We start from the raw sequence: 102,152 nt of genomic DNA, 5'->3' as shown, positions 1-102,152 counted from the left end.
ATGACTTTGTCAGGAGTAAAATAATCAACAGGAAACACAAGTTATCAGATATATCAATGCAGGCTATACACACTTTACGTTTCATTATCTCCTGATAAAATAAGCACTTTAGGAAATGTACATAAATATTGGAGCGGGGCTGAGTCTTATTTCTCACTTTGTTAAAAACCAAGGCCCTTCCATAGGGGTGTACTTATTGTATTTAAACCCTGGCCACTTGACATCGTCATCACAACATGAAAGCTACAGCTGATAGAATCTACCAGCAATATGCAGCCAACAAATCAATGGGGCTAGAAATGAGAGTACCGTGTATGTCCACCTCTGTCTGAATCAAGGACCCATTGTTTCAAATATTACAATACATCTTAAAGGATAAACTCAAGACATGCAGGGCAATGTTTTGTTTTAATTCTGGTTTGTTCTCAACAAAATAAGTGTGGCATCCACCTTCAAAACGCATAGTTTTGTTGTTTTCCTCAAATAGCAACCGCTTATTTCTGGAAGCACTTAAAGCATCATATCATATCTACATGTCATTTCGTGAGAAAACCAGCAACTTGAGCTCCTTTCCCACTAAAAGGTGACTCAATTTGTTATTCAGAACTTGACTATCCGAGGCTTCAGAACAGGGCCACGTCAACAAACAATGGGAGTGTTAACACTACATGAGTGAACAATTTTAGGTGAAACTTTCTTTCTTCAGGCAAACTGGACCACAATGAATTCACTTTGTGGCTCAGGGTGTTATGTTTAAATGTGGATATTGCACAGGCCTACCATTTAACCCTGGCTATAAAAGCTCCCCACAACTGGATCCAGTATCAAGTTTCCAAACAAAGCTAAATTAATTAATTTGACTCTGGACTATGGGTCGGTACATAGTACGCTGTAGAAATTCTGAGAAATAAACAAAGAAACTTTCTTTCATGTGTAAACTATGACTCTTACAGTAGCACACGAGAGCAGGAGGAGGGCTGACGAAAAGCAAGGAAATAGCTGAAACATATGATTCACTTCAACCAGGCTGACGGCCAGCCGTGCACTATGCAAAAATAAACACAGGACTCCACAGCAGGTTCCCAGAATGTGTTTATATTGGGGGAGACGACAACGGCTTTTGAAATATCACAGCACTTCGGTTTGATTTGTAAGAAGCTGGAGCAGGATCTAAATCACTCTCCTGAGGCACGTCGGAGGTAGAAATGCCTACTTGCTGTATATTAGGAGCTTACGGTGACGCTACTGTACAACACACTGTAAGACTGGGCATTCTGGTGAAAATAGATGCTTTTCATTACTATTTAGCTCAACAAGAACAAATATGAACAGTCGTACTCATATCTACTAAACTGTTCAGCAGGGGAGGAAAACTGCGGACCCGGACTGCGGATATTGTCGAGCGGTGGAAAGAGCACTTTGAGGAACTCCTGAACCTGACCAACTTGTCCTCTATGAATGACAGTTTGAAGACTCGGGGGAACACCCAGAGATCTCAGAGATAGTCAAAAAGCTCCTTGACGGCAAGGCGCCAGGGGTGAATGAGATTCGTCCTGAGATGCTGAAGGTTCTGGACACGCCGACACGCCTCTTCAGTGTTGTTCGGAGGTCAGGAATAGTGCCTTTGGAGTGACAGAACGGGGTGGTACTGGGGTTTTTGCTATGAACCATCCTCTCTTTGTATAACCAAAGTGAGAGCTGTGTCAGTATACTTAGCTGGAGGTCAAACAAGTTTCCATTGGGTGTTGGCCTCGGCCAGGGTCGTCCCTCGTCACCGATCCTGTTTGTGATTTTCATGGCCAGGATATCAAGGCGCAGCCGAAGGGAAGAGAGTGTCCGGTTTAGGGAACTCTTGCGTCTCTGCTCTTTGCAGATGATGTGGTTCTGTTGACTCCTTCAGACCATTATCTTCAGCACGCACTTGGGCGGTTTGCAGGTAAGTGTGAAGCAGTCGGAATGAGAAAAAGTACCTCCAAGTCTGAGGCCATGGTTCCCTGCTGGAAAATGTTGGAGTGTGCCCTCTGGGTTGGGAGTGATTCACTGCCCCAAATGAGAAAGTTCAAGTATCTCAGTGTCATGTTCACGAGTGAGAGTCAAATAAAGCATGAGATGGACAGGCGGTTCGGAGTGGTGTCAGCAGTAATGCAGGCATCGTACCGCAAGGCAAAGCTCTCCATTTCCCAGTCCATCTGTGTTTGCACCCTCACCTATAGTCATGAGCTTTGGGTAGTGACGGAAAAACTGAGATCTTAAATACAAGTGGCCGAAATGAGCTTTCTTCATAGAGTGGCTGGGCTCCTTGAAGATAGGGTGAGGAGCTTGGACTAGAACTGCTGCTCCCTCGCGTCATAAGGGGAAATCTGAGGTGGTTCTGGACATCTGTTGTATATAATACAGTAAATAGCATAGGCTATGTTGTTATAGCAGCAGCAACTGATCTGTACATATTGTGCAGTATGTCTTTGTACCACTAGGTGGTGGTACATCCATGCTGCATCCTAGTAGGGTGATTAGTTGAACATATAGGCAACATGTGGTAATAAGCTCTGACAGAAACACACTTGAGAGGCAAAACATTCATGTAATCACAATAGTTATTTAAAAAAGGATATGGCATTAATATGTAATGATATATTCTGCAGTATGTATTTGATATTAATATTGCAAGAGCTGTTACAAACACCTATACAACATTATGCAATTCAGCCCAATAGCCCAGCAATCTACAGGACAAAGACGGGACATGTTACTTCTCTTTTGTTGGAGTTGATTCAACTTCATTGTTGACGGCTGAACAAAGTTAAGGTATTCATGTTATTGTGTCAGAAGCCTGAGAGGTGATAAATTCTATATTCAGATTGGACACAGTCCAAGAATGTAATTAACCTTGAAATTACATCCCTTCTTTTATTTGCTATTAAAGTCTGGATTTGATCACGTGGATAATCTCAGGAGCTTGGAGGTCATTGTCGTCCTTTTTCTGTGTGTGTGTGTGTGTTTGTTTGTGTGGGGTTAGTGGAGTGAGAGCATGTGAGGCACTAAACCAGGTCAGTGTCACTGTGTGATCTGATCCTACAGAGAGAATAATGCTCACCAGAGGAATGTTATAATACAGTAACAGGGGACAGCATACTGTACAACAGCAAGAGAGGGCTGAGAGATAGTTGACACTTTTCAAATGGACAAAAAGGTGCGTTTCTGTCTGTGTGCGTGTGTAATTGTGACTATAATCCAGGTTTCTAGTTCAGCCACAGCTACGCCCTGCATTTCTCAGGGGTCTTCACTTTCTTTTCATTCGGTCCCTCCATTGTTCCTGCTTCCTCCCACCGGGCTGTCCTCCGGTGAAGCCGGTGTCTCACCTCGCTGTGTGCATTGTGTCCACACTAAATGGGATCACTGTGGAGACAGCAGGGTGCCTGTTTCCAGTCCTGCTAGCCACACCAGTTTGTCCTCCCAGTTTCACCATTCAGGTCAGATAAACGCCTGAGGAGGTGGATGCCACTGTATGATGGCAAATATAGCTCAGTCAGTTTGTGTGCTAACTAGTAGTGCAGATAATAGGCTACACCAATGTTTTACAGCACTATAGTGACGACTCAAGGTCTAACCACTTATTTTCTAGCTAGTTATCCATTCTTTCATGATTATTTATAATTGTATTATATTATTAGCGCTAATATTCAGAGTAGTTTATTTGTCATTACATATATTTGGTCAAACATAAAATGAACAAGGTTTAAATGCCCTGAAAAAAACCTCAGTACACCAACAACAATTCGTTTTTATACGACCCCCCAAAAAAACGGTCTAAACGTACAGCTGCTGTTTGCAAACCTGCAATCCGGCAGGAAATTAACTGCATTTAAAATTTTGACACAGACTTGTTAAGTTCATGTGGACCAGTTATTTTTTTTCATTCCTCTACAAGGTGTCAAGTTGCATCCTCCTCCTTGTTGCTGTGGGATTGGACACACCAACAGCAACTCCGCCCCGACAAAGAGAGTTGTGCCTCCGCAGACAAACTCACCTGTGAAATCTGGTCCAGTAACAAACAGTCACTCGCACCATCAGGGTCGAAACCTGACCTCGCAGCATAACAGAAGACCCACTGAAGAACTGAGAGCGATGTAAGTACTATGTTGTCTTTCGCCTCTGATTTTACTCATCAAATAACAACTTTATGTCACTGAGTTTTCAATTTCACACAGGAAGAAGCAGGTACAGTTCACAGTTTTAAGACACAGATAGATGGAGGCCTTGAAATCAAATAGATCCTCTATATTGTTTGGTGTACTTTTTAGATAACCTTCTAACAAAAACCAAAATATAGTGTTTTATATTTAGCACTTGTAGTTTAACCATCACCAGTCACGTTGATAGTAGTTGTCCTGAGAGAAGTATAGATTACTTAACGAGCACGGAGCCTGTTTGACATAACTGTTAATCAAGCGCTCCCACAAAGAGACGCAAAATAACTACAAAGAGATGCAAAACCACTACAGTGAGATGCAAAGTGACTAAAGGCAGATGCAAAATGATTACAGAGAGAGATGCAAAAATGACTACAGAGAGAAACAAAAGAATGCAGTGTTTCGTCCCTTTTTTGAGCACTTTCTGTCCATGTTGGTTTGAAAGTTTATCACTGCTGTTTCCAAGGTCAAGAACCCACTTTCAATTTTATCAATCAATCAAATGCATGATTGAAGGTCTGTGATTTTGTCTGTGATTAAACGTTTATCTTAATCTTCCGCAGTGGACACCATGGCCTCCACCCTCTCTGTGCGCAGCTACTCGGTGCGTCAGCCCTCCTACTCCAGCATGTCTGTCAGGGACAGCGGACGCAACATCCGCTCCAAGCCCCCCGTCTCCGTTGGCATGCTGTCTCTGTCCCGCTCCGTCTCAATGGGCAACGGTCTCAACATGCTGGGCACCAGCCTCTCCTTCAACGGCCTCGGTGGCGCCGCCAGCGACAAGGAGACCATGCAGGGCCTGAACGACCGGCTGTCCAACTACCTGGAGAAGGTGCGCTCGCTGGAGAGGTCCAACGCTGAACTGGAGGTGAAGATCAAGCAGCTCATGCTCGAGAAGGTTCCAAGGGGGCACGACATCGAGGGGATGATGTCCCAGGCACATGCCATCGGGGAGGAGGTCAGTGTTTGTAGATCAAATTCAAGAGCTCACTTAACAGAGGATGTTCTTCAGGGAGCAACTGACTGCACCCCAGTGATCTTGATGTGTACTTGTTGATAGTTGATGGGCTTGATTGTGTTTGCCTTTTTACCTGCACACCTGAAATCATATTGGAATACTAATACACTACTTTACAGCACTATGAAGAAGTCAAATGCAGGATATATGTTTAGGGTTGTTTGATTAAGCAGAAATGTTTACGCTAACATTATGAAAAGCACATATCTCTAGTCCTTGACGCCGGATCGTCATTAACTTCCCACCATGTATCCCCGCTCAGGTGAGAAAGAAGACGCTGGAGAACGCCCGCATCATGCTGGAGATTGATAATGCCAAGCTGGCGGCCGACGACTTCAGGCTCAAGTGAGTGTCACACAGTGGGTCCTTTCTTTTACTTGCCTGCGAGTGTTCACATGCGAGCGCCAGACTGCAAAGCAATGTGAATAAATGACCTTTATGTCAGGCTGTGAAATAAGAGCCCCATTCCCACGGTGCCCAGGCAGCCGCAGGAGATGAAGATGGCCATCGGTGAGCGCAGGATGTGATAGATTGTGCAGGTCAGAGAGACATCATCAGTTACAGAAGTCCACAGTTGGCAAAGTGAAGCTGAATGAAAGCCGGTGGAGTCACCCACCCACTGCTGGTGTTTTTCACATCGTGTTGATGGTATGTTCTGTGGCCTGGTGTGAAGGGGCGATACATCAACCTGCAGTTATTTATGGTGTTGGCAGCAAAGTGCATGTGTACCTCACATGCAGATCTTTGCATGAGTTTGGATGGTACTTTTCACACGTGTGCATCCACTCTGGAAAAATTCAAGAGTGGTTTCATGTGTCTGCTGTTTGTCCCCAGATTGTGCCTCTCATTCTCATGCCTTATCAACGGTAGAGAGTTATTAAGTACAATTTCAAGGTACTTGTACTTTACTTGAGTATTAATGTTGCAGCAGATGGAATACTTTTAGATAAAGGGATTTATTTAAACTGTAACCAAAATGTAATAAAAGCACATTAGTGGCACAAACTGGGACTAGTGTTGCTAGTTACTGAATGTCTGCTGATGACCTCCTTTCCTCCGCTGTGTTTTTCCTGCAGATGGGAAGCAGAGGCCACCTTGGGCCAGTCGGTGGAGAGGGACTGTCAAGCTCTGAAGAGAGCAAAGTCTGACCACGACCAACTCATCACCACTCTGCGAGGAGACCTGGACAGCCTGAAGGAGGAGCTCTACTTCCTGAAGAAGAATCACGACGAGGTGAGATCCTCGCCGAGGTGAAGGTCACATCAAGACATGATCAATGAGTGTTTTCTCGTCAAGATAATCACTTGACAAGTTGTCAAGTGCAGTCTTGTTTACATGTAGGATGTCTTTGAAGCACGGCGGGTTTACTGAGCAGCATGAAAACCAGTTTCCTGCATCTCGATAGAACAATACCATCCAAAAAAGTTGTAATACGTTCCAATTATTGTTCTATCGGCGACACAATAGCAGAAGGTTGAACAGTATTCAGAAGCTGAAACGTGATCATTTTAAGTGTGCGGACACACCTCTTTTCTTTGTAGCCATGGTGCTACAAGATAGCAAGACAACACCTGTGTAAACAACAGACAGGAGCATTTGAGCCCATCCAGCCATGGGGATTATGTGTGTTTAGACTCTAAGGCGTGGTATCCAGGATGTGGACTGTAAACCTGACCAGAGAATATTTATCTTGCACATGCAGAGGTCATAAAAAAAAAATATATATATATATATCAAACAAAGGAGGAGTTCAAATTTACTGCAGCACAGCTCAAACTGGTTGTAAATAAATAATTGCTATAAAAAAGAAATAGTTCAACAGAAATACTGTCCAATATACTCATCAGTACATTTTGCTGATAGTACTTCAGTACTGCATTCAAAATCCAACATAAGTATTTTTAGTACTAGTGTGGTAATACTACTACTTCAACTAAAAGTAAAGGCTCTGAATACTTCTTCTGCCACTGGATAGATAAGACGGCGCCAAAATCAGATGGGTCGCTTTAGGGTTGTCCAGGGAGTGAGGTAGAAACGTAGATGTTGCAGCATTAAACACCGCTTTTACCTTTTACCTCTTTAAATTATCACAGGAGACGAGTCTAATGAGGTCTCGTCTGGCTAACGAGCAAGTGAGCGTCGAGGTGGATGCGGCTCAAGGTCCGGATCTGGGAGCCATCATGGCTGAGCTCAGGGTCCAGTATGAGGGCATCGCTCGCAAGAACAAGGACGACGCCGAGACCTGGTACCTGAAGAAGGTCCGTGACTGCACTAATCTATTATTACTTGCCTATTTTTCGTGGATTTATAGACTACATGCTCAACATTATTATATTGATGTCTCCAGTTGGAAGCAGTGCAGTCGGAGGTCAAAGAAAACAACGAGGCCTTGCGTTGCGCCCAAGGCGAGCTCAGTGAGAGACGACGTTTCCTGCAGGCTCTGGAGGTCGAACTCGACAGTCTTCGGAAGCAGGTACAGTACTTCATTCAAAGACAGTAACAGAACTCCATACGTTATCACATATTTCTCCAGGAATAACACTTTAACTTCTCAGTAAATAGTCTTTTTCTTGCAGAAATGAATCAAGAGTCATAGTAACTACCATTCCTCTACTTCTTTGGAGCTCAGCCCCGTCCTGACCCCTTCTCTTCTGAACACGTTATCTATAGATAACAGCTGCTTTCTTCTTGTCAACAAAGAGCCTTTAGCGGCACAATGCAAACAGCAATTTCATTGTGCTCCAATAATCAATCAGCGAGCCAAACAAGCCAATGCTTTGTCCGTGTCTCCGCTTCATGTAAGCACAGGTTAAGCGAGCATATAGAGCTGTGCAGTGGCAAATATAGCTCATGGATGTTTGCCAATGTTTGGCAAACATGTATGGATGTTTGCTAATAGATAGCACACAGTATTGAATGCAGAGATATTACGGCGCTGACAGTCTCAAGTATCTCTGGTTGAGTGGTGAGGGGGGGCGCGAGTGGATGAGCTCAACAGGTAAACATATATCGAAATAATGGATGGTAAGAATGTACACTGTGTATACCGTGTGTACATCATGTTTTGTGTGAGCCGTCTGAGTTAAAAAAGGTGCCCCATAAATGTATTTATTCAGTGTTGGCCACCAAATCGCATCTGTGTGTATCCGTGTATTTCTTCCACATAAAACATTTGCAATGCCAATTTCTTTCTGTTTACATGTTTATTAGTGTGCAGTCTTCCTAATCACGGCCTTTGGTGGGGCATTACAGCATATCTTGGCGTGTTACAAGACAAACAAAACAGGAGAAAAACATCTCCATAGGCCTACTATTACCTGTGGGGTCTAAAACTCCACAAGGAACCTTTAACCGTTTATCCACATCAGTGTTTACCTTTTATTGTTACTGTTACATCTTGACTACACTACCAGTTAAAGCTGCACTTTAAAATATGTTGATAATAATGCATCAGTTCCCCTCAGCTCTTTGGAGTGTTTTAGCAACCTTACCGTTTTGGTGCCGCGCTGTCATCTGCGTCAATTCCAGCTGCAGCAGATTTCAGGAAAAATGACCCGATAAACCTGCTGAATGCTTCCTGTAAAACAGCAGCAGACAGTTAGCGACAATGCGGCGAACTTTAAAACATTAAAGAAGTATTTTTCTCAGGAGTTGGTGCAGACCAAAACGGAGCTTAAAGAGAGTGCAGGTCAAAATGTATTTTCCAGCAAAAGAAAAACCAGCAGATTTAATGTTTAATGCTTTTGGTGAAAATTATATTTAAGTGTTTAAGTTTTTGCATAAATGTTGTGGATGTGAAACTGCTCCAGGATGCACCTTTTAATACATATGAGGGGCTGACGGGTGACATTTCAGAATAAACGAAATGTCTTCTTCACGTCACATTGTTTTGTAATGTATGAGACTGTACAGTACGACTTGTTATTAACGGCCACTGATCGTTACCCGTTGGCTCCGCTGACAGGTAGGTGTGTTGGAGGGAAACCTGGGAGAAACGGGGCACAAGTACTCCGTGGAGATGGACCGTCTTCAGGCCACACTGACCCATCTGGAGGACGAGCTGTCTCAGCTACGTTTGGACATGCAACGCAACAAGACCGAGTACGAGCAGCTGCTGCGCATCAAACAGAACCTGGAGATGGAGATCGCCACCTACAGGAGGCTGCTGGAGGGAGAGGAAACGTAAGTGAGGGCCGACATAAAACTACGTAGATTTGAGTATTGATGGTGGAACAACATATTTTTAAGCAAGAGCATTTGTACGTTTTTTCTTTGAGTAGTGCCAATATCCCAATAAAGAAAATGGCTTTAAGTATTAACTAATATTGCTTTTACACAGGAGCACATGTAGTTATCCTGAATATGAGCGTATTGTACACACCAAATGAAATAGTTTGACATTTTGGGATTTACAGTACACTTTCTTGGAGAGTTGGATTAGAAGATCTATACCACTGACCACATCGAGGGTGGTATCAATCTTCTCTTCACACTCAACAAGAGGAGTAAACACAAGTCCCATAACAAGGAACTATTTCTTTAAAGTGTCCTACTTGCATCGGATGTTGAGTGAGCATGGTATCAGCCTGCTCTCTTGGATGACATTGTCATATTCTTTTATCCCACAGGGTAAAAGAAACACCTCCACCTCCTAAAAGTAAGTTCAGACTATCTTTATCTTTCCTATGTATTTCAAACTCTCCCTTTAGCCCACATGAAATGTTGGTCTAGGGTGTGGTTGCTTGATACCCAAACAGGATCTGATAAACAAGCACCAAACAGTGAAATTTTGACATTCGATCCCTTTCCTTTTTCATCCCTTTTGTATATTTTTGGCATAAAGTTGGTACACACCAGCATGCAGGTTGCCGATATTAGGTTACATTTGAAGGTTACCAATTTCACCCCCTCCGGGAAAAAAATGAAGTATTTCTGATACTGAAGTTTCGGTTCAGCCTCATAACCTCAGTATGGAAAACTAATACTTTGCTAGTAAGACGTTTTATTGCCGTTAGATGACTGTGAATGTTATTTTTCAGTGCTGTTCCAGTAGACAAGAAAGATTAAGTTTTTTTTTTTTTATATTCTGTGTCACAGAAGAACCCGACATAAGGACAAGGAAGATAGTAAAAGTCGTCACCCAGACCATGATCAACGGCAAGGTGGTGGATGAGTCCAGCGAGGTGGAGCAGATCGAGGAGCGCAGGAAATGAGCCAAAGTGTGCGAAGAGAAGGAGATTCTCTTAAACCCAAAGCCTGCTGACTGAGGTTCAAGTCTCAACACGACCTTCTTGATTTATGAAACATCAAACTTATTTGATCTGACAAAAAAAAAAAAAAAACTCACTACTGTAGGTTTTTTCCAGAGCTTTTGACCACATGCTATGGTCTTCCCCAGCAGATTGATTGCTGTTATCATCAACATCTGAAACATCCAGTAAAAACTGCCTATTTTTTGCTCAAACTGCTGTTTTCAAATTTAAGAATGAACTTTCACACTCATTTGAATTTAATGAAATCGTTCATCTTTTTTGGGGGAAATGTGTTAATTTTCTTTCTTGCAGGGAGGACGATGAGGAGACTGATTTCACGTGTCTGTATGTTGGATATGAAGAGCTTGTAGTCGAGGACTAGGACACAGGCAGCTTGGCTCTGTTCAACACAACCAGCATCTCTAAAAATGTCACGAGTTAACATGTTATATCTGCTTTGTTTAATTCATACAAAAAAAGTGTAAAAAAAGTATTTATGCTAAGCTAACCAGCTGTAGCTTCATATTTAATGCACAGACATGAGTCTTTTCATCAAGCTCTTGTCCTTTAATACTGACTGATGCTTCTAGAAAATGTACTGATCCTGCGACAGTATATCTACTATATGTGCGATAGTTTCACTGTAAAATAGTAATGGCTGTCTTGTGCTGTAGTTTTATTATAGAAATTAACAAATCAACCAAAGCTGCTGTACAGTGTCAATAAAACAGTGTTTCAAAATAAGAGTCCCTGTTGATTTTTAAGAGAGTTTCGCTCAAACAGAAACTTTGACTGATACTCGAGGAGCATAATAGGACTTAGCAACAAAGAAACACATGATTCTCCACCAAGAGGGCAGAAAGTACAAAAACCTTCACACAACAGTTTCAGGTTACAGGCTTTTGTGTATTCAAGTGTTGTGTTTCAGTGAGTTTCTCTGTGAGTTTTTAATACACATGTACAAACAGCATAAAGTCACCAAAAGTTGACAAAGTGAAATATGACGACCACAAAAAGGGGCATAAAGTCCTACAGTAGTGTGATTAAAGACTATTGTGTCATCTTTCTGGGTCGCTGTGATAAAAAGATCACAGACAATAAATCCACAGTTCAACAACAAAAGTTAAAAATGGGAAGAAAAAAGATGTTTAGGAAAACCAACTTTAAGGATTCTAGTGAGTTTTAAGGTGAAACTTTTGAAACCAAGTTGTATTTCATGAAATGTGATCGTGACAAAACGCTGAATTGCTGTCATTTGGGGATTTCAACTATTTTGAGTTTTAAAAGCAGATAATCGCTGAAGTGTTTTGAAGAACATATGTTTGTGTGGTAAACAGTGTGTGCATGTGTTTATTATGTGTGAGCTTTTCTATACGTTTGGATATCAACGTTGTTGTAATTTGAGTCCCTGCACTGCTGCCACCAAAGACTGAATGGACTAATTATTTCAATAAAGATAGAACTGAAGTTCTGCTTATTGGTCTTAACTTTTAAATCTTATCATCCCCATCTTGGACCACTAACAGTTAACTTAAAGGATACACAATTTTGAAACAAGAATAAATAAGGAAGTTGCTGCACTAGAATTATGAAAAATAAGAAAATAAAACAAGTTAATTGGCAGGAACAAAAAGAAGTTTGGAACTTGTCATCGCCTTTAAGAAACTAAAATAAAAATGAATCATATTTGACAACTTCTTCGTATGTTTTGAATGTAAAATCTTTGTATTCAAAATAACTTCATGAGTCAAAAACACGCAGTAAAGTATAAAGTAAAAATATGTCCCTCTGAAATGTAGTGGAGCAGATGGAAAAAGGAGCAGATAGATTTAATACTCAAGTAAAGTACCTCAATATTATATTTAGATACAGTACTTGAGTACCACCAGTTCAGATCACTTCACTGACACAGCTACAGGGATTTTAAGTGGACTATTGTCTGTGTTGTCTTTTGGTCGGGCAGAAAGAAAAGTGAGAGACATGATTTCTGTTAAACTGACCCTTCACTAAGCTACACTGAGCAACGGTCGCTATATACATTAACAACAGTGGCAGCTTTAACAGTCCCAATGGGGGGGTCATTTTTTATACAATGGGTCCATCATTTCACACAGAGGTAGACAGCAACAGCAGTAAACAGACGTCGTCTCAGGTTTAACAGTTGCAGATTTGTTTTCCCTCAATTAAACAAGGAAAGGTTGACAAATGTTCACGTCTGTCTTAAATCAATAGTCACGTTTTATGAACATTGAAACTGGCTGTAATTATACCTCCTGTTCATATTGGATATTAAAAAGATCCTCTCATCTTGTCTACTGAGATTCATTTTATACTTAACCTCAAATGTCCATATCTATATCGGTGGCTGAGTTAATTAGGCTCATTCACGTGATTAAAGCCCTTTGTAAGGACGACACAAACTTAATTTAGTATTAATCGTATAGTTTGTTGAACAATTCAAACCGCATAAAAACAGCTTATTTTATGGATTGTAGCTTTTATCGAGTATTTTATTCATTGTATTTATCTTCCAGCTTTTTATGGGAGAATACATTAAACCTTGACCCTGCATTGTTTTTGGTCTGTATTTCTGACCCTTTTTTAACTAATACAACCAAATGTTCAAATGTACACCACCTGGGTTAAAGGAGGATCATGTTTTTAGTGTTTTAGCTCAAGCTGCCTGTTGTAATTTGGTGTTTAATGTTAGTTTTAAATTTTGTATTTTATTTTTTCCATCTCTTCTCTGAAAATTGTAGAACTCCAATTTTAAAAAGGTATTGGAAAGAGAAAACTCAGCTTACATCAGTGCTCATTTACTGCAGTTTCTTGGAAATGTGTGAAAATCCAAATGTCTGTCACTCCAGTGTGACAAGTTTAACTACGACGCTGAAAAAATAAACAAACACACATTCCCAGAGTCAGATGTCACTGATAACGTCAAAGTCTGAATCTGACGCCTCGTCATCAGCAGCGAGTATTATTTGTCACCTTGATGGCAAACTTGTAAAAGTCCAAATATAGATGTTTCACACAGACTTTTAAGAGTCCATTAACTTAAGTGTCCCATGACGTCATACAAATAATTTACACCAAACAGAGACAATGATTGGGTTGTTAAACTCACGACATGTGACACGCCCAAACTCTTTCACTTAAGATCATCTTTGAATTATAATCTAACCAAACTTTCTGTCAAATCTAAAACTGAATTATCTCTCATGCAGAGATTAAGTGACTCATCATTTGTGTTACTGTCTGATTTTATCATATTATCCCATGCTTTGGATTTGGTAACATCAGTGATTGTTTGTGATCTCAGATTTATAGTTAAAGCTCTCAAATGTCTTACTTTCTCATGCCATGTGGTGTTGTTGGACGTTATTAAGCTGACGATATTAATAACATTACCTCAGCTGCCGTTCTGTTCTGTCATGTCAGCATTTCACCACTTGAGGGTGCAAGAAGACCAACCAGACCATCTTATCTTATCACTTGACTACATGAAGAAATGAGATGGCAGCTCTTCAAGTTCTCCCTGTGGTCTGTTCTTCCATTTTTTGCTCGTACTGGGACGTTTATTTACCACAACAAAAAATGATCCACTGATTTAAAACCGTCTCTTTACTAGGCGACTTTTTCAGTCCTTATAACCAGTACAGAGTATCGATCTGATCCCAGTGTAATTAATAAGCCGTATACCTCACTGTGTGGAAGTGACATCATTCTGTGTAAGGCAACATCAGGCTCCAGTTATTGCTTTCCTAACTTTGTAAAACAAAATGTAACAATAAATAAATACCAATTTATTTAATTGATATTTACTTAGAATATAAATTCATACACCAACAACTTTGTGTCAAAAAATTTTAAATTTTAGAGTAAACCTTTTCAATGCAGCAACAAATTGGTCAAAACTTACAGTAATTAAAATACCACGATATAATGTATACATGTAGAAATGAAATGATCAGCCCAATTGTCACAGCTGACAGACACCTGATTCAGCTGTTTGAGTCAGTATCTGCATGCTATCAGTATAAATGCATCCCTGGGGGCTGCAGCCCAATGGCATCACATGACAGACCCAGAAGCTGTGATTTCACCCTTTAGCCACTACTTAAAATGTGCTTCAAAGCCGAAGTAGATTAAAAAAAAATAAGTACAATTCATAAAAACAAGATCCGCATAAAACAATTAACCCTTGATCTGTGTCCCCTTATTCACAGTGCATTTCACCCACAACTATACAGAGCACTGCTTCCATGTCGTGCTACACATGCATGATTATTAACAAACATTGGCAGCAAAATAAGACTTGTTTTTTTTCACACGAACTCTGATCATTTCGGGTTTGCCCGTCTGCACAACAATACATGACTTACATTTAGTTGGAGGCCACATAGAAGCTACCTGTCCACATGTAGCGCCGAACGGCACCGCCCAGCAATTAGGCCACGTGCCTCGTTGAATCGAGGGAACACTCTTGTTGCTGTTGCCGAATAGCGGAAGTGGTCATACGGAAGTCAACACCATATTCCACATTGGTCCAACTGATAAACGTAACGTTGCATTATGTTATCACCCTCTACGGATAAAAAACCTCAATGAACCTTGAAGCTGCAGGATACGGGGACCAAACAATTGGCCCTTATGTGATCACCAGGCCGCTAACCGCGCTGCAGTGATGCCAAAGATAACATGCAAACATAATAATAACTACGAACAACCCTGCCACCTTAACAGGGCAGCTATAAAAGTGTCACCTGTTCAATTCTGATGTTTTTCTTGGAATGTAATCATAAAACCCCCCAGAAAACTTAATGCTGTACAGTATATGACCTTAAAAAAGGACAACAGCGGTCATGTAGTCCTACCTACGAAAAACCTAGAATAAAACAAAACGTCTCAAAGCGCATGCGTTGAAGAAGTATCATCGCAATAAACGCTCTTTGGCTGATCAGCCCCTGATGGACACTTCACCTGTAAAAACACCTACAACACTAAAATAAATCGTCGCCTATTATTATGTAAGTTTATAAAATACCTGATTACTTACGTTTTTATTATTTGTTAAATTTGTGCTGTTGGAAGTTTTAGTTTCACCAAAACCTGTAATGAGTTGAAGGACGTGGAACAAGCTAACTAGCTAACTGCTAAATAAGTTACTCTGCTAGCTGAACTGATCGTCTCTTGGAAGAGATCGCTAAGCTAACTTTAGCTAAACTAAGCTAACTTTGTCAGATTTATCATCTGATAGAAGCACTAATGTTGGGAATTAAAATTAGAAATGTACCTGTTAATGATCTGTTTAATATTTTTCGTTTAGACCGTGATGATTATGCAATTAATGTTTCATGAAAATATGATTATTTTTCTTTGAATTGCGGTTTTTATGATAATATTTTATGATGTTTAATGTTACAGGTCTGAAAACGACATCACTTCTCGAATGCAAACGTTCCCTCCAGTCAGATTTAAAGCTCTCGACTATGTTTTTGAGGTGAGCTTAGTGTTTTCTTTTTATATTTACCTCAGAATAATATCATTTAACCTCAAAGCTATGTTGCCCTGCTCTTCCTCCTCTGTCCTTTTATTTCAGACCACCACCAGTCTGAAAGTAATGATGAACTTACTGGCGCTGCCAGCACCGTACCTCACTGGTACCAGTGACCTGTACCCGCACAGGGGCAAGCTGCCTGAAGTCACCTACAGGACACCATGGATCAGAGGTATGGACATGGTCTAACCAAGGTCACAATACCACTAGGTTGACTGGTTTCATGTGTTTTAAAGAGGGTTTTTATATCAAATGTAGTCCAAGACACTGTAGCCTAGTCCATTCATGTTTTTCATGCTTAACCACATTTATTCTGGTCTTATTGAATAAATATATGTGGTACATAAATACTTAAAGGTGTCGAAGTACCCTAAATGAGACAACCACAAACTTCTTTTTAACTTGTTGTAGGAAAGGTGATCTCAACCTGCAAACTCTTCGTCAGTGGTTCTGTGCTCGATGACCTGGGAGAACAAAGCCAAGCAGATATTTCACCAGAGAAGTTAAAAACTGTCTCACTGTGCATCATTTTACTCTCATTATGTTTTATTGTTTGAGGCGTGATTTTAGATATTTATATTCCAGATTTCAAGTGTCTCTGAGTGAGGTGAAAGGGGATGTGGAGGTGATACCCAGCTCTAATCCTGACTCACTGACGGATCTAGACCAGGATGAGTATGTCTGCCTGTTAAGAGAGACGTGGATCAATAATCCGTGTCTGGAATCATTCTTAAAGTGTTCAACTGACCAGATGAAACATGGAAATGAAAACAAAGGTAAGTCAATGTTCCATTTTAGGAATATCTGTGACATTAATTGTCTTTCTCACCAAAAAATATGTTTCCATCTGTTCAAAGATCTCCTCCTGCCTGAAGAGCTGATGGTTGTTGATTACCTGCCACACTTTAAGAGACATTTACCCTCGCTGAAAGCTAAACTGTCCAGGCTGAGGACGCTTCCTGTGGCCGACCCTCTGCTGAGCTCAACGGGAGATACCATCTCTGAGGACGCCATTTTCAGGTGTCTTATGTTTATCCTTCAATAGTTATGTGATCAAAGTGGTTGCACATTCCTAGTAGTGTACTTAGTTACTTTCCCCCACTGCTTTTTAGGCACTGTGCGTCTTTTGAAAAACCTCCTGATGTGCACACCAGGGACTTTCAGACGTGTGCAAACATTCACGAGGAGTTTGGTAAAGAGTCACTGATGAAAGAAGAGGTAACTAAAAAGAAAAGTGCAGAATGATTTGTTTTGGTATGTTTTAAAGTTACTTTAAAAATTGTTTCTTTTTGTTCTGTGAAGTCTCTTTTGCTGCCTGTCGTAGTGGACACGCTGAATCTGAGCCAAGACAGCTGCACCGCCTTTTCAAGCGTTTGTGATCGAATGATTGTTGGTCCTGAACAGCTGGATGAGCAACTTCCAGTCCTGGATGTGCTTTATAAAGGTAATTAACGACATATAAGTTAATTAGGAAATATAAACATGCACAGAAAAGTAAACTCATATACTGGAGTCCCATTTCTCTCAGCTTTCCTTTCTGATGGATCAGCATCGGTTGACATTTCTCAGTATGAAGTACCAGAGGAGCCCGACGACAAACGCATCATAAAGGGAGGCTTCATGGAGCTGGCAGGTAAAAGTTAGAGAGAAAACACAAAGAGTAACTTGTTAGTTCATCATGTTTGGACAGAAATAGTTTCTACAGTGGCTGGTTTACTAGAATGTAGTATTCAAATCATTTAATTAGTAAAAGTAGCAAAACCATACACAGGCCAGTAATAGTCCTGCATTCAACGTTTTACTTAAGAGTTACTTACATTAAAATGATCTCACATGTATTATTTAGTGTTAAAAACAGAATGATATAATATTTTGTAATAATTGTATGATTCACAGTGTTATGAGAACTCCTTTTTGCTAATAATCCTTCTGTACTTTTGTACTTTTACTCAAGTAACATTTTAAATTCAGGACTTTTACTTGCAATGCAGTATTTTAACACCATTTCTACTTGTAAAATACTCTAAAATAGAAATATTCAGGTAAAGTATCTCAAAATTGTACAAACCAACCGACTACAACTGATTCCTTTATAAGGAAAAAATAAAAAATTCAATATTTTGAATAGAATATAACAATAAAATGTATAAAACCAGGTGTAATATGAGTGTTTTAAATTCCAGTGTTAATATAAATCTTTGGTTGCAGTTGGGATGAGGGTCGTGCAGAAGGTGGCGGTGCGGTAATGAGCAGAAACTAACTTCCTCTTCCTCTCAGGACGTGTGATGCTTCCGACTGAAATGGAGCTGGACGTGACTTTGACTCCGAGTCCCGAGACGAGTCAAACCCAAATCTGTCCGTCCACACGTGAACTTCAGAAGGAGGAGTCGTCGGTGATCTGCAGAGGGTGAGTGATGAAAGCACGCGGTCAAACTGCTCGTACATCCTGATCAGGTTCAGTTTATTCTCACTGGACGTGCAGATTAAGTGTTAACATTAACTGAGCTAGCTGTCATATACGGCCTTTAATTCTCCTGAACACATTCAGAGAATAGAACCATATATGTTCCAGCATTAGCTTTATTAAATCCCTGTGTGGTATAATATAAGGTGATGTTAATGTCATGTAGGAAAGCTCGTGTAACAATGATCGTCATGTAGATCTTTGGTGTCAGCGAGAGCTCAGAAAGAGATGGAGACGGCCGTTTGGAAGGCGGAGAAGCATCCGACCTTCGTGGTGGGCTTTCTATTGGCAGGTGAATGTTTTAGTTTTCACAGATCTGTAGTTAAAGTAGCGTTTAAAAAAGTTGAGTGTAAAACATCTTTGTAAGAGTCCGTGTGTTACCTGGAAGTTTAAGAGACCTACACTACAAATACATCTACAAAGGATGTTATTAATAATCTACTCGCTGTATTTTCTCACAGAGCCTCAAATATATGAACCAGCGGTCGACTTCCAGCCGCTGTCTGAAGCCTGGAAAGTCACAAAGTCAGAGAATCAGAGCTTTGTCGTCGTTGGTGACAAACTGCAGTCAGAGATGGAGGTCGGAGCTCCGCAGGTGTGTTTGTGCAGCGATAGAGACTTCACAGAGGGCATGAGGCCGGAGTCTCCCTCCACCACACAGGAAAAGATGGAGGACTTCAAAAAACTGTCCCCTGAGCACGAGGAGAGTGAGTAGTTCTGTTCTTTATTGACTCAGCAGTTAGTTGATTGTTTTAGACGATTAAAGTTTGAGATTGTTGCAGCAGATTTCTCACCCGTCCTCTTATCTGCTCTGGTCTCAGTCACATCTGTCCGGATGAATCCCGCAAACAAAACTCCGTCACCTCAACTGAAGAAATGTCAAACTGCTGCTGACGACACGCGTCTTCAGAAAGAATCTTTTGCCGCTACGTCTCAGAACGCCTTCCCGATGCACGCTGTCCACACAAACAACAAGGAAGTAAAACATGCACCCGTAACATTTTATAAATTCGCCGCTAACGCCGACACCAAAGATGAGGTTTCAAACGAGAGGTTTTTAGACGGTGCGGCCATGTTTCCTGCCCGTAAGAGCGACATCAGCACACGTAGAGGCGACTGTAAGGCCGAGCAGAGCGCCGTGTCCACCGGAGACCGTCACAGGTGTGTACCGGTTACGAGACGTCCACCGCAGAAGGACCTCGACCCTCTGGCCACCTTCATGATACTGAGATCTCAGCAGACGGCTTCGGTTACTGAAGCTCCTCAGAGCTCAACTCCAGGTACTCTTTGACGCTAAATGACTGAATAGATGATGCGTTTATTCAGTGTTCCTCTTACAAAGTCCTACTTTTATACACATATTTAATATTTTATAAGAATAAAAATTTCCATCAATATATGCTTTTTCTTTATAGGTAAAATATCAATATGCACTAGTCGTACCTTTATTGAAGTCACTCGATGTAGGATTTAATTTAGTTTTAAACTTTGTCTCCATCTGGTGGTCAAATACAGAATGTTCATGAAACTCCCAACAAGTATCTGTATTTCATTATTTATGTATTTCTGTGTTTATCTTTCTATTTTTATTGCTGCACAAAATAATTAATAACACACAGAAGTTGAAATTAATCAAACTGTTTTGATAATTGATTATTTGTATTTAATTTAATAAAATCTCCAGTTCTAGCTTTTCACTTTTCTAATTTACTATAAAACTGAATATATTTGGGTTTTGGACTGTTGGTTGGACAAAATGACATTTTAAGACGTCACTGTGGGCTCTTTGCTGACACATTATTTATTTATTTGTAGACCAAATAATTCATAGAAAAAGGAGGAAGTAATCTGTAGATTATTCAGTTATGTAAATAGGCGCTAGTTTTAGCACTAAACTACTACTGTCAACCTTTACATGGCTTTATTTATCCCAAATTTAAACATTTTGGTGTTCAAGTTCATGATACCTAACTTTGATATTTACCTTACAGTCCTCGATCTCAGTGTTGTGACACTAGTGTCTCTTCACACACTGTTACATCATCTCATCCTTTTCATCAGCACCAAACGTGGACCAACAAGAATCATCTGAGCACCATCAGCCTCCTCCAGAGCAGAGGCCAACGTATATGAGTGGCGCTGTGTCAGCAAATGCTACCAGAGAGCAGAACGCAGCGGCCCAGGTGACGGGTAAAACGAGTCATCCTGTCCGTCCGTCCATCCCTCCGAACAGACGGGACAGCAGAGCGGTACAAGTCCAAGCTACCGGTACGATACCCAATGATATACCAAAACACGTGTCTCAACTTGTCCTCGTTGGAGGAAAGCGTGGATAAGATGGTTCAGAAAGTGTTTGTGACTCTCGTTTCCTCGCAGACAGCCAGCAGCGTGCCCACTGTGAGCTGCTGGCCTTCGCTCAGCCTTGTTTGAGCTCTGCCAGACAGCTGGGCCTCAACTTTCCTGTACGAGGAGACTTCAGCTGCCTGGCCCCGGACCAAACGCACTTCCTCCTCAAACAGCAGGAGAGAGCGCTCTGCGGGTCACAGAGCAGAGCAGAGCTGGTCAGAGGTACAAAACACAATGTCATAGTGCAGAAACACAGTTTTTACAACCTTATCTTTTGGCTTGTAACTGTTCGCCGAGATGGGAATTCAGTAAATCTGTGTGAGAAAAGGTGTTAAATCCCTCTGCCGGCCTTGTGTGTACAGATCAGGAAGTGCTTTTCAACCAGGCGGCTCTGATTCATGTGCTGGTGACATTTAAGGAGCTGCTGCTGAAGTGTGACCTCGGTACTGCATTGGGTCAGTATATATATATATATATATATATATATATATATTTCTGTAGTTACGATTTTAATATGCTTCTTAATACAGCACAAACATCTTTTTTTCAGTTTAACTTATAAAACTCAAACTAAGAAGCTGAAGAAGGATAAATGTTTTCAGGGCTTTTAAGTGTAGTTTTTAAGGATTTTCACGTTCGTGATTCATCAATCTGCATTTAAACAAATTGTCTCCGTATGCACTAAAGAGTACCTGACCAAGGCAGCTGAGGCGTGTGCAGAGCAGAGTCTGGAGCAGCTGGTGAAGAGGCTGCAGATCATCCTCTACCTCAGTCACAAGAAGCAGGAGTCCAACCTCAAACTGCTGGAGCTGCAGAAGCTGCTGGCCTCATGGCTGCACGGCAGAACGGCACAGAACACCACGGAGAAAGTCAGTTTCACCAGCGCCAATCAGGTTTCAGTGGTTATTTGTGAGAAGAAAAACAACAACCTGCTATGATCCTGTGTCCTGTCTTTTTGTAGATTCTTGTCATAATATCGGTTGACTCTGACGACATCAGATCTTTAATCATCAGCAGCTTGAGCCACGTGGCTGGTGAGCAACCCATTTATCTCTTTCACTTATCAGCCACAACAACACCACTTCTCATAAAAACTAAATGTGTGTCATACGGTTAAGTATGTTTTTTTGTGCGTCGTCTCAGGTGCTGCTGTCACAGCAGTTTGTCCCGAAGGGAACAAGAAGAAACTGAATGGTGCCAGTGTGGTCAGCAGGTAAAAATGATCCGTTTCTTTTGTATTCATTGCATCAGTCACGCACATATTTCAACGCATACTTCATAAATCACATCCAGAATTTGTGGTGGGTTTTCAAATCCTAGCACTAATAAAATATACACAGCAAATGCTTGTTTAAAGTGCTCTTTAGTTTGAGTTTTATGAACTAAAAACTGGTATTACTCCATACTGTATGAGTAAGAAGAGTGCTTCGGTGTAACGGAGTAAGTGGTAATGGTTTTGCCGTGTTAAGGAAGTATATCAAGCTGCTATTGTATGTCGAGCACAGTGTTGTTTCCTCACCCCCATCCTGTTCCAGCAGCACGTGCGACAGTGTGTGCGTGGTGGTGTGTGAGCAGCACGTCGGCCCAGACTTCCCCTGGAGCTGTTTCTCTCTGCTGGTGGAGTACGACCATCCGGGCCAGTCACCGTGGGCCACGGTCTGCAGAGAGAGGAGCATCAGCCACCTCACCTTCAACACCATCATGTCCGACACTGGTCAGCTGCCGCCACCACGCGCATCTTATTCCACACTATTGTGCAGTAACGTGGGATGTTTTTCCTCTAAAATGTGTGTGTTTGCTTCTAGAAGCCGGGTGGTTCCTGGAGAACGATGTTCCGTACGTGCTGTTTGTCACAGAGGGGCTTCTCAACTGCCCACTGCTGCTACAGACACTGGAGTCGGGGTAAATGTTCCCGTTCATCCAGCGAAGACTAACTAAATCACATTGTTTCAGATTTACTGGTTATTCTAATATCTCTATATTACCTCCAGACATTCCAAGAATAAATCTCTCAAGATTTCTTTTTTTTCTGTTTGTACCATATTTGCCAGTGAAGATAAGCTATCATCTGAACACCATGTGGTGAAAGTTGTCTGCATACGTGTTTGTGTTAAAGGTTTGATATAACTGTGCTGGAGAGGAGCCACTGTCCGTCCCTGCAGATGCTCGGAGGGACTCAGAACTACGCTGTGATCACGGTGGATGAAAGCACCGCTATCATCATTCAGGTACCACACCTGCTGTGTAACACACACACACACACACACACACACAAATCAATTATGATGCTGCATTTCTTCCATGTTTTTATCTCCCTCTACTGAACTTCTTGGATATTGCATGGACATGTGGGGGAAAAAAATCTCCGTCTGGATAGCAACAACTAACAACAAACAGTTTCTGCAACTGTGTGTGTGTGCGTGTGCGTGTGCGTGTGTGTGTGCGTGTGTGTGTGTGTGTGTAGGAGGAGGATGAACTGTGTCAGGAGCGAGCCAGTGAGAGGGTAGTGATGAGGCTGACCGCTCTCTCTTTGCAATACAACAACTGTTGGCTCATCCTGCACTGTGGAGACAGTCAAGGAGGAGGGTCAGTGTGCACACACACGCACACACTCACACACACACACACACTCACACACACACACACCGTCACTGATTCTCTCTGTCTGTCTGTGTGATGGTAGATTTTCGACTGAAGCCTTCAGCAACTTGGTGTTGGTTTATTCGTCTCTGGTGCTGTTCGGCATGAAGTCTGAGGATCTAGACATCAAGGTAGAATATAAAAATGATTTATTTTTTTTCTGCCCTCAACTGTTCTGGATTTTTCAAAATCGTGCTGGTAAAACTTTAGCATATCATTTAGTTATTAAAATGTACCTACTGGCACAAAAAGTTATTAAATTGAACCAGCACTCGCATTTACGATACATCTTAAGAAAATAGAATTATGGGATACAAACGCATGCGTGGTGATAAAAAGAGAGAGCGACAGCCCATCATAGAATCATGTGATGGAGCCCTGTGCTAAATGCTTAAACAAATAGGATGTTATTTTAATAATTAAGTTTGGCATTCGCTGAAAAGCAAGTTGTTTGCAGCACTGGTTAGTTGTGAGTTTAAATGAGTGGAGGTGGTGGTGGGCATGATAACGATACAAACCACCTCGTCTGCTACTCTGTCTGTCAGGTGCTGATTGTGTCCGAGGTGACTGAAATAGCCGAATGGATCAGTCAGATCTGCTTTCACAGCCTGATGGCCAGTGAGAAGGAGCCTCTCAACTACCTGGACAGAGACTGGCTGACTGTGACTCCTTCAGAGGTGATCTATCCAGAGGAAGTTACATAAAGTAGTCCCGTATTTAGTTGAAAGGCTTTTCTATGGTTTTCAATAACTACTTCAACGCAACTCTTTCAGGGTAAAATGACTTCTGCTGTCTCAAGCTTAATTTATAGGTACAAATATACCTTTCAGTTTGTGTTGTTTCCTTTCCCTCCAGGAGGAAAGCTGTCTGTTGCAGTTCCCGTGTATTAACCCTCTGGTTAGTCAGCTAATGCTGAGGAGAGCGCCATCCGTCCAGTGGCTCCTGGGGGCCTCTCTGTCTCAGCTGATGGAGCTGCTCCCTGAGGTGCCACATAAAGTCCTCAAGGTGATCACAGATGTACCACTACTCTTTAAGTTCATCACACTGTATGTTGCCTTTCTGCCTCTGTAATACAATGTGTTAGTGGCTGAAAGCACACCAGAGGTTGAGACACTGCAGTTATTTAAATTATGGGATGTCTTCTTTTTTTTTTTTTACAGCCACTGATCTGACCAGATTCATGTTACTTTGTTGTGACTGTAAATGTCTTTATATATGTAATTCACATAAAATCAATAAAGATAAGTAACTTATAATAAAGTAAATTTGAATCTTTTCAGTGACGTATCGGCACTAAACAGCCCCTCTTCTCTGGCTTGTTTCAGCTGTTCAGTGACACCACCTCCCTGTACACACTGACCACAGGCCAGCCAGAGTCTCAGACAGTCATCACTGAGACAAACAGCCCCTGGACCACCACTGCTGACCCACAGCAGGAAGCCCCCATCCACCCCCATCCAGAACTATTCCGTAGTGACCCCAACACCAGCTTCCTGTTCGGAGCCAATCGCAGCTTCAGTGAACCGGACCCAGACTCGATGGCGCCGGAGGGAAACACAGATTTCAGACTCGACCTGAGTTCCTCCTTTGGCAGCCCGGATGTCCCCCTCCAGAGGAGCTGGACCAGCAGTGACCCATGGAGAGAGGAGGACGGAGGCAGAGAGGAGGTGACGTTTTCTGGCTGGAGACGCAGAGCCGGAGCAGTGGGGAGAGTCGTCGGGAGAGCAAACGACGAGTGGACACGGAGAGCTCCGTCGAACCTCGGTGTCGACACTCGCGGCGGTGTCCAGCTGGACAGCCCGTTCCAGCTGGACTCCGCATTCAGTTCCAGCCACATCCTGCAGCAGCCAGCCAACAGTCAGACCTCCACTCACTCTGCCGTCTACGGTGACCTCCAGCATCCAGATGTCCACCACCGCATCTCCTACGGTCTGAGCCCTCCTACAGAAGTCACGCTGTGGGGTCAAGGTCAAAACGGCGACGACTGCCTCACGAGTAGCAGAGAGACAACGGCAACGGTTTCAGCTAACTATGGCTCCAGGTGCTGGATAGGACAAGAGAGGAAGAGGAGCGGCGAGGCTGCCGGTTTGGTCGGAACAGGTGAGTGATAATCTCTCAAGGTGAGTTTCCATCCACCGGTTCCTCAAATAAAGCATAAAAGACTTGTAGAATAAATCACAACGTACATGAAACACGTGACTTAAACATCCACTGGAGCTTCCGCTCCATAAAAAAACACCAGATCCTCAAATTAATACAAGAAACAAATATAAATTGTTTCCAAAACGCCGCCTACATTGTTTTCCACCGTTTGAAGTCTGACGGGTGCCATTAATACATTGCGGAGGAAGAGCACATAATTAAAAAAAGCATCCGAGAATGGAGAATTAGTGTTTATCTTGAAGAATCGCCACCTAATATCTGCATAACGGTTGTGAATGGAAAAGCACATTAATTTCCAATTTCCTTTTGCCAACTTTTAGGAAAAGTAGTTAGAATTTGCGCTACATTTGGACGGGTGTTACTTTGTTTGTTTTGGACGAATTGAGATATTTCCTCGTGTTTGTTTTGCAGTGTTGACGCCACAGAAGAAGGGGAGGTTAAGCTACGAAAAGGTGCCCGGCAGAAGTGATGGACAGACCAGACTTAAATTATTTTAAGCATTTAAATGCTTGTTGTTCCTGTGGCCCGTCTGTGAAGACAAGAACGTTTCGTTAGACTCAAGTTAATTGCACAATTTAAGCTTCAGAGTTTTTATTCGTGTTATATGATGTTTCATTTGGCCTGGTTAGTCTGCAAAATAGTTTCTATTGTAAGATAAGTTCCTCATTTTAAAATATGGATAAAATGTCTATATTTTAGGCATAAACTCTCTTATTAACAAGTAACAGTCGTCCTTTCTTGATTTGTCTTTTAAAACCAGCAGGAACAGAAATTTAATCTCAATGGAGTGCAGTAATTGCTGACAAAATAATAAGAATTAATTATTTTCAGTCTAATAGTTTCATAATATAAAATACTGATTGTTTTGTAATAGTTGTTATCGTATTTTGTTTGGAGACTTTAATGCTTGAATTTCACAGCACAAATGGTATTTATGTGATTTATTTAATCAAACACTTGTTTATCATTTTATGCACATTCTGAATGTCCTGTATTGTTAGGCTCTCAGAACTGGATTCACAGACAATGAATGCCAATATAACACAGTTGTAATGTTATAAAATGTTTCTTTACAGGTGAAATTGTAATTGTTAAAAATACTGCAAATTAATAAACGGTTGAAACGCCTTCCAACTACTATTTTACTGTGTATAAGCTGTTTATTATATGTTTATATACCGCTTGTAAGTAATTAAAAAAAGGGCGTTGTTAGCAGTTTTTGTCACAACATTGCACATTTAGTTTTCCTCCATACAGAGCATGCTCAGTAGTGAAAAACAAATTGTGATTTATGGTTGGAGGAGCGGGATCGAGGGTCTTTGCCAGCTAAACTGATAAAGCCTCTCATTTTAGCAGCTCCAATGGTGGGGCTATTTCTTTCTCTTTTTTCATTTAGTGAAGCAATCCCCTTATCATCGTCTCTCAGCATGTGGAGAGAGTGCTTATCTTCACGAGCCAGCAGAGTGAAGCCAGCTCCCTCAGGAACGATCCCCAGACAAAGACAACCCCGAGGGACATCGACTCCAAGCCTCCCTGCCTCTGGACAGCCATATCCAGCACTGGCTAGCCACCATCAATAACCCACCAGCTTTTTTTGGGGGGGCTTTTTCTTTTTTTTTTAAACATCTCTCTCTTTCTCTCTCGCGCTCTCTCTCTCTCCCTGGCCTCTGCCTTCTAACAAGCAGTGGACAAACAAAAGAGACAGACTAAATGGTTTGTTTTTTTAGATGGCACAAGGAACAAAAGATGTGGGGCAGGATGGCCAAAAGGAGTCCCCGTGTGAAGGCTCGGTAAACAGCAGCAGTAATGGTGGAGTGATTGCCCCTGACTATACTTAAAAACCCAGAGCTGAATGGGACATGGGGAGATGTTGTGGGAATTAACAGGCTGTTTAAACCCAAGCCATCCTTTAGATTTTGGATTCTACGTCGACTACAGCTGTAAAGGTCACACAGCTGTGGTTATCTTTAATCACAGGCAGCAGTTAACTGTCACCTGTGTGTTTCCTCTCCCCTGTAAATAAAACCCGCACAGCCCCAGCAGGAGTAGGGGGAGGGTTTCTGCTTTAACCTGAACTGATTTAAGACGGCATATCAGCAGAAGGAACCCACAATATTTTGACACAATAACCACCATTGCAACGTGTTAATAAGATGATGTAAACAATGAGGCACGGTATCAAGTCAAGGTTTGTTGACCAACTGTATGTCTTTACAGTTAAATCTGCTGGTAAATATATATGTATTGACTGTTAATTTGCAAGCAATATCACTTCTGTTTGCAACTTTTGAATGGTAATTAAAACCATAAATATTGTATTAATTTACCACGGTGCCAGCTTTTCCGTTTTTAAGAAACGTGTGTTTATTATGTTGAATTCAACATAATAAACACATGGTATGCAATAAAAAAATACAGCAGTAACCTCTGTTTTTGAGACAGTCTCTCACAGTGTGCTAACGCGTCAAAATGCTACGCTTGAATTCAACATAATTTATTCCACAAGTGGCGTCATAGCTCGTCATGCTTATTCTGCCTATTCAGCATGACGGATAAACTACAACAAACCAGGTATAATCTTGGCCTGGCCTTGTAGGTGTGATGAAAGTTAACTGACTGGTGAAAATGGCCCACAGTGAGTGTGTCTGCAGACCTTCAGCCTGCAGTGGAGGCTGGACGCAGCCAGAGAGCGGCGGCGCCTGGCCTGCAGGTGCAGCCTCTTGGACGTGCAGCAGGGCCCATGAATGGCCGATTCAGAAAACGGCCCCCATCGGGCCCGTTCTCCAGGCCACGGAGCTAATCCCAGCCCCTAATCGGATTATGTAAATTCCTACTCCACACAGAGACTTTTATGGAAGGCTGCGTCTTTGAAACAACACTTGAAGGGTGTAAAAGGAACAGTGACAATTGGTTAAACTAGACTTCGTTTTTTTCTTTTTTTTATCTGAACGGAGGTTGAAAGTGGGAGGCAGAGAGAGACAGAGAGGGAGAGGAGTGGTTGGAGAGAGGTGAGTCAGGATGCTGTAATTTATGTGTGGCCCCATGGAATGGCTCAACAAGATTACCATAGTCATAACAAAACACATATTGTTCAACTGTCAATCTGGATATGGTATTTCTACCTTTTGTGGCCCAATCAGGCTGAATTCAATAGCAGAGCAGGCAGTGATATCAAGGTCTTTTCCACGGTGCAGTGGATGGTGGGTTGTCCATGCCTAATGTCAGAGAAACAGAAAGGAACAAGTGTCCACAGCAGTAAGAGAGGGATCAGAGAGATGAACGTCTCAGTTTCACTTCAATGGGAATGTATTTATCACCTTTAGTGCGAACCTTCAAGGATTAAATGAGCAATGAATCATAAAAGCAGCAACAAATAGTCACTTAAAAGGCTGTTGAGAAGAAGAAAAAAAGATCCAGAATCCTGTCAAATGTTGCACAGAAACACCTATGAAAATCATTTAAAGTGATGATTTGTGGACAGTATAATCAGAAAGCCCCCTCCATTGGTTCTAAATGATAGAAGGGGAGGGGGGAGTGTGTTTTAACAATCACTGCTCAGTTAACACCAACCACACACACACACACACACACACACACACAATGCCACAGAGGCTCTACGACAGCACACGTCACACAATAGGGTTCACCCTGCTATAAAATGTGGGATGCGAGCATGCGGCAGTCTTACCCCATCCCTCTCTCCCTCCCACTCTCTCTCTTTTACTCTCTCCTTCCCTCTCGCTCATAAGGATCCCTCAGCGAGCATGAGAAGACACATCTGAGTGGACATTGACAGCGGACTCCTGGACACTGATGACCTGCAGAGGACGACTCTGCAACTGAGATTTCTGCTCATTTCTACACACATACAGGTGAGACATTTTTGGTATATTGAAGCTTTTCATTTTTCCCTTCAGGCCATGTGTTAATCAACGAGGGTGTAATAAGGAGATGTGCATTTATACCAGACTTAACAGAATTGTCTGTTAATAATGATAATTTTAGATTTTGTTTTGTTGCAGAACAGCTTTTATTTAACCTTAAAATCAAATCTAGTCACACTTAACTTCAACCCCTCTATTTAGCATTAAATAGCACTATGTTAACATTTAATAAATGGTTTATAATGCACTGTAATGTAGTTATAACACCATAGCCTCATATTGTGTGTTCACTGTATTGTCATTTATCTGTTCATACACCTGTGGGGGCCCACAGGAGGACTTGTTGACAAATATCTGCTACATTATAATGTGTTATCAACTATTATCAAATCTATTAAACGTGTATATACTGCTTGTTAATGCTAGATACTGTAGGGGAAGTAAAAGCATTTCCAAAATCTATATTTACAATGAAAGCCTGGTACAACCTTTTGAATATGTCAATTTATGACAAAAAGAGGAAAAATATGAGGGTTGCATCTTTCAGAAATAAGCAGCAAATTACAAAATGAATCCTGGTAAATATTTCTTGTAGGATTTTATAAATAATATTTTATCAATATCAGTCATTTCTGTGCAAAAAAAATCATTCAGTAGTGTGGCCAGTTTTCCTCATACACTTAACTCTTTCTCCTTCCAGTCTAGAATGAGGATTATTTTATTATTGATTAACATGCACATTATTTTCTTGATTAATCGTTTTGTTTATAAAATTTCCCAAATAAATAGTGAAAAATTCTCTTTATAATGTCGCACAGCCAAAGGTGGCGTCTCAAAATGTCTTGTTTTGTCCAAAAAAGCATCCAAAACCAAAAGATGTTCAGTTAACTATCATGTATGAGAAAGACGAGCATAAAGAAATACAAGCATAAAATCTTCAAGCTTAACAAGCTGGAACTTGGACATGTTACCAAAAAATAGTATTCAATTATCAAAATATCTGCCGATTCACTTTCTGTCAATCGACTAATCGATAAACCGACTAATCGTTACAGCTCTACGCGGCACCATGACCAGGAAGGTGTTCACCAACACGAGGGAGCGCTGGCGCCAGCACAACGTCAACACTGCCTTCGCCGAGCTCCGCAAGCTCATCCCCACTCATCCTCCGGAGAAGAAGCTGAGCAAGAACGAGATCCTGCGTCTGGCCATGCGCTACATCACCTTCCTGGTGCAGCTTCTGGAGAGCCAGACCGGTCAGCCGGCCAGCCACTCCCCCACCGCTCTGCTCACCTTTCTCAGAGGAAACATGGAGCAACTGCACTCCCCTCCACACGGCTGGGCCCTGACCAGTGACACAGAAGTCCCGTCACCTGGATCCAGCTGCGACAGCTCCGAGGCCTGGTAGAACCACACAAAAAAAAAAAGAGACTCTTGAGTGGACCTTCTGACCCTTTTCCTGGGTTTAAAAAAAAACTGATTTAGTCCTTCCTCAAGACTTATTTTCTTTCTGCATTTGTCACCCGTGTGTGACTCGTGTTTCAATGCAGAAGATGCAATATTGTGTGATATTTGTGGACCCCAAACGTGGCTGACAACCTGGGCGCAGCCTCCCGATCAGTGTTGAAATATGATTTGCGGGTGAAAATTAATTTGTATTCTGCATGGAATGGATGTGTAAAAACCTGGATGTACAATACTCCCTTCATGTCTTCATGTTAATATTCCTTGTTGCCGGCCAGCCTGGAACTAATTGGGTTTTGCAATGACAGGGTGTTTTGCCGATGAGGAAAATGGATGGGGATTAAGGAATTTCTCATTTCAAGCAATAGATTCAGCATTTGAATAGATAATGGCTCAGCCAATTCTCCAGACTGCAATTGTCTCAAAATAGCCAAGGGCCGCTTTTTTTTCTTCTTCTTAAATCGACATGTTGTTGTTGTTTTTTTCATGAGAAGACTAAATCTGACCTTTATATTTATTAACCAAGATTATCTGACTTCAGAAGAGTCCGTTCTGTGAAAGACTTTTGCCGTTTCTCACCCGTTTTTACACAACAATGTTCAGTATTGGGTGATTCTTAGGATTGGGTTGAGGAATTTCGGCAAAAACTGACAATCCTCTTTCAGTAATCACACGCTTCACCACACAAATATCTTCTCATTTAAACGTGTTTTGAGTTTTTGTAAAATACGCATGTCATATAGCCAAAGATTATGAATTGATTGTCTGCTGTGAAGAGTGTGCTAATTATCTTCTGATACCTCCTTTGTAAGTTATTTTGGTGTGCTTGTGAATATACAGTATGTTATTTATTTGAACTATTTATTTAATAAATGATTTGATAATAGAACAGTTTCTCAAGCCTGTTTTGAACTGTAGTGTGTTCACACTGAAAAAATGACAAAAGTATGTGTACTCAAAACAGTCAGTATGCATACTAAAACAGCAGATTTCTGAGTGTTGAAGGACATGATTGTCCCACAATGCAATTCACAAAGCAAATGGAGGAGTGTCTGTTGGGACAAAACAGCCCCAGGAACACCTAATAAAACAAAAACATAACTCAAATCCTTGGAAAATATTCTCAGTTAGTATGCAGTGTGAAATTGGGGCTCACCGATGACATTATTTCACACTGTCTAAATCGAAGTGATGTGAAGTTAAGAGCAGAGCTGCTGCCTCTTTGTTCGTGCTCAATAAGCCCGGAAACATTGGTCCACAAGTCCTGTGATGACCGTGTGGACACAAAGCTGACCTCTGCTCTCTGTCCGCTGATCACAGGTCTGTGAGAGGAGCAGTGAAAGTCACAGCTTAACTTGTGACCGCGAGGATCGGAGGTCATTCTGGAGTCAAACGCTACCCAGTTGACCAACGTGCAGATGGAGTTCTGTTCACTTTGTTGTTACACGCAGCATTTAACAGCACCGACATCATAACTATTAAGTGAAAAGGCAGGAATATTACCGTATTTTCCGCACTATAAAGCGCACCGGATTATAAGGCGCACCTTCAATGAATGGCCTATTTTAGAACTGTTTTTATATATAGGGCGCACCGGATTATAAGGCGCATAGAATAGAATAGCGTCGTAAGCGTGTCTCTTGAAAGGTGCCATTTTGGGGTCTTTATACACACAAGTGGTGTTGGACTAGGAGTAAGCACAGTACCGGTGTTTACCGCGGTGCGGCTTTGTAGTTTACCAGTCGTACTGAAACATTTTGACAGAGCGCCGTGTACAACCAGTATGGATCAACCAATTAACCAATTGATCCATATATAAGGCGCTCCGGATTACAAGGCGCACTGTCGTTTTTTGAGAAAATTAAAGGCTTTTAAGTGCGCCTTATAGTGCGGAAAATACGGTACTTGAAAACAAACAACAGAAATGACGGAAATCACCAATTCTTTCCCAATTAAACTCTAAATTCCAACATAAAAATTAACAAAATGTTACTGTGCAATTAGATTAATGCTTTTTATGAGAAACGCCATCAAAATATTCTAAAGATAACAGAAGAAAATCAACTATAGTTCTAATAAGGGCTACAATTGTTTTTTTAATTAATCGATTAATTGATTAGTCAGCAAATCAGACAACAGTAAAAAAAAAGTACAAAGAGTATAAAGTTCGTCTTCAAATTACTTGTTTTGTCGTACCAGCAATCCAAATAAAAAAATTATATTCATGTATATATATATATTATATATTATATACTGCATCAAATCGATCATCAAAATAGTTTTCTGTGGATCAACAAACTGATTAATGGACTATGTGTTTCAGCAGTTCTAGTTCCAATATCCGCAGTTTTGTTTGCACCCGTCTCCTTGTTTGTCATTTAAACTGAGGTCACACATTTACATGGCTAATCGCCTATTGTGACTGTAGAAATTGTGCCCCATTTTCAGGCAAAAAAGGCTGCAACTAACTGAGCTGAAGAGTAAACACTGAGTTGGTTTCGGGCGCTTTCACTCCGGCTGTTAAACTCGGGCTAATGGTGTGTAAACGGAGCAGAGGGCAGCTGGACATACTGACTGGAGGCCTGTGGGAACTGACAGGTGACTCATTGTAATCCTGCAAACATCCAAAATAAATCACATTGAAGTAGGAGAGTGAAAACAACTGTACAGAGCAGTCTGCCTCTCCCAAAGCATGCATTTTGGGAGAGATTTACCTCTTGTGCAATTTCACAGTGAATTGAGCAATTTCATGGTGAACTGAAAAAAACCTACTTCCGTTATTAATAGCTGTACTTCCCGGTAACATGAGATGCAATATTAAAAAATGTTTACCTCTTTGTACGTTGAATGTTTTGGTGTATTTAATGTTCAATTATTCAGTAATCATTTGAAACTGGATAGGAAGGCACGTGTTTGCTTTTGCGCACATGCTATCAGGCTGTGAAATGCATTTTGCTGATACATCCTTATTTACAGAAATCGCCCAATGACAATATGAGCATTACTCTGACCTCAATTTTCTAGCAGAATTATGAAACCCTGCATTGAAAATAATAACAAATCTGTACGCTTCTCATTCCCTCCACCAAGTATATTTGCCTGAATGACTATTCTCTCCCAAGTACGAGGGTAATCGTCTATTGAGAGCACATTTCCTTATCAGCGTCTAGCACACTGTCTGAATCTGTTATCACAATGGGCCAGATCAGTGCAGGCAGCCCCTCGCTCTCCCGGCTGAGGCGCCCATGAAAAAGAATTTCTGGAGTTGGGTGCCAACCGATAGGCCCTGAGCTCTTTATCCCCTTAAAGCCAATTCACACTCTGCATGTTTAAATATCTCAGCTCAACCCCTGCCCTCCCACTCCCGTCATGCACTCAGTCTCTCTCTCTCTCTCTCTCTCTCTCTCTCTCTCTCTCTCTCTCTCTCACCCCTCCGCGGCTGCAAGTCCAGGCGTGGACTGCCGCCGCAGCCGACCTGCAGCCCTGATGGGTGGGTGGGATGCAGGTGCAGGCTGGTTGGAGGGTGAGAGAGGAGGGGAGTCACCCATTGTTTGGCTGGACAGCACCCTCTCTCCTCTGGAGCACCCTCTGATGGGGGAGCCCACTGACAATCACGCATCCTAATCTGATTATGCAAATATCTACTTCAAAAAGCAATGCTCTGTAACCCTTACCCTGTGGTGGAAAGACAGCGCGAGGAAGGAGGACAGAAGGAGAGGAAGCAGCAGGAATGCAGTGACTGAAGCGTAGATTGTGCATTATGCCCCTTGTATTTAATTTCATCTGGAATTCAACATTTAGACTGAATGATTCTGCGATTGTATGTAATACCGTGATATACCCATCATTAGTTTCCCTCACACGTCCTCTGAACCACCAGGGGAGGTCTGAGGACGAAACAGTATACACTTACACACTCTGAATGGCCACTGACTCCCTCAACAGGGCATTGAATTCAATATTCAAATGCTTATTGTTTTTCCAGACGCTCCTGAATCCAGCGTCAAAAGGAATCTACAATGTTAATGAGGGGGCCAAAGTACCCAGAGTTAAGATTTAGACGCCCAAACAGTCGCATGTGACATTTCCCATGAACAGCACACCCTCAACGCCACCGATTCCTAAAGGCATGGCCGACAACCCCCGCCTACCTAATATTCACACCGAGCTGACCCCTCTGGCCCCAGCCGCTTTCTGAAATCAGCTGCCTCATTCGACTGCTAGATACATCTCTAAAACAAGAGGCTACAGCCGTGCTGGCAGCTCTGTGAGGCTGTTTGAGCTAAATGCTAACATGCTTTCAACAACACTGTTGACATGCTGACATTTAGCAGGTATAATGTTTATGTTCAAAATGTTAGCATGCTAACGTTAGCATGAAACACAAAGTGCAGCTGAGGCTGATGGGCATGCCATTAGTTCTTCAGGTATTTGGTCATAAACCAACATGTTAGGCAAATAGAAAATTTGACCCGATGATGGGATCACCAATCTTATTGCAATACATCCTGAGGTGTAGCAACACATCCGACACTGCAATGCGATACCTTGAGCCACCACACTAGTGGGGCTGCAATGATCACAACTGAGACAAAAAACTGTAAACATACAACTACTTTCGAAATGTGGCTTTAAAAGATCCCCCCCCCCCCCTTACGAAAACCAAACATCTTTGGTTACACTCACACTCCTACACTTTGTATGCACGGAAATTCTTGCACAGGCCCCAACATGCACACTCCACATCCTCAAATTGCTCCAGTGTGTCCAAGCCCACATAGCTGAAATCTTTATCAGTCAGTTATGTCACTCCATTTCTCCACAGCCAACAACTAGTATCTGGGATTCTGAAGTCAGTTTTTACTTTCCTTTTGTGGATTTGTGGTTCAGGTTAGAGACCGCTTTCTTTTTTACTAACTGTTGACTTTACCTTTTACCCCTTAACAGTTGCTTGGGGTGTGTGTGTGTGTGTGTGTGTGTTATGTAACGTGTCATGTAGGACAAAGAATAGCTACGAGTCAGAGTTCAGCTTTGTTTGGCTAATCATTATTTTTCCAGGAGCACCTTTAAAAAAGGTTCAGAGCACGGCAAGATTTCAGTCAGACAAACAAGCACGATGAAGCTGGAGCAGCGTCTCTCTGTTTCTATCCTGCTGGTACTTTGTGTGACATGGAGTGCAAACGGAGGGAACATCTTGGTGTGGTACACTGAAGGCAGCCACTGGATTAACATGAAGCCTCTGCTGGAGACGCTGATCGACAGGGGACACCAGGTGACGGTTCTGGTCCCGAGCTCGTCAATGTTCATGAACACCAGCGAGCCTTCTCGCTTTGGCTACGAACCCTTCAATGTCTCTGTTTCAAAGGAGTCCGTTGAGGACTTCATGAAAGACTTCCTTCACTTCACAATGAATGAGATGGATCATATGAGCTACATACAGATTTACATCAGATTCATGGATATAATGAAGGCCAGCTTGAAGAATTCTTTAAAGTTTTTGGACGGCGTGCTGAAATCTGAATCCATCATGAAGAAGCTGAAGGAGGGAAAATATGACCTTCTCCTGGCTGACCCCGTCTATCCCGGCAGTGATTTAATAGCAGAGATTTTGGGCATCCCTCTGGTCTTCTCCTTGCGGTTTTCCCTAGCCAACAACTGGGAGAGACACTGTGGTCAGCTCCCTGCTCCTCCTTCCTTTGTCCCCGGGGCGATGAGCAAACTAACGGACAAGATGGACTTCTCTGAGAGAGTGTGGAACTTCCTCTTCTACGCACTGCAGGACATTGTGCTCGAAAACGTTTTTTGGAAAGTACTAGATAAATATTACTCCGAAGTCAAAGGTGAGTAATAACTATGTAACAACACTTTCTTAAGGACCGCATAAAGTCCAATGATTATTGGATTCATTGCAATGCTTTTAAATCCAGACACCTTTGTCAGCACTTATTTTAAGCAAATAAAATATGAAAATAAGCTATCTGAAGTAATGGTAATACTTTCCAAGGGTCATCCATTACTTTTGTTTTATGACAGGAACACCCACCAGTGCCTGTGAGCTGATGGGTCGGGCAGATATCTGGTTGATGCGAGCCTACTGGGATTTTGATTTCCCTCGTCCTTTCCTCCCTAACTTCAAATTTGTTGGTGGGATTCACTGCAGACCTGCTAAACCGTTACCAGAGGTAGGGCTGTCTGGACAATATTCCTGACTTCAACAATAAATAGAGAATGAGCCATTAAAAAGAGAGAAATTGGGATAATGTTATTCTTGCAGGATATGGAGGAGTTTGTGCAGAGTTCTGGAGATGCTGGCATTGTGGTCTTCACTTTGGGATCAATAATCAAGAACATCACTACAGAGAAAGCAAACATGATCGCCTCAGCCCTCGCTCAGGTCCCACAAAAGGTCAGAGGACAATCTCTATTTTTTCTGGATTAATTTATTGTCATTGTACAACACAGGGTTGCATAAAGAAATGCAGTTATAGTCCCTTTATTATACACTAAAAAAGAAAATCAAAAACAGTAGTGCATTCCTGTAGTGCATCTTTTGAATTTGCATCAGGAGGAATGTACACAGCAGCAACAAAACACAGTGTTTTCTTTGGGCCATCTAACATTAAAAAATGAACTTGAGGGAAACACTATTCATCGACTTTGACTATATTTGAGCACCAACCATCACCGATGCAAACATAGTGTCCACCTCCCACACGTCCGACCAAAGTCCTGCGCAATGTCAGTCAAGCAAGGGCAGCAAAAAATACATCCATGAACAGTGGATGTGTCCAAACGACCTTTCTAACAGGACATTTTAGCCCAACCTGCCCACTGGCCTTAACAGCACTCGAACAAAATGTTAAGAGTTAAAGTAAGTTTCAAGTCTCAAATAGATTTTAATACCACGGTGGCATTCAATCCCCGTCCCGTCTTGTCCGCATGTCAAAGTGTTCTTGAGACACTGAACCAAATCACGGTGGATAGATTACCGAACACCACAAGTGAATCACCAAAGACAATTTCCCAATGAAAAGAACTAAAGTTTTGCTTTAAAATACAACTACTTTTCCCCTTTATTTAGCATGTATTATTAAATGTACTGCTTTGCAGTATATTTTGAAATATAATTAGCACGGTGTTATTTTGAGTGTTTACATTTTTGTTTCTAGGTGCTGTGGAGATACAGTGGAGAAAAACCAGCAACTCTGGGTGCCAACACTAGACTATTCGACTGGATCCCTCAGAATGACCTACTGGGTAAGTAAAGCTGTTAGAAAGCACAGTAAGAATGTTTTTGTTGAAGTTTGTTCTTTGGCATGTCACTTCAGAGAGACAACCATAACACATTCACAGTATGCATAATTACAAGCTGGTATTTAGCTTTGATTAAATGCAGGTAAACTATCTGTTTGGAGAGCAAATGAGGCGGAAGGCATTGGCCGAAATGCCATCCCAGAACCCATCGGCTATCGTCTGACAATACTTTAGCTTTTTACTATCTAAAAATTTGCTTTTAAAATGGCCACTTGTGAAACAATCAGATCGGAGACGTCGTCTCTCAACTCTAACTCCAGTCTCGCACCTCAAGTTGCTTATCGTACTGTAAACAATGACCAAGCACGGAAAAGGAAGTCTTGGCCTGGATATCCGGTATTAATAGCAGTTGCCTTCAGATGCTAAATCGTTTTCAGACCGATACCTGATGGGTTCCAAGATTGAACCTGACTTGGACCAACAATGATAAAGTGTCTAAGAGGTCAACTAGAAGCACTAATCCATGAGGGAGGGGCTTGTGTTTATAATTGCCGCTTTCAGGAGTTTTTCCAGAATCTTAATGGGATCTGATCTAGCCAGCATCACAAGCCTTTGCCAATGTTCAGTCTATGTTGATAGAAGTCATATCATACAGAAGTCAAAAGATGTGCTTTAACAGCCAGTCCTAACTGAAGAGATGAATGTATGTTTCATGATTTTTAATACCCATATCAGGTCACCCCAAGACCAGAGCTTTCATCACCCATGGAGGCACAAATGGGATTTATGAGGCCATCTACCACGGTGTTCCCATGGTGGGCATCCCCATGTTCGCTGACCAGCCAGACAACATGGTCCATGTTGAGGCAAAGGGAGCTGCAGTTACTGTAGACTTGAACTTCATGAAGACTGAGGACCTTAGAGATGCAGTCAATACTGTCATCAATGAGAAATCGTAAGTTCTTTTACTGATTTTCACTTTTAGGGTTTTAAAAAGGCAAAGAAAAATGACTGCCTTTTTGGAGAGTTTACGTTAATGATCTGTAAGTCATTAAAGACATGCCATAAAGGAGCTATGGTGTAATGTAGTAAGACAGAGTTCAATTACCACAGAGTTTCAAAGTCACAAAGAAATTACAAGACCGCTGGATGGGCTTTTCACCGTGTATAATGGCTTTGCTGTTAGATTTTTAAGTTTTAAAATACATGGAACTAAAAATAAATCAACCCTTTTTATTCCCATTCTTGGTAAGGCAAAAAAACGTAAGTATAAAAATGAAAAATACATGGAAGACATGTAGCGCCTTAATCCACATTTCCACCTGTGTGTCTGCATTGACAGGTACAAGGAGAATGCCTTGTGGCTGTCCAGTATCCACCACGACAGACCAATGAGTCCGCGTGATGAGGCGGTATTCTGGATCGAGTTCACCATGAGAAACAAAGGGGCCGAGCACCTGAGGGTCCAGGCCCATGAGCTCACCTGGTACCAGTATCACAGCCTGGATGTCCTGGCCTTCCTCCTCGCCATTGTTCTGATCCTCGTACTCCTCTTTGTCAAGACCTGCAGTTTCTGCTTCCGGAGGTGCTGTGGCAGAAAGGGAAAGACAAAGAGAAAGGCTGAGTAACTGACTGGACTGAGATGTAGCTGGTGAAAAACTGAATGAACAGTTCATTGGTTGTCTTGTTAGGCCTAATCATGTAATGTAACCACAAAGCCCTGGATTGCACTTTGTGTCTTGGGACAACTGTAAAACAAGTAAAAAAAAGCAAATGAAACACTCAGAAAATCACTCCACAACGTTCAATATTCCCGTGAAACGATGTTATGCTATTTGTTACCTTTGCAAGGACATAATGAGATCTGGTTTGCATGAGCGAGTGAGTGAACGGGCGTGTGCATGAATGCATCTCTGTGTCTGTCCACATCTGATCTTGCATACTGTAGCACCAAACTGCGTAATATTTTGGGTGTTCATTTATGGCTGCATGCTCAAGGTCTCACACTTATAGTATTATCAATTCAGTAGAGGCAATATATATTATACTATAATGATACTGCCATTAATTGACTGCTGACTGCTCATTCACTAATCTTATCTCCTAAATGAATGATTCAGTATGATTTTACCAGCAGACAGTTCACCGTCACATCTTCAAAACCATGTAGCTAATTTCCAAACAGGCATTATTTGGTGAAACAGACCACATATTGGAAATCTAAACGGTTACTTTCTTGCATTAAGAAAATGAAACTTAATAGAGTGACATATTAACAGCTTCAACAGTTTCCTCAGTAGACTTGAAGACTAAATAAATGCGTCACGTTGCAGTTATGCCAATAGGACGTGCTGAGACTCACGCCTGCACAAAGCCAGTATGGACATCTGCATAGATACAAAATGAGAATGTACTTTATCTGTGCAAGTGAAAAACACGTCTGATACACTTGCAGCCTAGATGGTGGGTTAGCCAACTTTGGGTTGTATTTAGTCAATCAAACATTACAGCAGCGGTCGTTGGAGACAATCTTGGCAGAGATCTGCCCTCTATGAGTGCAACTTGTTATGTCACCATGAAGTCAGGTTCAGTCAGCCTAGCCTGGAAAACTAAAGTGACAACATAGTTTACCTCTGTGCACTAGATTACCATGTATTTGCTTTCAAATATACGTGAACAGTTGTATTGTTTGCTCCTTCATGTAACAGTAAGTTGCTGACATTGATGGGTGTCATTTTGGAAAAGAAGTAACACACATAAAAGGAATTTTTCATTCTGTTAATTTCCTTCTTCTGACAAGTGATTATTAATGGTCTTAATATATATATATATATATATATATATATATATATATATATATATATATATATATATATATATCCTTTCGTATAGAAGCTATACAGTAATCCATTTTGAAACAAATAACATAAAATAATCTGGTATCGAAGAATTTCTCATCTGTCAGTTAAACCAAAGTTTCACTTTTGTGCTACTTAACATGTTTGTGGTCACAGATTCAAATTAAGGATTCTAATGAAACTTTTACAAATAAATTGGAGTTTAGCACTCAACATGAAGAAGATCCTAAAAAAGCTGATCACCATTTCACAATCCAAGGAGTAGAGTCGACCCCAGGAGAGCTCGTATCTGAGGGATGTCTGGGGACGTCCGACACAAACCCATCCAGGCTGAGGGAATCATGGACATGCACCTGGTGAAGACTAGACAAAATGATATTATTTAAAACAACAAATAAATATGACATTTTCCGTTTGGCTCACAGATCCTCTTCAGGGCTTTAACCAACAAAACAAAAAAAGCACATCAGAGTAAATGATCTGAGGAAATGAACCCTCATTCCAAGTACTGCACAGGTTAAGTGTGCCCTCTAGTGATAACATATGAGAAAAGCATAAAGTTGTCTTTTCAATAAGTATATTTTCACTTACAGACCTGATTGTGCTTCTTATTGTCAGCAAAAAGAAGAGCACAACCAGCATTCTTAGTCTCTTGTTTAGGAGAGATGAATGATATAACACAAGTAGAGTCTGGGGATCGAGAGTCTGTTTTTACTTTCCGTTTTGTAGATTTCAGGAATAGGTTGAGAGATTATTTTTCACTACTGACTGTTAGCTTTACAGCCATTACCTTTTACCTCTAACCCCTTGCTCGGGGTGGGTCCGTTATATAACATTTCATGTAGGACAAAGAATAGCTGAGTCAGAGTTCAGTTTTGTTTGGTTAATCATTATTTTTCCAGGAGCACCTTTAAAAAAGGTTCAGAGCACAGCAAGCCTTCAGTCAGACAAACAAGCATGATGAAGCTGGAGCAGCATCTCTCTGTTTCTATCCTGCTGGTACTTTGTGTGACATGGAGCGCAAACGGAGGGAACATCTTGGTGTGGTACACTGAAGGCAGCCACTGGATTAACATGAAGCCTCTGCTGGAGACGCTGATCGACAGGGGACACCAGGTGACGGTTCTGGTCCCGAGCACGTCGATGTTCATGAACACCAGCGAGCCTTCTGGCTTTGGCTACGAACCCTTCAATGTCTCTGTTTCAATGGAGACAATAGAGGAGTTTTTTGAGGAGTACCTTCACTTCTCCATGTATGAGATGGATCATATGAGCTACATACAGATTTACATCAAATACATGGATCTGATGAAGGCCGACATGCAATATTCTTTAAAGTTTTTGGACGGCGTGCTGAAATCTGAATCCATCATGAAGAAGCTGAAGAAGGGAAAATATGACCTTCTCCTGGCTGACCCCATCTATCCCGGCAGTGACTTAGTAGCAGAGATTTTGGGCATCCCTCTGGTCTTCTCCTTGCGGTTTTCCCTAGCCAACAACTGGGAGAGACACTGTGGTCAGCTCCCTGCTCCTCCTTCCTTTGTCCCCGGGGCGATGAGCAAACTAACGGACAAGATGGACTTCCCTGAGAGAGTGTGGAACTTCCTCTTCTACGCACTGCAGGACATTGTGATTGATTATGTTTCATGGAAAGAACTCGATAAATATTACTCCGAAGTAAAAGGTGCATTACTCAAATACAATACACTGTGTAACAATCATTTTTTTCTATGGACCACATGAAGTCCAATGATGATTTAATAGCTTTGGATTCATTGCACTGGTTCAGTTACTTTTGTTTTATGACAGGAACACCCACCAGTGCCTGTGAGCTGATGGGTCGGGCAGATATCTGGTTGATAAGAACATACTGGGATTTTGATTTCCCTCATCCTTTCCTCCCTAACTTCAAATTTGTTGGTGGGATTCACTGCAGACCTGCTAAACCGTTACCAGAGGTAGGGCTCTCTCTACTATCACAGGCCTATTACTAGGTCATTACACAGCCTCCACAGTATTCCTGACTTAAACAATGAAGAGACTGAGCCCTTAAAATGCCTTCGGAAAGAAATGACAATGCTGGTTGGTTTGCATTGTGGGATAATGTTATTTTTGCAGGATATGGAGGAGTTTGTGCAGAGTTCTGGAGATGCTGGCATTGTGGTCTTCACTTTGGGATCATTCATCAAGAACATCACTACAGAGAAAGCAAACATGATCGCCTCAGCCCTCGCTCAGGTCCCACAAAAGGTCAGAGGACAATCTCTATTTTTTCAAGATTAATTTATTGTCATTGTACAACACAGGGTTGCATAACGAAATGCAGTTATAGTCTCTTTATTATACATAAAAAAATCAAAAGCAAAAACAGTAGTGCATTCCTGTAGTGGATCTTTTGAATTTGTATCGGGGGGAATGTACACAGCAGCGACAAAACACAGTGTTTTATTTGGGCCATCTAACATTAAAAAAATTTGACTTGAGGGACACATTGTTCATCTACTTTCATCTACTATATTTGAGCACAAACCATCACCGATGCAAACATCACCGATGCAAACTTAGTGTCCACCTCCCCCACGTCCGACCAAAGTCTTGTGCAATGTCAGTCCGCCTGGCAAGTACAACAGTCCAATCTGAAATGCCACGATGGAGCAAGGTCTCTGCACAGATGTGGGCCCCACAGTCTCCAAGCAGTCCTATGTCATCCATTCCACGTTCCTGCATACATTCCCAATGAAAAGAACTAAAGTTTTGTTTTAAAATAAACTACTTTTCCCCTTTATTTAGCATGTATTATTAAATGTACTGCTATGCAGTGTATTATGAAATATAATTAGCACGGTGTTATTTTGAGTGTTTACATTTTTGTTTCTAGGTGCTGTGGAGATACAGTGGAGAAAAACCAGCAACTCTGGGTGCCAACACTAGACTATTCGACTGGATCCCTCAGAATGACCTACTGGGTAAGTAAAGCTGTTAGAAAACACAGTAAGAATGTTTTTGTTGAAGTTTGTTCTTTGGCATGTCACTTCAGAGAGACAACCATAACACATTCACAGTATGCATAATTACAAGCTGGTATTTAGCCAGTGTTATGCAAACACGTCCACACAATAAAGCAGTGTCCCCATTCCTTCAACATACTAATAATATACATCATGTATTTATCTTTGTAGTTTACTGTTTTTGAAGTTAATATACAAAAAGAAAAAAAACAACTTACCACAGTTTATGCTTGACTTAATCTCTGTTAAGATATCTGCATATAAATGCAGAATCTGTAGGCTATGGGACAAGATTTTGGTACTGGAAGCGTTCTGGTTTTCGTTACTTCTCTAGTCTTACCATTGTTATGCCGATGACACCCAGCTGGTCTTGTGATTTCCCCCCGGTGACACTCAAGTGGAGGCACGCATCGCTGCGTGCTTGGCTGACATCTCGCATTGGCGACACACAACCTGAAGCTCAACCTGGACAAAACCGAGCTACTGTTCCTCCCGGGGAAGGGTTGCACGCACCGAGACCTGTCCATCACCATTGATGATACCGGTGGTGACGCCAACTCGGACTGCGAGGAACCTGGGTGTGACCCTGGATGACCAACTGTCATTCTCAGCAAACATTGCATCGGTTACTCGCTCCTGCAGATTCCTGCTCTACAACATCAGGAGGATTCTCCCCTTCCTCACTGACGAGACGGCGCATGTGCTCATCCAGGCTCTTGTCATCTCCCGCCTGGACTACTGCAACTCACTACTTGCCGGAGCCCCGACGTCGGCCATCAGACCTCTGGAGCTTGTCCAGAAAGCTGCAGCTCGTCTGGTGTTCAATCGCCCCAAGTTCTCCCACACAACTTTCCTTCTCCGTTCTCTACACTGGCTCCCTGTAAGAGCTCGCATCCAGTTTAAGACTCTGGTGCTAGCCTACAGGGCAGTGAAAGGAACAGCTCCTTCCTATCTCCAGGCCATGGTCAAGCCCTACACCCCCGCCCGACCACTTCGCTCTGCTGCCTCGGGGCTGCCTTGGTTGCCCCGTCGCTCAGAGGTCCCTGTGGCCGATCGACCCGGTCGTGGCTGTTTTCTGTCCTGGCTCCACAGTGGTGGAATGAACTCCCCACTGACGTCAGGACAGCAGAGTCGCTGCCCATCTTTCGGCGCAGGCTGAAAACTCACCTCTTCAAGAAGTACTACCCTGAGCCTTCCACTTAGCACTTATTGTATTCGTATTAGTTTGTTGCACTTATTGTATTCGTATTAGTTTGTTTCTGCACTGTACCTTTCCTCTGGTTTATGCTCTTAGATGCTTGTTTAAAAAAGGAGATGACTGTTCTGGTGACTAGTTCTCTTGAATACCTATGTTGAATACACTTATTGTAAGTCGCTTTGGATAAAAGCGTCTGCTAAAGGACTGTAATGTAAAGTATATGTTTATAGAAGTCATATCATACAGAAGTCAAAAGATGTGCTTTAACAGCCAGTCTTAACTAAACAGATGAATCTATGTTTCATGATTTTTAATACCCATATCAGGTCACCCCAAGACCAGAGCTTTCATCACCCATGGAGGCACAAATGGGATTTATGAGGCCATCTACCACGGTGTTCCCATGGTGGGCATCCCCATGTTCGCTGACCAGCCAGACAACATGGTCCATGTTGAGGCAAAGGGAGCTGCAGTTACTGTAGACTTGAACTTCATGAAGACTGAGGACCTTAGAGATGCAGTCAATACTGTCATCAATGAGAAATCGTAAGTTCTTTTATTGATTTTCACTTTTAGGGTTTTAAAAAGGCAAAGAAAAATGACTGCCTTTTTGGAGAGTTTACGTTAATAATCTGTAAGTCATTAAAGACATGCCATAAAGGAGCTATGGTGTAATGTAGTAAGACAGAGTTCAATTACCACAGAGTTTCAAAGTCACAAAGAAATTACAAGACCGCTGGATGGGCTTTTCACCGTGTATAATGGCTTTGCTGTTAGATTTTTAAGTTTTAAAATACATGGAACTAAAAATAAATCAACCCTTTTTATTCCCATTCTTGGTAAGGCAAAAAAACGTAAGTATAAAAATGAAAAATACATGGAAGACATGTAGCGCCTTAATCCACATTTCCACCTGTGTGTCTGCATTGACAGGTACAAGGAGAATGCCTTGTGGCTGTCCAGTATCCACCACGACAGACCAATGAGTCCGCGTGATGAGGCGGTATTCTGGATCGAGTTCACCATGAGAAACAAAGGGGCCGAGCACCTGAGGGTCCAGGCCCATGAGCTCACCTGGTACCAGTATCACAGCCTGGATGTCCTGGCCTTCCTCCTCGCCATTGTTCTGATCCTCGTACTCCTCTTTGTCAAGACCTGCAGTTTCTGCTTCCGGAGGTGCTGTGGCAGAAAGGGAAAGACAAAGAGAAAGGCTGAGTAACTGACTGGACTGAGATGTAGCTGGTGAAAAACTGAATGAACAGTTCATTGGTTGTCTTGTTAGGCCTAATCATGTAATGTAACCACAAAGCCCTGGATTGCACTTTGTGTCTTGGGACAACTGTAAAACAAGTAAAAAAAGCAAATGAAACACTCAGAAAATCACTCCACAACGTTCAATATTCCCGTGAAACGATGTTATGCTATTTGTTACCTTTGCAAGGACATAATGAGATCTGGTTTGCATGAGCGAGTGAGTGAACGGGCGTGTGCATGAATGCATCTCTGTGTCTGTCCACATCTAATCTTGCATACTGTAGCACCAAACTGCGTAATATTTTGGGTGTTCATTTATGGCTGCATGCTCAAGGTCTCACACTTATAGTATTATCAATTCAGTAGAGGCAATATATATTATACTATAATGATACTGCCATTAATTGACTGCTGACTGCTCATTCACTAATCTTAACTAGCCCCCGGTCGGTTTGGAGCCACTAGTGATCGCACAGCTGAGTGCATCGCAGAGCAGTGTTTGAAAACGCATACTAACGTAGCTACTGCATACTACATACTCAATCAGTGTGTACTGCATTCTGCCCTCCTAAATGAATGATTCAGTATGATTTTACCAGCAGACAGTTCACCGTCACATCTTCAAAACCATGTAGCTAATTTCCAAACAGGCATTATTTGGTGAAACAGACCACATATTGGAAATCTAAACGGTTACTTTCTTGCATTAAGAAAATGAAACTTAATAGAGTGACATATTAACAGCTTCAACAGTTTCCTCAGTAGACTTGAAGACTAAATAAATGCGTCACGTTGCAGTTATGCCAATAGGACGTGCTGAGACTCACGCCTGCACAAAGCCAGTATGGACATCTGCATAGATACAAAATGAGAATGTACTTTATCTGTGCAAGTGAAAAACACGTCTGATACACTTGCAGCCTAGATGGTGGGTTAGCCAACTTTGGGTTGTATTTAGTCAATCAAACATTACAGCAGCGGTCGTTGGAGACAATCTTGGCAGAGATCTGCCCTCTATGAGTGCAACTTGTTATGTCACCATGAAGTCAGGTTCAGTCAGCCTAGCCTGGAAAACTAAAGTGACAACATAGTTTACCTCTGTGCACTAGATTACCATGTATTTGCTTTCAAATATATGTGAACAGTTGTATTGTTTGCTCCTTCATGTAACAGTAAGTTGCTGACATTGATGGGTGTCATTTTGGAAAAGAAGTAACACACATAAAAGGAATTTTTCATTCTGTTAATTTCCTTCTTCTGACAAGTGATTATTAATGGTCTTAATATATATATATATATATATATATATATATCCTTTCGTATAGAAGCTATACAGTAATCCATTTTGAAACAAATAACATAAAATAATCTGGTATCGAAGAATTTCTCATCTGTCAGTTAACCAAAGTTTCACTTTTGTGCTACTTAACATGTTTGTGGTCACAGATTCAAATTAAGGATTCTAATGAAACTTTTACAAATAAATTGGAGTTTAGCACTCAACATGAAGAAGATCCTAAAAAAGCTGATCACCATTTCACAATCCAAGGAGTAGAGTCGACCCCAGGAGAGCTCGTATCTGAGGGATGTCTGGGGACGTCCGACACAAACCCATCCAGGCTGAGGGAATCATGGACATGCACCTGGTGAAGACTAGACAAAATTATATTATTTAAAACAACAAATAAATATGACATTTTCCGTTTGGCTCACAGATCCTCTTCAGGGCTTTAACCAACAAAACAAAAAAAGCACATCAGAGTAAATGATCTGAGGAAATGAACCCTCATTCCAAGTACTGCACAGGTTAAGTGTGCTCTCTAGTGATAACATATGAGAAAAGCATAAAGTTGTCTTTTCAATAAGTATATTTTCACTTACAGACCTGATTGTGCTTCTTATTGTCAGCAAAAAGAAGAGCACAACCAGCATTCTTAGTCTCTTGTTTAGGAGAGATGAATGATATAACACAAGTAGAGTCTGGGGATCTAGAGTCTGTTTTTACTTTCCGTTTGTAGATTTCAGGAATAGGTTGAGAGATTATTTTTCACTACTGACTGTTAGCTTTACAGCCATTACCTTTTACCTCTAACCCCTTGCTCGGGGTGGGTCCGTTATATAACATTTCATGTAGGACAAAGAATAGCTGAGTCAGAGTTCAGCTTTGTTTGGTTAATCATTATTTTTCCAGGAGCACCTTTAAAAAAGGTTCAGAGCACAGCAAGCCTTCAGTCAGACAAACAAGCACGATGAAGCTGGAGCAGCATCTCTCCGTTTGTGTCCTGCTGGTACTTTGTGTGACATGGAGTGCAAACGGAGGGAACATCTTGGTGTGGTACACTGAAGGCAGCCACTGGATTAACATGAAGCCTCTGCTGGAGACGCTGATCGACAGGGGACACCAGGTGACGGTTCTGGTCCCGAGCACGTCGATGTTCATGAACACCAGCGAGCCTTCTCGCTTTGGCTACGAACCCTTCAATGTCTCTGTTTCAATGGAGACAATAGAGGAGTTTTTTGAGGAGTACCTTCACTTCTCCATGTATGAGATGGACCATATGAGCTACATTCAGATTTACATCAAATACATGGATCTGATGAAGGCCGACATGCAGTATTCTTTAAAGTTTTTGGACGGCGTGCTGAAATCTGAATCCATCATGAAGAAGCTGAAGGAGGGACAATATGACCTTCTCCTGGCTGACCCCATGTTTTACGGCAGTGACTTAGTAGCAGAGATTTTGGGCATCCCTCTGGTCTTCTCCTTGCGGTTTTCCCTAGCCAACAACTGGGAGAGACACTGTGGTCAGCTCCCTGCTCCTCCTTCCTTTGTCCCCGGGGCGATGAGCAAACTAACGGACAAGATGGACTTCCCTGAGAGAGTGTGGAACTTCCTGTTCTACACACTGCAGGACATTGTGCTTGATTATGTTTCATGGAAAGAACTCGATAAATATTACTCCGAAGTAAAAGGTGCATTACTCAAATACAATACACTGTGTAACAATCATTTTTTTCTATGGACCACATGAAGTCCAATGATGATTTAATAGCTTTGGATTCATTGCACTGGTTCAGTTACTTTTGTTTTATGACAGGAACACCCACCAGTGCCTGTGAGCTGATGGGTCGGGCAGATATCTGGTTGATAAGAACATACTGGGATTTTGATTTCCCTCATCCTTTCCTCCCTAACTTCAAATTTGTTGGTGGGATTCACTGCAGACCTGCTAAACCGTTACCAGAGGTAGGGCTCTCTCTACTATCACAGGCCTATTACTAGGTCATTACACAGCCTCCACAGTATTCCTGACTTAAACAATGAAGAGACTGAGCCCTTAAAATGCCTTCGGAAAGAAATGACAATGCTGGTTGGTTTGCATTGTGGGATAATGTTATTTTTGCAGGATATGGAGGAGTTTGTGCAGAGTTCTGGAGATGCTGGCATTGTGGTCTTCACTTTGGGATCATTCATCAAGAACATCACTACAGAGAAAGCAAACATGATCGCCTCAGCCCTCGCTCAGGTCCCACAAAAGGTCAGAGGACAATCTCTATTTTTTCAAGATTAATTTATTGTCATTGTACAACACAGGGTTGCATAACGAAATGCAGTTATAGTCTCTTTATTATACATAAAAAAATCAAAAGCAAAAACAGTAGTGCATTCCTGTAGTGGATCTTTTGAATTTGTATCGGGGGGAATGTACACAGCAGCGACAAAACACAGTGTTTTATTTGGGCCATCTAACATTAAAAAAATTTGACTTGAGGGACACATTGTTCATCTACTTTCATCTACTATATTTGAGCACAAACCATCACCGATGCAAACATCACCGATGCAAACTTAGTGTCCACCTCCCCCACGTCCGACCAAAGTCTTGTGCAATGTCAGTCCGCCTGGCAAGTACAACAGTCCAATCTGAAATGCCACGATGGAGCAAGGTCTCTGCACAGATGTGGGCCCCACAGTCTCCAAGCAGTCCTATGTCATCCATTCCACGTTCCTGCATACATTCCCAATGAAAAGAACTAAAGTTTTGTTTTAAAATAAACTACTTTTCCCCTTTATTTAGCATGTATTATTAAATGTACTGCTATGCAGTGTATTATGAAATATAATTAGCACGGTGTTATTTTGAGTGTTTACATTTTTGTTTCTAGGTGCTGTGGAGATACAGTGGAGAAAAACCAGCAACTCTGGGTGCCAACACTAGACTATTCGACTGGATCCCTCAGAATGACCTACTGGGTAAGTAAAGCTGTTAGAAAACACAGTAAGAATGTTTTTGTTGAAGTTTGTTCTTTGGCATGTCACTTCAGAGAGACAACCATAACACATTCACAGTATGCATAATTACAAGCTGGTATTTAGCCAGTGTTATGCAAACAGGTCCACACAATAAAGCAGTGTCCCCATTCCTTCAACATACTAATAATATACATCATGTATTTATCTTTGTAGTTTACTGTTTTTGAAGTTAATATACAAAAAGAAAAAAAACAACTTACCACAGTTTATGCTTGACTTAATCTCTGTTAAGATATCTGCATATAAATGCAGAATCTGTAGGCTATGGGACAAGATTTTGGTACTGGAAGCGTTCTGGTTTTCGTTACTTCTCTAGTCTTACCATTGTTATGCCGATGACACCCAGCTGGTCTTGTCATTTCCCCCCGGTGACACTCAAGTGGAGGCACGCATCGCTGCGTGCTTGGCTGACATCTCGCATTGGCGACACACAACCTGAAGCTCAACCTGGACAAAACCGAGCTACTGTTCCTCCCGGGGAAGGGTTGCACGCACCGAGACCTGTCCATCACCATTGATGATACCGGTGGTGACGCCAACTCGGACTGCGAGGAACCTGGGTGTGACCCTGGATGACCAACTGTCATTCTCAGCAAACATTGCATCGGTTACTCGCTCCTGCAGATTCCTGCTCTACAACATCAGGAGGATTCTCCCCTTCCTCACTGACGAGACGGCGCATGTGCTCATCCAGGCTCTTGTCATCTCCCGCCTGGACTACTGCAACTCACTACTTGCCGGAGCCCCGGCGTCGGCCATCAGACCTCTGGAGCTTGTCCAGAAAGCTGCAGCTCGTCTGGTGTTCAATCGCCCCAAGTTCTCCCACACAACTTTCCTTCTCCGTTCTCTACACTGGCTCCCTGTAAGAGCTCGCATCCAGTTTAAGACTCTGGTGCTAGCCTACAGGGCAGTGAAAGGAACAGCTCCTTCCTATCTCCAGGCCATGGTCAAGCCCTACACCCCCGCCCGACCACTTCGCTCTGCTGCCTCGGGGCTGCCTTGGTTGCCCCGTCGCTCAGAGATTCCTGTGGCCGATCGACCCGGTCACGGCTGTTTTCTGTCCTGGCTCTACAGTGGTGGAATGAACTCCCCACTGACGTCAGGACAGCAGAGTCGCTGCCCATCTTTCGGCGCAGGCTGAAAACTCACCTCTTCAAGAAGTACTACCCTGAGCCTTCCACTTAGCACTTATTGTATTCGTATTAGTTTGTTGCACTTATTGTATTCGTATTAGTTTGTTTCTGCACTGTACCTTTCCTCTGGTTTATGCTCTTAGATGCTTGTTTAAAAAAGGAGATGACTGTTCTGGTGACTAGTTCTCTTGAATACCTATGTTGAATACACTTATTGTAAGTCGCTTTGGATAAAAGCGTCTGCTAAAGGACTGTAATGTAATGTAAAGTATATGTTTATAGAAGTCATATCATACAGAAGTCAAAAGATGTGCTTTAACAGCCAGTCTTAACTGAAGAGATGAATCTATGTTTCATGATTTTTAATACCCATATCAGGTCACCCCAAGACCAGAGCTTTCATCACCCATGGAGGCACAAATGGGATTTATGAGGCCATCTACCACGGTGTTCCCATGGTGGGCATCCCCATGTTCGCTGACCAGCCAGACAACATGGTCCATGTTGAGGCAAAGGGAGCTGCAGTTACTGTAGACTTGAACTTCATGAAGACTGAGGACCTTAGAGATGCAGTCAATACTGTCATCAATGAGAAATCGTAAGTTCTTTTATTGATTTTCACTTTTAGGGTTTTAAAAAGGCAAAGAAAAATGACTGCCTTTTTGGAGAGTTTACGTTAATGATCTGTAAGTCATTAAAGACATGCCATGAAGGAGCTATGGTGTAATGTAGTAAGACAAAGTTCAATTACCACAGAGTTTCAAAGTCAAAGAAATTACAAGACCGCTGGATGGGCTTTTCCCCGTGTATAATGGCTTTCCTATTAGATTTTTAAGTTTTAAAATACATGGAACTAAAAATAAATCAACCCTTTTTATTCCCATTCTTGGTAAGGCAAAAAATGTAAGTATAAAAATGAAAAATACATGGAAGACATGTAGCGCCTTAATCCACATTTCCACCTGTGTGTCTGCATTGACAGGTACAAGGAGAATGCCTTGTGGCTGTCCAGTATCCACCACGACAGACCAATGAGTCCGCGTGATGAGGCGGTATTCTGGATCGAGTTCACCATGAGAAACAAAGGGGCCGAGCACCTGAGGGTCCAGGCCCATGAGCTCACCTGGTACCAGTATCACAGCCTGGATGTCCTGGCCTTCCTTCTCGCCATTGTTCTGATCCTCGTACTCCTCTTTGTCAAGACCTGCAGTTTCTGCTTCCGGAGGTGCTGTGGCAGAAAGGGAAAGACAAAGAGAAAGGCTGAGTAACTGACTGGACTGAGATGTAGCTGGTGAAAAACTGAATGAACAGTTCATTGGTTGTCTTGTTAGGCCTAATCATGTAATGTAACCACAAAGACCTGGATTGCACTTTGTGTCTTGGGACAACTGTAAAACAAGTAAAAAAAGCAAATGAAACACTCAGAAAATCACTCCACAACGTTCAATATTCCCGTGAAACGATGTTATGCTATTTGTTACCTTTGCAAGGACATAATGAGATCTGGTTTGCATGAGCGAGTGAGTGAACGGGCGTGTGCATGAATGCATCTCTGTGTCTGTCCACATCTAATCTTGCATACTTTGATAGATTGTCTTGTTGGTCTAAATTATTTAATGTATCCACAATGCCCTGGATTGTAATTTATGGCTTGAGACCAATAATCATAACTTTGAAACATTTAAGACTTTTTTTTTTTTGTGTCTTCTTGGGTAGACACTTAAGTATTCTTGGGAAACGTACTATGTGCAACATTCCATGAGCCTTGCCTGGAAAACTGAATTAAACTAATTTGTATCCTCTACATGCACAAATACCATGTTTGCATTCTAATATACATGTGGACATTTGCTCTTTTGTCCATCACTAGTCATTGCAGACAGGTGTGATGTTATTTGCATAACTGCACCTGAGCCCAAGTTGACATTAAATGATGGCTGTTCATTGGCTGGTGTAACTTTGTAAACACACACACACACACAGACAGAGAAGGGTTTCATTATGTGCCTTTACTTGGATAATACTGACAACACCCCACCCCTTCAGATTTTCACAAATATTTATGGACAGGCTGCAACTCAAAATATAATATACAGGTATTACTGTGTTAACACAAAATTAAGTGATGTAATCAAACAAAAATAAACAGCCCTCCCATGTCATCAGGACAAACAGATGCGACTTTCAAATATGCATAACAGCATCTGCTTTTGGTTTATGTATGCCCAGTATGGTGATTATCATGAATTATATCTATCACTTCTTCATTTTTCCATCTTCTTTGAGTCTCCATAACATAAGCTCCATGCAGGCAGCAGCATCTTCCTCAGTGTCATGGCCACAAACTGGGAGAAACATTAACACCATGTATTAAGTCAGAAGTACACATTGGGAAAACATGCATTAGCTATAAATTACATCAGTTACATCAACATTTCAGCAGTCTTTTCACTCCGGTGTTGTAGTCCGGTTATAATCATTTCTTTATTTAAATTTAGTTTCAGATGTATGGTGGAGTTTAAATTCAATGGACATCCAAATAAAACAGCCACTTGTATGGTGGCTGTAGTTATCCATGATGACCCACCACTCTCTTGGATGATCCTCCTGAGGTATTCAGCTGTGAGGTTGTTGAGGGTCAGCTTGTGAGGGGGACCCAGACGGTGAGGAAAGACCACAGACGTGTCTATCACTGTCCCATGGAGCAACTACAGAAAAGAGGAAGATATCTGAAGCTCTTATTACAGCCTCTTTGGAAAAATGAAAGTTACTCAGTAATAAAGAATATGTACAAGCTAATCCCATAGCACGGCCCACTAGCAGGTGCCCAAAATGTGTGGCTTTCTAGTCACACTTTTGTTATAAGATGGCAAAACTAGTAGATTGTACGGTGATATTTGATGAGAAAGTACCTTAGACTTAGACCTCTGACCAAAGTGGGTCATATAATGTTAAACGCAAACTAGCATTTGTTAAACCCTTACAAAACGTCCTCATGTTGAAGATATGAAAAAAGGTAGACCAGTATGAATTAGCTCTATGGTATGAATTTTGACTATGCCGTCTACAGGCCTCTTTTTTCCCCCCAAATTATCGCAGTATATGTCGTCGTCATCCTGCGGCAGCAAATCATCTGGAAAGCGTCAGCCAGGGCGGCGGAGCCCGTGCTGGGTGCATGGTTCAGGTTTTAAAAGACGACAAAAAGTCAAACAAGAAGAAAACTATAATCCACTAATTATTTCAAAAGACAGTGGTTCTAAAAAGTGGTGAAACAAGTAATCTTTTCCATCACCTCAAAATAATGCGTCCTCATCAAATGGGCAAGTGAGTCTTGGAGCAAGGAGAAAAGTTGTCGTCTTGTATATCTAATTCTGCGCAGTAAATATTAAAATACCTCTAGACTTACTATATGACATGTAATAATAACGTTAAGAGCACAGTACAAGCCTCCATGCAGTTGCCATACCAGTGCTTTAAGATGTAGGTAAACCGCACATACCATGATATATACCGTTACCATGCATTCTTCAAAATTATACCATGATATGAATTTTAGGCCACACCGCCCAGCCCCATGTCCATACCTGTTCGACTTCCTCTTGGTTAATGCAGTTATGAGTCTGGCATATGTTTATGATTGAGACTTTTACATATTACAGTATCTCCATTTTTACAGCTTAGGTTTAGTTTTGTAACTCGCCAGAACACATTCAACTGCTGAGAAAAGCTGATACTTTACAACTTTGTGTTGAAATAGTTTCTAATGCCGTTTGTCACGTTGAATCAGCATTTGTACTTTCTCGTGAGGCATTTATAATAGTTTAACTACATTCAGGTTGTCTATAATCTAGGTCATAAAAAGCCAACCTCCTCACTCAGCCATCTAGAAACATGGTAATATTGCTACATGGACTAACTTTATATATATATATATAAAAAAAAAAAAAAAAAAAAAAGAAACATGGCATTGAAATGAATTAGTTAAAACATCAACTATGCACAGGGATACTCCTGACATCGCATCAAAAAAGTCCCTTCGCAGGGAAATTGTTTAAAGTTTAGCAGACGGCCATGTTGAATGTGACTGGCTTTGATCCGCTTGGTTTCTGCTTCATTTTAAAAATACATTTAATGTAGGTCGTGAAACAATCTATGCAAACAAAAATCCCATAATGTTGGAAAAAAAAAAAAAACAGAATAGTAGTAGTAGTCACCTTCAGGGCACAGAGGTCTGTTTCCAGGCCGTGTCCAATCAGAACGGTGTCTGCGCTGACGAAGCTCAATAAGGTCTCCTGCACCTCTCTGAGGGAGGTGCGGTTACCCTTCACATCTTCCTCACCGACGCCTGAAAACCTTGAAAAGTAAAGTGTCACGCAGGCTACTGACTAAAGATGCATCAAGTTGTGTCATTTTCTAAATGTTATCACTCTGTATTAGTAAGTATCATCAGGCATTACATCCATTTGATTTGTATACTCTTATATTCATATTTAAATGCACAGTACAAGCGCTTTAATAACCCTTTTTTTGGTTCTTGCCAGTTTTGGGTGATTATGAGGGGGGGGATAGAGTTTGAACACATTTGGCTCTTTAAGAAACATTACCTGGTGTTATAGTCAATGGCCTCATTATCAGGTCTGACGAAGGTGTCGTAGACGACTTGCAGACTAGAGTTGACCACCGTCACTCTCGACAGCTCCAGACCATGAATGGTATAACACTATGAAGACAAGCATTAACACAATAAATGTTTACGCTGCAGACTCGAGGCCAGCTAAATATCAAACATCAATCATTTTGAGTCCACCCACAGACCCAGGCACGTGTGTACATTAAGATGGTTACATAGTAATGACTTACAATTAATGGTCTTAATTACTTAGGTGCATATAAAGTGCTATACAGTAATCATTTTGGAACAAATAAAGAGAATGAAAAGATATTCATTACCAGATCCTGTCAAATAAAGTTCTATATGGCCTTCTTTAAAAAAATTACTCATGTATCACTATTCTAATGAAACTTCCACAAATGAGTTAGTTTAGTTTGAGTTTTGTGCTCAACACTGGGAAGATTGTTTTTAAAAGCTGATCACCATTTCACAATCCAAGGAGTAGATCCCAGGACAGCTCGTATCTGAGGGATGTCTGGGGACGGTCGACACAAACCCATCCAGGCTGAGGTAATCATGGACATGCACCTGGTGATGAACAAAAGATCAAACATTTACCCGCCGGTTCATTTGAGGTGAGAATCTAGTTACGGATTAATCTCTCGCTCTCTTTCCGTACCTGAAACACCTGACATCCAGGAGCTCCCATCACTCCCTCACAGCAACTGTAGCGTGTCTCCACTCCACCCGGCACTGTTAAAGGTTTAAAAATGTACACAGTGATCCGATAGCGTAAGCCATTTAATAACTTTGAATTGATCAAACATTTGGGATGTTTTTAAAGCATAACACTATGGTACACTCACCTTTGTTTGTGACTCCTTTCCCATAATGGTAATTACACTCCTCCTTACGAATGTGTTTGCCCATTTGGTTCACGGAGTACGTAGATCCACATCGACAGCAGATCCTCTTGAGGGCTTGAAGCAACAAAAAAGAAAAAAAGTCAGATTTAAATGTGCTGAGAAAGATGGCACAAGTTGAGTGCGCCCTCTAGTAGAAGAATATGAGAATAGCATCAAACTGTCGTTTCAGGGAGTATAGTTGGAGTGTAATGTTTTCACTCACGGTCTGCACTGCCTTTCTTATGGTCAACAAAAAGAACACCACAACCAGGTTTCTCTGGGTGCTGGAGAGGATAGTTGCTCTCAACCAGGCTTTCCTCAGTCAAGATATAGTCCTTCAAACTCTCATACAATGCCATGTCATCTGGTGGGAAACACATTCACTGATAAACTGCCAGAACATTTTCAAGAAATGACAAACGCATTCAAATTAAAAGGAAACCAATTCTCACCGTTTCCTTTAAACTTCTTAAGATTAAGTGAAATGTTGCCTTTGGATCTTTGGCTTTTGACTTCATTTTCATCTGCACCAGAAAGAAATAATGGATTTAATATAACCAGATTATATGTTGCATCACATTTCATGAAGAACGGTATTGGTTTTCCAGAAATGTTCACCTTTCGCAGTAACAGCACTTTGGTTCTTCAGCCTCTTCAGTGCATTCACTGCAACACTCAGATATTTCAGTTTGTTCACACTGCGATTGTACACCGCCTTCTCTTCAGCAAGTGCCTATCATCAACAACAACAACAACGTTAGAAAAGACTAGACTGTAGTTTGTCAGGGAGGATTACATAAGTGGCAACGGGTCACCTTTTCAAAAGCCTCATTAACATTTGCTGTTGTCTTGAGGAACTCCTCTGTGAACATGTTGACATAACGCTGTCGGATTTCATGGGGCACCTTCTCTTTGGCGGCCTCACACTGCTTCAGTTTTCGTTTACTAGGCACCGGCTAAAAGAATAAATCAATTATTAATATTTATAACAGACGAAACGTGTCTTCTTTACAACAGAGATGGGTTTAGTTCAGGCTGCTTGTCCCGTCTCACCTTAACAGTAGTATGTACAGCAGCTTGAGGAATGGTGGAAGCAGTTGGACTTGAATGTGACAAAACAGAGGTGAGCGAAGGTTTACGTGCCGGCGCAGGAATGAGCACAGGTGCTGTTGTGCGGTATCTCTGCAGAGGGGTCAATGCAGGCGTATGGTACATTTGTCTGACAGCGACGCTGCTGGTGTGCACTTGACTGATTGGGGTAAGCACTGACGTAACTTGGCTGCAAGTGGTGATGGGCAGAGGGAAGATGCCCTCTGGGAGGATCAAGTGCAAGTTGTTGTCCGCTCCAATCACGGCAGTTCCCAAAGATATGTAGTTCATGTGAGCTGTGGAGTGAGACAAATAAAACACATACAGGCGTAATGCATCCATGCAAAGCAACTAAAATACAAATAGGAAAGGTTTAGCATACAAAGCATCAGAAAAATCCCTTTGCTTGCTTTCTTTCTTTCGGCAGTCACCACTGACGAGCAGGCTACTTTCTATGCATAGACCCCAGGTCTGCAAGATGTTTTACTGGTAAATATATCAATGTCTAACATGACAATGTAAATGACAACACAAAAGTAACATTTAAATTCAATAAAGGCTTCAACTTTGGAATTAGACAAGTGGATTGTTTTTCCCACATTTTATTTTACTTTTATAAATGGACACTATTTGATGTTGACAATTTAATGGTAATCTTTCTAAAAATGACCTTCATTAATCTCATCCTCTACAGCTAACAAATGCTTACCATTCTGTACAGGAGCCAGCTGCATGTTTTCAGGGGTTTGAATTGAAGGAAGAGATGCATTCTGGGTCTCTGGCTTCCTCTGACAGGTGGAGGAAACAACAAAGGCCTGACCACCTTTAACTGAAGCAGTCAGCATGGAGGCTCTGTGCTGTACCTGCTGGATCTTGGAGGTGTTGGAGGGCTGGGAGGCAAATCCCGACACTGTAGGCGCACGTAGGGGAACCAGCACCTGGGGCTGAGGTCTGCTCTTAGCCACTGGCTGCTAAACAGAGCAGATCCATTAAAAAAAAAAATATATATATATATATATATATATATATATATATCTGAGATATGCATCTTAAATCTATTTCTCTATGTTAAATCTATTGTACCACATTAACTACATTTGTGCATATATCAGATTTTTTAAATTTATTTAATACATTTTCTTACCATAACATGTTAATGGTCTTAGGGAGTTTACATAAATGTATTTTTCATTAACAAAAATAAGGATAATTTCCAGTGTACTTTTCTGAGACTGAAAAAAAGGCTGCACTTTAAAAAGACATTTTTGTTGTAGTTTTTTTTTCAGTAACTATATACTATGTACCTCTGTATGTTTGGCATCATGAGCCACCCTCTTCTTTCCCGGCAATGCTTGGGGTTTGACGTTTAACTTCGGCTTCTCTTCGACATCCATAGCGCCAACCTAAAAATGAGTGAATATGAGAAACGGTTTGAGGGAAACTATCGTTCCACTGCTAGTGTTGGAGAAATGTCTTCCATCTTGGATCTGTAGTGTCTACAGCATACTTACAGACGCATCAGGCTGCTCTTCATTTCCTTTCTCCTCATTTGCCTCCATGAAGATCCGGTAGCATTCCTCCATCGGATCGCTGTCAGACAGCTCCATTTCAGAGTAGTTGAGCTCATCTTCATCTGAGCTGGAACTAATGAGTATAACCTCCTCATTATCTTCTGTCAGGAAAAGCTGTCCAGTTGATGCGGACGGTGATTCTGCACTGTTTGACAAACTTGACGAATCGACTGAAGCTGGTTCTGCCGGCACCAGGTAGCCTTCAGGTGCAGCAGCTTTGCCCTGAAACGGTCCTTTTTGCATTTTGCTTGACGTTTTCTGGCTTTGTGGCAGCACCGAAGACCACTGGTTACTAACCCGGTTCTGAGCTGGCGGCTCTGCTGCCCGGACTTGCTCGGCGTGTTGTCTGCACGGGGAGTACGAGTAAGCACCTGGGGCTTCGTAAAAAAGTGAATTGTTTGGTGGAAAATGATGCGGCTGCAGTGGATTCATTTTCCCAACACAATGGGGCAGCTCACACTGAGGCAATTCAACCTGAAACACGTTTACCTCCTTTTTCACCAACAGAGTGTTGCAGTTGTGATCTTGCTGGTCTGTGGTGGCCGGAGGACTTGCAGGTTCAGGACTTTTCTCCACTAATTGTTCAGCATTAGAGTGAGTAATCTTCTGACTTTCGGTTTGAACGTCTTCTAAATAGCCAGTTAAATGAACTACATCAACTGGTGCATTTTCACATTCTTTGTTCTCATAAAGATTAAACGGCCCGTGATTGTTTTCAGCACTGTAATTACTATTAACTCTATTTTGTTCTAATGTTGATGCAGGGAGAGTCGCTTCCTCGCACGCATCCACATTTAAAAGTGAAACAGGCTTTGTTTTGACCTCCGATTTCTCCTGGAGGGATTTGCCAGCAACGAAATCAACAGGTGTCTGAGCTCTCGCTCTCTTCTTCTTAGGCGAGAGAGGAATGTCAATAATCAGGTCACAGTCTTCATTAGAGTCATCAAGTGGCTCTGGAGATGGCGACCGGGAAATCGGAAACTGATATGCGACTGCTATGATTTGGTCACACGGTACAGCTTTTTTTGCTCTTTTCAAACATTTCCCGTTTTGTTTCACTTTTTGCTCTTTAGCCGATGAGCTGTAAGATCGCAAGCCAGCAGAAAAGTTGGACAGAGGGTCATACTCCAAATCAGTCCTAGGTCTTGAGTTGTCAACCACGTACTTCTTCCCTCTGGAATACGTTCTAGGAAGGTCTGTGCACGACGACAGCCCATGAGGGCCCCTGTCTACATTTTTACCTCCAGTCTCAGACTTGGAAACAGGGAAATTCGGTGGAGTTTTGATGCTGTCTGCCAGTACGGTCTGGTAGCGGGACAGTCGCCTTTGCTCCTGTTCCACCTCGTACCTTACAGTTTCAATCTCCTTGTTGATTCGCTCCAGCTCCTGGAAGGAGTCATCTTTGGTCTCATCATTCAATGGATAACCATTTTGCTCCCCTGTACAAAAAAGGAATATGAAATAGGACTTATTAGTAATATAGTGGATTATAATACAGGACGAGATTGGTTTAAATACAAGCATGTGGAGAGTGCTGGTGTGGTGACATGTAGCCATGTGCAGAGCATACATCTTTACACTACCATCATTCGTTTTTAGAATACAAGCTTTAAGCATCTGAATTAAGAATTTGCAAACAGGCTAAGACAACAGACCCTCAAATGTGCTTAATTTTAAAGTTAGATAGGAACAAAAAACTGGCTAAATAATTCTCAGAGAAAGTGTGATACCATTTAGTTTTAGTAATAAAAAAAAAAACGTGATGCAATTTAGAATTTTTGAGTAGTTAACGTTACATGTTAACTTTTAACAGACAAAGACAACACGCTAACGCACTTTAAATCGTTGCTAGCTACCTCATGTTAGGATACCTCAATGCACTGACCTGCAAAGTCAACCATCGATGATTGACACGACGTACCAAACACATCCCGCAATTCTGCGGCATGTTTGTACAAACAGTGAGGCCGCGCACAAAGCCCACGTTTTAAAAAAGGACAATTTATACCAGCAAAGAGACCCGACGAGGGAAACATCAGGAAAAACCGTCACTTTTCACGATACGTTTGTTTTGACTAATTGACTGTCGTGCAACAGCTGCTCCAACTGAAGTTCTCGTTACGTCAGCCTCGTTTATATAGGCTCTGTTCAAGTCGCGAGACGTCCGTTAAATTAAATACAAAATGAAAATTATTTTTTTGTCTTTGAATATTAATATTTTTGGAAAATAAAACTAATTTAAACCCAGGATAATTACAAAAAAAAAACTTCCTGCCGTGACAATTGATTGCGGTTCATTGTGTCGCCGTAATCCCTCCGCGCCGACAGAGGGCGCTGCTGCACATAACCGAACTGGGACCAACCATCCAGTAGAGTATTTTCTCTGTTTGGTACCGCAACCACAACAACAGCGGTCTTATCTGGGATATTAAGATCTACAAAACACATACAATTTGCGTTGAAATGGATAACAGCGAGGAAGAGATGGAAGAGGATGAAGCTGAGTGGAATAACAGCTTCGTGGATTCAGTCCCATACAGCACTGCTGCTTCTGGTAAAGTATGAAGACTGGGAGGCTAAGGCTAACTATCAAGATTATATTCTGGCTTTCATCTGGCTTTTTGGCATGCGGATAGATACACGGCTCTGTCTAACAGCTAGCTATACGTGTAGGATGGTAATCGTTGTATGTATAATCTGTTGTTTCAGATCTGAGCCTCAATAAGACATCAGGACCAACACCTGCTCACAGAGTCATTCTGCATTTTGACCTGGACTGCTTCTATGCTCAGGTGGAAATGATCAGAAACCCTGCACTGAGAGAGGTCCCTTTAGGTAAACTGATTCACTACAAAAGATCTTGTGTGGCGGAAGAATTCAAGTTAACAAAATACTTTCGTGGTTTCAAAAATGTCTCTCATATCATCAGGTATTCAGCAGAAATACATCATAGTCACCTGCAACTATGTGGCAAGAGATCAGGGTGTCACCAAGCTGATGTCTGTGACTGATGCTAAGGAGAAATGTCCTCAGCTGGTGCTGGTTAAAGGAGAAGACCTGACACACTACCGGGAAATGTCATATAAACTGACAGGTAGGCAGGATTCTCTGCTCAATAAAGCTGTATTCTAAGACTACTAGTGTAGAGTAGTTAGAAAAAGATTCAGGATTTAGCATTCAGAGTAAGAATCCACCCCATAACACACTCAATAAACAGATCTCATCTGTGGGTCCATTTACTGTTAGGTGGTAGCAGAAAATATATATATATAACAAAATAACAGAATATCAGGTTCTGGTGTCAGTCTCTCAGAAATAAAGAGGCAGAAAATCTGTCTAGACACTTAAAATATCCTCTAAAATCCACAATGAAAGGCAAGATATTTTGTGTTTGAGTAAAGGCACGAGTGTAAAAATGCTACCACTATTACTGCTGCCTTGCTTTCCTCCTATACACATACTATATAGCCCACACATTAGTGCATCAAGCTCTCGCTAATCTCTGATGATTGTTTAAAGTAAATTGGTGAAATTACATTTTTGCTAACATTCTTTCTTGACCTTTTCTTGTCCTCCTTCCAGAGCTGCTGATGTCCTACTGTCCACTGGTAGAGAGGCTTGGATTTGATGAAAACTTCATGGACATCACAGAGATGGTAGAAAGAAGGCTAGCAGAGACAACGGAGTCGAACAACTTTTCATTTAAAGGACACGTCTACAACCATCTCAGTAGGTCACACTTTGTGTGTAGCTGTGCATCTGTGTACATCTGGCTCATGGAAACTGAGAAATGAGTTGTGAAACAAGCCTAGAAGCTAAACTGTAACTGTAACCGTGATTTGCATTGCACTCTCAGTTTCCCACCACATGAACAGTTTACTTTTTGTATTCTGTTGATGAATGTTTTCACGACCACAGATACATTTCTGTTTTTCTTTGCCTGCCCAGGTGCAGACGTTAAAGCCAGTGATCATCCGAGGTTGGCTTTAGGTTCACACGTGGCGGCGGAGCTAAGAGACGCCATCCACAGCAAACTGGGTCTGACCGGCTGCGCTGGCGTCGCCACGAACAAGCTGCTGGCCAAACTGGTGGCGGGCAGCTTTAAACCCAATCAGCAAACCACCCTGCTGCCTGAGAACGTCGGCGACATAATGGGCCGCCTGAGCGGTCTCCGCAAAATACCAGGTATACATGATCAGATAATGCGTAACTTTGTTATCTTTATTCAGTATTGCTTGAATATTTTTCAATTTAAAACTCTTTTGCTGTGTTCTTGTCCCTCACGATACATTCTTTAGGGGTTGGTCACCAGACAGCGAAGCGACTTCAAGCCCTGGGATTGGTCAGCGTGAAAGATCTTCAGCTCTTCCCGTTGAACGACTTGGTGAAGGAGTTTGGAGGTCCCAGTGCACAGCGCTTGAAGAATCTGGCCCTCGGCGTTGATGACTCACCTGTCACCCCCACCGGAGCCCCTCAGGTAGACGAGGACATCCCTGAAATGACCGGAATCTTCTTAGCTCAAAGTTATTGTGACAGTCGGAAAAACCAAAGTAACTGTTGTCCCATTTGATCAATCTCACCTTATTTTCCCCTAATTAGCATCCTCTTCATGTTTCAGTCTCTCAGTGACGAAGACTCCTTCAAGAAAATGTCCTCAACTAAAGAGGTTTTGGAAAAGATTCAAGAACTCCTGAGCAGTCTGTTGGAGAGGTGAGATAACTGTCATTTGGGGGGGATCTTTTAAAGCTCGAGCCACTTAATCTAACCTCAGATCATCTGTTGAGAACTAGGATGCACAAAGATGGCAGGCAGCCTCAAACCTTCCGGCTGACCATCCGTAGATACTCGGCGACCAACAAGTGGTTCAGTCGGGAGAGCCGACAGTGTCCGATCCCCAACCACGTAGGACAGAAGATCACCTCCGGTAAGCTCACGCACCAGGAAGAACACATCCCACCTGAGACGGGTCAGGATGCCTTACTCACAAACGATGCCTTTTTTGAGTCCTTATATTCTGTCAAAGACCTTTTTAAAAGCTGCTCTGCTCGTCATTAAAGCATTGCTTTCTGTCATGTTTCTACAGACAGCGGTGATGACGCTGTGGTCCAGCTGGTCTCGTTGGCCATGAAGCTCTTCCACAAGATGGTGGACCGCAGCGCCGCCTTCCACCTCACTCTCATCAACGTTTGCTTCAGTAACCTGCAGACCAGGGGAGCCGCTGTCAGCGGAAAGGGCTCTATAACATCTTTCTTCACACACAGCTCGTCTCCCAGGAAAACACAAATCTTCTCACCACAAAGCCAGGTAACACAGTGACGTAATCTAGCATAATCTGGCTTTTTATTACCGTTACCGATCATGTACATCAGGGTATCTGCAGGTCTTGAAAAGTTTTCAAAAACATTAAATTCAGTGTTCTGAAGACTAGAAAGGCGCTGAATAAGTCCATTTACCATTTATTCATCAAAGCTTTTTACGATGGGCACAAAGGGCACATTCATTATTTTTAAATTGGCACTGGTTTTCCATCTTACTTTTGACGGTATGATCTCGAAATGGTATTAAAAAGGTCCTAAGAAGTCTTCAGTATACAATGCTTACTTTATGCTGAGAGAGGTCTTATTCTGTCGCACTGTGCTGTTAAATGATGCCTACAGGATTCTCTCTTCTTAGAAATGGTGTTTCCTGAAATAATTAGTTCTCCTCCTCCTCTTTCCTTCTCCAATAGGATGCTTCCTCTCAGAGTGGGAATACGGATCATCAGTTGAGCGCACACAGCGTGATTACTCAACCTACCCCTCCTCAAAAGACAGTAACCTCAGAAAGCCCTTGTAGCTCTGGGGCAGAATTATATGGGTTTAAAAGAAAACAGAGGCCTGTTGTTGCTGTAAAGAACCCTCCGCTTCAGAAAGAATCCTGCAGCACAGCGAGGTCGGACCCAAAAATCTCGGTGACGCATCGATTGCCCCCAAATGTTGACCCCGAAGTGTTCAGGCTTCTCCCTGAGGAAATTCAGAAGGAGCTGTTATCTCCTGCCTACACGAACTCTCTCCCCGGTCATTCAACGAGCTCCCCTGCTGTCGTCAATGTCCCCAACGTAACAAAAAACAAGTCTCCTCAGTCATTTAGTGACTCACAAAATATGAAAGACATCAAAGAGGCCGTGGAGAAATTGGACCCATCCGGCAGGCCGACTACCGTGAATCAGAGGCCTGCGGGCACAAGTGCATTTCTGGGAGAAAACGTCACGGAAGAAGGGAGACCGTCATTCTCTCGGTCTTCTGACTGTGACTTCCCAGGAAATGTGGACCCTAAGGTGTTTTCAGAGCTTCCGCCAGACGTTCAGAAGGAGTTGATGTCTGGATGGAAGCAACAGAAGCCGGTCCTGAAGACGCCCTCATCCAGGAAACCAGGGAGAAGCTTGATGACCAAAGACAGAAAGGCTGCAGGAAAAGGCAGTCAGGCAAACAATCTGTTAAAGTATTTCAAATCCAGTTAGAGGGCGAAGCAAAGCTTCTGCTAGAGGTCATTTATGACAAACTCTTCTGTTATGTTATTTCTCGTTCTCAGGTGATGTGTGTGTATATAGGGCGTGGACAAAATAAAAGAAACGCTTAACTGTACAATAGCAAATAGGCTTTTTTGGTGACACTACACTAAATTTAAAAGGTAACTACACAAGTACTGAGGACCACAGGTATCAGGAAAATGATTTCTGATGCATCACTTACAAATGCAGCAACATTATGTACGATAACATTCGGGAAAAGTCAAAAAAACGGCCTTTAACTTATATCTCAGCAGTGGTTGAATGCTTTAGAAGAAGCTAGAAAGTGAACTGCCTCTAAAGTCAAGAATTCATGTTTTCGCTCCACTATTGATCCCAACAAAAACAGAAAATAGTTTGAGCTTGACCAAGGTGGTTTTTGTGTTTCTCTTCTTTTTTTTTTTGTCCACCCCTGTATGTCAGTATTAATATGCATGTCAGTTGCTGTTTTGGAAATAAGAATTGTATATATATTGTTTATAAAACTTAATATTGATTTCAAAATATCTCCAAACTGCTTGATTTGTCTGAGCCTTGAACATTATTTGTGTAATCTCCGTTTACCTTATGTTACTATTTGTAAACATGGATTAAAGTAAATTCCAAAATCTTCCGGCTATCCTAAATGAGGTCCTTAGCTTCAGGTTTATTGTTTTGATATTGTTTTCACATTGTTTGGAGAAGCAGGATTACTTTGCTTAGCCTCTAGAAGTGGGGCCCTCATTACTTGGTTGGACGATTTCCACTGAAATCCACAGAGGCTCACATTATTCGTTGACATCCACTTTTCAAAGAGCCTTTTTTTTTTTAACCCTCATGTGAAATACCAGAAAACACAAGGTCTGTAAGCACAGCCCCGCTCGGTTCCTGCTGACCTGAAACTCCTCCCTGGATCACATGTAAGTTGTGGGGAGAAGGTTCAGATGTGCCATCGCATCACCAATGAGATTATTTTAGGCAATCAGGACAAGTTGAGCGACGTCTGAATGGGTGTTGGCACTTCCTCTGGATAGACTGGTAAGGTTACTTTTTTTAATGTCATTTTAAGTCAAACTGTGTCAGAAGGTTTTCTGAGGAAATCCTCAAAATAGTGTTTGATAGAGTTTTGTAAGATAAACACTGAGACTGATTACAGGTTGATTACTAAACTCATACTCACACTGCTGATTGCAAAGAATACAATAATTAAACATGCACATGGGAAATGACTATATTTCATGGTAGTATCCCATGTCCTGCCAGAGTTGACCATGACTATATCCTGAATGTACTCATGCACCCTAAATTTTGAATCTACTAAAGGAAATGAATGGCATTCTTCATCCATCTCTTACGTAAACAAACAGCCTGTCTGAGCTGTTAAGTGTAACCGAAGCGTTGCTGTGATTCGAGCGGTGTCATGCAGTGTTGAGCCGTCTGCCCGTAGCCCTTAAAGTCAATAAAAGGAGTTTTGTCCGCCAAACAGGCCCGTGTTTTTCACTCAGCAAAGTCTGGGGAAAAACTGGTGAGACATTTGACTGCTCATGTGGAAGCCAGCTCAAGTCATGTGCTAGCCCCTTCACTGATCAGAGCCTAATGAGTAGGGGAGTTATGACGTCCTGCTAAACCTGTGTGATGGTCTTCCACCCCAGACTGAAAATTGCAGCTTATAGGTGGAACTGTTTTGCATGTCTTTGCTAGTGTTTACTTGTGCAAGCTCTCTCTAAACTCCCATGATTCATGATCCATCAAACCAGCATCATTGTACTGTGAGTGAACCTTTGTGGCAGGTTGAGCACTCTGCTGCACTATGGCTGACTGGGACTATGACTATCTGGTCAAGCTGCTGGCACTCGGGGACTCGGGGGTGGGAAAGACCTCCTTCCTCTACAGTTACACCGACAGCAAGTTCAACCGCAAGTTCACAACCACAGTGGGCATCGACTTCAGGGAAAAGAGAGTGGTGAGTGATGCTTGGTATCTAACATGTTTAGGTGCACGCATACGAGGAGGATTCTTGACTTAAAATGGATGTAACTCAGTGCAGAGGTTTGTTCTGCGGTTTGGTTCAGATGTACACTGGGACAGGTGCAGATGGGACGACTGAGAAGAACTTCAAAGTCCACCTTCAGCTTTGGGACACAGCGGGACAAGAGAGGTAAATCTAATCTTTATGTTCACAATTTTTTTTAATATTAGACAAATTCATTTAAAATCCCAAATGTCTGGCTTTTGTAACTCCTAGTGGGGGACACTGAGAATAAATGGGCTAAAAGCCAGTAACTCATTGACCAGCATTGGCACATTTTTCTATATGTATATATATTAAACCAAGGTGGACCTGGTGATGGCACAAGAGGAAACATTAAAGGAGATATTATGTTAATTTCCAGGTTCATACTTTTAGTTTGGTTATCTACTAGAAAATCTTTACATACTTAGATTTTTTTTAAACACATTTTTATCATTCAGTCTGCCTGCATATAACTATATTTATTGACCCTCCAAAAACGCTCCGTTTTATCTCCGTTCTCTTTAAGGCCCCCTCCCAAAAAATCCCAGTCTGCTCTGATTGGTCACCAACGTATTTGCAGTTCATCTGTACCAAATTTTGAATGCCAATCCATCCAACAGTTCTACAAATCTCAACCTCATGGGGGTGCTAGGGGGAAAATCAGGGGGTCGCCAAAGTCAGTAGGATTCACCGTCTGGGGCCCATGAATGTCTTTTCAAAATATCATGAAAATCTATCCGACAGTTGCTGAGATATTTCTGTCTGGGCTAAATAGTGGAGCTTTACAAATGTAAAAAAAATAAAAACCTGTTTTCAGGTTCCGCAGCCTCACCACCGCTTTCTTCAGAGACGCCATGGGCTTCCTGCTGATGTTCGACTTGACCAATCAGCAAAGTTTCCTCAACGTCAGGAACTGGATGAGTATGTGTCATCTCAGCAGCACTGCTCTGCTGCAGCTCAATACTCTTTTGGATCAATGTTTTCTCTCGTGTTGCCGCTATAGTGAGTTGCAGTTGAGAGAGAGTTTGAGAAACTTGACTAACATAGCTTAAAGTCTGCTCATGCGCGTCTATTTGCATTTCATGGGTTTAAATGACTTCCTCTGTGTGGGTTCAGGTCAGCTGCAGGCCAACGCGTACTGTGACAGTCCAGACGTGGTGCTGGTGGGCACCAAGGCAGACCTGAGGGATGTGAGGGATGTTCATGTGAGACAGGCCAAAGATCTGGCAGACAGATATGGGTGAGGCATTACATACAGCACTATTGTTAGAGACGGCACATGTTAAAGGCAGTGTGTGAAGTGTAGTGGAGATGAATATCACTGATGTCGCTCCTGATGTGGGACGCTAAAACATCCTGTTTTTTCTTTTCGTCAGACTCTAAATGTCGAAACACATGAAACTAATCTAAGCAGACACCGATTGCCCTCTGCTGAGCCAGTTTATATACAACACCTGACCTGCTTCACTCTTACTCCACACTCAGGGGCCAAAGAACGATATAGTTATGTCTTCATAAGGCTCAGTCATTTACTTAGATATTTTATATCTATTTATAACTTAATTGATACTACTTGATTGTCATACTCTCATTATAATAAAGTGTATTTTTATATTTTGATGACCAAGCACTAAATACAGTAGGGTTACCTAGATGCTACTTTGCCTCTTTCACCAGTACACCACAGGATGGTGCTAGTGAGCTGTTTTCCACCTTCCCCCACTCATCTTCCTCCTGAGGGTTGAATATTTGATTCATAATAAAACGTTATGTTTGAACTACTCGGGACTAATAGACATGTGCAAACTATTTAACAAGGGTTAAAAGGCAGAAAAAAAGGTTGAGAACCACACACGCATGTCAATAATCTCCTCTCTCGGTTCTCGTCAGCATCCCCTACTTTGAGACGAGTGCAGTGACGGGCGTTGACGTGGACCAGGCGGTGACCACCCTCCTGGACTTGGTGATGAAGAGGATGGAGCAGAGCACTCCCGGGGGCCCCAGCTCTGAACCCAACGGCAGCCCCGTCACCAGCCATGTCGAGGAGGCTCCTGTCAGTAGGACGTGTGCCTGCTGATGTTACCACCAGCAGCCACTCTTTTCACATTTGCCCCCAATGACACTGTGTTTTTGAAATGCTGTTGCTTGCTGGAGCTTCACCAGGGGGCCTGCTAGGTGTGATCTCAAAATCAACTGACAGATTATCCATACTTGAGAGGAACTCGGGCCCAATATTGTTATTAAGGTGTGAATTCCTCACTTGACATCTGCTGTCTGTCACGTTATTTATTCACAGCTTGTGCATTGTGAGAAGAGAGAGAGAGAGGAAGGAAAGGAGTACAAGATAACCAATTTGTATATAGTAAGTGAATATTGGCATTGTTGTAAAAAAACTGCGATGTTTTTAATGCACCAAGTGGTTGTTATTCAGAAAAAAAGTAAATTCATTATCAGAGAAAAATACTGTTTTTATTTGACACATTGAGGCATTGATGGAAGGAATATGCAGGCACATAGCGTATATGTATCATGGAGCATAATCAAAAAACATTTAAGACATGGTTACATTTCTTATATGAATGATCGTTTTTGTTAGAACAACCAAGATAGCAAAGTCACTTACATGATCTATGACTTTTTTTTACGACATGTACATAAGCAGCCAAGCTTTTTTTAGCATTATGGAACAAAGTTGCCATGCAGATCGAACACAAGTACAAGAATGTTAAAGGGTTGTTGGAACAAATCCTGTGTAGTGCTGCGTTTGGAATAAAGACATTTTATGTTTAGGTTATGTATATGTCACTGTATTGTCATTTACATGTAATGCACTAAAAGCTATACCGGTATTCTGACTGGAAATACAATCCTCACAGACTTTGTTAGCATCATTATTGTTTACACACATTCTATACATTGATTTTGATTAAAATAAGACAGAAACGTAAAATGACCTGCATTCATGTCAGTGGATTTTTCCAACATTCATGGAGTCACAAAGAAAAAACCACCACATTAATTTGGCTTGAAGCCAAACAATCTAAAAGTTTAAAATGATTTGTGTGCCACAAAAAGTGTGATTCAACATCAAATTCAACATCAAAAAAGTGATTTCTTATACAATAATACTTGTTAGTTGTCATACATCTTCCAAAATCCCCGAACAATCTGTATCAAGCTAACATTTCTCCCTTGAACACGAGGTCTTTGGTGTACCTACAAAACATTCCTAATGACGGAGTACGGAGATTATCCTTAAATGTACACATCTATGACATATTAAATGGCCTACAATTCAGCAAAACAAACATTTTTTTTTATCAGTTATGTATTTTCATAGTGGCGACTGCACTGTGATTCAGAGACGACACATAAATCTGAAACGTTCATCTTGTCTCAAGGAGACGGACATAAAGAAACGCTTTGTGTGGGACGGGATGTCGGGCAAACTCCTACCATGCTTAATCTGACTGAGCACAAAAACACGCACTACTATCTGGTAAATGCAAATGCCTGCATTGCTCCGTGTATTAAACCTCAGCCTAAGCCAGAGAGTTTACAACGAGGAGCACATGTTTCAGAGTCATGAGACGAGTCATGTGGCCGGCCCCCCCCCATATCCACCAGTCTGCGTCAGTCTGGCATGACAGGGTGGACTGTTTTTGAGAACCCAAGATTATCTACAGTTACAAAAAATAAAGCTTGTTCATTTTTCAGTTGATCTGTAGAGGTTTGGTCCCATGTGGAATATATTAGGGTTCTACTTTTAGCTTTCAAACGCCTCTCATAAAAAGACACTGGTGATATTCTTAAGGAATACACCAGCAGGAATACAAACAATAGCAAAGAACTGAATTTTTACCCTCAAAACAATCTTCAAAAAGGTTGTATAAAAGTAGCCTAAAATGTTTGTTAGTGCTTCACATGCAATGTAATTTAAATGGGTCATGCTCTTTATACGAGATGCAGTAAGTCATATAACATTCATTCACTTCTTCGTTTTACGTCACAAATATTGGAATCAATATGGTTACACGGTGAAGAAATAACTTTTATAATGTATAATAAATAGTGTATTATCTTCTTTAGTATTTTTCATAATTGAAATAGTGGTAAACCTTAGTTGTTGATATTGAAGAAACCGTCCGAAAATGTTGTATTTCCTGATGTTCTTCGCCACGTTAGCGCCATGATTTAGGTCACAAGAAACTGTGGTACCCTCTGCTCCCGCTTGTTTACTCAATCAAAACAGGTTTTACAACAGCCAATAGTTTTGGCATAGCTAATTGAACCAACTGACAAAGCTAATGTTAGCTTGCTAATATAAGACCTGTTTAGGTTTAAGAGTAAAGAAGATCATATTGATTTGACACACCTGAACTGTGCAATAATGTAAACTTTGGAGATATGAAATTGCACGTCACAAAAATGCAAAACATACAATATGATATGCCAGTAACGTTAGTTAGGTAAACAACATTTTAGGTATATATTTTTTAGAAAATCAAGTTTCTGTGACTTAAATGTAGCTACTAGCGTGGCAATAGACTTGTTGGAAGATGTTTTTAAATGTCTTATAGTCTCAAAACCTAATGTAGGCCGATACCACTTTCTAAAATTCTGCATTCTAATGAAAACACACTATCGTCCGTCTATGAATTTATGGCTTGTTGTTGGAATGTCAAACATTATTCCAAAAATTTGAAGAATCTCCAAAACATTTGAAGTGGACAGTCACACTGTCTACAGAAAATAAAAGACACACAAGTACACATATATAAATACGGTACATATATATTTATAGATATATACGGTATATATATAGGCTACAGTAAACAAATACCATCTTCCAGAGCAGTGCAGATTGTCTGACACCTCAGATTGGGGGACAAAGGCCTGAAAACAGGAAATTCACCTCTCTTGAGGCCTTGAATCTGATTACAAAAAAACACTGATCTAACTCCTTCCCTGAGATTAGGCAGTGATTTCAGTGTACAGAATCAGTATACTGTTGTAAAAGGCTATTAATCAATCAACACTGTGTTAAACAGAACTGGAAGATTTGACTTTGCGTTGAATCCCCCTCGCAAACTCCAGTTACAATAGTTCTGTTCGTGCTGTTTAGCCACGGCCAGCAGCCATGCAAAGGAGCGCAATGGAAGCAACAGAGCAGCGTAAAAAGTGCTAACTGTGTAGCGCTGAAGACAACCATATACCGAATAAATGAGTGACAACGCTGTGACAAGTCTGTGACATCTTCATGTGAAATTACAGCGCGATGTGAGTGTGTGTTTGTCGAAAGAGGGTGTCGTAAATTGCCGTAACACTTATCATGCATCGTGGATCACAACAGAAGTTTTGAGCAGAGCGGATGGATCTGGGTCTCTGGAGTCACCTCTTAAAAACCACTGCATGTCTAGGAGCAGTGCGTCAGGCTGAGTTTGATCACACCTTCCCTGTGCAGCTTGTAGAGCAGCTTGAACTCGCTGGGCAGCTGGTGGGTCTCCTGCCACTTGGTGGTGAATTTGGTCCCTTTCTTGTCGTAGTAGTGGTAAGGCAGATCATTGCCTGTGTTGGGGTCCCAGCCGAAGGGCCAGAAGCCGTAGAGATGGATCTCGTCGCACATGGCGGACGCCAGCGTGTACATCAGGATCCCGGTGCTGAGACGTTTCGGGGAGAGGTTTTTAGTCTTCCAGTATCTGTGGGGGGGGGAGTGAACCATCCAAAATTAGACATTATATTAAAACACCTCTGAGAGCAGAATACCACGATTAATCCTTCATCACCATAATCCACCATAGTCCCACTTCCCTTATGTCTATATGCAGACTCAAGTATAGTACTTTGCTTAATTGCAAATTTGAGATACTTGTGCTTTACTTAAGTATTTCCATTTTATGCAATGTTATACTTCTACTCCACTACACTAGCATTCACTTGCAAGTGAATGCTAATGTTACTCTGATGGATGTGTAAAGAGGCAACTGTTAACAAAGTTTAAAATGTAATTTCATTTTTCAATCTTGTGCAGCTTGTTCCTGCTGTCATCCAAGTGACCAAAAATGTAACTGTCAATTATAATAATAAAGCCGGTTATCGTACTATAATACCAACCAATGGTGCCAACCAAAATGTGTCTGTAGAGTTGAGTATCGAAAAAGCATCAGATGAATGGTAAGATTTATGCATTTAATCTAAAACTAATCGTGAAACCTGTCAGTTTGACTTTAGACTGTATGTTATTTAGGCAAAGCTTTGTATTTAACAGCAGTTTGTTCTACTGTAACATGTTAATATTCCCTAAAATAAGATATAATATATAAGCAATACCCAGTGCAACGTCTTTACATATTAATCTTGTTGGCCTAAAAGTAGTCAAATGAAAGCAATTAAAGTACAGTAAAATCCACCATGGGTACGTTTTCAACTGTTAAATGTAAACTCCAGAGTTGTGGCCCTGATTATACTTTCCAGTTAGCTTCTTAAGTCACGTCAGTTGACAAAATCTGAACTACCAATCAGATCAACACTCTTACTTGTTGACATCGTGCATGATGTTTCCCGGCCAGGCCAGTTCGACTTTCAGCTGTCCCTTGTGCTCCACAAAGAAGTCCACCAGGGTCCTGGTTACTGTGGCTGAGGTATGGAGGAAGAAGGCAGGGATCCACAGGATGGCTCCCTCCAGCTTCTTCAGGTTGAGGAAGAAATTATTCCTGTCTTGAATGGTCAGCAGGTTATTGTAGTACCTCTCCAGGATGCTGGGGTTGAAGGTGGTGAGGTTGGTCTTCTTGCCCACGTCCTTGGAGTAGATCTCCGTGGGGGCGAAGTTGCAGCGGAAGACAAAGTCGGCCTGGTCGATCTCAGGGCCGCAGTGGCTTCCTGTCAGGATGCCGCTGTTGCCCACCACGGCGCACATGCTGTAGTGCTTGTTGTGGATGGGAGAGGAGTCTGGGAGCAGGGACTTCAGGTTGTTGCTGATGGAGAAGACGTACTTGTGGCTGGAGTAGTCAAAGTGCATCAGCTGGCCAACACGCACGCTGTTCTTTGTGAGGGAGAAGTTGGTGGGAATGTCGATGTAGCTGAAGATATCTTTCCTGAAAAGAGACAAAAACACTTTAACACTGGGACAGGCATACGTCAAAGAAGTACTCAGATCTTTTACTTTAGTAATAGCAGCAATACTGCAAAGAAGAAAATAGTGTATAATAAATCATATATATGATATTGGATTATTATTACTCACACATTAATGTGTAAAAGCAGGATCTTATTGTTGTAGTTGAGTTGAGGTGGAGCACATTTTTTACTTTTTAGTTCAGGACTGCAAAGCTAATGATGATTTTTATTATGAATTCATCTGCTGATTATTTTCTCCATTAATCGATTAATTGTTTGGTTCATAACAAATCTAAAAATAGTGAGAAATGCATCACAATTACCCAAAGTTCACAATCCTTCATTTGTCCAACCAATATCCAAACCTCAAAATTGTTTAAAAAAAACAAAAAGCAAATTATTAAAAGGAAAAGTAGCAATTTCTAAAGCTTCTCACATTTGCGAAGCGGGAACCATGAAAATGTTTTGCCTGGAAAATGACTCTTAATAGTAGCCATTCCATTTCATTTTCTATTGACTAATTGATTTATAGACTCTTTGTATGTTTTGTCAATTTGTAAAGTAACTAAGAATGTCAAAATGTTGTAGTGAAGTAAAAAAAATACTATATTTCACTCTGATATGAAGTGGAGTAGAAGTCTAAAGTGAAGTTCAAGTTCCTCAAATTTCTACTTATTTACATTACTTGAGTAAATGTACTTAGTTACTTTCTACCACTGCTAGAAACCCAACTTTCTTACAGAATCCAAGATGGAACTGTTTGTCCTCTGGTGTCTTTTGATATATTCCCTTTAACGTAAGCTCTGACAGAGCAACCCCTGCTGTTTATCCTGCAAGAAGACACATATTAGAAGAAGAAGAAGAAGAAGAAGAAGAAGAAGAAGAAGAAGAAGAAGAAGAAGAAGAAGAAGAAGAAGAAGAAGTGGAAAATAGTTCAGAATTAAAATCTCTCACTTCTGCAGATAAAAAGCCGTCTTGTTGAACTTCCATTTGGACGGTTTTCCTTGGAGCTCCTCATTCAGGGCGTTAGTTAACGGGATGAAGGAGGGGTCCAGGAAATTCATGGCAAACTGTGACCTGTGGAAAAACATCATAAGACATATAAACCTGAGACTCCATGTTTGTTTTTGTTTGGTCTTGTTTTAAAGAGGATTAATGATATTTTGGTATTAATGGTTTTTCTGAGGTATTAAAACAAGAGATCCACATAGATCTGTTCTGGTTATTCTGAGGAAAACAAGGAGTTTTTTCATAAAGCCACCGAAAACCATTAATGTTGGACATAATGTTGTGGAAGATTTCTATGATTAATCGGGAGAAGAGTCAAGGTTTTCAATCTATGTCAATAAACAGAGTCTTGAGAGAATCAAAGTTTTCGTCTTTATTGCTTGCAAGCAAGAGAGCGGTTCAGCAGACACGTATCTCAGTGTACTGCGAAAAAGCTTCTGCCAGTGATCGCTGGACATGTCATTTATGCACATACAGAAAAAGTAACACCCAAGATGAGTCATATAGCAGAAGTTCTGTATGCACGTGAAGCAGAACTGGGTTCAACTGGCCTGTGTAGGCGCCCCAAAATGGACCTTTGTGCTAAGTTTAGTTTTCTCGAAACTCTAAGAAACAGAAGTTGATAAACAGGAACCAGGTAGTTCTAGATGTCGACTTCACAGGAAGGGCAGGCAGTGTTTCTACTTGCCTTTCTTGTTTTTGCTTAGCAGACACTTTAATATACATTTGATTAGAAGCACATGGTTAAAATATATTTTTCCATTACAATAATCACATACTCCTTAGAAATCATCAGATTCTGATTCTCTACGTTTAACAAATATGTGTTTTAATCTTGTAAATGTAACAGCAGTGGAAACCCATTTTAATACATCTAAAGCAATTCATTCATCTCTAATTTATTAATCTGATTTTATGGGTCAATAATGTTCGGGTTGTCAGGTTGTGGAAAATGACTTTGACTGGTTGGACCCTTTAGATTTCTTATACCTCCTGGAAAAGGTCTACATTGCATCTGGACCAAAATCCATTTATTGACAATTTACTAACATTTACAACGGCAGATTAGATGGATGGAAAAGTAAAATATCTCCCTCTGAAATGTATAGTGTACAGGAGAAGTATAGAGAAAGATACAATGTAGCGGTGTACAAAATACAATACTTCCCTTAAAATATTGAGAAAGTACTGAACAATTATACTTCAACACAGCACTTGAGAAAAATGTATTTTGAGCTGCCTCAATTGGATGTGATGTTGCTGATGATGCAAGCGTTTACAGTACACGTACTGTTACGACATGCACCGCCCATAGCAACAACATCAGCACCTCGGACAGCTCACCATCGTTTGATTGACAGGAAGCATTTGGCCCAAATTGAGGGGGAAAGTGATGTGTTGAGCTGGTACATCACATCCAGGTTGAATCGTGCACACAAGGCCCGACTCCTCTGTGTTTACATTCACAACAACAACAACACCAATTTTCTGCATCACAACCACGAATATCACTCACCGAAATCCTGCGTGGAACATGATCCGCGGACCTCCCATGTAGTATTTGGAGGAGCCGAAGAGGCTGTCTCTTCTAAGGGACACATAGCTGATGAGCGACAGTATGAGCACGGCGACGCACAGAATAACCAAACCCAGGGCCTTGGCGATGCGGACCATCTTGGGTGCGTTTTCATTCCCTGTATGAAGCTGCAGCGAGGCGTTGGCCTATGTTGTAATCGCCGGGTCGGCACACTGCCTGCCTCCGAGATACAGACAAACGGGCGCTCGTGGGCTCATATAATCGAATAAAATAGACGGCTGGTGGTGGTAGTCGTCTGCATGGTGAAGATGCCGCGGCTCGGTCCTCTTTCATTCCCCCTGACTGCTTCTTCTTCTTCTTCTCCTGCTTCTGCTGCTGCTGATGCTGCTGTTGCTTCACTCTCCGCGGCAACTCCCCTCCAGGCTGCCGGTTTAATCATGGAGATGGAGCAGAAATGCTTGTCAACACATCCAGCCCGCTAAAAGACAAGCCCCGTCCACCACCAGGAGCAGCAGCATCACCAGCTCCTCACACACACACACACACACACACACACACTCACGCGCACACACACACACACACACACACACACACACACACACTCACGCACACACACACACACACACACACACACACACTCACGCACACACACACTCACACACACACACACACACACACACACACACACACACACACACACACACACACACACACTCTGCAGCTCTCAGCATAAAGGAAAGCTTGTCCAATAATGAATTGAATGGGATTGAAATAGAGAGATGGGGGAGGAAAAATCAAATCCACTAACTTGTGCCCTCTGGTCTTTAATCCGAGCATTACTCAAGTAAATTTGAGGGGCTTGTGCTTTACTAGCATTTCCACATGTTGTTTCTTTATACTATAGCTTTTAAAACAAATAAAAAGGAATGTGTCATTATTGGTTAGGATGAGACTGTAATGATCCCCAGGGAGGAGCGGTATCAAGTTAAAAATAATACACAAATGAACTCCTCCTTTACCAATGGTAACATAAAGTAATGCACATGGATGCATCAATAATTATATTTAAAAAATGTAACATAATTTACTCTGAAATGGGCCATTCTGCAAGGTGAGTTCTTTTACTTTTGCTCAAGCAGAAGATTTGAGTACTTCTTCCACTATTGGTTTTGAATGAATTTGAGGTACTTTACTTGAGTCATTCCTTATGAAATGAAAGGAATTTGTTTCATAGCTAGTTACTAGATTGTAGATTCAGATTAATTAATATTAAAATAAATCAACAAATAAACGATGATGTATTATCATTTACTAAGATATGGAGCAGGGCATAAAGTAAGTGAAATTAGCTCAATCTTTATCAGCTGCAACATTATAGTGATGTACGCATTAATGCATCAATAATTGTAACCCAATAATATAATAAACATTATTATGAAATAGGCAGTTCTGCATAATGAGTATATACTTATGACATTTTGAATGCAACAGGGAGACATGCTTGATGCATAACTAATGCATAACTCCTGAGGGTGTCATGCATGAATTATACTGCAGGATATAAGATGAAGTCCGTCCCTTCAGCATGTGGTTTGTGTTTGTCATGAGGGCACATGAACATTTTAAAATATGATGAAATCATCTCATGTTACAGTTCTTCTCTATATGACTTTTAAGTGAACCAGAATAAGTCAGTGTTTCAGATTGGTCTCAAAGATTTAGCATGCAATATCAACACCACATTTTTTGGCAGCACCCCAGTTCACAACTAGTGGACAATTCAAAACACAAGCAAGTGAAAACAAGAGGATGAAAAGCACTTCTTTTATTTGGAGGGATTTTTTCTGACCCTTCCAACATCTTCCACATGATATCCAAATACAACACACAGTATGTAGAGTTCACAAAACATACAATTTGTTCCTTCTTTCTTTTTTACATTTTATATACATTTTTTTAAACATATTTTTTTTTTTACAATAAGCTTATTTTGGTAAACATGAATGACATCCATTCATAATCGCATATTTCAATGTATCCATGCATAAACAATCTGGTATTTTCACACTAAGATGTCATATTGTGTACATATGTGTAATATATTCTAGCAGAATACTTTATATATGTAGATATTGAGTAGAAAAACAGGTTTAAAAAAAGATGGAGGATGTGGTAGTGTGTTAGATGGTATTCAACAGTGAGTGTACCACAAGTTATCCCTTGTGCTTCACGGATTCTCCATGAATGTGCCGAGCTCGGACACAAACAAAACACAAAGAGAACATCTCGGAAAAAGACATTCAGACGCATTACCGTCAAGCTGCCAATATATTGCAATTTTCCATTTTGCATTTATAGGATATGTATTCTTTTTAAACATTAAAAAAAAAACGACAGTAAACTGAATCAACACAGGCACTTAATGATTAAAACCCGCCACTTGTCGTACCTAAGGTGGTAGGACAAGTTGCTCAGAAACATGGTGACTACCTTAAATCGGATAGTTTAGGGGACAAACCGTCCCTACTGCACAATGACGACACGTCACTTTTTGCGGTTGAGAAAGGTGGAGGGGAAGAAGGCTCCTTCGCCGTCACTTCCTGGCGAGCCGCACGGGCTTTCCTCTCCACAGCTCATGTCCTCACAGGAGTCCTCACTAAGAGAGAAGAGGAGGCCATTAATACTCAGTGCTTCAGGGTAGAGCTGAAACAAGTAGCCGATGAATCAACGAGTGGTTCTGGAGGCATTTCGTGAACTCCGAGACAATAACTCTGGTGTTGTCTCTGCTTTGGCTTGGAGAAAAATGTTCACAAAAACCCCCCAAAAAGATAGAGTTTAAAAGATGTGGCTATTTACAGGGAGGGTCTCATGAAAATATGCTATTGTGCAGTACAACATTGCTGGAAATCCCCTTTAATCTACAACAATTTTGATGATTAATTAAATATTTAAGTCATGTCTCAAGAGGAAACATCAAGTTTCACTAGTTCCAGCTTTTTTTTTTTTGCTGTTTTGTATTATGAACTGAATCTCTTCGTCTTTTGGAAGGTTGTTCATTCAAAACAAGACATTAGAAGACGTCAACTCGGGTTCTGTTGAACTGTGATGGCCCGTCTGCACTATTTGCTGACATTTTATAGACTGATGATACGGACGACTCAACGGAGAAAGAAATTGTTAGTTGCAGCCATAGTTCAGAGTGATATCAACTAAGGTAATAAATGACAGAATGATGATTTTAGCAAATTAAGGCTTTTGGGTTGGTAAGACTGTCTACTCCAGTACTCACTTAACTATTCATGGATACAGTTCAACTCGAAAATAAAACTTCTTGTCTTTAATTACTGTTACCAGCTGTGATTTTGCTGAGTCATGAATTTGAGGACTTGAAAATGAGTCTGTTGGCATTCAGGAAATACCGCGTTCCTCAATATCTCATCATCACATCACAGTTTATTCAATCAGAGGAAATTCAGCATGAAGCAAATGGAAAAAACGGGACTATTAACCTCTCACTCTCGTCCCAGATGCCCTCAGGAATAGTTGGCAGGCCGGGCACACTGACGTGATTGGCCTTAAGATTTTGGGCTGTTCGCCTGGAAACGATCCAAACGAGTTTTTTGTTGTCTGGTTTGTTACATTCGCTTGAGCAGTATTCAGTCATGCATTCGGCCACGAGTTCCTTCCAGTGGAGCAGCTCGCTGTCGCTGATCTGGGAAGAAGACAAACAGGAAACATCTGAGAGGCTGCAGACAGAAATAGTCTTTGACTACACCGTCATCAACAAGTGTTTTTCCACATACTATATATACGTGCACGTGATCAGACCGTGACACTGACATGCCACATTGTACAATTTCAAAGTATTTATAATACAAAGCTGAGAGACTTAAGAAATGATGGAATTGGAGGAGTAAGAAAAACAAACTTAAGCATATTAGCCACATAAGAGCCTTAAATGCTGCTCAATATTTCTTAAAAAACATAGTGTGGTGCTAAAATAATGCCACAAAAAATGAATTATGGAATCTCTCAGCAGTGGACAAAAAAAGTCCAGAGAAACACAGAGAAATAATTGTCTCGATGTTTTTTTTAATCAAGAATATAGACAGCAGACACTACGGCAAACAAATGACAGAAACAAAACATTTAATTTGAAGCTTATAAAAAATATTTTTTTATTCTATTCTATTTTCTAGTCTTTCTAGTCAACCTGTATATATTTTGGTTTTAGACTATTGGACAGACAAAACAAAACATTCTTCTCACATGATATTCTTCTAATAACATGTGATGGCCATGTTTCACTATATATGCAGACATTTTGCAGAGCAAAAATTATAAATGAATTGAGAAAAAAAAATCTTTTTATACCTTTAGGTGTCTTTGGAATTGCTGTACAATCTTGGACAAGTTGATGGACTGGAGGGCTTCAAACTCCTGAGCAATGAGGGACAGTGCCAGCACTGATGGCTGTAAACGAGAAAAGTAGCATATCAGTAAGTCATGGGACTTAAAGTGTGAATGCTAATATACTGTGAAATTGTCGCCTTAGAACAATCCTTACTTTTGCTTTAGAGAAAACAAGTCGGCATAAGCAGGCTTTAAGCTGGGCTTCCAGTCTCCCAATGCTTGGGATCTCCTCCCTTAAAATATAGAGGGAATCCTAATGTGATCCGCCAGTACAAAGCTCACAAAGCAGAATCTATTTGACCAACTCCATACCAACTGGAGCAATGCATCTGCAATAACAACACGAGTACGCACAAGTCAATTAAATGTTTACCTTTCAGTAGGCAGGAACGTGAAGGTTGGGTAGTAGAGGCGAAGAAAAGTTAAAGCCGTCACTGCTTCGGGCTCCACACTGAGCTTCTCTGAGATGATCTTCTCCATGCGACACAGGTCGGACACAGTGAACTTGCTTTGGCTGATGCGAATGAGCTCGTGGGTGGGCGAGACATTGTTCTCTTCCTCGACCATTTTCGCTGCAATGTGAAGACAGCAGACTCCAATACAGGGCAAGTGTTTGGGCTGCACCTGACACAAGGACAACAGGGAGAGTGTGAGTCCACATCCCATGATTCACGGTCAAACAAAGTCTTTGTGGTTTCCTTCTTACTGGTGATGCAAAACATCCAATGTTGTAACTTGAAACAACACTATATTCCTACCTTCATAATGGCGAGGAATCTATCAAGCAAATTGACAGCTTGAACAAATGTTTGAGTGCTGTAGCCAAAGAAACTGGTCAGACCCCACAGTTCTTCCACTCTGGTGTCCCTGCATTTCGCAGACACTCCGCTGTGATTCTGAAAATATACCACGATACATTAGATTGACATCGCTGGTAAAATGAATATCATTTTAGCAATCCCATAAGCCTGCACCGACACCAAAGATATGTAAACGTGGCTCAGTGGGTTACCTCTGTGGAAGCTGACTCCATCATCCTCAGGCCAGTCTCTCTGGGAAGAAAGTTGTACTCTTTTGCACGACATGACTTCAACTCTTTCAGGAGCACGCTGTCAATGGCTTGAAGAATCCTCATCCTGGAAAACAACATATTTCAATCCATCTGCATTGATGCAAGGGAGAGTCTGCATGTAAATAGTGTCCCCCTCCCCAGCCGCCCCAAAACAACACATTCCTGACCATATCTAATTATAACATAGTTATACAAGTATAATAAACTAAATAGTGGGAATAATATGTACAACATTATTAACACTCACACAATCAAAGTCAATGTTGGCATTGATTTGGGCTAAATGTAGACCAGGTCACCTATAACTGGGTCACTATTACACATTTCAGAAGAGCCTGAATTATTAAACTTTGATCGAATCTTGAAATAATAACTTACAACATCCATAAATGCCAAAAAAGCTGAAGGCGTCAGAAACATAAATAATGCCAACATTGGCTAACATTAATTTAGCTACCGTTAGCTTGCTATCGTAAATCAACAACCCTTCCTCTTACTTTGCCCAGAAGCCGCCGACGTGCAGGAAATAATAGCGCTGCAACTTAAATACAGTTTTCAGCTCTTCACATTTCCATCTTGAGTACGATGGTGGTCGGTAAATGTTAAAAAAAACAAGACCCTTGATCCCTGCTGAAAAGAGAGGGTCCGCCCTGAATAAACAAACAACCGTAAACTACAATGACCATCATGCACCACGGGAAAACGCCTCCGCGTCGTGTGGTTGCGTCATGAACTGATCGGGAAGGAAAGCGGATGTTGGCGGAATATTTCAAAGTGTCGGCGCTAACGTTACTTTTGCGGTCATTTCAACATCAGCTTTACTAAACAAAATACCTCACTAACCTCCGCAGTCAAACAATGTTAACTATGTTACGCATTAGCACCGAGTTACATCGAATTATTGATTAGCATAACGCTAGCTAGGAAGTAGCCAACGATGCTGTTTCCATGGTGATAGAACTTTATCATCAACGGCAATTCATTGGCTAATGCTAGCTGTTGATGTTAGCTTCGAGGAGGTATAGCTTGAACTTAACTAATAGGTTAGGTTACGGATGTGAACAGATATGTCATCGGACGTTCAGCCCTCCGGTCCTCACAGTATTCAGCCTTCCAGCAATAAAGTTTTGAAATTTGAATCTCCACCGAACCATAGAAAACTAACACGAGCAGGAACTACGGGTAGGTTACAGTGAAGCTAACTACCGCTAGATTAAGGCAGAGGGGAATCTCTGTTAGATTTAAACTACTGTTATTGAATTGTTCAGCTCTTCAAGTCATTTGTTCAACTTGTTCTTTACAGAGACCCATGATGGCGCCTCTCCAAGGCTGAGATTTAACAGCCTGACTCTAGATGAATTGAGGTATGAACAACTCTTCATGCAATATGTTTAGCAAATACCAAATGCATTGCAGCCATTTGCTCATTTGATATTTCAGCTCAACCACCAACTCCCAGCTCATCAGCAGCCACTGCTTTAGTTCAAGATTTATTTTGATTTGATTTAAAAAATGGCAATCAAAGGGACAACATAAAACCGTCCTAAGTTATAAAAAAAACAGACGCAAAACATGTTGCACACAATAAACAATATGATCAAAATACAACCTGGTCGAAACGAACCAAATAATGTCAACAGCTACTGACCTGATCTCTACATTTGAAGTATTGGACATACTTCAAATGTAGTTTCACATCTGGAAATAGACAGCACTATGTCTATGGCATCACTATGGCTATGGCTCTCCATCCCTCCTAATTTCTTTTTCTTCGTCCTTTGTTATAGCGAGGAGCTTGACAGGCGCACCAAGGAAACACAGAGGCTTCAAGAAGAGGTGGAAAACGCAACCAAAATAACCTTGGAGAGGTTTGGCTGCACATACGGCATCCACAGCTCACCTGGACAAAGCTGTCTCAACCACAGTAACTATTGTGAGTACAAGCAGCGTCACGCAGCAGCGAGATGACAAAAATAACGTGTTCAGTAGGGATTATTCATTTTTCACAACACCTACTTTTTGATACAATTACTGAAAAGCACCCTAAGTGGTGATACCACCCACGTTATGATACAATGACCAAAGCCGAAGCTTATTCTAAAACCTAAATCACCTGACTAGATATACAGATGGGTAGTGAAAAAACACTGGAAAGCAAAGTATTTAAAAAATAATTCAACATTAGCAAAAGCTCAACCCATGTAAGTGCTGCAAAGATGCATGTTTCACCAAACCTTATCTTTGACAACATACACTGTGTGTATTTTAAACCTTCTTTGCTCTTTTGGCAGATGATTCACCTGGGGATTCCGCTATTCCTTCAGCCCACCAGCAGCTAGAGCCCCTGGTCTGTGATCTGGATCATTTAAACCAAGGGGATATCAGCTCTCCTGGAAACGAGGTGTTGGGAACTGCAATAGATGACTGTATTCAACAGCTGTCTGACTTGCAGCTCAACAAGGTTCATACTTTCTTTCCAGCCTTGAATCTTGTTAGTTTGATGCTGTCTGAAATCCTCAATTGGTAATGCTTTCTCTATGTAATGTATTATTTTACCCTCTCAAACACAGACACGGGATCAACCTGAACAAGAGACATTCAGTTTTAACAAAGCCATCGTGAACCTGCAGGCTAAGTTGCACAAAGTCCGCGAGGAGAAGGCCGTCCTGTCCAACCTCAGGTGAAGACACTGATGAAATGTTACTCCTGTAAATAAGTGTTTTAAATCTCTTTGACCCACAGATCTTTTTATTTGTAGATTGAAGGATTCAAGGACACACGTTGGTCAGATGGAAAAGATGCTGTTCATGTTGGAGGAGCTCCAAAACATCAAAAGGGCCGAGGACCAGAAGCTGCAGGAGACGCAGGATGAGGCGTTGGCATTTCACAGGAAAGTAGAGACATTGGAACGAGATGTAAAAGAGATGTACTCGCTGTTATCTCAAGAGACACAATGTGGAGACAACGCCATCACCAGGCCAAACAACGCCACTACTTCAAGACAGCTGTCACCTGCTGCTAAGTTAACTGAGGATTTTAACGACGAGTCAGAGAAGCTGCAGGAGAGACTTTTTACAGTAAGTACTAGAAGTCAGTTACGGATCATATTACGTGTATTGTAGTCACAGACAAACACTTTTCCTCTTATTATGTCTGATACATTTTTCTGTTTCATAGCCGTCAACACAACATCTGGGGAGTGAGGAAAGCGGTGGAGTAAATAAGCAAAACGAAAGGTGATTTAATGGAGAGCTGCAGCGATAAGTCCAATAATGGTTTAGTCAATCGGCATAAAAATGACAACTGTTTTGATTATAGATTTTTCTTAATTTCTTTCACTTTTCAAGCAAAAAAAAACAAATGTTCTTAAGTTCCCGCTTCTTAAATGTGAGGATTGGCTGCTTTTCTTTGTCACATATGAAAGAAAACAAACATTGTTGGGTTAATTTCTAATCTGTAAACATAGCTTTAGTTAGAGAATAGTCATTGAACATAGTTTGGGTTGTCGGCCCACGCTCTGCCATTGTATATCACAGGTATATTATGTCTACTACAGCAGGGTTCACTCTTCGTATTGATCTGTTCTAGAATGGAAGACCTGATGGAAAGTCTGGGCCAGGAGATGGCGCTGTTGACTGACAAACTGAGCGCATCGAAAAACAACAGCTTCAGCTTAAGTGTCAAGTTGGAGCTGCTGAAGTAAGAGTTGTTTCCATTCACTTCGTGCCTGTTTTATCAGAGAGTGCTTTCAGTCCAAGGCCACTTTACTAAATGATCAGTGACCATGAATTAAATATGTGTCAGAAACTTGTATACTTGTATCCCAGGAAACTTGCAGAGAGACAGACATTACTGCATCGGTGTCAGGTCAGTGAGCTGGAGTCGACTCTCTGCAGCCATACAGATACGGTAAGGAAGCGTGTACAACAACACTATGGACAATATAATGTGAGCAATGAGATACTGAGGCTGCTAAATGTCAATATTAACCAACCGTTCACTAGATGTATACACCAATAACACCAGCGTAGACAAACACAATGCCTCGTCTATCAGAATATAAACTAAAATGAAGTTGGATTTGATTTGTGACGTTGTAGGTTTGTTGTCTGGAGCAGCAGCTCACTCAGTCTGAGTCCCAGCTGGTGGATGCCCAAAGAGGGAAACAGCGATCTCTTCAACAGGCAGAGGAGCTTCAGTCCCAGCTCGGCCACTTCAAGGTTCAGCAGCAAAACCATGAATGTCCAAACCAGCATTCTGTCTACTTGTTATCATCCCCAAAGTCCTCATATATGCATGTTTGTATTAAAGCACACTCCTTGAAGTGGAAACTGACGTGTCAGGTTGACTTTATATGAAGTAATTAAAATGATACTTAAGTTCTGTGTGTTAAGATGGAGCACAGAGAACAAGTGGAGGTGTGTAATCTGCTGGTAGAACAGCATAATACACCGGTGGGACGAGTCAACGAGGAGGGTTATTGCCTATTTCATTGCAATTACTGATGCTGAACACATTGGTATACATTTCATTCCATTAGTTATGGATAAACGTATTGTCAGTAGGCAGTTTTTATCTCCTAACCCTGATGTGGAAATTGCCTACAGGCCCTGCTGGAGCAGAGGGCCCGGGAGGGGGAGAAATACCGGGAACTCCTGGAGGAGAAGAAGAAGGAACTCCAGCTCCGGCAGCATGAAGCCCAGCACGTAATGTTCATGAGGAAATTATATATAAACCGTTATCCGGGAACCATTTTGATAGCTCATTGTACTTAACTGACTTTTCCAGCATCTCGCCAGGCTGGAAGAGGCCCAAAGCCGATGCCAGACCCTGCGTGCAGAAGGAGAGACACTGAGGCTTAAGCTGGATGACCGAGAGAACACGATAGAGAGCAGCATACAGATGCACAACAGCACCATCGACGACTTTCACCGGGAGAACAGCCTTCTCAGCAACCAGCTAAACCAGCACAAGCTGGAGATTCAGCAGCTCAGGGTCAGGAGCAATTTTATTTATTACTTATTGACTTTCATACCCCTACTCCATCATCATTAAGCTCATACTCTTTGTCTCTCTTCCTTCCTCTCGCGCCATATGCTGATTAGGCTGAGTTAGACCGGCACAAGTCAGACCTGGCTGCTGCAGAGCAGGATACGCTGCAGCTACAGGCCTCTGTGGCTGAACAAAGTGTGCGTGTCCAGGAGGAAACTCTGGAGAAACGGCAGCTCACCATCCAGCTGGACATCCAGCGCTTGCAGTTACTCACCCTCACTAGTGAGTTGAGCTTTACTGATGTGTATCACCACATGTCAGACCGATATCCATCATATAAACATGAGGCTTTACTTAATTAATACCCACACAATAACGTATTCCATGTGGACTTTTACCATATCGCATGTTACCTCTGGACAGCAGACTTTTCATTCACCAGAAATTACTCAGGGCTGTTTCTAGAAAGAGATCAGCTCTCACAGTTTCTTTGCCAAATCAAATGATCTTCTTGTCCTGCTGTGTTAAGAAAACAGAGAACCATGTTCGGTATGTTTTCACTGTCAACCAAGCCCTTCCATCGCTGTGTGCGTTAAAGTGCGCTTCACAATGCATGTGTTTGTGCGGGCGCGATTTCAGAGGAGCACGAGGAGCTGCAGCGGCTCCACAGCTGCACGAACGAGGAGCGCAAGGGTGCGGTGCTGAAGCTCCAGAGTCAACTCAGGAACGCCCATGACGAGCTAGACCAGGTCAGGTGCACCCTGAGGACCCTGGAAGGAGCTGACGGACACGGTTAGATTCATGACATTATTTAAACTGACACTTAATTTAACATCTGATGTACAAAGAAACAGATATAACCTGATATGTGTGACCATGAACATACAGTATGTCCCGAATATGTACAAAGCCTGTCCAAGACTAAACCTCTGGGATTTACAATGGTATTCTGATATATTATGTGCATGATGTTCTTTCTCGCTATATCACCTCCTTGCTCTTCTTCAAACTCTCTGTCGTTTTGTCTTGTGGGATTGTCTCAGGCCTCCAGGTAGCCTTGGACATGCAGAAGGAGATCACGGCCAGGAGGGAGCAGGTCGACTCCCTGCAGGGCAAAATCCAACATCTAGAGGAGATTAAGGACAAGCTGTACCAGGTAAAACATGTAACTGTATAACTTGTTTTTTGTATTGTTCCGTCATGCTCCTTTATTTTCTGTATGCCAAAACAGCAGACTTGACAGCTCAGCTGTTGGCAAGTTCAGAGATCCAAATGTCTGTAATTGATAACAAAAAAAAAAAGCCTGAGTTTGTAAGAAATTTATTATTTTGAAAATCTTCCAAATACGCACCTGACTCCGACGAAACAGTGACGAGTGACACAACAGCAGTGATTTTATCTAAGCAAGTTTAGGCGCTATTATACTCAAATGAAGTCTTTGGGGACATTTTGAAGACACAAAATTGCTCTACTGGGACATCTTTGCCCAGTCAAAATATTACATTCAAACTCATTTTCACATGTCAGCATTTGTTCCATTTCTCTGTCGACTCTCTCCCTATCCTAGCATAAAATAGAAAACAATTAGTATAATTTGAATTTGCGAAATCTGCTATTAAAAAAGGTACATTAAATGGCAACATATCACATCCAGACAGTACACCACAATACATTTACAGAAAATCCAATTCACCCACCCTATGCTTTTAATTTAACATCCTATCCAGGAGAAGCGCTACCAGAGCCTGGAGAACCAGCGTCGGCTGCAGCAGCTCACCTTCGTCAGGGAGGAGAAGAGACAACTTGGCGATGAGCTGGAGGCCCTTCGCTCCAAAGATAAACAGTTGAGGGAGCGGATCGACCAGCTGGAGGCAATCCTTCACAAGGTGATGCTTATGCACACTTTTTTCTAGTCATTAGATTACTACCAAATGTTATCTGGTGTTAAGAGAAGCATGGATGCGATTGTGACAGACTGAAATACTTATAAAGTTTCAAGTCAAACCAGTACACACCAGTTGTTATTTAAAAAGATTCTTGATCTTTTTAAATAACAAAGTGTTTGAGGCCTCGAGTTTATAGTGTGTAGACCATGAACTGCAACATCTTTTGGTTTGTGTTTGGTCAGCGAGTTTTGTTGCATTTCATTCCTCATCTCCCTCTCCCCTCATTGACCATCAGCTTTACCTTCTCTTCACATACTGTCCACTATGTAATAAATACACGAAATGCCCCAAAATAGATACAGATGAAAACAGTTAGAAAAGGTGTTAAAAATGGGCTGATGATCAGCAACTGCCTTAAAACCAAAGTATTTACAATATCTTAATAACTTCTTTTTCTTTCTGAGAATTACTAACAGTTGTTATCTCAAACATGTTGGTTTATATTTATGTAAATAAAGAAACGTATCCTCCCTGTTCTGTCTCTGTTTGCGTCCATCACTGTGTTATTGTTTCAAATTCTCTGTATCTTCTCAAAGATGTCGGAGAGCTTTGCGGACTGTCAGGATTTCATCCAGCTGAAGGAGCAGGACTTTTTCCGTCTGAAACTCCGACATGCGCTGGACTTGAAGGTAGAGCTGATTACAGACAAAGAGTCTTTTTGTAAGAAGGAATAAGGCTTATCCACTTACACACAGTCTGCGTATGTTTGTAAAGGATATACCCTTATTTAGTTTAAATGCTTTATGCTACGCTTCTCTTCCTCATGCATGTTTGATAGTATTGTCTTTATCTAGTCTGACTTATTCTTACTATTTACTTACTGTACTTACTATTCTTAAATGGAGCTGAACACCAGATCTTGAGTAACAACCAATTTTGTCTTTTCTATAGGAGCTCCAAGGTCACAATTTGCGCACAGCTCTGAATGTAGCTCCATCTGACCTGGACTCCCCGTCCCCATCTGCACTCACCGCCCCACCCTCCTCCCAGCACGTCTCCAACACCCAGATCACGGTACAATCAGGAACTCCATATAGTCCGCCTATCTCCTACGGTTCCAGCCCATCAAGTGCACGTGTGAATCGTTGTTTATTTGGCTGAACAGACACAAGCTCAGCACATCTGCCATGCCTTTTAAATCAAAAACATACACAGCATTACATTCCTGTGGCAAGGAGAGACACCAAACTGTAAATCATTTCAACAAAGCAATAAAACACTGATTGATTTGTTTGCTCTTAAACTGTGGTAGTGCTAATTCAGTTTTACTGACTTAAGAATAACAGATCTTGTTGCTAATTGTCACAGACATTTGTGAGATTGTCCCTGGTTTCTCTGTATAAACTCAAACTAATCGGTCCATCACTATATAATATTATCATCACCACAGCAGTGCATTGGCATTGTCTTTCTCTCTCCTCTCTCTTCCAGCAGGAGTGCCACGCCCGGGAGCTCAGGTCTCTCGTCGAGGAGCTGCGAGGAGTGATTTCGGAGAAGCACAGACCACACACAGATATCAGGAGGAGGTCTGCACCGGAGAGAGTGCACGGAACCACATTGTACGTCTGGCTCCGTTCCCACACACTGCGAGGATTAGCTTCGCTCTTAGGCTAGGTTAGGTCACATCTTAAAATCATGTGATGCTACTAAGTAAAGCAGGAAGTCATTTGGAGTGGAGGACTGTACTACATCATATAAGAAGACTAGACAGGCTGTTGACCTCCTTTTTATCTTAAGATATCTGTTATGGAATCAATTGAAGTTTAATGTCTCACTCTATATTTGAATATCCCCCTGCACCCACAGAAGTACTGATAAAGCAGAAGAAGTAAAAGCTGGTTCCAGATTGAGAAGAAAAACCTGCGGCAGGTAGGGAGCTCGCCAAAACCTAACCGACTCCGTGTCCTCTTTTTTGTTTGTTTGAATGTTTTGCGCATGGCTTGTCTCGAGGCTAGCAGACGCTCACACCATCTTCCCCGTGACCTTTCACCCCTCATGCAACATGCACGGCGCCGCAAAGTGCTGCAGGCTGTGCAATGTGATGTAATGCGTGTCTGTTTGTGCATACACTGTGTACAGCGAGCCCCATTTCCCGAAGGCAGCTAAGCTCAACGGAAAAGTGATCAACAACAAATCCTTCTGTGAGAGTGAGTTTTCACAACTTTGTCATTTTCATGCAGTCCAACATCTGCCATACAACATCATTAAATGATTAGTCTATCACCAGAAAAGTAATCTGCAACTATTTTAATAATTGACCTATTGTTGAAGTCATTTTTTAAGCAAATCTGGCAACTATTCTCGTGAGGATTTCCTGCTTTTCTGTTTTATATCATTTGGATTTTTGGGTGCGCAGAACTAGCAGCTAAACTAGCTATTTGAAAATGTCACCACCATTTTCTGACATTTGTTTGAACAAATAATGAATCTAGAAAATGATCTACAGATTAATCAATAATTCAAGTAATCCTTAGTTGAAGCCTTACATTCAATAGACTTTTCTAGAAAATAGATTTTTTGTCATCATCAATATTAAATTCTCTAACATACATTTTGACTTTTCTAGGACGCGTTCTCTCAAGTCCAGCGACAGCAGTGAGGTTCACTTCCTCCCCACAGCTGCTCTCACTGGGTCGCAAGTCACCCGTCTACTCTCTTCTGACCTCTGACCCAAACACCTGATAGTGACACTAAACACTTAACTCCCGAGGCCAACCCTTCTTATCAGTAAGTTGTTAGTATTGTGTGTCACATACACACACACAGAGACAGAGTCATTGGTCGGTGTTTCTTCAAGATATCATTTATATATCAAACTGTATATTAAAAGAGGGAAAGCTGAATAACATTCACACCAAAGTGCAGTACTTTAATACAGTTGATCAATATCAAATGATAAAACAGACATTTTCTCATATTAATGATTTCATCAACTGTAGCTCAGCATAAGATGTCACAGTGCACACGCTTGGTGTGTCAGGATGTAATGAGGCAACAAAATCCATTTCAGCAATAGTAGTAAAGTTACTATTGTCCTTCAGCAGCTCACAGGCTTCACAGACTTTTCACCAAATTGTGTAAATGTATTTGATTGATCATCATTGATTCCTTTATAACCCATTTTTTGTCTTTCAGAAAGCTCCTTTTCTATTTTGAAGGCTCCCCAGATGAAGTTGTCAAAGAATGAAATCCCCAATCATGTGTCGCTTTGTAATTCATTGTTTAAATAAAGTTTTTTATTTTTATTAATGTGTTTGAGTTGTTATTTCACACCAGTAATCATACCAAATTAAAAGAAATCTGTTTCATGTATTTTAATATGTGACGGTACACACAAAACAGTATAACAAGCGTGATACAAATATGTAAGAATAGTTAACAATACTGCAGCATCTATATTAAGCACCCATTAAACCTCTGCTTACACACAGAACTTAAGAGTCCTTAATGTTTCCTTGTATACCGAAACAAGCATATTTAGGACACTTCTCCTTTTGCTTCTTTTTTACTGTGTGGTTTTAAAGAGCATTTCCTATATACAAATGCTGTGAAACCCCTACGGGTCTGTTGAAATCCCTCTTCTAAATGTATAGCCTTGCCTGTTAGCCCTGGCAGTCGGAGTACATTGTGCATTACATACCTCCTCATAGCTACGGTTTCATACATCTGTTTCAGCTCCTCGTTCAGTCAACAAACCAACTGTTTCACATAGTCCTCATCTTATCATGTGACTGGTTCCAGCAGAAGACCTGTTGCGTGGGTCTTTACTGTATGTGTTCTCGGATTTTTATAATCAGAAGCCATCAAAAATGGTTTTCTACTCTTTGTGGTTTTTGTGTACTTTCCTCTTTTTGTAAGACTTTTGAAACTGTCCTGTCTGTTTGTGGCTGTGACAGGAGTTCATTCTTGACCTGAGAAATTGTTTGCGTCTTCCACTTCGATGGGGAAAGATGGGGATGAAGTGTCTTGAAGGCCCAGTATTGCAGATTCGCTAACATTGGTCTCTTTGTCCTGCAAGGGTCAAACATAATTCCATTGTATCATCATTTTAGATTATATTAATACTACACATCAGTTTACTTGCATTTTATCAGCTGAATTTCTGTGTTTTGCTCTTTTCACTTCTTACTTGGCTCTGTGTAGTTTTCGTCATTTTCCTCCTCCACATGGCCTCCTGTAGGCGTAGGAAGTGCAGAGGCGATGTTTACGCTCATGTCTGGGTCCAAAACAGATACCACCTCATCAAATAACTGTGGAGAAGCAAAGACACCATTTAAATATGATTTAACACAGGATAAACTCTTAACATTTACTACTGGCCTCATTGTTCTGACACACAGCAGCTTGGTAGTCCAGACTGCTGTCATCTCCACTTACATCTGGGGTCATGTGATCCTCATAGTGCGGGAACATAGCCAGAGGATGCTGTTTGAGTTTCTTCTCCACAGCGGCCACGTATTCTCTACGAATCTGCTTTTGGATCATCTGCTTTGAAAAGCAAGCATGTTCTTTAGAAATGCATTTCCTAGGCTTTTGACCGGAGTTAGCGGAGTTGCGGTTTGGAGCGTCATGGAAGATAACCGGTGTGACACCTCCCTTGTCTCCGGATAAGACTGACGAGCAATCACTGAAGTCATCGAGGCGCACTGTTACAAAACGGCAACAAGTGCCGACCGAGGAAATCTTGTTTGCTGGACCTTTAAGATACTTGGTCTGCAACCTCTCCTTGAACCTGAGGATTAACAAGAACTTTACTAATGTTATAAAGCAGATTCAGATACTTAAATATCTGTTGAGACAAAATATGTACAAAATAAGCTTAGTAGAATGTCAAAAAAAAAAGGTACTTTGTAAGTAAACTTCAGTATCAACTATGTATCATGTAGAAGTGTGGCCTCGCCACAAGGATATGATACCAGACTACTGGCTCTCCATCAGTCACGCTGTTAAGATGTTCATGTACTGTATGTTTGACATAATGACTAACTGGCAAACAAGCTATTTCTCCGTTACCTGAGGCATAAGCAGACTTTTTCTGTGCTGAAGCAATTTTCCATGTTTGAGCAAAAAGTGCGTCTCTATTTCAACCGCATGCACGTTGCTCTCCGAGTTCCCTTTTTATATCCTCCTTTATGTGCTGCCAGTTGGACACTCAGCCCGTACTTGACCGATGATCAATCAATGTGTCATATCTCTGACGAAACAGGAGAACACGAGACAATTTATATTCGCTATCGAGAGCCTGATAATAATTCGGGCTACTTTGATGTGCCGGCTCTTCGTGTTGTTTCATAACTGGGTTTAATCGGTTGGGATTCCATAGATGGGTAGAACCTTGTGTTGAAACATCTCTGTACTTGCACAGGCAAGTCTACTGTAGTTCTTAGTGATGTTATATTTTACAGCATCACAGTGCAGTTTGAACTAAAGGAGTCCTCTGCACTTCCCTTTTACCTGTTTCCACCAGTTTAGGTTACACTTTGCAATGAAGGACTGTGTTTCTGCTAGTAGTTGAAATTTCACAAAGGTGCTATTAGTTGCAGGTCTATTGTTTTAGACGCAAACCATATCCAACTTTGTTAAATCGGGTTGTTTTTGATCATTAATACATATTTTACAGAATATCTGAGATGCTTGTGCTTAGGAGAATTGTGTCCATCTGTAAAAGAGTGGCTGATAGCACAAAATCGTCTTTTCCCATTAAGTAAATAGTAAAAAAGTAAAAGCTGAGACTATATGGTCGCTACAACATTTATACCAAGGTATCTATCTCTTTCACATTATGGGGTGTATATTAGACCATTGCAGGTTATGTTACACACAGTTCTGTTTAATAGCAATCATATATTATAGTATCTCGATTTTTCAGGCAAAAACAGACAATGAACTTTCTCAATTGTTTTTACAGAAAACAACCGATTATGAAACAAAATTGAAAATGCTTCTCTGTCAGTCATCTCAATAGTTGATAATGCTTCTGGCTTGATGACACTTAATTCTGTCTCAAATGTCTTATAAGCATTACATATCTCTTTTGTCCTGTTAGTTTAAAATACTAAGTGTATTTTTGTAATCCTAGTCTCTTTGACTCTGGCTCTCTCTACTTAGCAGGCTGATAACAGGTGTTGTATCATTCAGGAATCACCTCAGAGGTATTTAATCTTAAATAAGATTAACATGAACATACACATATTGTCTAAATGAAGCAGCTCAGCGACTATTTTAAATAGCAGTTTGTACGTTCCTGCAGTGATGTATTTCTGCCTCTTTCCTTTCCTCCTCCTCCTCTGAATTCTAAGTATTTCTCACCTTCCCTCATCGCCGTCTATTTTTCTGTCCTCAGACTGGTTCAGTTCAGGTGAGCAATCAACAATAGCTATAAATAATGAGAGTAAAGAGCCATCACATTTACATAAACACTACATTAAGATACTTCTGTATTATTGCTGGTGTGCCAGGCAGTACATCTAGTACTGCATTTCAGAAGGAAACCGTGTACTTTTTACTCCACTACATTATCTAATAGCTGTAGTTGGTGATTCAAATTTTACATACAAACATATACAATCCGTTTTTGGTAATGTGATGCAATGTTATAGATAGAAAAGTCAAAAAGTACCCAGAGTAGTAATAATTCGCTAAGGCTACGTTCACACTGCAAGCCTTAGGGTCTCAATTCTGATTTAGTGCTCAGATCTGGCTGTTCACATTAAATAAATAAATTGGCCAATATCAGATTGCAGTGTGAACTGGTCACAGTCCTCAACTGACCCGCATGCGCAAAAAAACAATAATAAAGATGTCACACGCAGCACACTGGGGAAGTAACCGTGGAGGCCAATGAAGTCAGTGTTTACGGTTGAAGTCAGTATTGCTAATCCTACAAACAGTGGTGGAAAATAACTATTTTACTTCAGTAAAAGTAGCAATATCACTCTGTAAAAAAATACATACTTCTAATAAAAGTAAAAGTCCTTCACAATCTGAAAGGGGCCATTCGGCATAATGAGCTATAGGCTACTTTTTAAATAAATATTTTAATTTTAACTTAAGAAACATTTTGAATGCAGGAATTTTACTTCTAATGTTAACTCTCTGGTACTGGTCCCCACTACTGGTCTACATCGGTGGCAGTACTATATGGTTAAAATACTCTTTTACAACTAAAAGTCCTGCAGTCAAACTCTTTTAATAGTAAGCATCAGCATCAAAATATACATAAATGTATACATCATTTTAATGTGTTGTTAATATTGGGGTTTTTCATAGTTTGTTATTAATTGGAATCTGCAACTAGTAACTAAAGCTATTAAATACACGTTAGTGAAAAGAACAATAGTTGCTTCTAGAGTATTAGAAGTAGAAAGTAGCATACAATGGAAATGCTCTATAAAGTACAAGTAACGCTACCTCATGTTAGTTACATTCCTCCACACATTCTCACCAAATCAGTAAAGAAACTACTGCTAAAATGTTCTTTACTATAAATAGAGACACAGTTAGTGTTAGTTTCACTTACCAAGGGAAAATGTGCCTCGTGGTTTTTGTCTCCATCCCTCGTTATTAATATCATTCAACCAAAATCTGCCTCGCGACCAGCTGCTCCAAGTACTTAACGCTAGTTTGTAACTTGGTAACTATGGCACTGGTAGAGGCTCCTGTGGTAGGGTGTTGGCTTTTAATGTGAAAGAGGACGTTGAATAATCGTTTTACATTAAATTAAATGCGAAAACATTTATTTTTACAGTCGACCAGTATTAGCAAATCAGTAACACATCTTGTTTAGGAAATATACATCAACCTGAAATAGATGTTTCAATTTATATCAATGTTGTTCTTCCGGTATGCTCGGCTCTCTGGGTGGGCTTAGTGCGGCCTTTAAATGGAGTATGCATAGCCGAGTGAGTGAGTGGTGATGATTACCTATAGCGTTAGGTGTATTTATAGAGTGTTTAAATGTGCTTACAGCTGTTGAGTTGTTTGAGTGGCAGTTATGGACCCCGTGACATTATAGCACTGGGCATCGTAGTTTTAGGTAAGCTTGGCTGTTTACCTCTTTCCACTGAGTCAAGTCAGAAGCACTTTTATAAAGTAAAAGTTATTATTATATATATAATATATATATTTAATGAGTCAAAATACTTCTGTATGGACGTCTCTAGTTGAGCACTAGGGGGCTCTCCTTGTTAGAACAATTGCAGTTCAGGTTATGCCAGCCTGTACCACTGCACCATGCTGCCATAATATAAAATATTTAAATGCTGAAATATACTTCTTAAAGATTACTTAATTCAGATGTTTTTAATAGTAGTAATGTCACAATGTAAATAAACTCGACAGGTAAAAGCCCTACATTCATAATTTTACTTAAGTAAAAGTGCATAAGTATAATCAGCCCAATGTACTGAAAAGTATCACAAGCAGAAGGACTCATGTGTTGTATGCATACATATTGCATATTGCATACATATTGATTATGTATGCATGTAAATATGTTTTATTTACATATGTGATTTTAATCCCTTTTTAGTTTCTTAAACTGTAGCTATTAAAAAAGTAGTCGGGTAAAAAGTACAATATTTGCCTTTTATCAAGTACAATAAAACGGAAACCTTAAATACATTAAGCATACTACTTCAGTAAATGTACTTAGTTATATTCCACCAAAGCTTAATTTGTTATTACTTTTCTTACTGTAAACTGATGTTTACTTCTCACATAGCGGTAGTTTACTCTAATTGTGTGAAACTGCAAAGAACTGAAAGTGAACTGAAAGATTCTGGAGTAATTCATCACAACGTCTTTTGTAGAAAGGTGATTGTTGTTGACTTGATTTAATCACATGTCATTCCCTTCGGGGCTGATGAATTATCTAATTAGCCCTGGTTTAAGTCCCCAGACTCTCCTGCTGTTTAAACACCAGGGGAAGCACCGCAGGGACAGAGAGACTACTGTTTCCTCTCTTTCAGCACTGATGTTCCCTATTTATAGCAACAAACTAACTTAGTAAACGGTTTCAATGCAGTCAGTGAACTGTCTTAACGCGCTGTTGTTTTGTTTGTTTGCCAGCGACACAGCCAGCTTAAGTGCAGCTATAAAACAGGGACATTTTAATGCACATTTGACAGCTTCAAGTCCTTGTTTACTCAGTATTCAATTTTGCTTCATAAGCCTACTAGATCCTGTTGTAGCACCTGTTGAGTTCTTACTAAAGGAAAAACAGCGTTGAAAGAACTATCAACTTCTAATTAGAGCTCTGTTTTTATGCTTTGGAAAAGGCAGATAACAAACAAGCAATAAAATCCAATAAATATAGAGCAGTCTGGTATTTCGATGGCAGCAGTTTGCATTGAGATCCATGTCTTTGAGCGTCTGCAGGCCGTGAATGGCTCTGTTTATCACTCCAGTCGTCCCGAGCCTCTTCCTCTTGCCTACAGTTGCCTCGTGCTGTCACAGGAACGCTCCGAGCCGCTGACATGATGCAGCAGCAACACGGACCTATGAACGCATAATGTAGCCGTGACAACGTTACGTCAGTGTGGCGCCATTTCTACGAGGAATTTCCAACTTTATATTGAGGATGGAGCGTCACTCATGTGACACCCAACAGAGTGTTTTAACAGCTGTCTCCCACATACCCTCGTCAGGCTGGGTGACATACAGTGACCTGGAAAGGCCAAGTGTGAGGTCAGGAGTTTTCCTTCCCTTTTCTGGTCTGCTGGTGACTTGGATTTTCTACTTTTGTTTTTAAAACGTCAGCATGCGTGAAAACTAGCACCCGTATTGCGATAAACTGTGTCTTCACTCTGAAACTTGTACTCAAAATAAGCTTTTTTCAAAGGAAGAGCAGCAAACCAAATTCTCTCAAAACACCTGCCTCTAATAGAAGTTATTTCAATGTTTTTATCTAACATCAAAGCTACCTGGCCTTCTGAGGAATGGGCATATCCATCGTTTAGCCAATATAGGTGATTTATTCCTGCCTGGATAAACTCCAACACACATTATTTGTCCTGCGTGCCCGCAAGGAGCTCTAAGTTCCTAGATGCTTTTTTTGTCTTTGCCACGGTCTTATCTATCTACTTCATTACAGTGAGGAAACGCCTGAAGCTTTGTGTACTCCAAGTTTTACCGCACCGTTCTTTCCACTTCAGAAGGATTTCCTTCTCACGCATCCTGATTTATAAATATTGAAATACGACACCTGTGTATTTTGTCATTGTCTACAAACAGCTCTCTAAATGGTTGCACGAAGATGGCCTGACTTGGGAAAGCTCAGCCCCTTTGGAAAAAAAAAAAAGAAGAGAGCAGATATAAGGACGTGGAGAACAAAATAGTTTACATAATGCAAACTGCTGATATGCCTAATGTGATCGGTGCAAAAGTCCATGAATTAATCCATGAACAAATCCCAAATGACATGGATTTTACTCATTTAGATTAATCTTTATATGCAATTGTTTTATCCAGAATGGTTACAGGGAACCTGAATTGTATTTCTTTGTTTTTGTTTATTTATTCCACGCATGTACAATAATATTAAGAAACAAAGCAACAGTACCACATTAATTTTCCTCCAGAGACTTTCTACTTCTAATCGGCAAGATAAGTACAATTGCGGGAAACTGGTGTAGTACACAGGAAATGTTTTTGTTTATGGTCAAATCAGAGAGTTTGGCAGCACGCTGGTTTTTCAGTGAATGTGCTGACATTTTAACAGTCTTTTACCGTCTTTAGGATGTTGAGCAACTGCAGAAAACAATACGCCAGAGAGGATGTGCAAACCTTCGAACACCCTATCTGTACAGAACGCCATACAGGTGTGGCACGAAAGGTTTCTCCTCGATGCCCTAAGGTCAAGGTCCTGTCAACTTTGGGTGAAATCTAATTTGATTGACAGACCCTTATTCAAACTTAGAGAATCAGCTCCACATGCCCTGTATTTCGACAGACTGATTTAAAAACAACTTCCTTGAAACAGAATTGTTACTTAGTACATAAACATTGAAGACATTTTTTGTGACTCCTTACTTTCAATAGGGCTGTGTCCTTAATTTGACTATCAAGATTAAGGTCAAATGATTACATATAATTAAACACCACAACTAACAATCATTTTCATTATTGATTGTCCATAATTTCCCAGAGCCCATGTCAACATCTTCAAATTCATTAATTTGTCCCACTGAAAGCCAATAATATTGAGTTTACAATTATATAAAACAGAGATCTGCAGCAAATTCCCACATTTCAGAAGCTAAAACCATAAAAAACAATTAATCAATCATCAAAATTCTTGTCATTTATTTTTCTGTCAATAAAGTGATTGATAATTAAGCAATATTTTCAG

At 41.3% G+C, this 102,152-nt stretch overlaps 12 protein-coding genes across 20 annotated transcripts; 9 read left to right on the top strand and 3 right to left on the bottom strand.

The window, feature by feature from the left end:
- The first annotated feature begins 4,761 nt into the window (after nucleotides 1–4,761).
- Nucleotides 4,762–10,659, top strand: krt1-c5 (keratin, type 1, gene c5). The gene is made up of 8 exons (XM_076104640.1): nucleotides 4,762–5,148; nucleotides 5,471–5,553; nucleotides 6,285–6,441; nucleotides 7,302–7,466; nucleotides 7,556–7,681; nucleotides 9,173–9,390; nucleotides 9,837–9,865; nucleotides 10,306–10,659. Exons 1-8 carry the CDS (start codon nucleotides 4,762–4,764, stop codon nucleotides 10,419–10,421), a joined length of 1,281 nt encoding a protein of 426 aa, XP_075960755.1. The 3' UTR covers nucleotides 10,422–10,659.
- Nucleotides 10,660–15,912: 5,253 nt separating this feature from the next.
- On the top strand, nucleotides 15,913–26,130 carry shoc1 (shortage in chiasmata 1). The gene is made up of 27 exons (XM_076105012.1): nucleotides 15,913–15,963; nucleotides 16,063–16,192; nucleotides 16,432–16,522; nucleotides 16,606–16,796; nucleotides 16,878–17,040; nucleotides 17,133–17,238; nucleotides 17,323–17,464; nucleotides 17,549–17,653; nucleotides 18,298–18,427; nucleotides 18,682–18,776; nucleotides 18,946–19,191; nucleotides 19,306–19,764; nucleotides 20,546–20,752; nucleotides 20,861–21,052; nucleotides 21,193–21,285; nucleotides 21,518–21,699; nucleotides 21,792–21,864; nucleotides 21,974–22,043; nucleotides 22,369–22,544; nucleotides 22,636–22,732; nucleotides 22,947–23,058; nucleotides 23,295–23,416; nucleotides 23,514–23,601; nucleotides 24,016–24,147; nucleotides 24,326–24,475; nucleotides 24,796–25,570; nucleotides 26,045–26,130. Exons 1-27 carry the CDS (start codon nucleotides 15,913–15,915, stop codon nucleotides 26,128–26,130), a joined length of 4,464 nt encoding a protein of 1,487 aa, XP_075961127.1.
- Nucleotides 26,131–30,586: 4,456 nt separating this feature from the next.
- On the top strand, nucleotides 30,587–30,981 carry tal2 (T-cell acute lymphocytic leukemia 2). Its single transcript, XM_076105053.1, has one exon. It carries the CDS (start codon nucleotides 30,587–30,589, stop codon nucleotides 30,923–30,925), a length of 339 nt encoding a protein of 112 aa, XP_075961168.1. The 3' UTR covers nucleotides 30,926–30,981.
- A 5,116-nt stretch (nucleotides 30,982–36,097) lies between these two features.
- On the top strand, nucleotides 36,098–39,863 carry LOC142964442 (UDP-glucuronosyltransferase 2A1-like). Of its 2 annotated transcripts, none has more exons than XM_076104768.1 (6): nucleotides 36,098–36,821; nucleotides 37,015–37,163; nucleotides 37,256–37,387; nucleotides 38,151–38,238; nucleotides 38,971–39,190; nucleotides 39,578–39,863. In XM_076104768.1, the coding sequence occupies exons 1-6, from the start codon at nucleotides 36,098–36,100 to the stop codon at nucleotides 39,861–39,863; spliced, it is 1,599 nt and encodes a 532-aa protein (XP_075960883.1). The 2 variants fall into 2 exon arrangements, with proteins under 2 accessions (XP_075960883.1, XP_075960884.1); XM_076104769.1 differs by having other exon boundaries at nucleotides 36,494–36,569.
- A 2,190-nt stretch (nucleotides 39,864–42,053) lies between these two features.
- On the top strand, nucleotides 42,054–46,518 carry LOC142964441 (UDP-glucuronosyltransferase 2A1-like). 5 transcript variants are annotated; one of them, XM_076104765.1, is made up of 6 exons: nucleotides 42,054–42,688; nucleotides 42,883–43,051; nucleotides 43,212–43,343; nucleotides 43,972–44,059; nucleotides 45,626–45,845; nucleotides 46,233–46,518. In XM_076104765.1, exons 1-6 carry the CDS (start codon nucleotides 42,054–42,056, stop codon nucleotides 46,516–46,518), a joined length of 1,530 nt encoding a protein of 509 aa, XP_075960880.1. The 5 variants fall into 5 exon arrangements, with proteins under 5 accessions (XP_075960880.1, XP_075960877.1, XP_075960881.1 ...); XM_076104762.1 differs by having other exon boundaries at nucleotides 42,054–42,777; nucleotides 42,903–43,051; XM_076104767.1 differs by having other exon boundaries at nucleotides 42,450–42,525; nucleotides 42,903–43,051.
- Nucleotides 46,519–48,802: 2,284 nt separating this feature from the next.
- On the top strand, nucleotides 48,803–53,269 carry LOC142964492 (UDP-glucuronosyltransferase 2A2-like). 2 transcript variants are annotated; one of them, XM_076104832.1, is made up of 6 exons: nucleotides 48,803–49,526; nucleotides 49,652–49,800; nucleotides 49,961–50,092; nucleotides 50,721–50,808; nucleotides 52,380–52,599; nucleotides 52,984–53,269. In XM_076104832.1, exons 1-6 carry the CDS (start codon nucleotides 48,803–48,805, stop codon nucleotides 53,267–53,269), a joined length of 1,599 nt encoding a protein of 532 aa, XP_075960947.1. The 2 variants fall into 2 exon arrangements, with proteins under 2 accessions (XP_075960947.1, XP_075960949.1); XM_076104834.1 differs by having other exon boundaries at nucleotides 49,199–49,263; nucleotides 49,632–49,800.
- A 370-nt stretch (nucleotides 53,270–53,639) lies between these two features.
- On the bottom strand, nucleotides 53,640–62,214 carry LOC142964491 (uncharacterized). The gene is made up of 16 exons (XM_076104831.1): nucleotides 62,064–62,214; nucleotides 60,119–61,617; nucleotides 59,912–60,010; nucleotides 59,317–59,575; nucleotides 58,572–58,903; nucleotides 58,334–58,474; nucleotides 58,137–58,251; nucleotides 57,971–58,042; nucleotides 57,742–57,882; nucleotides 57,480–57,593; nucleotides 57,293–57,366; nucleotides 57,097–57,201; nucleotides 56,606–56,721; nucleotides 56,216–56,354; nucleotides 54,589–54,709; nucleotides 53,640–54,346 (listed from the first exon to the last, which is right to left on the bottom strand). The coding sequence occupies exons 1-16, from the start codon at nucleotides 62,212–62,214 to the stop codon at nucleotides 54,258–54,260; spliced, it is 3,567 nt and encodes a 1,188-aa protein (XP_075960946.1). The 3' UTR covers nucleotides 53,640–54,257.
- Nucleotides 62,215–62,560: 346 nt separating this feature from the next.
- Nucleotides 62,561–67,335, top strand: poli (polymerase (DNA directed) iota). 2 transcript variants are annotated; one of them, XM_076104710.1, is made up of 10 exons: nucleotides 62,561–62,732; nucleotides 62,888–63,013; nucleotides 63,108–63,272; nucleotides 63,761–63,907; nucleotides 64,127–64,363; nucleotides 64,477–64,655; nucleotides 64,797–64,888; nucleotides 64,969–65,102; nucleotides 65,262–65,482; nucleotides 65,907–67,335. In XM_076104710.1, exons 1-10 carry the CDS (start codon nucleotides 62,642–62,644, stop codon nucleotides 66,675–66,677), a joined length of 2,163 nt encoding a protein of 720 aa, XP_075960825.1. In that variant the 5' UTR covers nucleotides 62,561–62,641; the 3' UTR covers nucleotides 66,678–67,335. The 2 variants fall into 2 exon arrangements, with proteins under 2 accessions (XP_075960825.1, XP_075960826.1); XM_076104711.1 differs by having other exon boundaries at nucleotides 62,599–62,737.
- A 1,179-nt stretch (nucleotides 67,336–68,514) lies between these two features.
- On the top strand, nucleotides 68,515–70,795 carry LOC142964407 (ras-related protein Rab-27B-like). Its single transcript, XM_076104712.1, has 5 exons — nucleotides 68,515–68,667; nucleotides 68,777–68,862; nucleotides 69,536–69,639; nucleotides 69,835–69,958; nucleotides 70,609–70,795. Exons 1-5 carry the CDS (start codon nucleotides 68,515–68,517, stop codon nucleotides 70,793–70,795), a joined length of 654 nt encoding a protein of 217 aa, XP_075960827.1.
- Nucleotides 70,796–74,134: 3,339 nt separating this feature from the next.
- Nucleotides 74,135–78,516, bottom strand: LOC142964555 (alpha-N-acetylneuraminate alpha-2,8-sialyltransferase ST8SIA3-like). The gene is made up of 4 exons (XM_076104922.1): nucleotides 78,359–78,516; nucleotides 76,789–76,911; nucleotides 75,255–75,812; nucleotides 74,135–74,417 (listed from the first exon to the last, which is right to left on the bottom strand). The coding sequence occupies exons 1-4, from the start codon at nucleotides 78,514–78,516 to the stop codon at nucleotides 74,135–74,137; spliced, it is 1,122 nt and encodes a 373-aa protein (XP_075961037.1).
- Nucleotides 78,517–80,189: 1,673 nt separating this feature from the next.
- Nucleotides 80,190–84,548, bottom strand: LOC142964351 (cyclin-G2-like). Its single transcript, XM_076104638.1, has 8 exons — nucleotides 84,362–84,548; nucleotides 83,805–83,928; nucleotides 83,551–83,688; nucleotides 83,166–83,416; nucleotides 82,947–83,025; nucleotides 82,754–82,852; nucleotides 81,889–82,091; nucleotides 80,190–81,035 (listed from the first exon to the last, which is right to left on the bottom strand). The coding sequence occupies exons 2-8, from the start codon at nucleotides 83,925–83,927 to the stop codon at nucleotides 80,924–80,926; spliced, it is 1,005 nt and encodes a 334-aa protein (XP_075960753.1). The 5' UTR covers nucleotide 83,928; nucleotides 84,362–84,548; the 3' UTR covers nucleotides 80,190–80,923.
- A 47-nt stretch (nucleotides 84,549–84,595) lies between these two features.
- On the top strand, nucleotides 84,596–94,047 carry LOC142964350 (uncharacterized). Of its 2 annotated transcripts, none has more exons than XM_076104636.1 (23): nucleotides 84,596–85,046; nucleotides 85,168–85,228; nucleotides 85,652–85,797; nucleotides 86,156–86,325; nucleotides 86,435–86,544; nucleotides 86,623–86,941; nucleotides 87,042–87,100; nucleotides 87,453–87,563; nucleotides 87,692–87,773; nucleotides 87,965–88,084; nucleotides 88,472–88,570; nucleotides 88,653–88,859; nucleotides 88,970–89,138; nucleotides 89,496–89,648; nucleotides 89,900–90,012; nucleotides 90,584–90,742; nucleotides 91,339–91,431; nucleotides 91,694–91,816; nucleotides 92,234–92,361; nucleotides 92,609–92,671; nucleotides 92,882–92,949; nucleotides 93,369–93,529; nucleotides 93,938–94,047. In XM_076104636.1, exons 1-22 carry the CDS (start codon nucleotides 84,932–84,934, stop codon nucleotides 93,482–93,484), a joined length of 2,784 nt encoding a protein of 927 aa, XP_075960751.1. In that variant the 5' UTR covers nucleotides 84,596–84,931; the 3' UTR covers nucleotides 93,485–93,529; nucleotides 93,938–94,047. The 2 variants fall into 2 exon arrangements, with proteins under 2 accessions (XP_075960751.1, XP_075960752.1); XM_076104637.1 differs by having other exon boundaries at nucleotides 84,597–85,046; nucleotides 92,237–92,361.
- The last annotated feature ends 8,105 nt before the right edge of the window (nucleotides 94,048–102,152 follow it).

This window comes from Anarhichas minor, unplaced genomic scaffold, assembly GCF_050575085.1.
Source record: "Anarhichas minor isolate MPS153535 unplaced genomic scaffold, ASM5057508v1 ptg000030l, whole genome shotgun sequence".
NCBI lineage: Eukaryota > Metazoa > Chordata > Actinopteri > Perciformes > Anarhichadidae > Anarhichas > Anarhichas minor.
Note: the sequence above shows the minus strand (reverse complement) of the source record. Positions and strands in the feature narration are given on the sequence as shown.

What these genes read in the sequence shown, in the direction of transcription:
- krt1-c5 (XM_076104640.1), top strand. Translation starts at nt 4,762, where the DNA reads ATGGCCTCCACCCTCTCTGTGCGCAGCTACTCGGTGCGTCAGCCCTCC. An exon ending in CACATGCCATCGGGGAGGAG is followed by an intron (nt 5,149 to 5,470) that starts GTCAGTGTTTGT and finishes ATCCCCGCTCAG; the next exon opens with GTGAGAAAGAAGACGCTGGA. An exon ending in GCCGACGACTTCAGGCTCAA is followed by an intron (nt 5,554 to 6,284) that starts GTGAGTGTCACA and finishes TTTTTCCTGCAG; the next exon opens with ATGGGAAGCAGAGGCCACCT.
- shoc1 (XM_076105012.1), top strand. Translation starts at nt 15,913, where the DNA reads ATGCAAACGTTCCCTCCAGTCAGATTTAAAGCTCTCGACTATGTTTTT. An exon ending in TCGTCGGTGATCTGCAGAGG is followed by an intron (nt 18,428 to 18,681) that starts GTGAGTGATGAA and finishes ATCGTCATGTAG; the next exon opens with ATCTTTGGTGTCAGCGAGAG. An exon ending in GGAGACAGTCAAGGAGGAGG is followed by an intron (nt 23,417 to 23,513) that starts GTCAGTGTGCAC and finishes GTGTGATGGTAG; the next exon opens with ATTTTCGACTGAAGCCTTCA.
- tal2 (XM_076105053.1), top strand. Translation starts at nt 30,587, where the DNA reads ATGACCAGGAAGGTGTTCACCAACACGAGGGAGCGCTGGCGCCAGCAC.
- LOC142964442 (XM_076104768.1), top strand. Translation starts at nt 36,098, where the DNA reads ATGAAGCTGGAGCAGCGTCTCTCTGTTTCTATCCTGCTGGTACTTTGT. An exon ending in ATATTACTCCGAAGTCAAAG is followed by an intron (nt 36,822 to 37,014) that starts GTGAGTAATAAC and finishes GTTTTATGACAG; the next exon opens with GAACACCCACCAGTGCCTGT. An exon ending in ACTGTCATCAATGAGAAATC is followed by an intron (nt 39,191 to 39,577) that starts GTAAGTTCTTTT and finishes CTGCATTGACAG; the next exon opens with GTACAAGGAGAATGCCTTGT.
- LOC142964441 (XM_076104762.1), top strand. Translation starts at nt 42,054, where the DNA reads ATGAAGCTGGAGCAGCATCTCTCTGTTTCTATCCTGCTGGTACTTTGT. An exon ending in CTGCTAAACCGTTACCAGAG is followed by an intron (nt 43,052 to 43,211) that starts GTAGGGCTCTCT and finishes TTATTTTTGCAG; the next exon opens with GATATGGAGGAGTTTGTGCA. An exon ending in ACTGTCATCAATGAGAAATC is followed by an intron (nt 45,846 to 46,232) that starts GTAAGTTCTTTT and finishes CTGCATTGACAG; the next exon opens with GTACAAGGAGAATGCCTTGT.
- LOC142964492 (XM_076104832.1), top strand. Translation starts at nt 48,803, where the DNA reads ATGAAGCTGGAGCAGCATCTCTCCGTTTGTGTCCTGCTGGTACTTTGT. An exon ending in ATATTACTCCGAAGTAAAAG is followed by an intron (nt 49,527 to 49,651) that starts GTGCATTACTCA and finishes GTTTTATGACAG; the next exon opens with GAACACCCACCAGTGCCTGT. An exon ending in ACTGTCATCAATGAGAAATC is followed by an intron (nt 52,600 to 52,983) that starts GTAAGTTCTTTT and finishes CTGCATTGACAG; the next exon opens with GTACAAGGAGAATGCCTTGT.
- LOC142964491 (XM_076104831.1), bottom strand. Translation starts at nt 62,214, where the DNA reads ATGTTTCCCTCGTCGGGTCTCTTTGCTGGTATAAATTGTCCTTTTTTA. An exon ending in GAAAGGAGTCACAAACAAAG is followed by an intron (nt 57,367 to 57,479) that starts GTGAGTGTACCA and finishes AACCTTTAACAG; the next exon opens with TGCCGGGTGGAGTGGAGACA. An exon ending in GAGGATCATCCAAGAGAGTG is followed by an intron (nt 54,347 to 54,588) that starts GTGGGTCATCAT and finishes TGTTTCTCCCAG; the next exon opens with TTTGTGGCCATGACACTGAG.
- poli (XM_076104710.1), top strand. Translation starts at nt 62,642, where the DNA reads ATGGATAACAGCGAGGAAGAGATGGAAGAGGATGAAGCTGAGTGGAAT. An exon ending in CCCCCACCGGAGCCCCTCAG is followed by an intron (nt 64,656 to 64,796) that starts GTAGACGAGGAC and finishes TTCATGTTTCAG; the next exon opens with TCTCTCAGTGACGAAGACTC. An exon ending in AGGACAGAAGATCACCTCCG is followed by an intron (nt 65,103 to 65,261) that starts GTAAGCTCACGC and finishes ATGTTTCTACAG; the next exon opens with ACAGCGGTGATGACGCTGTG.
- LOC142964407 (XM_076104712.1), top strand. Translation starts at nt 68,515, where the DNA reads ATGGCTGACTGGGACTATGACTATCTGGTCAAGCTGCTGGCACTCGGG. An exon ending in ACTTCAGGGAAAAGAGAGTG is followed by an intron (nt 68,668 to 68,776) that starts GTGAGTGATGCT and finishes GGTTTGGTTCAG; the next exon opens with ATGTACACTGGGACAGGTGC. An exon ending in GATCTGGCAGACAGATATGG is followed by an intron (nt 69,959 to 70,608) that starts GTGAGGCATTAC and finishes GGTTCTCGTCAG; the next exon opens with CATCCCCTACTTTGAGACGA.
- LOC142964555 (XM_076104922.1), bottom strand. Translation starts at nt 78,516, where the DNA reads ATGGTCCGCATCGCCAAGGCCCTGGGTTTGGTTATTCTGTGCGTCGCC. An exon ending in ACGGCTTTTTATCTGCAGAA is followed by an intron (nt 75,813 to 76,788) that starts GTGAGAGATTTT and finishes GTCTCTTTTCAG; the next exon opens with GAAAGATATCTTCAGCTACA. An exon ending in ATCATGCACGATGTCAACAA is followed by an intron (nt 74,418 to 75,254) that starts GTAAGAGTGTTG and finishes CCCCCCCCACAG; the next exon opens with ATACTGGAAGACTAAAAACC.
- LOC142964351 (XM_076104638.1), bottom strand. Translation starts at nt 83,927, where the DNA reads ATGAGGATTCTTCAAGCCATTGACAGCGTGCTCCTGAAAGAGTTGAAG. An exon ending in ACGTTCCTGCCTACTGAAAG is followed by an intron (nt 83,026 to 83,165) that starts GTAAACATTTAA and finishes CTATATTTTAAG; the next exon opens with GGAGGAGATCCCAAGCATTG. An exon ending in TTGTTTTCTCTAAAGCAAAA is followed by an intron (nt 82,853 to 82,946) that starts GTAAGGATTGTT and finishes TCTCGTTTACAG; the next exon opens with CCATCAGTGCTGGCACTGTC.
- LOC142964350 (XM_076104636.1), top strand. Translation starts at nt 84,932, where the DNA reads ATGTCATCGGACGTTCAGCCCTCCGGTCCTCACAGTATTCAGCCTTCC. An exon ending in TGCAGGAGAGACTTTTTACA is followed by an intron (nt 86,942 to 87,041) that starts GTAAGTACTAGA and finishes TCTGTTTCATAG; the next exon opens with CCGTCAACACAACATCTGGG. An exon ending in GCAGTTACTCACCCTCACTA is followed by an intron (nt 89,139 to 89,495) that starts GTGAGTTGAGCT and finishes GCGCGATTTCAG; the next exon opens with AGGAGCACGAGGAGCTGCAG.